This window comes from Crinia signifera, chromosome 3 (genome assembly GCF_055691185.1).
Source record: "Crinia signifera chromosome 3, ASM5569118v1, whole genome shotgun sequence".
Classification (NCBI taxonomy): Eukaryota; Metazoa; Chordata; class Amphibia; order Anura; family Myobatrachidae; genus Crinia; species Crinia signifera.
In genome coordinates, this window is record NC_139219.1 from 169,493,255 (window position 1) to 169,637,433 (window position 144,179).

A 144,179-nucleotide genomic window follows, 5' to 3' on the forward strand; every position below is an offset into this window, starting at 1 on the left:
GACACTAAATAAAATATAGTTAAAGGTTTAGAACGCCACACATAGCTTAGTTAGCCCTGCATACATCTGACTGTATCATGTTTAGTACCGTTCCGTTCATTGTGCGAAGTATTCCGGTCATTGCGAATATTTCGCAATATACACGGCTCGATAGTTATGGACATAATCCATATTCCAGGGACAGTTTCTGTTGAAAGTATGTAACAAAGGAATCTGGATGAAACTGGTTCTTATCACTGCTGACGCCGAAACCATCAAACAAAGGACTCTTAAAGTTCACCCCCCTGCACCTAGTCAAACCAGTTGTATCATCTAAACCCCCAATCACAGTGGATCTGACATACGATCTCTGACCAATGGAAATGGCCTTTGACCTCCCCCTTCTGACCCTATAAGATAGGCAACCCAGAGCAGTCACAGTCACTTCGGCACATCTACCTTTCCCTGACTTTCTACCGGACTATAGTTCATCCCTGAACGATAGTGAGCTCTGACCGGACTGCGCTTCGCATATTTGATGAGACGGGTAACGGTTGCATTCACGGTATTTATTCTTATTATATTGTTGGCTGGTTGTGTCTTGTATCTGTATTCTTTCCCCTTAGCAGAGCCGGTTTAGTGTTCATTGTTAGTATATTGTATCACTTGTTATACCTGTTTATTCTTATTTCTGTAACCCCCTTTTGTCCATTAGGGACTTAAATACAACCTTTTTGCGGAGTTCTTATCTCCTTATTTCTATACAGTGGTCGTGTCTGTTTATTCGCATAATAGCGATAAGGTATATTACGGACACTGTCCTTTAAGGTATATTCACAGATTAGAGACAAAGTACTGCGAAGGAATCTCTTATTAAGGTATTGGTTCTTGGTGTACAAAATACATATAAAAGGTACGCTACGCTGCGCTACGTTTTGTTCGCACGTAGTTAGGTATAAAGGGTACGCAGGTTACGGACTTATTACGTAACCTGCGCTTTTCACTTATTGTCTCTCTGGTCATATTTAATCACCATTAACAGTATATATACGGCCGCTAATACGAATTAGTGTAGGCAGTCTGCACGGATCACTCAGATCCGTGCAGGCTGCAAGGTGTAAAAAAATTTTGAAAAATAAATAAATAAAAAAAACAGCGTGGGGTCCCCCCCACAGCTGTAACCAGCACCAGGCTAAAAGAGCCGGGACCAGTAATAAATGATCAGGAAACCCGACAAATAGGGGTTCCCCGATTTTTTAAAACCAGCCCCAGGCTCCAGGTCCGGTTCCCAAAATACGAGGGACAAAATGACTAGGGGTCCCCCGTATTTTAAGAACCAGCCCCAGGCCAAACCAGCCAGCAGGGTAATGTCACAGCCGGGGGACACTTATTATATAAGTAGCCGCAGCCAAAACATCACCCTACTGACCAGTCAGCCTGGCCAGGGGCCCTGGGGGAGTGGGGACCCCCCCAATAAAGGGATCCCCCCCTCCAGGACTTACCTGACCCGGCTGAAGCCTGGTGCTGTCCCCGACTTTCTCGGCTCCTGATTGGCGGCCAATAGAATCATTCAGTGGAGAGGCGCGGAAGATGAAAGATCTCTGCGCCTCTCACAGTCCGATGCGGGGAGCTGCTGGAGTCGCCGGCATGTCACAGAAGATGCCAGAAGACCAGGACTACGTCGGATCAAGACGACAGATCTTCACAGGAGGACCTGGGTGAGTTGGATTTCCTTCCACAGGTCCCCCATGGATTTCTTCGGACCCGGATGGACGCCGACATGGACATTGACATGGAGCAGAATGCCGACATGGATCCGGACCAGGACAAGGCACCGGACCAAGACCCAGGGACTTACCTACGGGCTCAAGATAGGTAAGTATCAGTATGTATGGGCATTGGATGTATAAATTTTTATTGTGTGTCAGTGTGTGTTTATTTCACTATTTTTTTTACTGTGGAACTACAAGTGCCAGCGGGCCCTTTAATGCCCCGCAGGCTGGGACTTGTGGTTCTCCAAGTCCCAGCTTGCGGGGGAGGCTTGCTGGGACTCATAGTTCCACAGTAAAAAACAATAGTTTTTTATTCTATTTTTTTACACTCAATCAGCCCGGTGGCCACTGCTCCAGGGCCACCGGGGACAGCACCAGGCTTCAGCCTGGTCAGGTAAGTCATGGGGGGGGGGCCCCCTTTATTGGGGGGGTCCCCACTCCCCCAGGGCCCCTGGCCAGGCTGACTGGTCAGTAGGGTGATGTTTTGGCCACGGGAACTTATATAATAAGTGTCCCCCGGCTGTGACATTACCCTGCTGGCTGGTTTGGCCTGGGGCTGGTTCTTAAAATACGGGGACCCCTAGTCATTTTGTCCCCCGTATTTTGGGAACCTGGGGGGGGGGGGGGCACGCTGATTTTTTTTCCATTTATTTATTTAATTTTATATTTTTTAATCACTAAAGCCTGCACGGATCTGACTAATCCATGCAGGCTAAAGCCAAATACGACAGGAAAATAAAGTGTATTTTTCTGCCGTATTTAGCCTGCCGTTTCACGTCAATTAGCAGCCGTATTTTCAATACGGCTGCTTAGTAAATCAGGAGTCACCATTCTTTTGTGGTCTCTTCATTAATCAGGAAATGTTTTCTTTAATGGTGGCCCTTTTGGGTATGGTGGTCCTGTTTTGTGAACTTCCCCTTGGTAAAGCCCTTTTAAAAAGGCCTTTTCTTCTGTAATCTATAGGGGAAAAAAAACAAGCCTTACCCAGGTTAAGTGTAAACAGGGCTGATCCAGTTATTTACCGGGTAGCACTGTAGTGGAAATGTGTCTTAAACCCAGGTCCAACCCGGTGTCGATCCGGGTTGCAAGTGGAAAAGGGTAAGTGCAGGTTCTGCTTCATTTGTTTTGTGCTTTACTGAGAGCATATTTTGAATCACGCATATAGGGAAGACCACATATTGGAGATTTTGGGGGAAATTAAAGGAGGGGATCTGTTTTTATATTAATCTTGGGGGAAATAAAGGAGGGGATCTGTTTTTATATTAATGAAAGCTGATGTGTGGATGTGATCGTTTTACATAAATTGGGCAGTCCTCACTTCTAGTCTTTTCCCCTTAACTGTAAACCGTTTCATTCACCACGGGAGTTCACATTGTTTATCATGGGGTGTACTGTATATACACCCTTAGGCTTATGTTAATGAAGCATTACACCATTTGTCTGCTTACTGTATATAATTTATACTTAGGGAAAACATCCAGACTATCTGCTTATTGTTCTAGGTGAGTGGTCAGGGAACTCGGTCCTCATTACCCCACGCAGTGCATGTTTTGCAGGTCTCCTCACAGAATCACAAGTGAAACTCCACCTGCGGACCTTATAAAATGTGTATGTGAGTAATTAGTACACCTGTGCACCTGCTGGGTTACCAGCAAAACATGCACTGTGTGGGGTAATGAGGACCGAGTTCCCTGACCACTGTTCTAGGTGATTTCAATAGAGAAGAGGTTACCCACGGTCCTCAAGGCACCCCAACGGTACAGGTTTTAGGTATATCCATGGCACAGCTTGTAACCAATCTGAAGGAGACTACAGGCCATCTTTTGTATCTTTTGCAGTTTGCCACTTAGGGGGAAGGGAGGGGGCTGGCTCAAGCATATGTCCGTTTTGGGGTTCTAAAATGTCAGTGTATCTGAAGTAATGGAGCCTACACACGTAGAGATTTGTGCCAGAGATATACCCCTTGAACTTCCCCTAATCTAGATGGCTCAGAAAGTGCCAGTGATGTGCACCAGCCATTAAGCATGGGAGATTTACGTTAATCTAGTAAATTAAGCAAGTGAACGCAGTTAGCTTTTGCCCACTGAACACAACACAGACAATGTGCAGTCTCTTGCTAAGCAATCTGACTAGATTTATCCAGCAAGCTGGTTATATACCTCCCGATAATGGTGACATGCAGAGCCGCGCATCGCTATGGGCACTACACATAGGAATATGCGTTTCATTTCTAAGCCATCTAGTCAAAGTAAGTCAGATCGCTTAGAAAATAGCCCTTTATCTCTACGTGTGTAGGCCCCATAAGTGTCCAACAATAATGTTCTTTTTAAGATGCGCTGCAGATATAGTTCTTGCAGTAGCTTAGAAAGTTCAAATGACCACAGGAATTGTATAATTGTTCTTTGTACTTCACATATTGTATGGTTTGGTTCAGCTACTGAACAAGATAGGTACAGACTTCAAAGGGTAGTTAGGATAGTGCAATGAATTATTGGTGTTGACCTCCCCCCAATAATGTTGGAGACCAATCACATTCCAGTCAAATTTGTTTTCTTGCTTCCATTGTGCAAGAATTATAGATTGCAGTCAGTAAAAACATCTAGGCATTTAGAAAGTAGCTTTCCCCCCCACAGGAGCCTATTTTATTAAATACTTAAATTATCTCTCTATGATGGTGTATGTTCTAGCAAGGTACTGGAGCAGTGGCAGACAAGCTATAGTTATATTGGCTCCCGTACATATAGCATATGTGCACTTTCAGTTTTTTGGTTTTCTTTTGACAAAACTTTTTATTTGGTTATTATTATTATTATTATAATTTTATTTATAAGGCGCCACAAGTGTTTCGCAGCGCCGTACAAAGGAACAATACAGGGAAACAAAACTTGGCATAACATTGAATAAATAACAAAAATACAGTACAAATAAAGAGCGCCACAGATCAATACACAATACAGCTTCAATATAAGTAGTAAGGACTCAATCAACATACAACTAGAGGCTTGAGGCCAATGATGGAGAGGAGTATGCAGACGAAGAAGGTCACTGAGTGTTGGAGTAAAGGAGAGCTGTGAGTGAAATGTGAAGAGAAGAGGGCTTTGACAACAGGAGGGAAGAGGGCCCTACTCGGAGGAGCTTACAATCTAGTAGGAAGGGGAGACAGACAGATTACAAGAGGTGCAAGCGAGGGGGTGGTGGTTAGATAGCAGGATGTAAACAGGAAACAGGCAAGGGGTCGGAGAACCAGCTGGTTTATGCAGTGGAAGGGTACGCTTTGATGAATAGGTGAGTTTTCAGTGCCCGTTTGAAGCTTTGCAAGGTCGGGGAGAGTCTAATGGAGCGAGGGAGTGTGTTCCACTGAAGGGGTGCAGCACGGGCAAAGTCCTGTACTCTAGCATGGGAAGCAGTGATCAGGGTGGAGGAGAGACGACAGTCGTCAGCTGACCGTAGAGGGCGGGAGGGTGTATGAATGGAGATGAGGTTAGAGATATATGGAGCAATGGAATTAGAGATGGCCCTGTATGTGAGTGTGAGGTGTTTGAAGAGGATTCTGTAGGGGAATGGAAGCCAGTGCAGATTTTGTTGAAGGGGAGTAGCAGAATTAGAGCGGCGGGAGAGGAAGATAAGCCTGGCTGCAGCATTGAGGACAGATTGGAGAGGAGCTAGTTGGGATTGAGCAAGGCCGGTGAGAAGAGCATTACAGTAGTCAAGCCGTGAGATGACCAATGAGTGGATGATCAGCTTAGTTGCACTCTGTGAGAGAAAGGGCCTGATGCGAGCAATGTTGCGTAACTGGAACCGGCAAGAATGGGCCAGCGTTTGGATGTGGGGTGCAAAGGAGAGGGAGGAGTCAAGAGTGACACCCAGGCAGCGGAGTTGGGGAACAGGGGAGATGATGGTGTTGTTAACAGTGATAGAGATATTAGTAGGGGGCATAGCTCTGGGTGGGGGAAAGATAATAAGTTCGGTTTTGTCCATATTCAGCTTCAGAAATCGCTCAGACATCCAGGTAGAGATGGCAGCGAGGCAGTTGGAAACTTGAGAGAAAACAGTGGGGGACAGATCAGGAGAGGAGAGGTAGATTTGGGTGTCATCTGCATAGAGGTGATATTGGAAGCCAAAGGAGTTAATGAGTGCACCCAGAGAGGAGGTGTACAGAGAGAACAGAATGGGGCCAAGGACGGAACCCTGAGGGACCCCGACAGGAAGGATAGAAGGTGGTGAGGTAGAGCCAGAGGCAGAGACTGAGAAGGAACGGTTGAAGAGGTAAGAGGAAAACCAGTTGAAGACTGTGCCAGAGAGGCCAATGTTTTGGAGTGTGTGGAGGAGGAGAGGGTGATCCACAGTGTCAAAGGCAGCAGATAGGTCCAAAAGGATAAGCAGGGAGAAGTGACCCTTGGATTTGGCTGACAGCAGGTCATTGGTGACTTTCACTAGGGCAGTCTCAGTGGAATGAAGTGGACGAAAGCCAGATTGAAGGGGATCTAGGATGGAGTGGTCAGACAGGTAGCTGGTGAGACGCCTGTAAACCAGCCGTTCTAGTATTTTAGAGGCAAATGGGAGAAGAGAGATAGGGCGGTAGCTTGTGGGAGATAAAGGGTCCAGGTTAGGTTTTTTAAGAATAGGCGAGACCAGAGCGTGTTTGAAGGGTGAGGGAAAGATGCCAGTAGAAAGAGATAGGTTAAAGAGGTGAGCAAGGTGGGAGCAGCCAGTGGGGGAGAGGGAACTGAGGAGACGGGAGGGGAGAGGGTCCAAGGGACAGGTAGAGGGGGGAGAGGATGAGATGAGGGAGTGGACTTCCCCAGCTGTAGTAGGGCAGAAGGATGACAGAGTGGGGTAGTTGGTAGGGGAGGATGATTGGGGTGGGTGGGCAGCAGAGGGGGTATGGAAGGAGATATCATGTCGGATTACCTCAATTTTAGAGAGGAAGAAGGAGGCAAAGTCAGTGGCAGTGATGGATGAAGGGAGGAGGGGTGGTGCAGGGCGAAGTAGAGTGTTAAAAGTTTCAAAGAGACGTCGGGGATTGGAGGAATGGGAAGAGATGAGAGATTTGAAGAAAGATTGTTTGGTATAGGAGAGAGCAGCGCTGTAGGAGGAGAGAATGAACTTGAAATGGAGGAAGTCTTCCAGAGAGTGAGATTTCCTCCAGAGGCGTTCAGCAGAGCGTGCACATTTTTGCAAGAATCGAGTTATTTTGTTGTGCCAGGGTTGTGGTTTAGAGCGTCGAAGGGGAACAGTGTGGAGGGGGGCTACAGAGTCGAGAGCAGAGGTGAGAGAAGAGTAATAAAAAGAGGCAGCCTGGTTGGGGCAAGTCATGGTTGAGAGAGGAGAGAGGAAAGTCTCCAGGGAAGACAGGACAGTGGGGTCAAGAGACCCGAGGTTACGTCTGGTGACTGTGGGTCTGGGCAATGAGGGGAGAGGGGAGGATGAGAGGGTGAAAGAGAGCAGATTGTGGTCAGAGAGTGGGAAGGAAGAATTAGAGAAATCAGAGAGATTACAATGGTGGGTGAAGACTAGGTCAAGGGAGTGTCCGAGATTATGAGTGGGGGTGGAGGTCCATTGAGAAAGTCCAAAGGAGGTGGTAAGGTCAAGAAGGTTAGAGGAGGCAGCATTATTGATGTCAATAGGAATGTTAAAGTCACCGAGGATGATAGAGGGGAGGTCAGAGGCGAGAAAGTGTGGAAGCCACGCAGCAAAGTTATCAAGGAAAGGGGAGCAGGGGCCAGGGGGGCGGTAGATTACAGCCACAAGGAGGTGAATGGGGTAGAAGAGGCGGATAGTGTGTACCTCAAAGGTGGAGAATGTGAGGGAGGGCTCAGGTGGGATGGCGCGGAAGGTGCAGTTGGGGGAGAGGAGGATGCCCACTCCTCCACCCTGGCGGCCATCCGGTCTGACCGAGTGTGTGAAGGAGAGGCCTCCATAAGAGAGGGCAGCAGGGGATGTAGTGTCAGATGCGGACAGCCAGGTTTCAGTGATGGCAAGAAGGTTAAAAAAGTGGGAGATAAAGAGGTCGTGGATAGTTGGGAGCTTGTTGCAGACTGATCTAGCATTCCAGAGAGCACAGGAGAAAGGAAGGGAGGGTTTGCGATACATGTCAATATAGATACATTTCTAAAAGATTGTTACACTATCATATAAAGAGATTAGACATAAATATTATAGCACCATCAAATATGCAAAAGAAACAGGATTGTAGCTAAACAAGGAAAGCAATACATCTATAAAGTCAATAAAGTGGTCATCCTGACATATAAACATAGAATAGTGAAAGGAGAAAAAAAATTAGAAGTAGAGGTCAAAGATGAAGGAAATAAGAGAGAGAGAGAGAGAGAGAGGTGAAGGAGAAGTTAGAATAAAGTAAAAAGGCAAGAACTGACAGGTAGTGGAGTGGTCAATGGCCATCAAATCCATAAAAAGGAGACATAAGGCATTATGGGGTAGTCAGCGGCGTCTCAGCCTGGAAATGGTCAGTCCATGGTGACCAAATATTCATAAATTTTTCAACCTATAAGTAGTCCAGACAGCTTTGATTGTGCCAGTTATGGAAGTAGATAGGGGCTTTTCCATTGGGCAGTGGTGTGACACCTCTCCTCACTTAGAATGTGACTAACTCATAATTGAGGTAGGGGTCTAAATAATCAGGAATACAAAGGGGAGGAGGACATCAGTGACCAATATAATCAGATCGTGAACCTTTTGCCAGAAGGGTTGAACAAGTGGACAGGACCACCAAACATGCAGAAAAGCTCCTGTCTGGTTACAATGTCTCCAGCAAAGATCAGAAGATGTGGTATATATAGCGTGTAGCCTGGTAGGGCCCAGCGGAAATACATCTTGTATGCATTTTCTTTAGCTCTAACTGATATAGAACACTTAGTAATAGCTAGTTACATTTTGGCCCAATTTTCAGGGCATAGGGTTTCCCCCGTTTCTCCCTCCCAAGTTAATTCCGGCTGTTTATAGGATTAGAGTATTTGTTAGATGTGGACATGAGTTTTTTTGGTTATGTGAGTGTGTGGGCAGAGGCATTATATTGGTGAGAGGGAGGGGGTTGTCCATGGGAGGGAGTTATAGAAATGACAGCACTGTAGATATGGATAAAAAACATGATGAGGGAGGCAGTGGCGTAAGTTCGTCCCAGTTGCCCGGAGGCAAGATAAATATTGGTGTGTCCCCCCCCCAAGACACACACACACACACACACACACACACACAGTCTTCTATAAATATATGTATGCATATATGTATGATATGGATATTATATTTAGAATAAAGAGAGTGTGACATCTATGGTCCTGCTACGAGGAGGAGTCAGCCACAGAAGCTATATCAATGGCTTTCAATTAACGGATTCAAACTCACAGGGGAGGAGAGGTGTCCCCTTGGGAGCAGGAGCCCGGCGGCAGATGCCTCCATTGCCTCCCAGAGTTCTGCCTCTGGAGGGAGGGAAACTGGTTTGTAGAGAAGTAAAATCAGGAAAAGACAAATGCCAGTGTCAATTTCTACAGTGAAGAGGCAACTCTATGATGGTGGCCTTCTATGCAAAGTGGCAAAGAAAAAGCCATATCGGAGACTGGCCAATAAAAGGAAAAGATGAATATGGGAAACAGAACACAGACATTGGAAGATTGGAAGAGTATTATGGACTACCTAGAAGGCCACCTCTTTACTGTAGATGTTGACACTGGCGTTTGTGGGTACAATTTAATGAAGCTGCCAGTTGAGGACCTGTTGGGTGTCTATTTATCAAACTAGCAACTCTAATGTACTTATCTTCTTGCTCAGTTTTGCACCAGGGCCTCCCACTTCTCTTTCTACTCTGATTAGAGCCTGTTTGTGTGGTTCTCTAGAAGGGATTAGTACACACAGTTGTAGGAAATGTTCAGTTTCTTGGTAGTTTCTCACATGAAAAACTACACATCCCAGTATGCCCTACATCAGTTTTAGCATGGCCAAATAGTAAAACTGTAGCAGAGCATGCTGGGATGTGTAGTTCAACAACAGCTGGAGTGTCAAGGTTAGCCATCACTGGTATAGAGTGAATTTCTGATAAATTTACGGTTATCTTCATTCCCTGCTGGCGAATGTGTAAAATTAAAAAATTAATGAAATATATATTCATGTGCTGCAAGCACATGAATAAAAATAGCATGCTTCTTCACCGAAAAAAAATTCTGTTTATTTTGACACACAAAAAAAACACCTTTATTTTAAAAGATCACATTCCAGTTCACCTTAAAAAGATGATGAATGCAAAATAGTGTATCATGGCGAAAATCACTGGAGAAAGCAGTTCTCTATTTGAGCATTGAATACACTCTCGGCGAATTTCACTAAAAACCCTATTGAAAACCACCGGCGATTCGCACACGGCAAATCGGCAGACATTCGCTATTCACTTGCAGCGAATTGTCTCCATTGAATAGGAAGAATCGTTACTTCAGAGGTAAAATTTGCTGTAAGCCCGGATAAATGCCAGATTCGCTGTAAACTATGGCGAATCTGAGGCATTGAATACTGGCCAATCTATTTCTATAGAAGTCCACACTCTCTGGGGAGTATTTAGGCCCTTATTCTGGTTGGTGCGGTCAGAGCCGCACACGGGGCTCCGACCGCACAAACCAAGGGCCGCCCACCCGACGGATCGCCACGGCCGTCCGTACACGGACGGCTGGCGATCCGCACAAAAATGGTGGAGGCTACGCCTCCACCATGGTGGGAGCTGCCCCCTGCCTTCGATGGTCGACGACCATCGAAGGCAGGCCCGCACGCCGCGGCAGCTCCCGCAAGCTCAGACCACACGGACAATCGTCCGTGTGGGAGCTTGAAAGGGGGCTGAAAGCTGACATCCGGCGACGTCAGCTTTCCGCCCCCATGTCATGGTAATGAGGGCGTCATGCCCTCATTACCATGCACACGCCCCGCGTTTGCATGGGAACGCCCATGAAACGCGGGGCGTACACATAGGGTAATGAGGGGCTGAAGCCCCTCACGCCCCTATACGCCCCCTTTGCGGCGGACGAAATCCGTCTGCGGCGAAGGGGGCTGCACATGCGCAGAATGACCTCTGCGCATGTGCAGAACAAAACCATCGGCGGTACGGCCGCACGCGGGCCGTACCGTGCGATTTAGAATAAGGGCCTTAATGTGTTTATTCTCCATGTGCAGCGAATCCTGTTTAGGATTCGCTGCACATTCGCAGGGTTCAGGAGGGCTGTAGCATTCGCTGCCAGCCCTCCCTGTCACCCTATTCAATGAAGCAGGGGCTCGCTGCCCCTGCTGGCAAATTTTAACCCCTGCGGCAAATGCTGCAGGGAGCCGGGGACGGAGGCAGGCAGGGAGATGTAAGCCTCCCTGCCTGCCCCAGAATTTGTGGGGGAGGGCTCTCGGGGCACAGGCAGCAGAGGCGGCCCCCCAGAAATGCTGGCATGGGACAGGGGTAGGGAGCCGCTCCTCTGGTCCCGCACATAACAAGCCGGGACCAGAATGAAGTGAATATATAAATATCTAATGAGCGGCTCCTGGCCACCTGCTGGTGAAAGTGTAAAAATTTTTTTTTCTTTTTATTAAATAAAAATTAAATATATATTAATGTGCTTCAAGCACATGAATAAAAATAGCATGCCCTTTCACAGAAAAAAAAAATGATTTTGTTTACACCAAAAAAAATAATAATAAAAAACACCTTTATTTTAAAAGTTTACTTTCCAGTTCACCTTAAAAAGATGTCGAATGCAAAATGGTGAATCATGGTAAAAATCAGGGAGAAAGCAATTCGCCATCCTAGCATTGAATACACTCTCGGCGAATCCCAGTGAAAACTCCATTGACATACACCAGCGAATTGCAGCGAGCATGAAACGGAGAACTGGCCGGCATTCACTGTTCGCTTTCGGCGAACAGTGAACATTGAATAGGGTGAATCACATTTTCAGTGAAAAAGATTCACTGCAAGGAGTGAGATTGAATACTGGTCCATGTGATGACGGGGCTTGACATAGGATGCATGGATTAGATGGTGTAATGGTTAGCATTACTGCCTCACAGTGTTGAGGTTATGGGTTTGATTCCCACCATGGCCCTAACTGTGCGGAGTTTATATATTCTATCCATGTTTGCGTGGGTATACTCCGGGTACTCCGGTTTCCTCCCACAATCCAAAAATATACTGGTAGGTCAATTGGCTTCCAACAAAATTAACCCTAGAATGTCTGTGTGTGCGTGTACATGTGGTAGGGAATATAGATTGTAAGCTCCACTGGGGCAGGGACTGATGTGAATGTTCAACTTTACTTTGTAAAGGGCTGCGGAATATGTATGCGCTATATAAGAAACTTAATAAATAAAATAAATAAATAATGGAGCAAGATGGACTGTGCAATAGTATTTAATAAAGTCTTGGAGTCCAAGACCACTCATGGTGTGGTGTTTTTTTTTTTTTTTAAAGTAGTCACATCCGAACTCTAGGTTTCCAGCACATATAAAAGTTATGGACAGCTCCCTGGAGTTGTTTTAGAGTTTAAGTGGGGACATGTATAGATAAAGTTTGCCAAAGGTAGAGTACACGAGGAAGGTCTGTCATATTTAGTGCGGCCATACGGCCCAGCCAGGAAATTAATTTAATTAGAAGAGAGATCTGATTTAATAGAAGCTAGGAGTCTGGGAAAAAAATTGCAGAATATAGGTCCACCTAAAATAAAGATCTAGAAAAAAATAAAAAAAATACATAAATATTTGATTTTGCTACTTTGCCAACGGAGAGGAACTGCATACTTTATCAATACTGTAGCTTCAGATTTTATGGGATTTATTTTGTAATTAGAAAATCAATTATATAATTAAATTTTAGTTACTAAGGTGGAAAGAGAGTGGAGAGAATTAGTTAGGGTCAGGATAACATCATCAGCAAAAGAGGGATTTTGTGGTCAGTAGTCTAATGCCCATGATATTAGAGTTAGCACCTTCAGTTTTATTTTCCCTGTTTAAAAATTTATATTTTTCATACCTGGGACTTAAACTTGCAACTGCATACACCGCATTCAGACAACTAACTCATGAGTATTTGCTCTTGTATAAAAAGCCTAGTAATTCTACTTATATGAAGGCAGTTGCAATTGTCAGTTTTAACCATAGAAGCTACACAGATCTATGCAGTATGCAGCCACAAATCCAGTCCCCTGCAGGACACACTACATTAATGTGCTTAGTTAGAATGATTTAAACGATTGATTAAAATGCGAGTGAATGAAGGGGTTATGCAACAGTGGGGCAGGTTTATGAGCCTGATGAAGCCATAACATGGCCAGTGGTAAAGCACCAGCCAATCAGCTCCCGACTGTCAGGTTACAAGCTGGATTTGAAAAATAAGGCCACTTTATGGGCAGTATTCACTGGTCTTGATTCGCTGCTTTTTCGGCGAACAGGGCTGATTTTTGTCGAAATGGCGAATTATTTTGCCAAAAACAATGTTCGGCGTATTTAACGATCACTGTTCGCCGAAAGCGATCCACCCTTTTATAGTCGCCACTATTCGCCTTTGGTTTTCTATGGGAAATTTAGCAAGTTCGGCAAAAGTGTATTCAATGCTAAAATGGAGAACTGTGTTCACTTTTTTTTTTGTGAAGTTCGCCATTTTGCTCTCAACATGTTTTTTAGGTGAACTGAAATTTGTACTTATAAAATAAATGTTTTTTTATAAAAAAAATTTGGTGTCTACTAGTGAATTTATTTATTATTTGAAGGATCTTGATTATTTTATTTCTTTACAAGCACCACATTTATATATTTTTATTGATTTTTTTTTTACATTGCCAGCCTCCGCTTCCAGCCACCTACAGTATTACAGCAATGCTGCCCCAGAGCTGACATCTGCTTGCTTCAGTGCGGTGATTAGTAGTGTTTCCGTGCTGCTGCGTCAGTGCGGGTATAGTAGATGTCAGCGATGGGGCTGCTGGAGGTCTGCTGCTGGAGCCATCCCCGTCATCTGCGCCGGGCGCTCCCCCTTCCTACCAGTGCCTCATGCGCTGCTGGGAGGCCGCCATCCCCTCTGGCTGCTGGAAGGTGGGTAGCGGTCGCACGCACGCTGGATTTAGATATTTTCACCGCCAGGGGCAGCGAGCCCCTGACGCTTTGAATAGAGTGAGAGGGAGGGCTGGTGGCGGACAGGGAGGACGGCGGAAGCACGGCGTAACCAAAACAGCCTATACTGTCCTGTGCTCGCCATGCAGTTGAATACTGCCCTATGACTTTACCAGGCTTAATTAATCTGCCACAGTGTTCTAAAAAAAAAAAAAAAAAAAAAGGGGTCCTTTTTTTAAATGGATTAATGTGTTAAAACCGAGCAAACATAGTAAAAATGTAATACTATGTTGGTAGTCTATTTACAGATATATTGATAAAAGTGCTATGTCCAGATGTGAAGTTTGAATAATTTAACTGTAAATAGCTCAATTTCTTCTAAGCATAACATTACACCTTCATCCACTCACCTCTTCAATTATTTCAAGATAATTTTTGTAACAAATTTCTTTACAAAATATTTTCCAAATGAGACCATTTACAAGAATTACTAATCATTTTGGAAGCAATGTATCCCACTTAGTGTAGCTCTCCAATAAGATAATATACTGGGGCAGATGTATTGAAATAGCCTTAAAATAGATAAACACAGGTGATAAAGTGATAAATGTCCAGCCAATCAGCTCTGTGTCGTTTTTCAAACACAGCCTATAACATGACAGTTGAGAGCTGATTGGCTGGGTGTTTATCACTCTTTATAAGGCTCAATACAGCTACCCCGATTTCTGGTTTGCAGTATTTTAAAATCTAACTGACACTAGTCTGACGATATCTGCTGATGATACAAAAGTATAGCTCTAATGTTCTCAAATTATTTTCTATTATAAAAGTCTTAACAACATGCAAATAATTCATACCAAATGTTCTGACAAACATTTATAGCAAACAAAAAACAAACCACGCTACCAAAGTTAATGTAGGTTTATTATTTGGTGTTATTAACACTAAGTTAATAATTTATAAACCATCAATATTCAACCATACTGCAAATGAGATCATAAAACATGAGAAATATTTGGGAGAGACCCAGCTGCAGCCAACATGGTGACGTTTGCGGTGCTGACGAAGTTACAAATCATACAGTTATCATCCTAAATGAGTGTTTGTTCTGTGTTGTGGGCGGCAATAAAACTATTTCGCTCCACTGAGCAAGTTCCTACAGCAAGGACATCTTGTTCTGGCCTTGCTTTGTCAATCTGTCATACTGTACTTTCCTTGGAACTGGTTGTATGAATTCAGAAACAATTTATATAGAGGAAAAGAACTTCCCACCTGCTCCAATTTGCTCTTACGCAAAATGGTAAAATAACCAATGAGGGATCGCTGCTGAATTTAATGTATTATGAAAGAGAATATACAGCTATAGGGATGAGAATGGAGGATGTGCTGCTACAAGTGGGAGGGCAAGAAGGGAGGATGTGATACTCAAGAGGGGGAGGGTAGAATGTGCCACTACAGGGCGGGGGCAGCAGCAGAGTATGTGCTGCTACGGGATAGAGAGTGGAGGATGTTAGATTAGAGAGGGGAGAATTTGCTGCTATGTGGGGAGGGGGAGGGGGAGGGGGAGGGGGTATGTGTTATTACAGAGATGAGGAGTGATGTGGAACTACGTGCTACGAAGAGATGGCAGATGGACACACTGCCCAGATCAGAGCATATTCCCATCTGCCATGTTGCTATACCTGTTGCCCGATTATATTACAACCAAGGGCTGAACCATGTTTAGCCTATTATCTATGAACAAGAGCCTACAATAACATGGTTTGTGGTACTAGAGCATTGGGTTTATGTTGATTCATTGTAAATTTTGTCTAAACCCACAAAATGATTGCCTTTACTGTTACTCGTGACAGCCACACTAAATCTAGAATTCCTTTTTGCACTAATGAGAATATACTTTGCTGACTGCAGAACATATGTAAAGTGCTACACGTATAAGCAACCACATCTCAACATTCACGCAGAATCGATCACAGAAAAGTGGATCGATCTCATTTTAAAATGGGTTAGGGTCGATGACACCAAAATGGTTTGGTGGATTGAGGATGTGGCAGGACTTTTCCAGCTTGGGAATGTTTCTGTGTTTGGATGTATCACTGAGGGAACATAGTTGAGTCTTTCAGTAGAATTTAGTTTTATTTTAAAAACACATGAAAAATAGAAAACCCACAGAGAATAATCACATGAAACTGTAAAAATTAGTTTTTCCTATACGTGTTATTTACACTGCAGCTCACTAGTCTGTACTTAATAAATAACTATCCATATACAATACATCAGTATATAGGCATACGGCATCAGTACAGTTGATCCAGTGTATATACACAGCTGTAGAACGTCCATTGAGACTACACTGGCCCAGGCAAGGGTTCCAAGTATAAATAATGGCTGCTGATTTTGTCTAGGAGTCGTAAAGCCACAGGTTTAAACTCCACTTCCCAGCATTCTCTCTGGTACACCATTAAGTCAACATCCCACTTGCAATCCAGTATAATTTGCTCATCTTTAAGAGAAGAAAGATGGAAAATAACAATATCATTTTACTATACGGAACCTAGAAATCTAATATATTTGCTATTATTAGTATTATATATTAAGCAAATAGATATGTAAAATATTCAAAAGTTTAAAAGAAAAACAATCATCCGTGAAATAATACTTTGTTCTTTGCTTGACAAACCTAATTGTAGACTTATACCACTTTCACATTGCAAAACCTGGTCCAACCCGGGATTTACAACCTTTTCAGTCATCCCAGGTCAGCCATTAAAACACCATGTATGTCGTCATTTTAAATGGACTATATTTTGGCTCAGAAAGATGACAAGCCAGAAGGGGACAAAAAGGAGAGGGTAGGGCCAGCTCGCAGCATTGCAGCTATCATGGCCGACAGAGCACAAGGCTGGAACCCTGACTTCATGCTTGACTCTACTTCAGCCAGTGAGAGCTACTTTATTTGAGGAGGAGGTTGCACTATTGAGCAGATAGGGCTTTTACCCGAAAACAGTATCTGCGCAGGAGGCGTTCTCTGATAACATCATCAGTGACAACTTCCAATGCCTGGCAATCTCCGCCTCACCCCTTATTCTCAGCAACTCCTTCACCTCTTCAGGACTCCAATTTGCCATGGCTGTGTGTGCAGGAAGTAAGCAAAATCCTCTCTGTAATCTCCTCTGCAATCTGCTGTCCAGGCACAGGTTGCTGATGTCATCAGACACACAATGAGCAGCCAATATGCAGTTTACCATGAACCACGGGTTGAATAACCCGGGTTGGACCATTTTACCCAAATCCAACCCGAGTAGAACACTGCTTATATCTCAGGTTGAAATGCCAGGTTGCTCAGGCAATTGGGTTTCATGTTGCATCAATTAAATTAGAAGCTACGGTACTTATGTATTATCTGGGCTGCCGATTTTTTGATTGTATGCCTTAACTTAAGGCATACAATCAGATGCGATGCGATATCGCATCGCATACGACCATATCGCATGCGATGCGATGACCCGATTTTTCCATGGGATTCAATGTTAAAATGGACTGAGTCCATTTTAACATGGAATTCAATGGGAAAAAGGGGTCCTTTTCATACCCCTACTATCCAAGTGGGCATGGAGTTGGATATAAACCTGTGGCGAGCGTAGCGAGCCACCGAGCCCGAAGCGTGGCGAGCGAAGCAAGCCCCGTGAGGGGACGGTATTCTGTGTCCGCTCGCCACAGGTTTATATCCAACTCCATGCCCACTTGGATAGTAGGGGTATGAAAAGGACCCCTTTTCCCATTGAATTCCATGTTAAAATGGACTAAGTCCATTTTAACATTGAATCCTATGGAAAAATCGGGTCCATCGCATCGCATGCGATATGGTCGGATGCGATGCAATGCGATGGACCCGATTTCAAAATTTACATAAGTACCGTAGCTACAAACAGAATTTTTCTCATACACACCGGCTATTTTGTCCTGACTTAAAGAGTGTTAGATAATGCAGATGTTTTAATAAACATGTTTCGGACAGAATTCCATTGTACTTTACAGAGTGCTGCAAAGAACATTAAAACCGAAGCGAAGCAAAGCAAAAAGTGAGTGTGCAAGTCCGCTGCTCTTCAGATTATATTTATGGGCCGTTGAGGTCATGTCACATTTAAACAACATTAATTATACACTGTAACATACAAAATTATTATAAATGTTTGTTTTTATGACACAGGAAAGGTTATCCAATCTAACATATTGTCTTACCAAGAAGAGATGACAAAAGGTCACAAAGTGCATTGGTCTCTTTCACTCCAAAACACAATCCTGTGTCTGCATTATTATCCATGAGATTCCACAAAGCTTTGCAGACCAAGCCAGCCAGCTGCCAGTCCCAGCAGCCAAAGTCCTGTAAACACTCAACCAGCCTGCATTAGAAAGGAACTATTACTTTAGGATGCCAATTTTAATCTTAAACATTCCATAACATTATACATACATATTTCTAATATGACACAAGCTGCACGCATGCTCCATATACACTCAGTGGCATTGAGAGAAGAGGGGGAGCGAGTACTTTTTACCCGGGCCAGAGTCCCGCTCCTCCCTCCCCCATTGCAGGGACCTGGGCAGTGGGGAGAGAGAAGAGAGGCTGCCGCTGCAGCACAGCCTCTTTCCCCAGCTCAGCACCCACTGATCATTTCTGAGCTGGGGAGAAAGACAGCTGCAGTGGCAGCCTGTCCTCTCTTCCTCTCCTGGCCACACACCCCTCCCGGAGGCCCCACCCCTGCCTGGTGGTTCAGCCCTCTCAATTTTAGCAGGGCCCAGATGACCTGTCGGTGCCCCCATACACACTAGACAATAATGTTATTGGCCACGGATGGCCGGCTTGAGTGTACACACTGAACGGTATTGGTAAATGATATTGTTCAGGGAAGTCACTGGGACCCGCTGAACATGCTGTTTGTTGGCACATGTCTAGTAGACAAGAGGGAACATTAACGATGTCTGGGAGCCTGCATCGTTAACGATATTGAGTGTACACACTATCAAGCCTGGAGAAGTGATCAAAGTGAAGGGTGTCAATCAGCTCCTAACTGTCAAGTTGCAGGCTGGGTTTAAAAATGACAGGGTCTGACTGGCTGCTGCGTTATCAACTTCCATTTTATCGCTTCTCCAGGCTTAATAAATCTGCCCCGATATTTTAAAAGATATCGCTCACAAGGCCCATTGAGCGATATCTTTTAAAATAACCTCTTATGTGTATGGGCTTTACAATGGCTTTAAAAACTTAAAAAGAGAAAAGTGACAAAAAACATAAAGGGTTGAGGGTGATAACCTCTGTGATAGAGAATTACTTGTTCTGTAATCTGATGTATGTTGTCCTGTTCGTGAGGTGTAAAACTCAAGAACGATATACCACTGGGGACTACTAATCTGGTTGCTATAATAGCCCACAGTAGAATTAACATAAAAAAAATCCCAGAAACAGAACTTTTTAGATCAGCTAAACTACCCACTTAATTATTAAAACAATGACTCTCATACTCGGTCCGCGGGACCCCACACAGTTCATGTTCTCCAGGTCACCCAGAACAGGTGTATTTATTGCTCACTGATGCATTATAAAAGAGGCACAGGTGGGACTAATTTTTTATTTTTTAGGGAGCGATATCATGTTACATCCGATCACGGATTGCAGTTAATAGGCTCTCCTGGGGCAACATAATTAGCTGCGATAAACCTGCCCATGCCACAGCTAATGGGGATTTTGTTCCGCTTCCTCAGGCATGCAAAGTAAAATCCATTAAAGCAACCCTGCTTTCCAGTGAAAATGTTACAATGAACAGGTGTGTTTTTGGGAAAACTTGTGCTTTTTATCGGGGTTTTAGACTAATAGCCTGATAAAAAACATGGGAAAAAACTGAAGTTTTTCACTTCCAAGGTTTTATTCTGGCTAAAAGGATACCGCCCTTAGGGTGGTATTAAATACAACTTGGCTAGAGATAAAACTGCGAGAGAAAGTAGCAACCAATCAGATCCTGTAATTTTTTTAAAACACAGCCTGTGAAATGTAATGCATAAGTTGATTGGCTATGACTCTCTATGAGCTTTGAGAAATACCCCTCTTACACTGTGTACCACATTAGAGGACATTTGTATTGATGTTGATGATAATATCGGGTTCTGAACGACGTATCGTTAACATCATCCGCTGTGTTTGTTCTATCATGACGCAATTGCGCATTTGATACGTATACTGCTCTTTTGGACAAGCAGGAAGATTTGGTTGTATTGGTAATAGCAGCATACTCCACTTAGAGACTTGGAGTCCAGTATATCGTTTGTCCAGGAGTTCAAGGAAAATCATTGATGACATCCCATCGTTTGCATGTTGTTTAAGGTGTACACACCTTTAGACGAAGTTTAAGAAACTGTATTAAAGAAAATAGGGTTAAAATGTAATAGGATGAGAGAATCAGAAAGTGAGAGATTTGGTAAGTAATCATTTACACGGCAAAATCAAACTGGGTTTGCAGTGTAAATGATTGCCGCTTTTAAAAAAAAAACCTGGAGATTTCATACCAAATCTCTCACTTTCTGAATCGCTCATCCTATTCAATTCCCCCCATAGTGTTTATATTATGACACCCTATCTGTAGTTTAGTTTGTAGATTCTGTACTTTGAGTGAGCTATCAAAATAATTTCTAATTATTTATGTTAAATTTGGCATAATCTAAAAAGGTTATTTAAAAGATAAGAATTTTTTTTTTTTTTTTACAAACAATGAACCTCTGTGTGATCTCGGGTTTATAGAAAAACAAAGGAAGACCACATAGAGTCTGCATATAAATACATTTCTTAACACAGTGAAATACTGTAAATAAAAGAGGAAGCCGTTATATACCAATGGAGGAAATGGGAATGTGGAAATTGAGGCTTTGAGGATAATGCCAGAACCTACTGCATACACCCAGGTCTCCAGGAACATGGTGCTCATTCCTCCTCCAGGTTATAACACTGTTATACCACTGAATAAAGACCCATCTTTCTTTACTTTCACATTATACAGGCACTCATAGATAGTTCAAAGGTGCCTCTATGTGGCATATTTAATTAGCCATGGTGCTTGCCATAAGAATATACCCTTGAGCTTTAACATATAACACACTTTAAGTAATATATTCCAGGTTAAATGCCCAAAGCCACAGGTATGGGTCTCCAAACACCTACTCTGGTGATCCACGGAACCCGTGTGATAAATTTAGACACACGGTCCCAGGGAAATCAACCAAAGCGGGTGAGAAGGACCAGCTAATCGGGCGCACAGCAAACGATTGTATCAATTAATCAAATCGAAATAATTTTTAAAAAGAAGAAAAGAGTGTAACTTGCTGCTCTCAATTAAGGCTCTCTGTAGACCTTAATAAAGTTGAATACAAAAAACAGATAGAATATTTTTCTAGAGAGCGCATGAAACACTGCAAAATTGAATCATATAAAAAATATATAAATTAATTTAATCATAAATAAAAAATATTAACATTACATAAAACATGCAATTTAAACACTGATCCTTTAGAACCAATAAAAGAGTAGTAATAATTTCCTTTAGGAAAGAAACGTGTCCTTTTGCCAATAGCTGTCAGAACACTGGCAGTTGTGTGTTCAAATGGCAATTTTGTTAATCAGAATATTTGTAACCACTTGTTTAATCTGTAGCCAATTGTGGCATAATAGACGATTGGAATATACAGAGTCCAGCGATTGCCAGTAATATGGATAGTGCAATTGGTCCGTGGCTTGGACTTAGTTTGTATGGAAAGTCAGTGGTAAAACATGCAAAGTTATTTAGCCACCCGTAGACTACTCACTCGCTCAGTCGGCATAAGGTTAATATATAGTGGTGTTTGTAGTAGAAACAGCTGCCTTCAGGTTACTGGCCGCATGAAGGATTTCCACGACCTGACCACAGCAACGAGACCTGCTCGCTGTGTCAGGGAGCCGACCGCCTTCAGACGGACGCTGCGGGGGAACAGTTGTAATAGCTGTTGATATCTACCTCAGCTCCCGACGGGTCTTTTAACAACTTGCGCTGCACTCCGTTTCCAGCGAGAGTGTGCAGACCTCAGTGTCGCTTGGAGATAATGCTTCCTGTGAGCGCAGTGAGGTACGGGTGGACGCAGGACACGGATCAATAAACGGACATCAAATGCATCAATGGCAGAGGGGAGTCTTGACGCGTTTCTCCGTCATATAGACTTGACGGTTTCCTCAGAAAAAGCTGTTGGGCTAATGCGCTTAATACGGCTGTGGTAAGGGCAGAAAGCCTTACTTACCACAGATTTTTTTTCACAACTCAGGAAATTGGGGCAAGCTTATTTTGACCAAAGTCTGAGGGTCTGAATGATGGGTGGTAGATGTGGTACACCATAAATTATTACTATTACTATTAGATTTCACCACCAATTATCATAAAATGAATATATTAATTATATTATGTTAGAATTTCCTTGGAATGGTGAACACAGCGAGCGTCCGGTGAGGGGTTTGGTGGCGAGGATGGCTTGTTTTCGGCTATCCTCGGCGGCGGCGGCGTTGAATACCGCCCTAAGGGTGCAGTATTTTGGTGGGATAAATGAATACTTCAAAAATCTTATGGATGTTCCTGTACCATGTGTATATATGAATAGTGTGCCTTGTCTATATGTAGTTTATGTTTAAGTTTAATATGTCTAGGGACATAATTTCCTAATTTATTCTTCATTCCCCTGAAATGCTCCTTGATTCTCGGGGGTTTATTTGGTAAAATGGGAGTTCTACTGAAGATGGAATGTTGCTTTGGGCAACCAATCAGATTCTATCTATTATCTTCTAGAAGGTGCTAAAAATATGAAGTAGATTCTTATTGGTTGCTATGGGCAAGGTTCCATCTTCAATAGAATACCCATCTTAGTTAATAAACTGGTACTTATATATGTTAGTTGGGCGCCCACTAAGCTAATTGCTTAGTTTTACGCGTCCGTTCGCCACGCTTCAGGCTCGCCCCACTATATAAAATCAACTCCATGCCGACATAGATAGTGGGGGTATGAACGTACTAACATATAAGTACCAATAAACCCCTCACAGCATAATCATCAACAACAATCATGTTTATTGAAGTACACAACATGTTATAAAGCTATTTTAAAAATAGTTTCAAACTTACTTTTTAAATACACCTTCTTCTTGCAGTAGTGTTCTCTTATTGCTGTCTGTAGCCAAATTAATAAGCACCCCACAGGCAGAGAAGCAGACATCCTGGTGCCTTGCATCCAGTAATGTAACTATGAATTTATACACTGCATTTGCACAAGAAATACATAATAAGGTTTCAAATAGTCTATTTGTAATGATTAATTTCAATAAGGATAAACAAATATAAACATACTTTTAAAAATAATAATGTAAAAAATGTGGGAAAACTATACATCAATAAGTTAGACTACAGTGATAAATTACTGCGTTCGGGGCTATTCTATTATATTGGATACCCCATTAATGTGATTATAGTGGAAACGTTAAAATAGATAATTAAAAGGGATCTATGAGCTTGTTCTATCCAGAAAGGTGACATTATTTCTATCTGTCTTTATTGCAAGTCTTTTTTTGTGGAAGTATTTGCAACAAGCGCTATGAAAGTACTGTTGTATTCCATTATAAATGTTGGGTATTAAACAATTAAATAGGTTAAGTTTTTACAATGTACAGTATGGAGGAAATACTCTTCCTAGATTCTAACTTATCAAACTGAAGGAGAGATGTATCAAATCTCTAAGAGATATAAAGTGGTGCAGTTGCCCATAGCAACCTACCAACTTCTAGCTGTCATTCATCAAGCACAGTCTATAAAATGATAGAAGCTTCCACATTATGTATCCAGAAGTTTACTACCTCTTCCCGTAGATGTTGTTTGCCTGCCATATCAAAAGTGGTGGTCAATCTCGGCTCTGGCCCCCTGTAAGAGTAGCACTGATGCCATCTATCTAAAAGGTACCCCATACACGGTGCAATTGCACCGTGCGATGCAATGCGTGCTCCTGCAGGCATCTCATTGTATAGTACAAAAAGTATGGGTACTTGTGGAGTATCACGGCTCCCATCGTATGGCATCGTATGCCATATGTAGTGGCATACGATGGCATACGATGCGATGCGATGTTTTACCGATTTTTGAGCATTTTTGCTCAAAAATCGTATGCCATCGCATAGCATCGTATGCCATATGTAGTGGCATACGATGTCATACGATGCGATACGATGTTTTACCGATTTTTGAGCATTTTTGCTCAAAAATCGTGTGCCATCGCATGGCATCGTATGCCATATGTAGTGGCATACGATGTCATACGATGCGATACGATGTTTTACCGATTTTTGAGCAAAAAATGGTCAAAAATCGGTAAACATCGGATAACATCGTATGCCATATGTAGTGGCATACGATGTTATACGATGCGATACGATGTTTTACCGATTTTTGAGCAAAAATGGTGAAAAATCGGTAAAACATCGCATGGCATTGTATGCCATCGATGCGATACGATGTTTTACCGATTTTTGAGCCATTTTAGCTCAAAAATCGTATGCGATCGCATCGGATGCCATACGATGGCATCCGATGCGATGCGATGGCACCCGATTTTGCACTGAAATGCATCAGAATGCATTGAAATGTGTATTAAAGTAGTGAAATGCCCCCAAATGCCATTTTTCATAGTGCACCACCCCCACTATCAACGTCAACCCGAAGCGTGGCGAGCGCAGCGAGCCCGCGAGGGGCGGCGGTACGCGTCCTACGACCTTTTCATACCCCCACTATCCACGTCGGCGTGGAGTTGAGAATAGAATAGTGTGGCGAGCGCAGCGAGCCACCGAGCCCGAAGCGTGGCGAGCGCAGCGAGCCCCGCGAGGGGACGCGGATACCTGTAAAGCCCGCGAGGAGACGCGTCTAGCTGTGAAGGTATCCGCGTCCCCTCGCGGGGCTCGCTGCGCTCGCCACGCTTCGGGCTCGGTGGCTCGCTGCGCTCGCCACACTATTCTATTCTCAACTCCACGCCGACGTGGATAGTGGGGGTATGAAAAGGTCGTAGGACGCGTACCGCCGCCCCTCGCGGGCTCGCTGCGCTCGCCACGCTTCGGGTTGACGTTGATAGTGGGGGTGGTGCACTATGAAAAATGGCATTTGGGGGCATTTCACTACTTTAATACACATTTCAATGCATTCTGATGCATTTCAGTGCAAAATCGGGTGCCATCGCATCGCATCGGATGCCATCCGATGCGATCGCATTCGATTTTTGAGCTAAAATGGCTAAAAAATCGGTAAAACATCGTATCGCATCGATGGCATACGATGCCATGCGATGTTTTACCGATTTTTCACCATTTTTGCTCAAAAATCGGTAAAACATCGTATCGCATCATATGACATCGTATGCCACTACATATGGCATACGATGTTATCCGATGTTTTACCGATTTTTCATAATTTTTGCTCAAAAATCGGCAAAACATCGTATCGCATCGTATGACATCGTATGCCACTACATATGGCATACGATGTTATCCGATGTTTTACCGATTTTTGACCATTTTTGCATAAAAATCGGTAAAACATCGTATCGCATCGTATGCCACTACATATGGCATACGATGTTATGCGATGGCATACGATTTTTGAGCTAAAATAGTCAAAAATCGGTAAAACATCGCATCGCATCGTATGCCATCGTATGCCACATGCGATGCGATGCGATGCGATTTTTAGCATACGATCTGCATACGATGCAGGTCGTGGGAGCCGTGATACTCCACAAGTACCAAAGTATGTGCTGCACACACCTTTTGTACTGCCTTCTGATCACATTGCATGCAAAACGCGATCCAGCGATCGGGTGCGATCATCACACTGTGTATGGGCACCTTTAGGTCTGTGATGGTGAAAGTGTTAATAATTATTAATGCTCAGAGTGAATAGCTCCAGGGGTTAAACCCTGTGCTACAGCCATAAAAATAAGCCCTGTGGTAACTGAATCTGCCCCATTCAACCACAGCAGTCAGTAGAAAAACTCACCCCTCTCCTCAAAGATGAAATCCCGCACATCCTGGTAATGAGACAGATTGCCAAATACTCTGGTTGCTTCCAGAATCCTCTCCATGTTGTTAGACAGCATTAATTTTAATAGCACTATTAAAATGATAAAACAGTTTTAATGTATATTACTCTATTGAAGTAGGATTACTACTAATGCCCCTGCAGCTTCCATAGAAATCAAAAAGGCTTACAGGAAAACCATAATGGAGATATTACGTGGGACTCTAAGCCATGTAATAAAGTATAACAGCATATTATAAAGGTTAGCACGTCAATGAAGAATTTTGGAAGAGCTGTAATCATATTGGCGTCAGACTGCTGCTGTGCAGAGCCTCAAACATCAGATATTCACCCAGTAAAACAGTAGGGGCGGGATGTATTAATATACATCGCCGTTCGCCGCGATGCCAACGCATATATACTAACATATGCTTCTGGCATTGCAGTGCGTGACGGAGGCCCCCCGCGATACCTGTACTGTAGTGTGCGGGGGGTCTCCGTTACCTCCCAGCTGCCTACTGCTCCCTTCACGCCAGGGCAGCTGGTGCCTCCTCCTCCCTCCTGCGTTACTAAGGGGAGGAGGGGTTTACCTTCCCGGGGTTCAGGAGAACCTTTCAGGAAGGTAAGCTGGAGAGAGGGGGGGTCGGCGAGGCGGTGGGACTGCGGCAGAGGTGGCGGGCGGTGAAAAGAAGCCCATAGGCTTCTATAGGGTATCGCCACCCAATGGTGGCGATACCCTGCCCGGCAGTATCGGTGCAGCCGGGTTTTAGTACATTCCCCGCTTAATACATCCCGCCCTATTGGGCCCTACACACATGCCGATGTGTGTAGGGCGACCAAGCTGTGCTATGTTGGGCCGTTCTGCTCAGCACACAGAGCTGACAGCCCACACGCAGAGCGAGCTGTCAGCTCTGTGTGCTAAGCAAGCAGACAGCGCCAGTGTTCTCCGGTGGGAGAACCCTGCCGATGCCGATATTGATGGACACTGTTCATCAATCTCGGCCAGCGACAAAGACGCGCGGGGACGCGCATTGCTGTCGATATAGCCCCCCCACACACACACCTATGTGAGGGCATTTTCTAATCGACTTTGCCAAACTAAGCAAAATCGCTTAGAAAATGCCTTAATATCGGCATGTGTGTAGGCTGTATAAGTCAGTCATGTAGTCAGACTCTTCTCTACCATACAGATTAATGTCATATTTACCTGTGCCCTCCTTGTGATGGACACAGCTTATCACAGCCAAGAGAATGCGAGTAGGAAAAAGGGCAATGTTGTTTTGACACTATACTAAGCATTTTAAGAACTATTGAAAACAGGATACTGGAAGAGGCACCCTCCACACAAGCTGCCGGGGAAAGAAGCACCCTCCCCACAAGCTGCCGGGGAAAGAGGCACCCTCCTCACAAGCTGCTTGGGAAAGAGGCACCCTCCCCACAAGCTGCCGGGGAAAGAGGCACCCTCCCCACAAGCTGCCAGGGAAAGAGGCACCCTCCCCACAAGCTGCCAGGGAAAGAGGCACCCTCCCCACAAGCTGCCAGGGAAAGAGGCACCCTCCCCACAAGTTGCCAGGGAAAGAGGCACCCTTCCCACCTGCTGCCGAGGAAAAAAGCACCCTCCCCACAAGCTGCCGGGGAAAGAGGCACCCTCCCCACAAGCTGCCAGGGAAAGAGGCACCCTCCCCACAAGCTGCCAGGGAAAGAGGCACCCTCCCCACAAGTTGCCAGGGAAAGAGGCACCCTTCCCACCTGCTGCCGAGGAAAAAAGCACCCTCCCCACAAGCTGCCGGGGAAAGAGGCACCCTCCCCACAAGCTGCCGGGGAAAGAGGCACCCTCCCCACAAGCTGCCGGGGAAAGAGGCACCCTCCCCACAAGCTGCCGGGGAAAGAGGCACCCTCCCCACAAGCTGCCGGGGAAAGAGGCACCCTCCCCACAAGCTGCCGGGGAAAGAGGCACCCTCCCCACAAGCTGCCGGGGAAAGAGGCACCCTCCCTACAAGCTGCCGGGGAAAGAGGCACCCTCCGCACAAGCTGCCGGGGAAAGAGGCACCCTCCCCACAAGCTGCCGGGGAAAGAGGCACCCTCCCCACAAGCTGCCGGGGAAAGAGGCACCCTCCCCACAAGCTGCCGGGGAAAGAGGCACCCTCCCCACAAGCTGCCGGGGAAAGAGGCACCCTCCCCACAAGCTGCCGGGGAAAGAGGCACCCTCCCCACAAGCTGCCGGGGAAAGAGGCACCCTCCCCACAAGCTGCCGGGGAAAGAGGCACCCTCCCCACAAGCTGCCGGGGAAAGAGGCACCCTCCCCACAAGCTGCCGGGGAAAGAGGCACCCTCCCCACAAGCTGCCGGGGAAAGAGGCACCCTCCCCACAAGCTGCCGGGGAAAGAGGCACCCTCCCCACAAGCTGCCGGGGAAAGAGGCACCCTCCCCACAAGCTGCCGGGGAAAGAGGCACCCTCCCCACAAGCTGCCGGGGAAAGAGGCACCCTCCCCACAAGCTGCCGGGGAAGGAGGCACCCTCTCCACAAGCTGCCCGGGGAAAGAGGCACCCTCCCCACAAGCTGCCGGGGAAGGAGGCACCCTCTCCACAAGCTGCCCGGGGAAAGAGGCACCCTCCCCACATGCTGCCGGGGAAGGAGGCACCCTCCCCACAAGCTGCCAGGGAAAGAGGCACCCTCCCCACAAGCTGCCGGGGAAAGAGGCACCCTCCCCACAAGCTGCCGGGGAAAGAGGCACCCTCCCCACAAGCTGCCGGGGAAAGAGGCACCCTCCCCACAAGCTGCCGGGGAAAGAGGCACCCTCCCCACAAGCTGCCGGGGAAAGAGGCACCCTCCCCACAAGCTGCCGGGGAAAGAGGCACCCTCCCCACAAGCTGCCGGGGAAAGAGGCACCCTCCCCACAAGCTGCCGGGGAAAGAGGCACCCTCCCCACAAGCTGCCGGGGAAAGAGGCACCCTCCCCACAAGCTGCCGGGGAAAGAGGCACCCTCCCCACAAGCTGCCGGGGAAAGAGGCACCCTCCCCACAAGCTGCCGGGGAAAGAGGCACCCTCCCCACAAGCTGCCGGGGAAAGAGGCACCCTCCCCACAAGCTGCCGGGGAAGGAGGCACCCTCTCCACAAGCTGCCCGGGGAAAGAGGCACCCTCCCCACAAGCTGCCGGGGAAGGAGGCACCCTCTCCACAAGCTGCCCGGGGAAAGAGGCACCCTCCCCACATGCTGCCGGGGAAGGAGGCACCCTCCCCACAAGCTGCCAGGGAAAGGGGCACCCTCCCCACAAGCTGCCGGGGAAAGAAGCACCCTCCCCACAAGCTGCCGGGGAAGGAGGCACACTTAAACATACCGTAGGGCATAAGGCTATGAAACTACGCTGTAGATCTTTTTTCAATACTTGCATTTAGAAATCTCCAGTCTTCTGTATGCAATAACAGAGCTGTCATTTTGATAGTAAGATAAATTGCTGATCGTTGCAACAGTACAGATCACGAGTTCTTCACATTTATCAGTCAGCTTGCATTCTAATTGCACAGAAAAATCAAGGACATTTTTGTACATTGTAAAATAATTGCTAAATGATGAAGTCAAGGTTAAAGAGGTATTTGCTTGATTGTTCACTTCATTTTGCCAGGCTAAATGTAACATGAAAAACTGCTTGTGTATAGACGTAATTTAATATAGTCTACCCTGGAAAAATCAATATAAAGCCAACTGGTCTTTCAGTAGATAATGCACAAGGTAGTAACGAGCAATAAAGTGGAAGGCTTTAAGACTTTTCAGGGTCCCAAGAAAACCCACATAACAAAAAAATAATGAGTACTTGTGAAGATTCACGGCGACAGGCTACGCTACGTTTTCAGCGTAGGCCAAGCTACGTTGTCAGCATAGCCCAACGGCTGCCTAACGTAGTCACCGTACTGTCCCCGGGAGCTGTAGCTCTGTCCCCGGCAAGCCAGATCCCCTGCGCCGGCGGAGAGGGGATCATGCGGGTGCCGGTGGAGAGGTGCTCCATCTGTCTGAAACGCAGGAGCGTCTCAGATGCTTGTGCGTCACAGTAATTCTTGCGGCAGGGTATGCACACCCTGCCTGTGTCCGCTTCAGGGAGACGGACAGGGTTAGGGGTTCGGTAGCGTGTGCGTCTCCTACACAAAGGGGGGGTGCGGTGCGCAATTGCATCTCATGCACAATAAAGGACGCATTTGCCAGTACTCCATGTTACATACTGGCAAATGCCTCCATTTCAAACCCCCAATATCCACGTCTGCCCAAAGCGTGGCGAGCATAGTGAGCCCTGCAGTACGCATCCTCCCGACCTGTTCATACACCCACTATCCACATCGGCGTTGGAGTTGATTTTATAAAGTGTGGCGAGCGCAGCGTCCCACCGAGCCCAAAGCGTGGCGAGCATAGAGAGGAGACGCGGATTACTTGACATGTATTCTGCTTCCCGCTGCGCTCGCCATGCTACGCTACTCTAACATCTAATTCACGCTGACGTGGATAGTGGGGTTATGAACAGGTCTGGAGGACGCATACAGCATCCGTCCACCATGCTTCGGGCAGACGTGGATAGTGGGGGTGTTTCAGGAACACATTCACACCTGTCATGTCAGGCAGGTTAAAATAGTCAATGGTTCCCACACAATGTAATAAGCGCTGACTGACTATGCTAACTGAGTAACGCTGACTGACTACGCTAACTACTTAAGTTCCAGCTAGCCAGCCGCGAACGGGTGGGAACATGACGCTGATACGGACAGGGACGCCTGACTGACTACACTAACTACGTAAGCTCTGGCTAGCCGCGAACGGGTGGGAACACTAAGCTGATACTGACAGGGACTATGCTGACTACGCTAGCCATGGGAACACTACGCTAATTCTGACAGGGACACTATGCTGACTACGTAACTGCCGCCATGAAATTACACAAGTACCAAATAATGTTTCCCAAACCTTTTCGGATTACTGTGCCCTAGAGCATAACAATTTAATCATGGCACCCCTAGGCTAAAAGTTTATTGTAGAGAGATTGTGAAAATAATATTAAATGAAAGTAAATTGCGTTTATATAACATTTTCAGCTATGTGGTGAGGGACAGGATTTGATAATGTATGTCCACTCATTTTATGTTTGGCAGCCACAAATACTAGTTTTGTCTATTACATTGACCATAAATAATTTAAATTAGTCCTGGACTACCAACTCAGGGCACCCCTGCAAGTGTCCCACGGCACACAGTTTGGGAACTACTGCACTATGCTGAAGGTTGGCAGGTATATTCCAAATAATCTCGTCCCCAGAACTCACAAGAAGTGAGAATATTGAAAGCTCCCACTAAAGTTAATCTGCAGATGTCAGAGCTTGCAATATTAAAACACAATGACCGTATAGCTGGGAATACACTATACAATTATCTGTCAGACCATCTGCCAGATTTGGCTGCTTCAAATATGACAAAAACTGTTGTTCAAACAAATTGGTTAAATCCGTGATTTAAGCAATTTTCCTGAACTACCATTTGTGCTCATCCATTGCAAGATTTTCATTCCAACCAGCCAGATCTGGCAGATGGTCTGTGTAGAACAGGATATAAGGGGTCCACTATAAAAAGGTAACTGAACAAGCTACAGTATTACAGCTAAACTGTGAAAATAATCAGCACCCACCACTGTAACAGAGTTGTGCTAATTATTACACTCAAATAAGGAATTTAAAACAGTCAAATTTTTTCAATAAAGTTCTTAATTTCTTTCGACAGGCACTCAACGAAGGCCTTCTTCATTGGTCAATGGCCTACTGACTTTCCCATATACCTCACTTTGTAGGAACCAGAACCCTCATAGCAGAATAGCGCAAATGGCCTAAACAAAACAATAAAACAATGTATTTATGGATTAAGAATGTTGAAGCATAACTAAAAGCTCTTATGCCACATACAAACGGGCAACATATCGCTCAAAACACAGTGATATGTGCTGAATGATCTGGCATGGTCAGTGTTCTCTGGTGAGGGAACACTGGCAATGAGCAGATTTATACCACATGCAGTATAAACATAGTCTGGCAGTGGGTCTCCTCAGAAGTACTATGACATGTTATATGAAGTACTATAATGCTTAGTGTTAGTGTGCGATTTGTACCCCTTACTCATTGTTGCTCCTCCTCATCCCCCCTCCCTTCCTTTTTTTCTGTACCCTCTTTTCTATTGTTTTTTGACTAAAGCCAATAAGAACTATTGTTTAAAAAAAGAAATAGTTAAGACTAAATTATTGTTTAGGTGCAACAAACAGAAAACCAGACTTACCCAAAATCTGCATTAAATGGGACACAAAGTTTTGGTTAGCAGCCATATCTTTACCGACTGTCGGATGGACGGACAGGTTAGCCAGGAGTCTTACTAATTTAATTAATACATCTTCTGCTTCAGAAGGAATTGCTTGGTCCTTCATTTTCTCCTTCTCAACAGCGTGAGACCTTTGTGCTTTTAGATCAAGGTCGCAGTAGGTGCGAAGTAAATGGAGAAGAGTTTTAATGCTTCCTTTCAGGTTATAAAATTGTTCACGTGTTGTATCAGCCTTAGCCATAAGATTTCCAAGTGTAAACACTATACGTACAACAAGGTCCTAAAGAGAAAATAAATACTGTATAACTGAAATATTTGGCTATCCCAGTTATTAGCATAGGGACATAATACAAACATATATGGCATGAACAATAAAAATTTAATAGGGTTGGTGGAATGTAATAAAGCCAGATAAGAAATCAAGGATGTTCTCTCCTACATTTCAGATTGAACAGTGTAGAAGTTATGGGGCTGTGGCTATGGCCTCTGCACACACAGCGATGTACGGCCATGTTCTGAGCAAACATTTTTATCAGCATGGATAAAAGTTTCATGTTATCCTTACTTATAAATGTTATTGGTCTTTTTGTGTCAGATTACTGTGCACAGATACATTTATTCAAATACACAACACAGATACTTCATAATATTTAAAACATTTACTAATGGTAGATAAATTGTTGGCTAACTATTAAAATGACAAAAAATGTAAGAAAAAGAAGAAAACAAAGCAGATTTGTGCAATATCCCAGGATAATGAAAGCAAACAGCTCTGGCCATCTGGTGATATAAAAGCATGCCTGGAAAACACAGAAGGAAGGCAGGCTGAATACAATAATATGTCAAATCCATGCAGAGCACATAGAAGCAACATGTGAGCTAAAATGGACAATATAATTCATCGTTGGACATAAGAATATAACTAGGATGAATATGAAATGATCTTTAATATGGTGTCATTTAAATCCACAATGATCATGATATTTTATACCGCATTTACCCTTAATATACAAAATGACTTGAACATTTCGTTGATATAATAGTTTCAGGGGAATTATATTGGAATTTATGGTGTAGTCTGATGATTTTTTAACCCCCTAAATCATCACCTATTTTACAGAGGATGACCCGGATTTAGCCCGTCTTATTACATCAGCAACCTGACAATTACCCAGGTTATTTTGGCAATGTGAAAGTCATTTTAATGTTGTCAAAACTACAGATTGCCATCTTCTCTTCAATTTCACCAAAATAACATTCACCATCTTCTAAGCGACAGACGCTAGGAGGTTCTATTAGACCTCGAACGTCTGTCAGGGGAAAGCAGAGCTCCCAGCACTACCCGGAAGTATGGATTTTGGGAGCACTGGTGCGCTCTTAGCAGTAAAGGTGACCATACACTAGTAAGATTTATCTTAAGATCTGGCTGGTTGGAACAAAAACATGGTTATGGATGAGTGACAGTTTGTCAGTTTTCCAGCATTTCCATGCAAATGGTCAACTGTCATTTGCTCTCATCCATAACCATGTTTTTGATCCAACCAGTCAGATCTGCAGCTAAATCTGCATGTGTATGGCCACCTTAAGTAACGACCATTGACCTCCTCCTGGTAATGAGTATGTAACTACCCTGGCAATGAACACGCAACCCCTGGCAACGAGCATGTAGGAAAGATAAATTATAATTATTGGGTGGGGGGCAGTCACTTCTGTATTTGCCTAGAGCAGCGGTTCTCAAACTGTGGGTCCAGACCCCAAAGTGGGTCACGATCACCTCAGCATGGGGTCACGACTCTATGTTGCTGACCATCAGGCTAATGTGTCTGTGGATGGGGGACAGGGTATAACTCAATAAACACCCACAGCTTCCCTCTTTCATCCCCCCATCACCCCCATTACCCACTGCCTCCCTGTCACAAAAGCAGTCACTTTACTTCACTGACCACACATGTGGCGGCCATTCAGTAGTAACTTGCTGGGGTCCTGTAATAATTTTTATTGTCTGACTGGGTCCCAGAGCAAAATAGTTTGAGCACCCCTGGCCTAGAGTGTCTGGAACCCTTAATCAGGCACTGTGTATTATAATGCAAGGTACTTGTGTAATATCTGGGTGCCCGATTTTTTGATTGTATGCCTTGACTTAAGGCATACAATCAGATGCGATGCGACTTTTCAGCAAAATCGCGTCGCATTGCATGCAACCAAATCGCATGCGATGCGATCGGTCCGATTTTTCCATAGGAATCAAGGTAAATGGTCCAAAATGGTCCCTGAGACCATTAGGGTCAATGTGAAATGCCCCCCAGGCCCACCATTGTTTGTATGCCCCCTCATTGGTAACACCACCCCACCATCAACGCCAACCCCAAGCGTGGCGAGCGCAGCGAGCCCGCGAGGGGCGGCGGTACGCGTCCTCCAACCCTTTCATACCCCCACTATTCACGTCGGCGTGGAGTTAATCTTATATAGTGTGGCGAGCGCAGCGAGCCCCGCAAGGGGACGCGTAATACCTGTGAAGTAATGCGCGTGCGCTCGCCGCAATTCGGGCTCGGTGGCTCGTTGCGCTTGCCACACTATATAAAATCAACTCCACGTCGACGTGGATAGTGGGGGTATGAAAAGGTCGGAGGATGCGTACCACCGCCCCTCGTGGGCTCGCTGCGCTCGCCACGCTTCGGGTTGGCGCTGATGGTGGGGTGGCGTTAACAATGAGGGGGCATACAATGGGGGGGCTTGGGGGGCCTGGGGGTCATTTAACATTGATTCCTATGGAAAAATCGGGCCTATCGGCCTCCCAGATAATACACAAGTACCTAATGCAATATATTCAAAAAGTAAAGCAGCACTATATAGGGCTGCTGGATGGAAAAGCAACACTGTCACCTGGTGTAACATCACCCACACTTTGAATTTCAATAACAAATCTCATCAGGTACCCAAGTGAGCCACTCTTTCTAGGAATAAAGTTGACTCCTTGCAGGTTGAATTTATACAGTAACTAGTAGGAGATCGGTATTGTATAGTTTAGCTCACCTCTGGCAGGGCCTACAAAATCAACTACACTATAACTGGCAATTTATCATGCCCTAAACATATTAATTGTCTGCCTATGGCCACCAACCTCTATCCATATCCTTCATGAGAATAGACCAACCAAATGAAAGTCTGCAGGACATTCCACAAACTCCAAAAATAAATGGACAGTCATCTCTTTTTCTTGCACACTATTCCAATAACAAACTGCAGATATTCTTGGATACAGAGGACATAAATGAACAACATCTGCTGCACAACCACAAGTGTCAATGCGCCTAGCAAAATGTTGCACAAAGAGTTAAGTCAATACAAGTCTTCCATATTTCTTAAAGTGCCAAGACTTTGGGAAATATGCTCTGTAGGGGAGAGACAAATTCTAAGAATATCCAATAGAAATTGGCATTGAACAGGTTTATACAACGAAAACAAAGAAGTTCATAAAATATCGAATAGTTGGTAAGAAAAACATACACAAGAGAAAAAAGATTTTTGGACAGAGACAGATATCAGGGCTCGAAAATTCTTAGCACAGTCACCCCGGCAGCTTTTGGAGATATACAATCCTGCCATGAATATTATAATATAGATTTAAACAAAACTTTATGTACAGATGTGACATTATACATCTAGTCTCAATACGCCACTCAGTGTGAGATGCCTGGTGTGCATTATGGCACTTATATGCTGTATATAGGGCCTTATTCAAACCTGATCCCTGCTATTCGCACAGTGGCTGATTATCAATACACTGCACATGCGTCTGGGCATGACAGCGCCCAGCGATGAAATCTTGTTACTCATTTCCTTCACTAGCCATTCACAAGGTTATTGACAGGAAGTAGATGTATAGGGGTTTTAACCGGCCGTTTAGTGTTAAGAAAAACACAGGCATGCTTAGGAAAACACAGGTGTGCCCAAATGTTTTAGGACACTGTGTCTGAAGTCAGCTCCGCTCCCGTTAAGCCTGTTTTCATCGAAGCAGCCGAGTAAGCCCAGGACTACACTGCGCGCGCAATGAGTGTGGAAAAAAAAAATATCAAACGGTGGTGAGAGTGTTACGAATGGTTTTGGACATATTGGCTCAGCTGCAAATTCATCACTAGCCGTACACATCTATTCGCACAGTGCGCACATTCATTCGCAAGGCGGGATTTCACTCTAGTGGGTGGAGTCTACCTTACCGTGACCGCTGCTAATTCTCACAGCAGTGTCTGAATTAGGGCCATAGTGTGTGACGTCTGTAAAAAGAACAGAACTTCTATAGGAAAAAAAGCTGCTGCTACACTGTAGGATTTCATATACAGATTTAGACTCAGTCGCACAGATAAAAAAGTGTCATATTAAAGCAATCAGCACTTACTTCTTGTGTATCGTAGCTGCAACGCATTGTGATTAAGACACATTATTAGCAAAAAAAAGCGTAATGCTAGCAAAATCTCATATTGAGTGTCTGACAAACCCCCTCAGCACACCAGGTCCCCTGGGTGTCTTTTTACCCAGAAACACACCTTAAAAAAATGTGTAAAAAGAGCCAACAGTGTCGGGCGGGACCTGGCTGCTCACTCTTGCTAAGCGTCTGAAGTGTATTTGGGCTAGTTGTTTGTAGAAAAGTAACACCATAGTGTGCAGGGTACATTCTATAGTATTTTGCCATGACCAAATAGATTCAGACTGACCAAACTGTTCCCAAAAATAGCCAATATACACCATATACACGTCTCCATAACCAGTCAGTGCCAAACAATCCTATTTTTTTCTAGAAGAAGTAGCCATCGGCTATATAATAAATCAGTGGTCTCCAACCTTAATTGAGCGAGAGCTACTCACGTAAAAAAAAGACATCTGCAACTGCCACTGACAGGGAAGTCCAGGAACAGAGCATTTTGTACCTAATGGAATGGGTCATGGTGGAGGGTATGGGACTGTCCCCAAAAAATGGGATGTCACCCAAAAATTGATACACACTATGCCAGTGGTTCTCAACCTCGGTCCTCAAGGACACCCAACAGGCACGTTTTCCAGGTCTCCACACAGAATCACAGGTGAAATAATTAGCTCCATCTGTGATTTTTAAAATGTGTCAGTGAATAATTAGTGCACCTGCCAGGTGACCTGAAAAATGTGCATTGTTGGGGATCCTTGAGGACCGAGGTTGAGAACCCTTGCACTATGCCATACCACGTTGCCCCCCACAGTAAGGCTTCTAATAAATTGTAAATTACCTGCTTGTTGCCAAGGTGGTTAATGTCCATTGCCATGGGGTTCTTGCTCGTTACCAAGGGGTTAATATGCATTGCCAGGGGTTCTTGCTTGTTGTCAAGTGGTTAATATTTGTTGCCAAGGGGGATTAATATCCATTGCCAGGGGTTCTTGCTTGTTGCCAAGGGGTTAATATGCGTTGCCAGGGGTTATTGTATGTTGCCAAGGGGTTAATATTTTTTGCCTGGGGTTAATGCTCGTTGCCAAGGGGGGTTTATTTCCGTTGCCAGGGGTTCTAGCTCGTTGCCAAGGTGTTAATATGCGCCCGTGTGTCCGGCCATCAGCTGCTGCTCCCCCTGCCTTCCCCTGCACACAGAGAGACAGATGCTAGAAGTCATTTTTCACTTCCAGCGTCTTGACAGGGAGCACATCTCTGCAGCGTTACCAGGAAGTGGCCGGACACACGGGCAGGCGGGCATCAGTGGTCGAGTCACCCATTATGCTCAGGCGAGCTACCAGTAGCTCGCGAGCGACGGGTTGGCGACCACTGTAATGAATGATACTGAAAACAAGTAAAATTCCAGAGAACCTAAAATCTACCAACACCCATGGATTTCTAAATGTCAGTTGTGTGTATTTTCTGCATGCATGACATACTTGAAGGTTGGATTTTTCCCAATGTATTTCTAGTAATAGGATTGTATTTACAGAATATATTGAAATTGTTGCAAAAATATCTGTCAGGGTCAGATTAAGGGGGGGCTCAGGGGGGTCAGTACCCCAGGCCCCCCAATATTTAGGGCCCCCCTGTTGCTGGCATTTATTTTAAAAAAAATGTGTGTATGGGAGTGGGATAGTGCTGCAGCTTCACCTATCTGCCGATGTGACAATAATTAATGGTGGGAGTTGAGGCACACTGAGTGCACAAGTGTGCAGTGCATTACTGGGAGTTGACTAAGTCCCATGAGACTTTGCACAAGAGGTCAGAGGCTGAGAGTCTTGTGCTGAGCTGTGATTGGTGGAGCTCATCACATGTTTTTCAGGAGAGAGGAGGACAGCAGCCTTATTATAGGAGGGTTTTTAATCAGAGGCAGTGCTGAGCCTGTGAGGCTCCAGGCTTTCCATGTGGTGTATATATTTTTTCTCCCCCCTGCAGTTACCCATTGACTATTGATCCTTTAACCTGAGCCCCTTATGTACACTTCCCCATTAGAACTTTCAGATTATCAGCCTTTTGTACATTCGAGATCCCACAAGTCATCTAATTCCAGCAAGTTTGTACGTACCCTGCCATGTAATTTTTCCCTATTCTTTCTGGCCACTTCCAGTTGTAGACCACATATACTATGTGTAAAACTCTTTGATAATCCGGATGCCCTGACTAGCACGCTTACCCATGGGGTTTACATGTACTCTCATAACAACTTTGGCATTTCCATGTACTCTCTTATCGCGATGTTCCTACCTTTGCTTTATAACATGTCCTTACATTTGAGCTTGCCTCCTAGTTTATTTGAACTAGTCAGTGACATTATACATATGTATGATCTACATGCAAGGCTTTTCTGCTAAGATTGTCACGTGTTTTTATCTGCTATATTAGCGACTATGGTCTTTAAGTTTATACTGCCTTTACTCTGTGTTTTGACAGAGTAATATTCTCCCATGCAGTTTGCGGCCAGTAATGACCAGAAGGAGAGGGCCCCCTTATCTAAAGTGACCCGGGCCTCCCAAAGGCTTAATCCGGCCTTGTCTGTGTGGTACCATTTTTATTAGATCATGCCAGGTGGGAACTTAGCTGCCTGTTCAGAAGAGGGTTACTGAAAGACAGCCAATTTGCCCTTGACTGGTGTGGCAATAAGCACATTAATAGTGACTGAGAAACTCATGAACAAGCGCCAACTTTGCTGAGATTTCTAGGAAATGTTTGTGCCTACAATTTACACTGAAGAACATAATTTAGACTGTGGTTTACCCCCAAGGGAGAGTCAATCTTTCCAAGGTTTTACTTGAGCTGTTAATTGTTGGGGCTCTGGGCTGGGTATAAAGCTAGATTTGAAACTAGTGAAATAAAGAGTACTTCAGATGCAAATATATTTTTCTGCATGTGGTTTCTGCTGGAATGTAAATTATTGCTTATTATTCTCAGATGAAAATAAGGTACAAAGAAATAGGAGGATAAATAATCCCTATCCCTCCTCGCGTCAACATCCTTTACAGCAGGGATGGCCCAAAGGTTGATCGCGATCTACCGGTCGATCGTGTAGCTCGAGTACCAGTAGATCGAGATCAGGTAGTGTGTCCCATGTAAGCTGAAGCCTCTGAGAGTTCCCAGTGAAGCAGTGTGCGGGTGGCGTCCTGACATCGCCCGCGCACCGCAAGTGAAGAGCAGGAAGAAAAGCAGTGACTCCGACCGGGAGATCAGCAGCGGTGGGACTTGGGCGCCTGCAGTGTCTGTGGGGATTATCAGCAGCATCAAGGAGGCTCAGCCGGCAGCGGGGATCCTGACAAGTATAGTAACCTGTTAAAGTGGGGACATGCACTACATGTGGGGTGGGTGGGGGTGGGGGGTTTCTCCAGTCCACAGCGATTTCTGCTATGCTTTAACATGGGGGGGGGGGAGGGGGCATCTTCACAAGTCTAATGTCATCCCAATTGCTGCTTGTGATTAAAGATTTGTGCTTCCCTTAAAAGTACATGTATATTTTTAATGGGGCACAAAATTCCATCACAGGCAGCAACTGAGATGACATTACACGTGTGAAGAGACCCTCCTCCCACTGCATAATCGAATTTTGCATAATCTGGTGTAGCAAAATGTGAATTTTGGCTCATTCCGTGTGACTTATTGTGTATTTCAACGCATTCTGTGTTACTTATTGCAAATTTTGTCGCATTCTGTGTGACATATTGTGAATTTTTTGCACATTCCGTGTGGTAGGATGTGAAGTTTGGCTCATTCCGTGTGGCAGAATGTGAATTTCGACGCATTCTGTGTGGCATACTGTAATGGGAATTTTTGCTCATTCCGTCTGGCAGAATGTTTAAGGGGCGTATTGCACTGGGAGGGGAATATTTTGCACAGGGAGACATTCCGATAGATCCCCAGTAAGTAAGTGTACAAAAAGTAGATCCCGGGTTCCAAAAGTCCGGCCACCCCTGCTTTACAGAAACAATTACACAACATAGACCAGGATCAATTGACCGTAGATAGTGCTTAGGTGCACAGATTACCTTGACACTGCTGCATTCCACAGCTATTGGGTACAGGTTGTAAAGCAAAAGGAAACCCATAGTGGCCAGTATATTATTAGGTTCTTAGCAGTTCATAACCAATCCTAACACCCCCTAATCTTCTACAGTATGCTGGGAATTATCTTAAAGGGCTAGTACACCCTTCCTTGCCAACGCAACATTAGACAATTGTGCTTTCACGTATTATTGAAAACTTCTAAACATTTGCTGCTATTGGATGACTGACCCTGTCAATCACTAGCAAAATATATTTAATGGGCACGCCATCTCCCTTTATAACATCACCCTCACTTACTACATGCTCCATTTCTCGGGGTCAGTATTACTCCTTCGGGATCCTGGCGGTCAGTATAGCGACATTGGAATTCTGGTCACCGGTATTCCGACGGGGGGGGGGAACCCCACGCAGGCTTGTTTCGCATGCCACACGGGAGAATAGCCCCCGTTGGTCAGGATCTCCATGTCGGGCAGTTAAACAGTTGGGATTTCGACATCGGTATACTGATCCAGCACCCCTATTCTCAAGTGAATTAAAATGTTTTAATTTCAGTGTTTGTCATTCTAGCAAAAGGTCTACCTTCATTAAAATACCACTGACTCATGTTGCATTGCAGATGCTCCTAGAGTACTGTCCTGAACCCTGATAAGGGTTCTATTTGTTCAAAAACGATCAGCTCTTTTTTTGCCATTATTTGCAGTTATACCCAAAAAAAAAGTTTCGGGCAGTGACTGGGCAGCTCTGATAATGGCTGGCCCACAGTAAGAGTGTCAGGTGGTTTCTGAGTACTCAGAACCCCACTGTTTCCCTTCCCATGTGAGCACCACTGCTGATGCCATGCAAAGGGATTTCCAACACACTATTTTCAGGTGAATATCGTGATTTAAAGCTTCACAAGTAGAGACAAATACTGTAACTAACCTGTTTCTTGGGATGTTTGTTCAATATAGACAGGAATATGGAGTAACAGCTGGAGCAATCTGCTAGAGCCATGCAGCAATCATGGTAGAGAGAAAGTTTGCTGAAAAAAAAAAAAATACATTAAAAAGGTGAAAATATAAGGTAAATACTGTTAAATAATGCTACACTATAGCAATTGAATGGTATATATATATATATATATATCAATTAAAGTTAAAAGTCAAAGTCATTTTATTTGCTAGTACTCAATATTACAACACAGTCTATGGCAGTGGTAGCCAACTTCAGTCCTCGAGAGCTACCAACAGTTCACGTTTTCCAGCTCACCTCACAGGTACACAAGTGTACTCATTACTGACTAACACATTTTAAAAGGTCCACAGGTGGAGCTGAATACTTCACTTGTGATTCTGTGAGGAGACATGGAAAACGTGCTCTCTAGGACTGGAGTTGGCTACCCTTTTTCCATGGGTAAAGCAGAATGTAACTTCATAAATTAAGAGAAACAAAGCATTAGTCACATTTTGGGAAACAGGAAGCATTCTTAGCAAGTACATAAACAGAAGTGACACACTGAGTAATAAAATAGTTTATAAAAATAAATAAAAATAAAAGGCCATTGGTGAAGCAGGGTGACTTGGCCAAAGGATAGAATTGCAACCACAGTAGCAGTAGTAATATATAGTGCAATTTTACAACAGCTGTGGCCACACGATACAGCAGTAAGTAAGAGACAGAAAAAGCTGCTGAGCATAAACAGTTTCACTGTGTGTGGATCTGAGCACTCAATCTGACCCAGACCAGAGAGCAGCTGCCAGAAAGAGGAAAAAGGGGTCTTAAGAGGAGTTGGGAGAATGTGTACTTAGAAAGCTAAGTGCATGAATGGTTTTCTTTGTTCTTTTCCACCAGAGAGAGGGGTTACCACAGCTTACAGAGTACACATTGCTGCTGGGAATGCTGCATCCAGTGATCCAGATACTGGGAGGAAATGGTCAGCCTGGGCGGCTTTAAGGTGGCACATGGTACAGACTGGTGGCAGTCTGATCAAGATCGGTAATGACCCCTGTAAGAGCAGTGTCTGCTCCAGAAACCATCATCTGTCTCTATACGTTATAATGGACACCTGCCCCTTCCTTCATACTGTATCCAGCATCCGCTATGCTGTGCCCTCTCACTTTACTCTCCATAATAGATCAAGTGCCCTCTCACGGTCATGACAGAAGGTGAGAACGGTGAGAGAAGGGAGGTAGCACGATCACACACCTGTCTTTACTGACCAACCATGGAGACAGAATTTAAGCCACCTCTAATATATATTTGTGTCACAATTAGGTAATAGTTATTTTTAGGTAATTGAGAGACAAACCTGAGTATGCGAGAAACATTGGTGCATATATCCGTATCATACATATAATTATCCAAGAGAACACACAACTTCATTATAGCATTACTTTCAAGAAATGTTGGTCGAGACTGGGTTAGATCAGCAAGGTTCCTCAGCGTTGCGGTGAGCTGAATGAATCAAAGCAAAGTTTTTAGAATAATAATATTTCAGCAGTTCTTAAATTATAACAGTTTTGAAGCGTAATATGATGGTATAAATAAAATACAACACAATACCACCTATGCTAACCACTAAGTTTATGAGATTTTAAAATCTTAGTGATCACTAATCTAAATCTTTTAAAGACTATTCTTAATTTACCACACATTTTAAACAGGATTTTTAGCCCAATGTACTATTGGACTATCCAATTTTTCAAGTGCAGTATGTAGCTTTATTCATTCAGAATCATGTGTGCATATTTTCCACCCCTATTTGGTATCTGGTCGATGGGTCTACAGAAATTAGGTCAACCGCTATTGATTGTGAGGCAAAAGGCTGACACATGAAAAAGGCATGGACATGTTCTAGGTCATTTTCATCTGTCAACATTATGCATGTCAACAAATAGTTGTTGTACCTTCTCCTGGGCATGAACCCTCCATGAGGAAACCTGTTTTATTTGTTACATGCCCACATATTTGCAGCATATTATTATTAGTGCCAGGAACAAAAGTCTTTGTGTTGTATACATATATGGCATTAATACTGCCATGCAGCTGGTACCATGTGCAATATGGGTAGAACCTAGTGTGGTCATATTTCTTTTCGGTTTTGTTTCAAATTACCTCAAAAAGCTGCAACATAACTTTATACATGATCTTCAAAAGCTAAATGATCAATTGTTGACCAAGTTGGAGGTTGTCTTGAAAAATTTGATGTGCACTCTTGACAAGACAACCATATTCTAATTTGGAAGCAGACTGGTCCTTTGTACGTTTTACACAAATAATACAGACTCTAGAAGCAGCAGATATTAACAGTTTTAACACTGAACAGACCTGTACTAGCAGGTGGCTCATATCAGAGGACACAACTTCTGGAGCAGGGGAGAAATGGATGATCTGGCTCATTAGCTCCACTAGGATTTCCACTGCTTGCTTACTGAGCAACTCGTTCAGCAGAACTTTATTTCCAGACAGGAATTTGATAGTACCCAGACAATATAAGAAAGCCTCGCTGTTAGTTTGAGGATCTTCATTTTGCAGGACCTCTAGCAAAACACCTATAGGAAACATTGCTAATTAGGCGACCAATCAAAGACTGCTTTGTTTATTTTTCTTTGTACTGATTGAAAAATACAATACACATTTACTGGAGACTGACACAATACTGGAATTTCAGTTCTATACATTTCCTTCTGACACAATTATCTTAAAAAGAGGAAATCATTCTGCATACCAGCATTTCTGAAAATTCCCACTAAAAGTCCATTATTCTCCTACAAATGCACAAATTAAAATAAAAAATAACGCCCATTGTGTTGCAATCAGAAACCACATGTGGTTAGGTACAATATCCACTGGAATAATATGTATCTGTACAAAAACCAATGCTGAATGACTGTAGGGGAATAGATTTAATATTATCAGCAATAGAGGCTTAACAAAGTTTTTGAGGGGCATTTTGGTATACAAAATAGCCATGGAAGGAATAACCTTAATATGTTGGTGTCTTGAGTAAAATAAGACCTCTCCTTCCTTACATCAATATCCCCATCTGCCCAACCAATGCCCTGTTTCCATCAGTGGGCACCTATTTCTGCCATTAAAAAGCAGGGCTGCCCTGAGAAAATTGGGACTATTGGTAAATCTAGAAATGGTATATGCAGCTTTCAATTTAGAAACAAATTAAGGAGATGACCATGATCTCCAGGTGATCCAGCTGCTGAGTCTTTAAGCCCCATTCATCATTTCCCTGACCCAACTGGTACCGCTTATCAGATTTGCCAATCAGTGGTCATTTAGGAGCAGCAATACATCTGGGAATCTGGAAAATTCTTCATTTCAAAAATCCCTGATTTGCGATCCCAACTGTTGTTGATAAGGAATAGGGATTCAAGATTTTTTTAAATGTTTAATATTCCAGATGATCTAAACCAGGGCTGGGCAACACTGGTCCTCCAGATGTTGATGAACTACACATCCCAGCATGCCTTGCATCAGTTTCAGCATGGCCACATAGCAAAACTAATGCAAAGCATCCTGGGATGTGTAGTTCATTAACATCTGGAGGGCCGGTGTTGCCCAGCCCTGATCTAAACCATCAATCAGGGGTTTAAGAAACCAACGGAATCCGTCAGTAGCATCTGAGGATATTTATAGTTAAATGGATAAATCTGGCTACCAACATAGGTGGCAGAATTGGAAAAATGTGGTTCTGAAATTCTGTGCTGGGGCTGAGCGGCAGAATTGGCCTGTTTGTAACAAACATTGGCCCTTATTCTGATCGGTGCGGAAATTCCCGCATGCGGACGGACCGCCGATGTTGATCGTCTGCGCATGTGCAGAGGTCACTCTGCGCATGTGCAGGCGATTTCGCCGCACGGATTCTTTATACGCCGCACAGGGGGCGTAGAGGGGCGTGAGGGGCTACTTAGCCTCATTACCCTATGCATACGCCCCGCGTTTCATGGGCGTTCCCATGCAAACGCGGGGCGTATGCATGGTAATGAGGCCGTGACGCGTGGGTACGGGGCGGGCATCTGACATTGCCGGATGTCAGCTGCCCGCCCCCATTCATGATTTCACACGGACAAGTGTCCGTGTGGTCTTGTGTTGCGGGACCTGGTGGAGCGTGCGGCCCTGCATTCGATGTTCAGCGACCATCGAATGCAGGGGCTGCTCCCAAGACGGAGGAGGCGTATCCCCGTCCAATTTCATGTGGATCGCCACATATCCGCATACGGACGGCAGGTGGCGATCCGTATGGAAGGCGGGGATTCGCCTGCACGGTTGCGGCCGCATATTCTGATCGGGCCGCACCGATCAGAATAAGGGCCATTATTACTTGAAAAACCTTGGTTACCAAACCATTTTTATTACGCTGAAAGTTTATATATAAGTGCTTTCAAAGTATCTTTCACAATAGGAAAACTAGGACAAATGATCACATTGGGTTTATAAACTGCTGAGCAAAATAGAAATGAATAAAATGAGGAATATACTTGCCCATCATGTTATAGTTTTGAAAGAGACGATCATTGTTTTCACTTCTGCTTATTTTGAAGATAAGCTTGCAGATATTTAAGAGATTTTTACCACTCACTTTTAGCTGGACATTAAGACACAAAAAGTTACACTCTACAGACAGAAAAATCAAATAATGCAGCTAAGGCGCTTTTTGAAATCTGCATAAATAAAACAATTACATAATAACTATTTTACTTCATCATAAAAAGTTGTATTTATTTCACTAAATACCTGACTATGATGGTAACTGGATAACAGTACATACATGCAGCCAGTGGTTACCGAACTGTTTGCTTAGGCACCCTGGGGTGCATCGGGTTGGACAAAGGACAAAAATAATAATTTGTAGTCAAAGTAACCAGCAAAACCTTATATACCTTGCACACATTTTAAGCATTTAATATCCTGCCATATATATTCTTTTATATATATATATATATATATATATATAATTTAGATTTATTTGTTATGCTTTAACAGCTGCTGTTATTCTCAGATGTCAAAGGCATAGAAATGAGTATTGATGAGATTCAGTATTTTGTGGAAAATATGAGATGTGAGGTAGAATCATACCACAGCTCCTAGGAGTATGGAAATGTGATGTATACTCTCTGAGTGGTCGATTATTAGGTCACCTAGACACACGTGCCTTGGACAGCGCTGTAGCTAGGTGCCATGGTGCCCGGAGCAAGGGTATGTTTCGCTACAGCCAGCGCTTGAGAAGGAGTGATGATGACGTTGCTGCAGCCAGGGAGGAGGGACTGGAGTGACTCTGCATCAGGGGTAGGGGAGGAGTCCTTATTTCTGCTGTGCAGCACTGCCCGAGAGCCGGCCCGAGCAGCAGCAGCAGCTTGGCCAGGGACTCGGGAGAAGACCATGGCGACGTGCATGACGCAGCCACGGCAGCAGGAACTGGGTGAGCAGGCAGCCGCAGGCGCCGGGCAGCCGCCGGCGCACACTGCCCGCTGGGCTGATGGTTAATTAGTGACTGTGCCGACCGGACAGGACTCCCGGCTCATGTGCGGAGGGGAGGCAGCGCCCTGCGCCCGGAGGGTGTGCTCCACTGGCTCCGCCCTCCCTATGCCTCTGGCCTTGGACATCATCTACTGTAACACTGCACACCATTATTGAACTTTGCTGCTAAATTTGGGGCCTAGCACATAATATTCCTGGGGAGCATTGCATGAACTACTCTGTAGCGGTTTGCACCCAATTTACATGTTACTTTGTTTCAAGTGTTTGTATGTAATTTGTTTTTGTCATGATCGCCTCAATATACAGCATTGAGAAGTACTGTATGTTGGCACTGAACGCTTAATATATATCAAAATATAACTCATCCTTCATTAGGATTTCAATGAAATACCTGGGAAGGTTATTATTCTATTGCTTAAAAAGTTAAATGTTTTACTTCTAGAATTGGGCAGTTTATTATACTGATCAAAGCAAAGTTGTATGCTTACCGCTAGAATTACATTCCCAAGGCTAAGACCAAGCCTATCTGAACCAATGTCGACCAACTTGTACAGAGTTTTCAAAATTTGGGATCGCCTTTTGCATCTCTTGCCTAACATATTGCCATCATCCAAGGTCCTGTGCAACTTGGCACAAAGGCTGCAGAGGTCTTCCAGATTGGTCTCTGCCACACATGGAAGGAAACAATTGCACACCTGTTAAATTTGGGCACTTTGTGTTGTTTAAGTAAATACCGGAATTCAGGGTCAGATTACGGTCTGTGAGGGCCATGGACAACAAAATTGTGGGGCCCCTATCAATAAACGTGATATAATGGCAATTATAAAAATAAAGTATAATTTATCCTTTTATCTATTAATCCATTACTTACAGTATGTTATAAGTATTTTCTTGGATTGCACCAATGAATCTTTGGTGCACTAATTCTACATAAATACAAACATCATAAGTACTGTATTAACAGAAATGGTGGGAAAAATGGTACGCTCAATACGTCTGTTAAAATGATGAAGACATATACATAAAAATGGACACACATCATAAGTTTGCAAAAGGTAGCTCACAAAAGATTAGTAGTCAAAGAAAACAGTATAAAGTGCTGTCGTTTCTGAATAATTCACAATAACTAATATGTCCAGGGCCACACAGTGTAAAGCCCAATGCCAGCCAATCACACACTGCTGGTGCCACTGAGGAAGGAGCTGAGACTGAGTGAAATGGTGCCACCTCACTCTCAGCTCCTGGAAGTCATAGAAATCCCAGCGGCGGAGGCGACTGAAATCCCGCAAGAGGCTAATAGGCTTAATAGCTGATTCATGCTGTGCACAATTCAGGGGGAGAGAGTGTGGGGGGCCCTGGGACGACCACCCCTGTTGTCCCTTCTTTAAACTGACCATGAATGAATTTACATAGTAGTTGAAAGCGTAAATTGTTTTATGACAGAAATATGGCACGTTTTTAAAATATTGCATCAAATGCATGGATAGACAGACAAAGTGTATTTAATGCCATTTGGAACACAAAAGTGAAAATTAAGTGACTTTAGGCGCCACTGAGGATAGCATTTTTATTGAAATGGCAGCAAAGGAGAATGAAAAAGCATTAACTATCCCTCTAAAGCTGTATGGTTTTTCAAACATTAATACACCAAATAAATGAATACCACAAGTTTCATAGTAATCTGACTTCTGAAGAAGAAAGTGCTTTCCAGAACAGCACAGGGGCGGATTGGCCCACCGGGAAACCGGGCCGTTTCCCGGTGGGCCGCCACCTTTTAAGTCAGAATGGGCCGCCTACCTCACTGGGCTGCCGCGGCATCTACGTGCTGGGCCGCGGCACTGTGCCCTCAATGAAGATGGCTGCGTGTGCTTCGTTCCGTCCGGCTCCCTCCTCCCTGCTGCTGCTGCTGCAATGAGCTGCAGATACAGCCGCTGGCAGCCAGGGGAAGCACCTCTCAGACTGATGACGTCAGCCTGAGAGGGAAGAGAGACGAGGAGCAGCAGCGCTGTGGCCGGGCTTCTCATCTTCCAGAAAGAATTATAATGTGAGTCACACTTGTTAGGGAATGAGAGGAGGGGGGGGGGGGGGGGGGTTGGTGTAAGGGGAGAGAGAGACACTCACCTCTGTCGCTGTGTGTGAGGGACATGGGGAATAAATCTCCCTGCATGTGCCAGTTACAGTGTAGGTAGGCTTTGCTGGAGGGGAATCTGTGTGTGTGACATTCCTGCACATGAGGGGGAAGGGGGTCTGTGACATTAGGGCAGACAGACTCACTGTGACAACTCAGATCCCCCTCCAGCTCAGCTCCCCCATAGGCAGACATGTGACATTCAGATCCCCCCCCCCCATGTCTGTCTATAGGGGCTGTGCTGGAGGGGTATGTAACATGTCTGCCTATGGGGGGGCTGTTCTGGAGGGCCTGGGGCATGGGAATATGTGACAAGTCTGCCTATTTGCTGGGGGGACTGGGGGCTGTGCTGGAGGGGGATCTGATTACGTGACATGTCTGCCTATGGGGGTGGGGGATGTACTCAGGCCCGGCGACAGGGTGGGTCAAAGGGTACAGCTGACCCGGGCCCCGGCGTTCTCAGGGGCCCCAAAGCATGGCTGCGGCGATGATGCACTCAGCCGCCTACACAGCACCCTACTCAGCCGACCGCCCACTTAACCCTCCTGCCGCGCAAGTTCCTTCACCCACCACTCAGCCACACTGTGGGCGTTACATGTATAGGCGTCATTACAACTGCGGGCATTATGTGTAAAAGTATCGTTACTACTGTGGGCATTATGTGTATAAGTATCGTTACTACTGTGGGCATTATGTGGATAAGTGTTGTTACTACTGTGGGCATTACATGTATAGGTGTCATTACTACTGCGGGCATTATGTGTATAAGTGTTGTTACTACTGTGGGCATTACATGTATAGGTGTCATTACTACTGCGGGCGTTATGTGTATAAGTGTTGTTACTACTGTGGGCATCATGTGTATAAGCGTTGTTACTACTGTGGGCATTACGTGTACAAGCGTTGTTACTACTGCTGGCGTTATGTGTATAAGTATTGTTACTACTGCTGGCGTTGTGTATAAGTATCGTTACTACTGCGGGCATTACATGTATAAGCATTGTTACTACTGTGGGCATTATGTGTATAAGCGTTGTTAATACTGTGGGGATCATGTGTATAAGTGTTACTACTGTGGGCATTATGTGTATAAGTATCGTTATTACTGCTGACGTTATGTGTATAAGTATCGTTACTACTGCGGGCATTACATGTATAAGCATTGTTATTACTGTAGGCATTACGTGTACAAGCGTTGTTACTACTTCTGGCGTTATGTGTATAAGCATTGTTACTACTGTGGGCATTAAGTGTATAAGTATCGTTACTACCGTGGGTGTTATGTGTATAAGTATCGTTACTACTGCTGGCGTTATGTGTATAAGTATCAGGGTTCGCAAATACGCGCTATTTACCATAAAATGGTCACCGAGGACGCGCTGAGCAGCGCCTGTGAGCCGCTGTAAGCCAATCACTGCAGCGGCCGCCGGGACCCAATCATTGTGCAGTGGCCGCCCGGCAGCCAGTCACTGCAAGTGCGCGCCCTGCCAATCACTAAAGCCGTGCGCCCTGCCTTTTGTTTTGAGAGCAGGTTCACTGTCACCATGTCTGTGGCTCTGTGCATCTTTCTGCCGCCCCCCGCCATGTAAGTCCATTCTGCTGCTAAGGGCGTGGGAAGGGATGCTATATGGCTGTAACAACGGACAGCCACTCTCAGCATAAGAGGTTGGCGGGCTGTCAGCGCAGTGGGGGACTGGATGTGGCTGGAAGAGCTGACACGCTGCTCAACTCAAAGCAGCGTTTCAGCTGATCCAGCCACATCCAGTCCCCCGCCTCGCAGACAGCCCGCTCACCTACTCTGGTGAGCGGTGTATCAATGGCATATGTATAATGGGCATCACAGTGTGCGGCATATGTATAATGGGCATCACGGTGTGCGGCATATGTATAATGGGCATCACGGTGTGCGACATATGTATAATGGGCATCACGGTGTGCGGCATATGTATAATGGGCATCACGGTGTGCGGCATATGTATAATGGGCATCACGGTGTGCGACATATGTATAATGGAGCATCAAGGTGTGCGGCATATGTATAATGGGCATCACGGTGTGCGGCATATGTATAATGGGCATCACGGTGTGCGGCATATGTATAATGGGCATCACGGTGTGCGGCATATGTATAATGGGCATCACGGTGTGGGACATATGTATAATGGGCATCACGGTGTGTGACATATGTATAATGGGCATCACGGTGTGTGACATATGTATAATGGGCATCACGGTGTGTGACATATGTATAATGGGCATCACGGTGTGTGGCATATGTATAATGTATATACGCCACCCTGCTTCCCCCTGCCTACCTGAATCCTCCGCAAACCCACATCCTATGCCACTCTGTGTCTCCCCTCTGTCACCCTACATCCAACGCCACCCTGCGTCCCCCCTCCCTGTATCCTCTGCCACCATGCAACCAACGCCACTGTATCCTCTACCACTTTGCGACTCCCCTCCCTGCATTCTCTGTCACTCTGCGTTCCCCCTCCTACACTGCATTATGTGCCACCATGCCCCCTCACAATCTGCGTCCTATGCAGTGGCGTCACTAGGCAGGTGCGGGGGGTGCGACCCGCACAGGGTGTCACCAGTAAGTGGGGTGACACCAGTGGTGCAAGTATGGCAGTATGGCGTACCGGTAAAAGAAATACTGCCGGTACCCCGTACCCCCATAACTAATTCCCCTAAAACTTGTAAATGCGCATGCGCGCATATGTAAGTGGCAGGGGCGTGGCCTCCGCCGCCCCGCCACTGCTGATAGCGTTCGGAGGGAAGCGCATCGCGCGTCTCTCCTTCCCCTCCCTGTGTCACTGTGACACAGACACCAATCAGAGCTCGCGGGCTGGCAGCCAGTCAGGAGCCAGCCCACGAGATAGAAGACGGAGGGGCAGGAGAGACAGAAGATGCGCTCCCCTCCCCAGGGAAGAAGCAAGCAGCGGCGGCAGGGGACAACAGTAAGTTGCACTGTGGGGGCATATCTGGCACTGGGGGCATATCTGGCACCGGGGCATATGTGTTGCACTGTGGGGGCATATCTGGCACTGGGACATATGTGTTGCACTGTGGGGGGCATATCTGGCACTACGACATATGTGTTGCACTGTGGGGGGCATATCTGGCACTGGGGGCATATGTGTTGCACTGTGGGGGCATATCTAGCACTGGGGCATATGTGTTGCACTGTGGGGGCATATCTGGCACTGGGACATATGTGTTGCACTGTGGGGGCATATCTGGCACCGGGGCATATGTGTTGCACTGTGGGGGCATATGTGTTGCACTGTGGGGGCATATCTGGCACTGGGGCATATGTGTTGCACTGTGGGGGCATATCTGGCACTGAGGCATATGTGTTGCACTGTGGGGGCATATCTGGCACTGAGGCATATGTGTTGCACTGTGGGGGCATATCTGGCACTGGGACATATGTGTTGCACTGTGGGGGCATATCTGGCACCGGGGCATATGTGTTGCACTGTGGGGGCATATGTGTTGCACTGTGGGGGCATATCTGGCACTGGGGCATATGTGTTGCACTGTGGGGGCATATCTGGCACTGAGGCATATGTGTTGCACTGTGGGGGCATATCTGGCACTGGGGCATATGTGTTGCACTGTGGGGGCTAGGGATGCCAATCCCGGGGCATTTTTTCAATCCCGGATTCCGGGATTGAAAAATGCTCAATCCCGGGATTCTCGGGATCCCGGGATTGGCATCCCTAAAAGAAAAACACACCCTGTCCACCCCTATATGGGCGGGCAGGTGCGTGGCAGCCGGGAGCATGGCAGAGCAGCGCTGCGGGGGTGCAGATTTACTTACAGGCTGGCGGGAGCGGGGCAGACAGCGGCGCTGCGGTGATGCTTGCCTGCCTCCGGGCAGGTAGCGGCGGCACCAGAAGCAAGAGGGGAGGCTAGGAGTCGTCCGGGAGCGGTCCTCTGTAGCAGGACGCTGGCCTGCGCAGCGTGACGGTCAGAGGTCACGCTGCGCAGGCCGCACGCCGGGGTCGGGAACAGCCGGGCAGCTTCTGAGCGGGTGCTCAGAAGCTGACAGGCATTAGACTGCGCATGCGCAGTCTAATCCCAAAATCCCGGGATTGGATACTCCAATCCCGGGATTGAAATCCCGGACATTTTGGGGCCAAATCCTGGGATCCCGCCGATCCCGAGATTGGCCACCCTAGTGGGGGCACATCTGGCACTGGGGCATATGTGTTGCACTGTGGGGGCATATGATATCTGGCACTGTGGGGGCATATGTGTGGCGCATATGATATCTGGCACTGTGGGGGCATATCTGGCACTGTGGGGGCATATGTGTATCTGGCACTGTGGGGGCATATGTTTAATGGACATCACATTGTGCAGTGTAATGGGCATTACGGTGTGGGGAGCATTGGGTAATTGCCATCACAGTGTGGGGTGTAATGGGTATCAAGGTGTGCGGCATAATGTGTAATTAGCATCACAGAATGCAGTGTATCGTGTAATTAGCATTGCGGTGTGGGGCGTAATGTGTAATTGGCATTACGTCATGTGTAATGGGTATAGTTTGCTAAAATGTGTAATGGGTATAGTTTGCTAAAATGTGTAATCTGCAGGTACACAGTACAATCATGGTACAGGCCACGCCCCCTTCTGATAGGCCACACCCCCAATTTTTCGGCACTAGGGTTCGACACCAACCCTAGTGACGCCACTGGTCCTATGCCACCCTGCATACGTCCTCCCTCCCTTAGTCCTCAGCCACCCTGCATCTCCCCTCCCATCATTCTACACCACCCTGCGTCCCCCCTCCCATGCGCCTATTCTGTAGCCTGAGGGGCTGGGGACACAGCAAGCAGCTCGGAGAGCAACTAGCCATGCCCCCACAGCAGCGAAAATGGGGTGTGGCCTCGTTGAAATAGGCCACACCCCCATAATGCTACACACACCCCCATTAGGGCTGCTTCAAGATATTTCCCGGGCTGGTTTTAATTCCCAATCCGCCCCTGGAACAGCAGAATGATTTTACACTTCATAGAGAGGATGTATGTATAACTTCCTCCTTACCTGCTGCCTCGAAGCCTTGCAGAATTGGTAAAATTCTCTCATTCCAGTAAGTCGTCTCCCACTCCATCTCTGTTTCATTTGCTGTTGGTTCAACTTCTAAGTATCCAAAAGGAAACAGCAAGCATGCGTTACAAAACCATAGGAGCACACAAAATCAATGTGTTTGTGCCATAGACAATTAATTTTGCTGTTGTGTACATAAAAATGGAGAGATATTTTCAGTTTATATGTATATATTTAAGGTAGCATATATGAGTTTAGCTTATGGGAATATCTTACAATATCACTTTTGCAGTATTTCAGAATATTGATATGTTTTTGTAAATGTAATTTATGTAACAATTTGTTTTCCCAATGATCACAATATAGTATCTGCTTTCCAAAAGAACGTTTTTCAGGGGCTGACCTTAGGGTAGGGCTACCCAACATGTGACCCTCCAGGAACTACACATCCCAGCATGCCGTGACACAGTTTTTCTTTTAGGGCATACTTAAACTGTGACAGGGCATGCTGGGATCTGGCGTTCCACAGCAGCTGGAGGGCCACACGCATACTGCTACCATACGTGGATATTTATTGTTAAGCCGTAGCCTCATAGCATTGCCTGGAAACCACCTGATAGATTTTATTTTCTTTATATTTTGTAAACTCCTTAACACTTATGATTCATTTATCATTTACTCCCCCGTGTACAGCATCTGCAACTCAGATGTATGAGAGTCTAGTGTCATGACAGGCACTTGGTAATACACACAAAGACTATCACAGGTTTAAAGCTCATATTCTACCATTCTACTTTCTGTGCATGCCAGACTCTCCACACATCTGTTTCAAAAGAAGCTGGGCCCCCTAGCAATGGGATACTGTAGAGCAGGGATTCCTGTACATTGAAGAAGGTCAATGTAGGAAAGTAACAATACAGTATATATTTTTTAATGCAAATTGCACTTAAGTTGTAAACAGTGAGGACTTTGTTTTCTGTTAGTTTTTTTTACATATAAAAACAGGTGGAGGAATAAACTTCAATATACATACATATATCTAGTGTCCATGAGTCTCCAAAACACTGTCATCTGCTGGCAGAGAGTGAAACCACAGCTCTTTCTCACACATGCACAAACACAAAAGGTAGGAGACTAGCTTATTTTTAACCCTTCAACTTCTTCTCAGTAACTTTATTTAAAAATTCACATATACAAGCATCAAGACTTATTAGCACTGCAAACAGTGTGATATTTATGGAGAGCAGAAAATTACAATATTACATAGGTGAAAAGGGAGGTGGGGCATGAAGGATAATCAGAAGCTACCCAATGAAAAAAACCATATAACTACCATAGTAGGTTTGAAAGGACACAATTTTCCAGTTAGGAGTTACAGTAATGAAATAATTTGTGCCAAATTTAGGGGTGGTACACTGATATTTTTATCCATACTTGTGAAGTGCCGTAGAGTACTTTTTAAAGTAGGGGAGGAGGCATTGAGGATCTAAGAACCCAGTATTGATGTCCTGCATGCTGTAGTTCTGCCCACACCCACCCAGCCCAAGGATTCCTGAACCTATTTTACTACAAAACATATTGTATATATCTATATATACATACATAGACACACACACACACACACACACACACACACACACACACACACACACATACTGTACAGGCAGCGGTTGTCCAAGAACTTAATGCATCAGATGCAAGACACATGGAATTGGAAGATGTCCAGCACTGCAATCAGCTCAGAACTAGCAGAAACCAGTGGGACCCAGGTAAACCCATCTACCAGTTGGAGTCTGGCCAGGTCTTCATGGAAAAATTGTGCCTAAAAAGCCATATCTTCAATGGACAAACAAGGCCAAGCACCTCAACTATGCATGATAACATAGAAACAGAGGTGCAGAAAAATGGCAGAAGGTGCTCTGGACCAAAATATTTGGCTGTTGCAAATGGCAGTTTGTTTGCTGAACAGTGGAGCACGGTGGAGGTTTCTTGCAAGTTTAGGGCTGCATTTCAGCAAATGGAGTAGGGGACTTGTTCAAGACTATTGGTGTGCTCAATGCTGATGAATACAAGCAGGTCCTTATCCATCATGCAATACTATCAGGTAGTTACTGTATGATGAATAAGCAGGACAACAACCCCAAACATACAGCATATATATATATACATACATACACACACACACACATATATATATATATATATATATATATATATATATATATATATATATATATATATATATATATATATATATATATATATATATACATACATACATATATATATATATATATATATATATGTATACATACATACATACATACATACATACACACACATACACACACACACACACACACTGGATGACCCCAGTGCAGGAGAACTTAAAAAATTAGAAAGAAAAAAATGTAATTGAATAAAATTAATATTCACTTGACATCATTACATATAAATCACTCAGCAATGACAGGTAGGTACTGCTAGTATATAATAGCTTTTTTGTTTTATTTAAACAAAAAAAAGATTGCTATGCTATATTTCTATTTCCCATGAATAATCTTGCATCAAGTGGTTTTGCATGTATAACTTTGGGTTGCAGAGAATGAACAGGAAACTTAACAAAATAACTGAGCTAAGACGACTGCAGTGTTATTGTGGTCTTGGTGGTGTACTAACAAACTCACACGTCTTTCTGCTGGTCACAAAAAAAAAAAACACTACCCAGTCCTCAGTGATTGGCTACTGTTTTTAGCATCAAAGCTTATGAGCCTTAGCAACACTGAAGCCTCTCCCAGATATAATACGACATATATTTTGTATAGATTTACTCATCGCTGAAAAATAAGTAATTTCAACAAACAAATCTACTAAAGTCCTGCTGACACAATTATATAATCTGGAACAAGATGTAAAGAAAGGACATTGATTATAAACCCCATTAGAAGAGTCTGGTGTCAAGAAGCACATAAGAATCTATACATTCTAAGTAAAAACACTTCAATTACTGTAAAATAAACACATAGATAAAATTAATAACAGCCTGAAGGCAATCATTGTGGAATAATTGTCAATACATATAGCTGGGCCATGGTATTACAGAAAAGCAATACGGATTACGAGTAGCAGAAGTGATGAAATGGACAAATAACAATGTCTGAAAGTAATAGAAGATTATACGTTTTACAAGACGCACTTTTCTCAGCTTTTATAAAAATATAAGCAATTTAATTCAAGTGAATAACCTGAAATACAAAAGGTGACCAGTAAACTGCTAGCAGTGTAGTATAACTTTACCCCTCTGGTCGATATATTTGATCATTTTTGTATTGTAATATTGGACCAGTCATCTAGCCTCAACAATGTGGTCCTTGTCAAAGTCACTCAGAAGCATGAAAAAGTGCAAGCATAAGGATCTAAAGGTGCATAAACGCGGTATAATTTTTTTACCAATTTCGTTCATTTTGGCCCTTCGGTACGATACTGGTTAAAATATTTTTCAGTGTGTATGCGACGAATGATGATAAGCATGCCCACCAGTTGTTCAGCAAGGTTGTTCGTCAACTGTGCATGCAGCTAAATTTAGATATCTTTTTTTTTTTAAAAAGCCTATAAACTGTAGCTAGATTGTTTTTCTTACGTCTTTCATCAACATTTTAGTCCAGGACACTGGGTTCAAGGGAAATTGTTCATAGATGTCTCAGTGTAAACCCTAAAAGATATTTTGATCAATATCGTTCAGAAAAGTCAAAAAGAACGATATTGGTAAAAAAAAAATTGTACAGTGCGATTGCACCATAACACTTAAAGAATGGTGTTCACTTGCTGCTAATTGTTTTCTATCTCGACAGGTGCCATTGTAACAAGATAATGACAGGTGCCATTGTAACAAGATAATGACAGGTGCCATTGTAACAAGATAATGACAGGTGTCATTGTAACAAGATAATGACAGATGCCATTGTACCAAGATAACAGTCGCCATTGTAACCCCTTAAATGAGGGTCCACATGTAGTTTTTCCAAGGCTCAGCAAAGTGGTGCTTAATTGTTGTCAGAATACAGAAACAAAACAACAGGTGGTCATACACTGCTGCGACGTCTCATAGCAGTGTAAAGCCATCTGAACCCCCTTGAGCTGCACAGGACCTTCTAGGGCGGCAGGCTCGCATGTGATACATTGCATTGGGTGCTTTGACATGTGATGTATTGCATGCGACTCCATTCCCCGTTGTCAGGAGGAAGCCCGAGTCCGAACATGCAGCAGGTCCAACCTCCTACTCTGATCCGATGCACACAGGACAGGTTTCTCAGCTCGAACTGTCAGAACCCGGTGAAAAGTGGCCAAATTGGGCTAGGGTAGGGGGGCCTTAAACCCTAGCCCCAATCTAGGGCACTACCCTACTTCTTGAACCCCAACTACAATGGGCCACATTCACATACTCCCTGCCGCTTGAAGATCCGGGCACTGGCCTCAAACAGATCTTGCTAAATAAAATGATATGCCGCATAATAATATTCTGTCTGCGACTGTAGCTGCATATGAAATGCTATGTAACAGTGTTTTCCGAGAAAGCACTATAACATAGCACTGCGTACGCAGATACAGCACTATAACATAGCACTGCGTACGCAGATACAGCGCTATAACATAGCACGGCGTACAGCGCTATAACATAGCACTGCGTACGCAGATACAGCGCTATAACATAGCACTGCGTACGCAGATACAGCGCTATAACATAGCACGGCGTACAGCGCTATAACATAGCACTGCGTATGCAGATACAGCGCTATAACATAGCACTGCGTATGCAGATACAGCGCTATAACATAGCACTGCGTATGCAGATACAGCACTATAACATAGCACTGCGTATGCAGATACAGCGCTATAACATAGCACGGCGTACGCAGATACAGCGCTATAACATAGCACTGCGTACGCAGATACAGCGCTATAACATAGCACGGCGTACGCAGATACAGCGCTATAACATAGCACTGCGTATGCAGATACAGCGCTATAACATAGCACTGCGTATGCAGATACAGCGCTATAACATAGCACGGCGTACGCAGATACAGCGCTATAACATAGCACTGCGTACGCAGATACAGCGCTATAACATAGCACGGCGTACGCAGATACAGCGCTATAACATAGCACTGCGTATGCAGATACAGCGCTATAACATAGCACGGCGTATGCAGATACAGCACTATAACATAGCACGGCGTACGCAGATACAGCGCTATAACATAGCACGGCGTACGCAGATACAGCGCTATAACATAGCACTGCGTATGCAGATACAGCACTATAACATAGCACGGCGTATGCAGATACAGCGCTATAACATAGCACTGCGTATGCAGATACAGCGCTATAACATAGCACTGCGTACGCAGATACAGCGCTATAACATAGCACTGCGTACGCAGATACAGCACTATAACATAGCACTGCGTACGCAGATACAGCGCTATAACATAGCACGGCGTACGCAGATACAGCGCTATAACATAGCACTGCGTATGCAGATACAGCACTATAACATAGCACGGCGTACGCAGATACAGCGCTATAACATAGCACGGCGTACAGCGCTATAACATAGCACTGCGTACGCAGATACAGCGCTATAACATAGCACGGCGTACAGCGCTATAACATAGCACTGCGTATGCAGATACAGCGCTATAACATAGCACGGCGTACGCAGATACAGCGCTATAACATAGCACTGCGTATGCAGATACAGCGCTATAACATAGCACTGCGTATGCAGATACAGCGCTATAACATAGCACTGCGTACGCAGATACAGCGCTATAACATAGCACTGCGTATGCAGATACAGCACTATAACATAGCACTGCGTACGCAGATACAGCGCTATAACATAGCACTGCGTATGCAGATACAGCACTATAACATAGCACGGCGTACGCAGATACAGCGCTATAACATAGCACTGCGTACGCAGATACAGCGCTATAACATAGCACTGCGTATGCAGATACAGCGCTATAACATAGCACGGCGTACGCAGATACAGCGCTATAACATAGCACGGCGTACGCAGATACAGCGCTATAACATAGCACTGCGTATGCAGATACAGCGCTATAACATAGCACTGCGTATGCAGATACAGCGCTATAACATAGCACTGCGTACGCAGATACAGCGCTATAACATAGCACTGCGTATGCAGATACAGCGCTATAACATAGCACGGCGTACAGCACTATAACATAGCACTGCGTACGCAGATACAGTGCTATAACATAGCACGGCGTACAGCACTATAACATAGCACTGCGTATGCAGATACAGCGCTATAACATAGCACTGCGTATGCAGATACAGCGCTATAACATAGCACGGCGTACGCAGATACAGCGCTATAACATAGCACGGCGTACGCAGATACAGCGCTATAACATAGCACTGCGTATGCAGATACAGCACTATAACATAGCACTGCGTACGCAGATACAGCGCTATAACATAGCACTGCGTATGCAGATACAGCGCTATAACATAGCACTGCGTATGCAGATACAGCGCTATAACATAGCACTGCGTACGCAGATACAGCGCTATAACATAGCACTGCGTATGCAGATACAGCACTATAACATAGCACTGCGTATGCAGATACAGCACTATAACATAGCACTGCGTACGCAGATACAGCGCTATAACATAGCACTGCGTACGCAGATACAGCGCTTTAACATAGCACTGCGTACGCAGATACAGCGCTATAACATAGCACTGCGTATGCAGATACAGCTGTGTTGCTAATTAGAAGCATTTTTCGAGGAAAAATATGCACGTTTTATGTGACTGCAGCAACGACGAGGGAGGACACATCTGTACATAAACACATAGCAAAGTGAAAGAGGGGGCAGCACAAAATGTTGATTTATTTGGAAGTCTGTACGACATTGTATTAACACATGTCCCATGTTACATTGGTTGTCACATGGATGAAGTTTCTTCTATTGTATGATGCAGTAGAACCAAATTTAAAATCGCTCAATGATTATTATTTTGAATTTTAGAATGGAAACCAAATAATTTGCAGTCTGCCTCATATGGTTTCTTCTTTTCACACTTATTGCCTATTTCTCTATTTAAAGAACTGGTGGCTAAATGTAGAAATTTAACAACTTTTAAACAGAACACATTTGAAAAGGTTTCATTTGTTTGTGGGAGAAAGAAAGAAAGGCTTAAACCTTGCCATTATTACCATTAGGCCTGCTGGTAAGGGTGGGGCTATGGTGTAGCAAGACACAAATAATGAAATACAATTGTCTTAGAAGGCTGATACTCTCCAAAGAAATTATCCATTAAAATAATTTAAGAATTTATTGGATAATCTTCAAAATTGAGTTTAAAATAAACACCTGGAAGAACAAATATGGTCTTTTTTTACTGAATATCAAATTTAACAGGTCATTTGTACAATTCCAAAAAATCAATAAAGCCAATATCATATTAGCACTGCAGTGAATAAGTCAGCGTGGGGCTGCCTTACTTTCTTCCAAAACTCGCTGTTATTGGGGATTATACCTTGTGTGCCTGAGTCTCGCAAAGCTTAATCCCCGATAAGCAGCCGCCGGGACTTATCCCATGTGTTTTCACACAATCATGGGTCCATTTCCGTTCGATAAAATGGCCGCTAATTGTAAACCACAATGATAACCATCGCTGATTAATTGCGATATCCGGTCGTGTTTATAGGCCAAAGAGGATTGAGGAAATTGGATATCCCCCTAAGTGTTTGAATGATCCTGGTCATCTGATACTTTTGGCCTGTAGCACCTTGGTTCAGCCACTGGACTAATATTTGAATAGTTTCATACAGCAATGTGTGAGGAGCATTAATAGCTACCTTAAGGACACTGGGGATTTCATTAAAACCTTCTGTATCTTCCTATTCTACTACTGTGATGGTGGATGTGACCATGGATGCATTTTCTATGTGCACAGTGATCCCACATGAATACAGGAATATGATTACAAAAGATTGATTTGATTATAGTCTATATTGGAGTTGGTTCAAAAATTTAATTATTTAAAATGTTATGAGCAATACTATCTAAAAGTTGCAGGTGTTGCAACTGGTGATAATACTGCCCCAGTGTATTTACAATTGCATTTATTTTATAAGAGGTAATAGTGCTCCAAATTCAAGATAAGTTTATGGTCGGTAGCTCAGTAACCCCTTTTAGTAAAGTTGGAGCACATTGGGGCTGAGGGGTCTAGCCTTTCAGGTGTAGACTGTTCTTAAGCACTGGCTTCTGCAATCGTTTTGCAAGGATGCCATTTCCCTGCAGTTCTCAGTGGGAGAAAAAAAAACTCATCCTCCCTCAAGGCCGTCTCCATCTGGGTGCTCCCTCTAGGACATTCATAGACCAGCTATAACAATTCAGACATCAGGGCAAGGTCCCAAAGCTTGAACAAATACATGGCCCATGGTTTTCAATACTGCGGAAGAGGCGGATGCTTGGAGCCCATTGCTGATAATACCTGCTGGTAGACTCTACCAAACTTATTTCTTGAATGCTGTTTAATGCTATTTTGTGCTGCATTCCTAGAGGTTTGTTGCCTGCCTACTCACATCACCTGGTGCTGGGCATCACTCTCCAATGTTTTCTTAGATTGTATGTTCCTTACTGCTCTGCCAATGTACACTTTCTAATTACTGTTTGTGTTGTGTATAGTTTGTTGTAGGGGCACAGCTAATTGTTTTACGGAGATTCTCATATCCATAGAGAAAGTTATAATCATGCTTCGCTGCTATCATGTTTTTTTCTTAAGTAGTCAAGTGCTCCTTTGGGTGTTATATTTGTCTATTACTGCTGTCATTCCTCAATGATGCAGTAGAGTTGTGGCTTCTTCGGCTGCCGTGTTGGTCTGTTAGTGGTCATTTGTTAATCTATGTTTTATCTTATCTTAATTTTGGGATTAGATATACCTTAGTAGTAAGAGGTATTTTTGGGATTGGATATACCTTAGTTGTAAGGGGTATTGTGGGTGTTTTGTGCATTCGTAGCTCATTTTACTATGCATTTTCCATTTTTGTTTTCTCTTAGTATTTTACAGTTGGCGTTTGCCTTTTCTGAATTGTTCGGCTTTCTCTTGGTATGTGGGGATGTCCATTTTGTGTGGAAAGATAGGGATCTGTTTATGTTTCCTGCACATGTTTGTCCTTATCGGCAGGCCATGCTTTGAGTTCAAAGGGAGTGGTTAAATTATTTGTTTGAAAAATATGAACATATGTTTTCAATCTCTCATTAAAACACATTCCCAGGCAGAAGTTGGGGGAAGCCATTTTGTATTCTTGGCAAAAGAGCATGGCACATTCTGGCTATTTCCCATACTCCTGGCCAGTGGACATGGCTGCTGCTTTTTTTCCATACTTCTCTTCCCTCTAGGAAATTTGGTTCTCAACATCGTTCCTCAAGTACACATTTTTAGATCACCTGGCAGGTGCACTAATTATTCACTGACACATTTTAAAAGATCACAGGTGGAGCTAATTATTTCACCTGTGATTCTGCGTGGAGACCTGAAAAAACGTGAACTGTTGGGTATACTTGAGGGTTGAGGTTGAGAACCACTGCTCTAGGCTACTGATCGAATGGTTTCCGTACAAATCCAATGTCTGGGGGTCTGTGTATACCCAGAACAAGTTATGTACATGTGTAAAAAATGGTCCTGCGCAATTTCTCATACTGCCCAATTAGGCACCAATACCAGCCAGAACAGAATTAGGCTCTCTGTTCAGTCACCTCGTTTAGTGGAGAAAGCCGTGGCATATTTAGATGCTCCTTTTTTACGGATGTGGAATTTAATGCAGTTATTTCCTCCTTTCCTCACTTTAAAGCTCTCGGGACTGATAGGATTCCCATTGAGGTATCATTTTTTTTAATGTTTCTTTGTTACAGGCTTCCTGAATTTTGATCTTCTCTAGTTCAATGGCAATTTTATCAGGCTAAGCATTTTCAGTTTACAGTTGGCTTTCTTATTGTGTGAAAATAGACAGTGTTTTCAATTATTTTGAGCAATTAAAGCCAAAGTGTGGTCAATTATAAATATCTCCGATCTCCCACGCCATACATGCCCAGTTCTGTAATGGCTCTCTGTCTTCCTCTTAAGGCTACACCATAAAAATGTGATTTCAGATCTTTATTGTGACCTTAATTCTTTATAATTATTGGGTGCTCTTGTTTCCCATAAGTGGAAAATGTAAATTGATTTAGGTACTCGCCAGGATAACCACTGGGCTCAGATCATAAGTGTTCTGTACATACCAGTAAACTTTACAGAAGTAACAAACTTTGACAAATGGTCTCAGTCTCCACTGGGTCTCTGGGGGTCTTACTATGATTGAATAAAAAAAAGAAGCAAAACTACAAAAACTACTACAAATATGAACAAATAGTTTTAAATATATTCATAACACGTAACCAATCATTGCAGAGGAATGCACAATTTAGACCCTCACTGTCCTTAAGACTTGAACAATATTGAGATCTGAAACATGCCGTGCATTTAAGAAGTGTCCGAGGTAGAGGTTCTGCAAGTATAAGCTGACTAGAACAAATGTTGGGATCTATGATTTCTACCACGGAAGTTGCAATAAGTATGAACTGCTATATGCAAAGAAAAAAATAAAAATAGACATATATAATGTAAAAAAGGCTAACTTCAGGGCCTGATTCATGTCTGATCAGAAGAGGCTGAATGCCAAATTCCAATGTATTCCACAAATGCCAAATGTCGCAGTGCTCACATTATTTCCCACAAATGTCAGCCACCTTCAAATGGCTTTGCAGGTCCATTGTAGCCAGGCAGCACCCCAATAAATATGTCTTATACACCTCTTGAATCTCTAGAGCAATACAATACTTTCTCAGGATATGTTCATATGCACAAAGAAACAAAAAGCAAAGCAAAAAAAATGGGCTAAAACTATCTGAGCTTCCGGTTGTATTTTTACAGCTTTGTAAGTGACTTTCGACAAGTTCACAGACAATGGGTGAGATTTAATAGGATGAGAGATTCAGAAAGTGAGAGATTGGTAAGAAATCTCCACTTTTTTTTAAAGCGGCAATCATTTACACTGCAACACCAGTTTGATTTTGCAGTGCGGTTTATACCGTTTTTACCTGTCTGTAAGGTCTTCTCAGTTTTACTTGAACATGAAGGCTTGCTTCTGGTTCCACCACCATCCCTGATAGTAACACAAAAAAGTATCAAAACATGTTAAGTAAATATATAGTCATAAGGTTAGTCAATATTAAGGGGTGTACACACGCTTCCATCTCGACAGGTTTTCAATTCGATTTTGGTTATTGAAGCAAAATCGAATGGTTTTTAAGATGCTTTTGATCTGCATTAGATTTGATGCGCACTCCCGTTTTCTCTATATCGAAAAGAAAAATAGACTGTGCAGGCAAGGAAATATCGAATTCAATCCAGTAAATCGAATGTGTACAATGTGCCTTGAATGGACATCGAATTTGATATCAAAATTGAAGGCTAAAGTGCAGAACGAATGTGAAATCAAATGGAAAGCAAAGGCCAAATCGATAGGGGGTGGAATTGGGGAAATCGAAAGTTTAAATCGATGCATGTGTACACACTTTTACTGTCCTCAAATACATTTTAAAGTCAAACCTAATAATTTACTATAAAATACCAGGGGACATACTGTACCATAGTGACCACAAATAGATTCTTATTTTGTTAGTAGTTCAAAGTCAGTATTCAATAAGAAGCGGCCAGTCACCTAGGCTAAATTACACATCGCTGGTCATATACTTATTGCAACTGTTTGTGAAGTGTATGATGACCTAAGGAACACAGATGTGTATGATCACTTTTCTTCCTAGTCCACATTATAGCTCACGCTAAAGCCAATAACACAAAGGAACACTACCAGAAGCTGATCCAGACTGCAAATTATATCCTAGACTCCAAGCAATCCCCAAACACTCACCTCTTTGGGCAAGCTTATCAAATTCATAAGCCACCTTCTTCACCTCCCTAAAGTTGGGTACACACACACACACACACACACACACACACACACATAGATTTATCTGTTCAATCTGTCTGGTGAGAAAAAAAACACCTGGAAATGTATGGGAGCAAATTCCAATCAACAATTGCTCCCAAATGCTGAGAAACAGACAAAAACAATAGCTTGGAAACAATTGTTTAATCAGATTGATTGATTGATTAGAGTCTATTTTCCAGAGTTTAGGAGCACATTTTTGAAAGTCCTTTGCACTCATATTTCCAGGTTTTTGTTCCCACCATATAGATTGGACAGATAGATCTGTAGGTGTGTACAGATCAAATGACAGTTAGGAGCTGAACACGCGACAAGAGCTGATTGACTGATTGAGTACCATTTATCATACACAGTGAGTTCAGTCCATTGAGTACCATTTATCATACACAGTGAGTTCAGTCCATCACAATGAGTTTTGTCCCTCACAATGAGTTTTATCACTTGTTCATAAATAGACCCCTACCATCTTGAATCCCCTTTGTACCTGTAGTACTGTAAATGAAATAGCCACATAATTGTAGACATTTGTGGCAGTTAGTCACAGTCAGTATGACTTTTTAAAGTTTCATCACTCGTTGATATATGAGCCCCTTAGTGTGGGAGTCTTAATGATTTACAGTCAGTAAGACTCCAGTGAAATTGTGAATGGCTCATTAAATCAGTTATAGATATTTCTTATAATTATAGATGATATTTCTTATCATTATTATTTTTTTTTCCCGTGTTAAACAAATTCTTCACTGCAGGTTATGTTATCTTGAATTTTGGAAGTCATAGTTAAAGCAAAGGTTTTATTTCCCTTTACCACTAGAGGTCTGTCTTGTCAACTGAAAGGTTTACAGCGCTTGCTTAACAAAGCAATACAGGAGGACTAAAGCTGTGTACACACGCTTCGATTTTTCCCTGTTTTCGATTCGATTTTGCTTATAGAAGCAAAATCGAATCCACATCAAATGGTTTTTAGGACACTTTCGATCTGCATTTGATTCGATGCACGCTCCCGTTTTCTCAAAATCGAAAAGAAAAATAGACTGTGCAGCCAAAGAAATATTGAATTCGATCCAGTAAATCGAATCTGTACAATGTACCATGAATATAAATCAAATTCGATATCGAAATCGATATCTAATGCAAAAGTACAGATCTAATGCCAAATTGAATGGGAAGATCTAATGCCAGATCTAATACAAAATAGAATCTAACATCGAATCTAAAGCAAAACGAAGTGTGTGTACATAGCTTTAGAAAAAACAGGACCAAGAACTGATGAACTACAGGATTATTATTATTTTTTTTAACAGAAAAAAAATCTAAGTATTCCTCTTCATCACTATTTTACTATTTGGCAAGCAATGGTCAGAAAGTAATTGCCATTTGCAAACATGAATCATTGCTAGATATATGAATGCAACAGATTATTATATATTTGGTATTGCTTCAAATAACCATTTAATTTACAGATGGAGCGGGACTCATTCAGCCGGAGGCCAATGATATAACCGGGAGACGCCAGTCTCCGCCGCGATTCCAGCGGAGCTCTCCGCAACCCCCCCTAACCCTGCCCATCTCCCTGAAGCGGAGACGGGCAGGGTTTCCGCTCCCCGCCGCCGAGTGACTTGGACGTGCGTGCATGTGAGACGCTCACGTGTCCCAGTCAGATGAAGCACCTCCCTGCCGACGATCGCCAGCAGGGGCATTCTGGTGATTCCTGGCGCTGTATGAGGCGCGCTCCATCTGTATATTTTTTTTCTCCCTTACAAAATTCAGCGTACACTAGTTAAAAGTCCGTCATAATGACGACTGCTGCAATGTATCTTCACTTAGAGTAGTGACAGTGAAAATGTGAGGATGGGAAGGTTGGGATGAAAAAAAAAGTTATGTGAAAAGCTCCTCAATATTAATATTCAAATATACCTTTTTTACAGATCCAAATGTAAATTTATAGAAATATATTTTTTAATATGAATAATGTTAAATAAATAAAAAAATAAAAAAAATTAAATCAAACTAATAAAAAGAATGTCATAATAATAATAATCAGCTATATAATTGAAATAGTCAACAGAAACGAATGACAGTTATATACAAACCGGCTCCTCCTTTTGCTGTTAGGTGGGGTTGGTTTCTCTGTAGCTCTGCCCTGTTCTTCTGGGGTAACGCAGACATTGTATTCCTGTGGCATGGGGCGTATTTCACCTTCACAGGAGGTCATCGTGGTCAAGATAGCATCTCCGGTAACGTCTTTTCCTGCATCAGTAAATATGATATGATAAATGTCCTTAAAAAGTACAGACAAGTTAAATTCATTAAATAAACTTTATTTGGCACCAGCTATTTTTCTGTTCAGTGAACAGGTCTGCAAAATAAAGTACAGGTATTATCACACAGATTAGGTTAGGTATGCTCCTGACATTGTTTCATTTATGTCAAGTTGCCCAGTATTCGTATCCAAAATACAATAGCCAATCTGCATTATGACAAATATGCTAACAATGCTATCTTTAAAGATATAGGTCACGCTAAACTGGCATTTTGGCTCAAGTACTGTATGATAGCAATAACTGGTTGTTACTCTTGCAGTGATATTTGGAACAGATGATTTACCCACTTGATGAGAAGAGGTCTGTTCTGTCTATGGCCTTTATTCAGATCTGATTGCAGTATAAATGTGTTTGGAAAATGGGAAAAACCATGTGCACTGCAGGTGCGGCAGATATAACATGTGCAGAGATAGTTAGATTTGTGTGAGTTATTTTGTTTCTGTGCAGGGTAAATACTGGCTGCATTATTTTTACACTGCAATTAAGATATCAGTTTCAACAAACCCCACCCAAATTTAACGCTCTCTGCACATGTTACATCTGCCCCACCTGCAGTGCACGTGGTTTTGCCCATTTTCCAAACAAATTTGTACTGCAATCAGATCTGAATAAGGGCCTATCAGTAACAAATCCAGACCCCATTATACACTGCGCCAGTCAAAGCCCCCGTCACACAAATTGCACCAGGCAGAGCCCCCCATCACACAAATTTTGCCAGGGAGAGCCCCTGTCACGTATATTCCTCTTGTTTTGAGCATTTTTCACATTTTCAAAGAACACACAAGTTGCAATGGTCGCAGTGAGCCATTTGCACAATATTTCCAGGAGCCACTCTTTTCTCAGCATGGAAACCTCATGAATGCCTATATAGACTGGATTAGTGCAATCTAGCCAACACCTGCCTACTGTACCTCACCCACCTCATTATCATCTCCCACTGCTCTGCTGACACCCTGTCCCACTCAGAACCAAATGCAAACTCATTTCAGTCACCTTTAAAGCCTACTTAATTTCTATCCTCCATACTTCTCCAGCTTCATTGCCAGAGACAATTTCTCACACCCACTGTCCTCTTACAATGACTGCCATCACTCCCCGATGACCTCCTACAGTAGCTCCAGGATTTCTTCTTTGTGGTTCTAGAATGCTGTTGACACTCAATCAGCCTATCAACATTTAATATACAACCAAAACTCTTCTATTTACCCAAGACTACAGGGTATGGGTAATCAGGACAACCCATAATAGGTCGCTATGCATTGGGATGACCACTGAAGGTCGACATGGCTTAAGTCAACACATAAAATAGGTTGACATGGCTAAGGTCGACATGAGTTTTTCATGGTTTTTGTCCCAAATGTTGACAGAGTCAAAATGGACACCGTCAAAGTGTACCACTGCGTACGCCATTCGCCTATTCTATTCTCCCTATTCATCCCTAGTGGATGGTAGGGCATGAAATACCGGCTGTCAGCAAATAAAAAAAACATGAAAAACTCACGTCAACATTTTGACTGTTACCATTGTCGACCTTCCAACCTTGTTGACCTTAGCCACGTTGACCTATTTTATGTGTTGGCCTAAGCATGTTAACCTTCAGTGGTCAAATGCATGTCGACATTATATGTGTCGACCTAATGACTACAACCCCTACTCCTAATTTTCTTCCCCTCTAGTATAAGGCCTTCTATCCCTCTGTGATCTCTACATTATTACTTGATCTGTAGATTAGATGAATGTTGTCCTATGATGACCCATGCACTAAGTCTTTCCAATATGTAGAGTACTAGAAAACTAATGTGGTGCCTTATCAATAAAAGAGAACAATAATAATATTGCTGCAGAAAGTGGAATCCATTATTATAGGTAAAAACAAATGCTAGTAAATTGCTCTGAGAGGACACTCACTAAGCAATAAATCAATCAGGAATGTTGCAGGCAGCAAGAATCTATTCATCATTGTCAAGGATTAAGAGCTGTTCGTTGTTGGATAAATGTCATACAGCCAACCGGATGTGACATTGCACTTTCTGCTTTTAAAATGTATATATTCATGGGAGTTTGAAAATGAAGAAAATGGAAGTGACTTTAAACCTCTAAACTGCAGAGAACCAAAGTACTAACAAGCTCTTAATTCATATTTTTCAAAACAGCCTGTAACATGACAGTTAGGAGCTAATTTACTGGTACATTATCTCTCTCATAGGCTTAGTTAAAAGGCCCCTGGATTTTAAATTTCGATGTTAATTATCCTACATAGAAGCCTGCAGATGCTATAGTGCTGCACTGCTGCCGGCAGAGAGAAGGGATTCCACGGCAGAGAAGACTGCACATGGGCTTACTCACCTCTTAAAATGCCCCTGAATAGATTGGTCATTTTGATTGATAGAGCTGACCACTCCCTAATGAGTGAGAACATTTCCACATGTATATAAGTGGGACTGCCCACCAAACAGAGTGTAGTAAGTAATCCATGTTTCACCTTTCTACAATCATCATCTTATTAGAATATCATCATGGTCATGCTAAACCATGTCAAAGATAATTCTTATGAAATGGGTCAGGCTCTATGGGCAGTATTCAATGAGGCCAATTCGCCAGGTTTCACGGCGAATTTGTGGTATTTTCAAGTTGGAAGGTGATTTTTTGTGTCAGAAAGTGAATCACCCTATTCAACGTGCACTTTTCGCCGTGTAGCAAATCGCCATCTTTTCATGGTGAAGTGGAATGTGAACTTTTAAAATAAAGTTGTTGTTTTTTTACATTTGGTGTAAAAAAATCAGGAATTTTATTCTGTGAAGGGGGCATGCTATTTTTATTCATGTGCTTACAGCACATGAATATATATTTAATTAAAAATTATTATAATTTTTTTTACACATAACAGCCAGCAGGGGGCCGGGGGCCGAGAGCCGCTTATTAGATATTCATATATTCACTGCTCCCGATCATTACATATGCACGGTCAGGAGCAGTGAATACCCCGTCCCCTGCTGGCTGTCCCGGGGGAGGCAGCTCGTGCTGCCTGGGTCCTGGGGAGCCCTACTCCCCTCCACATACGTTGTGGGGCAGGTAGGCAGACTTCCGTCTCCCTGCCTGCCGCTGTCCCCTGGCTCCCTGCGGGACGCCGCAGGGGTTAAGATTCGCCGTCAGGGGCAGCAAGCCCCTGCGGCATTGAATACTGGGACAGAGAGGGCTGGCAGCGAAGGCTCCAGCTCTCCGGAACGCGGCGACAGTGCAGCGAATCCTAAACAGGATTTGCTGCATGCCGCGATTATGTTCATTGAATACTGCCCTATGACAGTATCACCCATGCCAAAATATACATCTTCTATCAAAAAAGTTTTATTAGCAAGAATAAAGTAAAGGCCATTCAATCCTGTATACTTAAAATTAGTTTGTTTTTTTATTAAAATATCTGTAATGCAGTATATTGTATAGGGATTGCTAATTAATGGCATATAAAATTATACTACTTTAGTTACAGATTTAAAATTATTAATAAGGGCCATACATCAGAGCCGCAACTCCCTGTTATGCCGATCTGATGATCAGCAGACAGACATCTATCAATGGCAATCCATCGGGGGCTTGCAACAAGAACAGTATGTTTAAAATCCTCGACTCCCGATCCTGATAATTATTTGAATGCCTCCCAATGGTTCACGATGCTTGGGCTATCTAACTTAAATGCAAGAAAAAAAACAAAAAAAAAAACATTTCAAGTGAAACCTGTTTTTCCTGGACAAAAAAAAATCCTGTTCTTCTCCAGAATCGGGTGAAACAAAATTTCCAATAAGCCAAAGCACGCGCCAGCTTATGGGGGCTAATCGAATAGCCCACTGCGAGACAATTACCCCCAGTCAATGATCAGGGGTAATTGAATACCAGCCTGTGTGTTGATGCTGTTACACTGGCATCTGCATTGGACTGGACCAACGCATGCAATAAAATATAGTCATCAGTAGTCTAAAACATAATATGTCACTGAGACACTCAAAGCAAAAAAGTAGGTTGGACACTGTGGGGTAAATTTACTAAGGCTTCCCATAGCAGCCAATTAGATTCTGTCAATCATTTCTCTATTGCATCCTAAAAATGACAGATATAATCTGATTGGTTGCTATGGGCAACATCCCCTTTTTTAATTTTTAGAAGCTTTAGTAAATGTACCCCTATGTCCAGGCCATACAGAGAGTCACTGCTTTAATTTGGCTTCACACAAACACACACATACCCTCTCCAGGGTAAAACTGAGAATCATTCCATAGGCTTCCATGAGATGTAGCTTTGAGCAAGCGTGGATGAGATACATTGAGCCTCCTAGCTTGCACTGAATGTGATGGTGGTTGTGGGATTGTTGGTACAATATCATCATCATCTGTAACTGAGGATACAGGGAGCTTTGGCTTCTGCAAATGAAAACGATGGAATGAATGAATAAATTAATGAATGAATAAATTATCATTGCCTTTTACTTCTTATTTTTGGTTGCTGTTTTTTACTAGTAAATCTAAATAATGATTGGTCTACAGATCTTGAATCATACCTATTTTGATGCAGCAAAATTTAATGTAAAGAAAAAGCGCAACTTGGACCTCTACTTACATGCGGCAAGGGGCTCAGGCGTGTCCCAGAGACAGGTCTAGAGTCAGGAGAGTCAAAACTACAAGAATGCAAGCTGGAAGAGGGACAAAAGAGATGATTAAATATGCTTTAAGCAAAACACAGGATTGTGAGCATGATGTGGGTAATAAAGTGTAATAGTTCAACTTTCTCTCTGGTGACCGAAAACAAGCACTGTTTTTGAAACATGTTAATGAATGAGAAGCAAAAACACATATTGCATACTTCAGGGCCTGTAGATAATTGATCTGTTAAAAGCATATACTAGGTCAAGTCACATGCCTTCCTCTACCCATGTATACAGAGATGTTCCTCAATCTACTGCATAGATCTTGATGCAATGGTATGAGAACTTCTCCTCAGCGCACTGTGCTGTTGCTGCACTTGTTATGCGCACCTGTGGTCTTCCTCAGTGGCGTGCGGTGGGGTGAGGCAGGGGAGGCACAGCCTTTCCTGTCATACTAGCGTGTATGCGGGCATTTTGAATTGATAAAGTATGTCAAAAATACAAACAATTTATTTAAAAAAAATCTTATTTTTATTATTCTAATCATTTTTATAGTCAAAACTCTGGAGTAAAAAGTCCATGGCAGGTGAGGCAATGCATCACCTTGCTATCTTTTCTACACATCTCTTATCAAAACTCAGCGAATCTCCAGCAGTGTATACTGCTGCACATGTGTATAATGCCGGCATGTACCCCATGGATCATATATTTTGTGCATATCTGGCTCTAGTACTTGCCAGGGACTCTTGAGCCATTTACCTCACCGCACGTCCCTGGTCTTCCTAGTTGAGTAATGAGGTAGAGTATGCAAAGTAATTAGGTGATGTTGGAGCCAGCGGGTATATGGGCAGGATGATAAAACACACTGCTGGCTCCAAGGACTGTGGTCTGGGTGGCAACCCCACATTCCTTGGTTGTACAAGTCACAAAAACCGATGCGTTTCAAGCCTCCCATCGCTTTTCTTCAAAGCAGCTATTTGGTTCCAAATGTCCAGGACCGGAAAAATTACCCTCCTCATGTACCACCACTGGCTTCAACATCTGGATCTGGATAAGGACATTCCTACAGACTAAAACGATTCCCTTGCTATACGGTTATTGCTCTTTTATATATTTTATAAGCATGTTCATGGTTTATTGCACATTTTATACTTATTCAGCAATATAAATTATATTTCACTATCATTATGAGCGCCTATGGTCCACACACAGAATTACCTTGCATACTACATAGATCTTACTTGTCCCCACATAGGAGGTTTATAATAAGGCTTTAATCACCTCACTCCTGCTTCAAATGTGGCCAGTCCCAGGCCGATCTACTCCACTGCTTAGGGTCATGTCTGCCAATTCATAGATATTTATTGCAAGTGCTCAATTATTCCTGAGAACATCTGGTTAATTATGTCATTAACCCTTGAATGGGCTTGTGTGGGCTTTGAATCTCAAAAGGGAGACAGTCAACTAATGCTGGCAATTAGTGCAGCTGCCCGTAAGTCTACCCCACAGGTGTGGATACATCCCAGACTCCCTACTTTATCTCTTTTTAAAACAAAACTATTTATCTCTTTCACAAGGTATTGGTGGAGGTAGAAATTCCTTATGTACCCCTTACTGGTATCTTCTACAAATGGATGGGGGCAATCCTCTGATTTCAGTGCAATTAGGGAAGGGGGGGGGATTTTTCTTCATATTTTACCTTGACCTGTAATTTGTGTACATGCCTCTTTTGTCACTCTACTGGGCCTACTACTGTCATACCCTCCTAGGAGACCTCACCTAGAGTACGGAGTACAGTTCTGGGCCCCACACTATAAAAAGGACATCATAGAATTAGAAAAAGTCCAAAGGCGTGCAACAAAGCTTATTAGGGGAATGGAGAATTTAAGCTACGGGGAGAGATTAAGCAATTTGGGACTATTTACATTAGAAAAGAGACGTTTAAGGGGGGACATGCTCAACATGTACAAGTATATCAAGGGCCAATATAAGGAACTGTCACATACCCTATTTTCTACTAGAAAGGAATCTAGGCTGCGAGGGCATGAGTATAGATTAGAAGAAAAAAGATTTCATTCAGCTAGTAGAATTTCTTTACAGTCAGAACAGTCAAACTCTGGAACTCTCTTCCCAGAGAGGTGGTAACGGCTGGCTCATTAAATGCGTTCAAGGCAAAGTTGGACAAACATTTACTGGAGAAAAACATCCATGGGTACAAATAAGAAATATAATTTGTCTGTAAAATACCAGAACCTACCAAATCAGCAATGGATATCTATACCAGGTTAAACTAGATGGACGCAAGTCTTTTTTCAGCCTTACCTACTATGTAACCATACAATTATCTGTATTTTACTCATATCTCATTGTTCCATTGAACCACATCATGTTGGGCTTTTTTTTATCTGTAAACAGTTATTTATCATATTGATTTTGTTTAATGTTTAATTATTTATGCATTGCTTCAATAAAATTGTATTATGAAAAATAAGTCAGAGAAGTTTTAAATATATTGTTTGCTGAAAATGCATTGAGAGGGGGAAGCTAATAAGGTATTAGCCCAGGGTAGCTGGAATCCTTAATCAAGCTCTGTTCATGTTTTAAAGTGAATTAAATACATTAGAAAATTAGTGTTAAAAGGGCATTTAGACATCTAAAAAGATCTCAAAACAACAGCGGTAACAGGTCTATAATTTATCATACTGGTTCCGACTTTAACAATTTAAAGTATTAAAAAAAAATTGCTGCTACAGTATAGTATTTCTCAAAGCTCTCTAGCTGGGACAATGCAAGGAAAAGGGTTTGTCCCTGTGAAAAACTTAAGGCCCCAATAGTTTACAGACACATTGCAGCAGGTGGGGAAATTGGAAACATTAAACACATTTAAAAACCCAAATTCCCCCAATACCAAAGAAATCTAATCTAAAGGAACAGCCGGGTCCAGGAATCAGCGCCTATATGTGTTTATTATTATTATTATACTTTTATTTATAAGGCGCCACAAGTGTTTCACAGCGCCGTACAAAGGAACAATACAGTGAGACAAAACTTGGCATAACATTGAATAAATAACAAAAATAGAGTACAAATAAAAAGCGACACAGTTCAATACACATTACAGCTTAAATATAAGTAGTGAGGACTCAATCAACATACAACTAGAGGCTTAAGGCCAATGATGGAGATGAGTATGCAGACGAAGATGGTCACTGAGTGTTTGAGTATAGGAGAGCTGTGAGTGAAATGTGAAGAGAAGAGGGCTTTGACAACAGGAGGAAAGAGGGCCCTGCTCAGAGGAGCTTACAATCTAGTAGGAAGGGGAGACAGACAGATTACAAGAGGTGCACGTGAGTGGGTGGTGGTTAGATAGCAGGATGTAAAAAGGCAAGGGGTCGGAGAACCAGCTGGTTTATGCAGTGGAAGGGTACGCTTTGATGAATAGATGAGTTTTCAGTGCCCGTTTGAAGCTTTGCAAGGTCGGGGAGAGTCTAATGGAGCGAGGGAGTGCGTTCCACTGAGTTTAGTTAGCAGATAGCATTACCGCTGGGCAGGGTTGGCTGGTTTAAACCAAATGTTTTTTTGTTTTGTTTTTTAAACACTAAAATTGGTTTTATTGATTTCAAATAAATCATACCAAAGCCTAATAACTTTGGATGGTTACTGTTAGAAAGCTTTAAAACAAAGGTTTCTAATATATAGCAATGTTTCACTATTATTAAAACAAACAGGATTAAAACATTTTCCATCAAAACATTAATGCAAAAAAAAGAAAAACACCCCCCCAAAAATTATTATTTTTTCCAACCTTGCCTTTGGGAGACAAATCTTTTATCCTTCTTCTATGTTCTCTCCCTATAAATAATATTTATCAGAGGACACCCTTATCTGTGGTCTTTTATATACATGTGGTCTTTTATATACATATTGCAGGTAATATAAGCAAACGATAAACGCTGCAGATGGTCATGGTGGGGAGGTTAAAATGACAGATGAGATAAGGTGGATAAGGAAATAGAGTGGCATAGCAGAAAAAATATTAATACAATAAAAGGTAGTACAGTAGATGCAATACCAGAAGTGGCAATGCAGCATAAGAATAGTACCAGTTAAATGGCAATTAATTATGGAGGCAAAATGGTAGTATGGTGCATAGAAACAGAATACTAGATCAACAGAGACAAAACGTTGAAGATAAAATGATCTGAAAGAAAAACAAACTGGGTAGAAGATTAAACAAAATGGGAGACGTTGAATGGAAAGACATGCAAAAGGACATAACGGGTGAAAATGAAGAACTGAGAAAATGGATAGCAATCAAATTAGGGGGAAAAATAATAAAAGGCAATACAAAAAAAAAAAAAAAAAAAAAAACCACAATCGTATTTTTATTGAATATGACCTAATTTTGTGTGTAAACAAAATTAAATAAGGAACATTTCAAACAATGATCCAGCATTAACATTACCACGAGTAAGTGGTTACAGTTCATATTATTAAAACAGCTGCAGCTTATTTTCGAGTTTCATTTCTCTTTAAAGGCTCAGCTTATTAAATTGGGTTATTTTGGGCCCTGTTCTACAATCCATTACGTTTGAGTAATAAGTCTAATATTGGATCACTTTAATGATATAATATAATAATGAATCCATCCCTTAGCATTCACATTTGGTAATAGTGGCAACAAATAGTAATTTGTGTAAGATGTCTCTGTACATCGTGTCACTTGGATCAATTTATGTAAATTTTCCTTTTGAACAGAAAATATGTTTCACAGTATCAACGTGTTCCAAAAACAGGGTTACATAAATTCCCATATATTTAACTTAAAAAGAAAAATAATTATTGGCTCCTCTTTATTTTAGGGTACTATTATGGAGTCTATTTAGAAACCATCCATACATTCTATGGCTAATATTTTGAGATAAAAAGCATTAACAGTGGTCAGGTGTGAATGGTTTCTCCACCTTCTCACCGAAGGAAAAAAAAATTGATCAGGAGATTTTGCCACAGGAGAAAGTGTTCATGGGTCTGAGCACTGGCTATCTCATCACATGTCATCCATCTACAACACATCTCATTTTCAATGTTCCCAATTCCAAACTGCTGTGCAGTTGTGATCATGTTTTATGCTACGGAAACGTGAAAGCTCAACATGAAAGTAAAAATATGTATGCAAAGTAAAATAGCATCTCACAGGCTTTAATTGTCACATTCATTTATAGCAATAACACACCATACACCTAATAAATTGTGCTGCATGACTGAACATTATATATGCAAATCTGATCTTATTTTACAGATTAAAGACCATTAACCATTTGAGTGTCAACATTTCTGTGAAAGATGTGCAAAATATCTGCTAAAAATGGCAGCGTCGCTCTCATGTGTGATATAAATTCAAATAAAAAATGTGTAAAAAAAGATATTTCCTATATAAGGTAAACATTACAGGTCATTATGATGGATAAAAAAAATTGTTTTCTTGGCAATTTTCACACCAATTTTAGCAAATTCACTTGGCACTCAAAGGGGTCGATCCTGTTCGGTCCAAAGGGTGCGAGGTACCATTCAGGTGCCGTTTTCATGCTTTTAAATGCTGGATACAGCACCCGATTCAGCCCGCTCTCACACACTTCACTGGGCTGAATCGCTTAAATATGGCTCGCACCCCAATGGAGGTGCGAGTGCTTTTAAGAGAATTCAGCCCACCATAAAGTGCACCAGATGCCGTGATGATTTAAACTTGTGAATCATCCGCACTCAATAGGATTAACCCCAAGGGGTTATAAAAAAAAAACACTTGAAATTTGTATGTATCAACAGCATGCATGCTGATCACACATGGAAGTAATCTTCATCTACCAACTGTCCTCTTTTCCGAGAAGCTAGGAGTGGACAAGGGCTTCAAGATTGATACACTCAATGGGAAGGCATCATACACCCCTGCTTCGGAGAGGGTGTTGCCCACCCTTGCTTAGAGAAGGTGTGCCCATATCCTGCTATAAAAAGGTAAAATGGCAGGTTAAAAAAATAAATAAAAAAAGTAATAATTACAACACACTTGTACTGTTCACATGCCCTTTAATTTCTTGCTTTTTAGTTATTTGATAAATAACATTTTATTCATTCTTTATTCTCTAGTTTAAGATTCATTTGTAGGGGTTGAATAATTGAGAAACACACACTAGATGTGCATCAAACTCCCAAGCAGAGCCTATTGAGGCTACAAAATTGTTTTTTTCATTGAGGTGTTACAAATACATGAATCTATTACCCCTAAGGCCAATATTCAATGCCTCAGATTCGACGTATTTTACAGCTACAGCGAATCTGGCAATTCGCCGGGGTAATGGCGAATTTTCTCTCATAAAAAACAATTTGCCCTATTCAATGGAGACAATTCGCTGAAAATGAACAGCGAAGATCTGTTGATTCGCCGTGTGCGATTCGCCGCAATTCGCCGGTGGTTTTCAATGGGGTTTTTAGTCAAATTCGCCGAGAGTGTATGCAATGCTCAAATGGAGAACTGCTTTCTCCAGTGATTTTCGCCATGTCTCACCATTTTGCATTCGTCATCTTTTTTCGGTGAACTGGAATGTGATCTTTTAAAATAAAGAAGAAAACTTTTTTTTTTTTTTTTTACACATTCGCCAGCAGAGGGCTGGGAGCTGCTCATTAATATTCATATATTCACTGCACTCTGGTCCCGATCATTACATATGCAGGATCGGGACCAGTGAGTGCAGCGGCTACTATCTCAGTCCCCTGCCAGCTCTCGGGGGGCTCTCCCTGTGACCCTGCCAGCCCTCCACCTCCACAGTGTGAAGGAGGGCTTCCATCTCCCTGCCTGCCCCGCCCCTCGGCTCCCTGCGGCATTCGCCGGGGGGGGGGGGGGTTAAAATTTGCTGCCAGGGGCAGCGAGCCCCTGAGGCGTTGAATAGAGGGTGAGTTAGGGCTGGCAGCGAATGCACCAGTCCTCCGGAACATGGCGATTGTGCAGAAAATCCAAAACAGAATTCACTGCACAGGACGAATTAGGGCATTGAATACCTGCCTAAGGGGTCAATTCAATTACAAATGGTAATTTACTGCAGCTAATTAACGGAGGTAGCATCAGGCTTTAAATGAAGAAGGCTATTCAATTAGCCTACCCACTTCTCCTGAAAGGCAGGTTTACGACTTAACTTCAACTGATGTTAACGCACAGAATCCTTGAAAAGTTCAAAGATTCCAGCATTAACAGGGCCACAGGACCTTAAAAAGTGCCAGCATTGGAGCTAATTGAATAGCCCGCTACAGGCCCAGATGCACTAAACTTCAAAAGTAATAAAATGGAGAGTGATAAACAGCCAGCCAATCAGCTCCTACCTGCCATGTCACCAACTGTGTTTGAAAAATGTCAGATGGAAGCTGATTGGTTGGTTGTTTATCGCACTCCATTTTATCACTTTTGAAGCATCTGCTAACCAGGTTCAAAAAGTTCTAAATACCAAATATGCTGCATATAAAACTGGACTGGTTTGGATAACCTGGGACACACAACAATCCTGCTCTCATGGGCCCGGGGTAATCTCACTCTAATGTCTTTTAATATTCTTAAACATAAATTTACCATCAAGGAGAAACTTCTTCTAACCTATAGATTGGTCCTCATACATTATTGCTGCAGTCCCACCACACAGCACCTGTTGGTGCGCAAGATCTCATGTGATTTTTTTCACCCCCAAAAATAGTCAACTAGAATGCACCAGGAAACCGCAATGATTATTTTGATATGCAACATTTCTATATCTGTGTGTGACCATGTAGCAACTGCAGCATTTTCCATGCCAAGTTCCATTCGAAGTGCACTACAAATGCATACTCAGATGCACACAGATATACACAATCTTGGAGCATCCTGGTCACATTGCATTACGGCCAAGACACTGTTCTTGAGTACAAAGAAGTAAGAAAAAAAAAAATCGCCCAGTAAGTCGCACAAGACCTGAAGGACACATCTACTACATAAACATCACTACTACTGTACACATGGCTGACTGTACATTGGATTTGCAAAATATACTTAATGGAGCTTGGGCATGGGCATATTAAATGAGGAAGGGTCATGTGTGCAGTCTCCGCCTGGGCCCCATCCTCTCCAGCTGGCAGTACACAAGACTCTGAGCACTAGGGTCACTAGTATGCAAGTATAGTTGGTGTAATGGTTAGCTTTACTGGCTTCCCTAACTGTGTGTAGTATATATATGCTCTCCGTGCTTACTGGGTTTTCTCCAGGTACTCTGGTTTCCTCCCACACTCCAAAAATATACTAGTAGGTTAATTGGCTCCTGGTTAACGTTAACCCTAGTGTGTAAGTGTGTCTACATGTGTTTGGGGGAAGACTAGATGGGTCAAGTGGTTCTTATCTGTCTTTAAATTCTATGTTACCCTAGCTCCGTGACAGAGTCTAGTGCCATGACATTTTTTCCAGGGATAGCTAAAGCACTGTGATACTTGTGTATTATAGCGGCGCCCCCGATGTACATCGTACGATGAACGTATCGCATCGCATGCCATGTACCCGATGGCATGCGATGCGATTTTGACCCCCTATACGATCAAAAATCGTATAAGCACCCTAAAGGGTGCTTTTGAGCACCCTAATGGGTGCTTACAATGTTAAATGCACCCCACGCCACCCCCCCACTATAAACGTGAACCCGAAGCGTGGTGAGCGCAGCGAGCCCGCGAGGGGCGGCGGTACGCGTCCTACGACCTTTTCATACCCCCACTATCCACGTCGGCGTGGAGTTGAGAATAGATTAGTGTGGCAAGCGCAGCGAGCCACCGAGCTCGAAGCGTGGCGAGCGGACGCGGATACCTGTGAAGCCCGCGAAGGGACGCGTTTACCTGTTAAGGTATCAGCAGTTTATGGCCATCCAATCCACCTTGAGCCACCCGGGACCTTTCACATGCAATGTAGTGCTTGCAACCCTGTTCCCAGGCACTGGAATGGGGGCAGAGTCAGAGGCTTGACTAGCAACAGGTCCAACCTCCGACTCCGATGCATTCGGGACCAGGCATCAGATCAGATGTCTTACACATGAAATTTGGGGCGATTTCACCTGATTTCTCAGCCCGATCGAACGGAATTTACACCTAGGGGGAAATTTTCTAAAGGGTCAGTTTTTAGAAGTGTTGCCAATAGCCACTACTTATTTATCGTACACGTTCTAGAGCCTTGATGACTAACCTTGACACTCCAGCTGTTGTTGAACTACACATCCCAGCATGCTCTGCATCAGATTTAGCATGGCCAAATAGAAAAACTAAAGCAGAGCATGATGGAATGTGTAGTTTAACAACAGATGGAGTCAAGGTTAGCCATCAAGGTTCTAGAGTATAATAGCTAGAATCTGATTGGTTGCTATAGGCAATATCTCTCACTTCTAAAAACACACGCTTTAGTACATTTACACCGAAGACTTGTCATCCCACAACACTAAGCATCAGAGAAGGAGCAGTGTCGTGGGGAACGTCAGGTGGTGAGCAGAAGTGGTGTTTGATAGCCACTGACGTGCCATCTGTGAATGAAATCATCTGCTGGAACCTACTGATGGCATCTCTGCTGTGTATGACATGGCTGGGCAGTCATAGAAGGGGGTTAAGTACAGTAATCCCTGCACTGGGGAAAGAAATAAAATTTGTTGTGATCCGGTCATTGATGGCAAGGACATATGTCCTCGGATCAGGCAACCATACCCAGCGAAACCGCAGAATTTTTGATTATGGAAGATTTTTCTGTTCTGGTACTTTATCTGTTACCCAAAATACATAAGTGTAGTATTAATCCGCCAGGGCGACCAATTATAGCTGGTACTAATAGTCTAACCGCCAACTTGTCCTACTTTGTAGACCATCACCTCCAGCCCTTGGTCTTGAACAACTTATCCCACCTTAAGGACACCAACAATGTTCTTAATAAATTACAAAGTATAAAGTGGGAAGAGGATTACTGTTTAATTACAGCTGACGTCATATCCCTTTACACAATAATTAATCATTGTGATGGACTGGAGGCCATTAAAAACACCTTGGGCCAGACAGATACTGTTCCGGATTTACAAAACCTGTTAATAGAAAGTATTGATTTTATATTACACAATAACTACTTTCATTTTGATGGTTGTTACTACAATCAGGAGGTGGGGACAGCAATGGGGACCAGATTTGCCCCCAGCTATGCCAATGCCCCAGCTATGCCCATGCCAGATTCCATGGTCTGGCATGGGCATAGCTGGGGTGTAAATCTGGTCCAATGGTGGTGCTACATCGATGATGTGCTGTTTGTTTGGAGGGGAGATGAAAGTACTTTTATGGAGTTCTGTACTTACCTCAACACTAATACTTTAAATATAAAAACTTACATTTAATATAAGCAAAACGGAGGTTAACTTTCTAGATTTAAGAATCTATGTTGAAGGTAAATTAGAAACACCAGGGTATGTAAAGCCCTCAGACTGAAATACATACATCAATCAATTTTTTTTTTTCAAAATTAAAAAAAATGGATTTCTAATGTACCGAAGGGTCAATTTATACGCCTGAAAGAAAATTGTTCAACTACTAATAATTTTGAAGATAGTGCTAGAATAATGAAAAATAAGTTCTTGAATAAAGGGTATAACACCGACCTTATTGAAAAAGCTTTGGATACTACCCGTCACCTCCCTAGAGATAAACTTACCACCAATACATCTAACTCACAACCTTCCAATAAACCCTATGAAATAGCCTTCATATAACCAATTACCAGCTATCATACATCAATAGAACAAATCTTTAAGAAAAATTGGAAGCTGTTATTGGAGGATCCTGTCTTGGTTAATATTCTTCCAACAACTCATAAATTTATCTATAGAAGAGCCACCAATCTAAGAGATAAATTGGTCGCCAGTGCTTTCTAGACACAGCCTACTGGCATCTTAACGAGGAATAAAGGTTTCCACCGTTGTGGAGACTGCAGCATGTGTAAATTTTGTCCATCATCCATAAGGAAGTTCACCAAAATTAATTTAAGTATTCGTATTTTTAAACTGCAACAAATCAGTTGAAAAAGCTGCTCTGTGCAGTGAAACGCGTTGGCCCAGGCTCCTAACTGCCCACCACAAAACGCTGCCTTCCACTACCACCTTTTTCCACTGAGAACCGTCTGGAGATTTCTATTTGCCTACTATCATCGTCCCCACCGACCTGGAGTGAGGCACTCACCTCTTGAAGGCAAGCCGCCTATCTAATACCCACCCAGAGTCGTACAGCGCACACTCAACCAATACTTCTCATCCAAGTTGGGAGGGTCGCTACCCCCTACTACAATCGGGAGAAAACTACATTTGAGTACCGCTACGGCCAGGCACCGATATATTCATCTGCTCCTCACTTCATCCGATATCCATTGGACTGTGGACTCTAAATAAGGTGATATCACAATAATAGTGGATGCAGCAATTTTCAACACCTCTGCCCTTTCCCCTCCCCCTCCTTTTATATTGTGTACATTGTATTTTATGTGTTTATTATAGCAAGCTATTTGTATAATTAAAATACTATTTTAATTCCTCACTCTGTCATCAATGAGCGCAGTCTACCACCCTTTTCTTGTACCAATTACCAGCTATCATACATTAATAGAACAAATCTTTAGGAAAAATTGGAAGCTGTTATTGGAGGATCCTGTCTTGGTTAATATTCTTCCAACAACTCATAAATTTATCTATAGAAGAGCCACCAATCTAAGAGATAAATTGGTCGCCAGTGCATTCTAGACACAGCCTACTGGCATCTTAACGAGGAATAAAGGTTTCCACCGCTGTGGAGACTGCAGCATGTGTAAATTTTGTCCATCATCCATAAGGAAGTTCACCAAAATTAATTTAAGTATTCGTATTTCTAAACTGCAACAAATCATTATCTGTAACTCGAATTACGTGGTTTACGCCTTTCAGTGTTCCTGTAATAAAATCTACGTCGGCAAGACAAAAATAAATTTAAAAATACGCCTAGCTGAACATGTCAGGAATATTAAAAAAGGATACAAAGAACATCCATTTTACCTACATTTTAAGAATCATCATGAGTGCTCTACAAATTTTATTACAGGCTTTTGGGATCTAGAAGCTGTTAAAACCAACTGGCGTTACAAACATAGAGATATTCGTTTAGCCAAAACAGAAATTAGATGGATTTTCAACGTATCACTATCGCCATCTGGCCTAAACCACGAATTTGAGCTTAAATGGTTTCTATAAATAGTATGCACTCACGGTGATACAGCCACCCTGATGGGTGATTAGTATGTGAAATGCCCCCCATTGTTAACGCCACCCCCACTATCAATGCCATCCCGAAGCTTGGCGAGCACAGTGAGCCTGCGAGGGGCGGCAGTACACGTCCCGACCTTTTCATACCCCCAGTATCCAAGTCGGCGTGGAGTTGAATTCATATAGTGTGGCGAGGGGATATGGATTACTTTACATATATTCGGCGTCCCCTCGTGGGGCTCGCCACGCTTCGGGTTCCTATTCCGCATCCGCTCGCCACGCTTCGGGCTCGGTGGCTCGCCACACTATATAAAATCAACTCCACGCCAACGTGGATACTGGGGGTATGAAAAGGTCGGAGGACGCGTAATGCCGCCCCTCGCGTGCTCGCTGCGCTCACATGCTTCGGGTTGGCGTTGATAGTGGGCTGGTTGGGGGCCTTGTGGACACATTCACACCACCAATATCAATCATCTCAGACAGTAATGACAACAGGTGTACACGAAAAACTGTATTAATTTTTACGAAATAATGATTAAATAGGAACAATAAAGATAATGATTAAATAGAAAGATAATGATTAAATAAAACAATAAATATAATTTAAAATGAACAATAACAGAGGCAATGACAGGCCAATAAAATTACAATAAATACACCATGAACAATTAAGATAATGATTAAATAGAAAGATAATGATTTGTACTTTACTAGCACTCCCGATCATTTCAAGGGAAAATCGGGTCCCATCGCATCGCATCGCATACCATTCAATAGGGCATGCGATGCAATGGGCGCCCAGATAATACACAAGTACCGGACGTTTTTATCCACACTAGCGCACTTTATTACATTACATTCCACATCCCTAATATCATCCATTTAGAGGCAGCATTAACCCGTAATTTACGGTGTTCTGCTTTGACCTCCATGACCTGGAAGTAACTCCTCCATTCTGGTATATACACCTCCCTGAACTCAGTCACTCCACAGCCTTGAGAAAGACGGCAGTAGCCGTTGAAACATGTTGGCCAGGAGTGATTGAGATTACATTGGTGTAAGCTGTCTCCCTGTGTATGCGGTCATTGGCCAATGTGACCGCTCTTCAGGTGATTGTTTTTACCCATTGTTTTATTGTTTGTTAACCCTTTTTTGGACTATGAATGAGACCTTTTTCCTTTCCTCTCTCACGGCTTACCACTGCCTGTGGGAAATGAGATCTGAAAAGGAATAAAGTATCCCCCCAAAAAATACCTTTATATGCTTCAAACAATTCATGCATCTAGTGAGTACGTACCGTACATCTGAGGAAGCGTGACTCTTTTCTGGTATAGAGCATATCTGATTACAGTTTAAGTGGTGACCCCTTAGTCAACTTCACACAAAAGAAACCGTTATATGCTTCACTTAACCTCTTGCTAGAGTGAGTACGGTACGCATCCCTCAACGAATACACGGTCTGTTTTTGGGATCTATACAGCACGTAGTGATTCTGAAAGATTTATCACAAAAAGATACCTTGATAGGTGTTTCTCCTCCCAATTTCTTGTGAGTTGGGTACGGATTACCTCTAAAAATCACTCTAAAAAAAAAAAATCACCGGCTCTATCACTATAACCCTTACATTCATATCCAATTCTGATACATAGCATTTACATCTGTTTTGCATGTACACCGAATATTGACTGAGGAATCTATCAACTGTGACAACTAATCCAGCGCCGACAAGTTTGTTTTCTTCTGTAAACCATTGTGACTTTGGAAAGTTCTTACCATTCCAGACTGTCCATGGGGAATCCCAAACAGATGGTAACCAACCGCATGACCCCCTCACTCATTCACCTAATATGGCTTTGGTGACCCTACAAACTGTAGGGTCACTCTCTCTCAAAACTCTTAGCTGCGCAACACATGTATTACAAATACAGCTTTCTCAAATTCATGTGTTACAGCTTTTTAGAATGCTTAAATTCATGTATGTCTTAGCAGACATGGACTGTTCTAGCAAGAACTGAACAGTTTGTATGCCGAAGCATATAAGTTTAGCACACAGACCACACAGTTGAAGAAGGACAACACATCAGCAACACATCTGAGAACAAGCCATCAGCCCTCTCAGCTCTTGACTACAGACACTTACATTGTAAATTGGGGGAGTTAGAATGTTAATTTATAGTATGGGTCATAGGGTGGACACTATAGTGTTCATTTTAGCACCCGCTATCTTTGAAAACCCCTGTAGTTCCTGTTTCCTGCCTGGGGTGTCGCTGTCTGCTGTGGTGTTTCTAAGCACAGGTCTGGTTTGCATATCAGTGCTGATATACAAACCACACTGTGCTAGAAGCACTACAGCAGACAGCGACACCCAAGGCAGGGAAGAGGAACTGCAGGGGGTTTTCAAAGATAGCGGGTGCGAGAATGAACACTACACTAATAAGGTCAGACAGTCAATAGGTACACCACTATTCATTGACAGGCCATAGCTCAACACATGCTTCGGACTCACTATTATAATCTTACTCTATGTCCACTTGGATGGTAAAGTACGAAAAAACACCTTTAAAAAAAAAAACGTGAAAAACAATTGTCAACCTTTTTAATGCCGACCTATTGCTTGTGTCGAAGTTTTGACCATGTGGACCTAAGGTATGTCGACATTTTTTTACATGTGTCAACCTATGGCCTGTTGACCAATAGTGGTCGACTTATAGACTGTCGACCGCATCCCCATTTATACAGCAACTATTAAAGAATGTTTTAGGGCAGCACAAAATTAGAAATGAAAAAAGTGCAGTATACTCAAAATTAAGATCATATGAGGATTTTACTTGCAAATCAAGCAATGCTAAAGGAACAGTGCATTGTCAAATAAAGCATGACTTCCACATGGAAAACAAGAGCATGTGGGAGTTTGGGTAATACTAGAAACCATCAAACTGAAACCATATGCTTTTCTACAATAACAACAGTTCTCCCATATGCTTTCATTCTGCTGTTGGCATAATCATCCTGTATTTGTTCTTTTTCAAAGTTATTGAGAATCAATGCAGTTATGGTTTACCACATTGTTGAAATTAAAATCAAAAGTCCAGATAAATGTTATTGCCACTGAAACTTTTGTACTATTAAAACCCATCCTCATTTTAGCATTTTCTCCAAAAGGTGACCATGTAAGCCTGGACAATTGCATGGACAAGTCACATCTCCTCCCTTACTACCATTAACACCTATTCACACCCATCAACTGCAAGTGAAAACTTGACTACGGCCCTTATTCAGATCTGATCACAGTACAAATTTGTTCTCAAAATGGGCACTGCAGGTGTGGCAGATGTAACATGTGCAGAGAGAGAGAGATTTGGGTGAGTTATTTTGTTTCTGTGCAGGGTAAATACTGGCTGCATTATTTTTACACTGCAATTTAGATTTCAGTTTTAACACACCCCACCCAAATATAACTCTCTCTGCACATGGTACATCTGCCCCACCTGCAGTGCACATGGTTTTGCCCATTTTGAGAACAAATTTGTACCACAATCAGATCTGAAAAAGGGCCTAAATCTGGCCATACACCTAAAGATTTATTGTCCAGCCAGATTGCATATGCACTCTTCAAAAAAGGTGCAATGGGCCTAATTCTGCATGGATCGCTATTTAGAGAAAACTCAAGCGATTATGGTCCGATTGCGCATGCGCAACAGCAAAGGAAAAATGCGAAAGCTTAGCAGTCGCTGTCCAGTTGCAATTTGATCCAATAGGAAGTCTGCTTTTGTGTGCGGAAACATGCAGTTTTCTGGGTGTGTTTGAAAGAAAACCAGCCATGGTAACTGTCTGAGTGCCGAGGGAATTTGTCAGAATAGTTGTGAAAATTGCCAAGCAAACCTTTTTATGAACCCTTTGACAGCCAATGTTGCTGTAAGAAATTCTCAAAATATCTGTTAAAAATGCCAGCGTCGCTCACAGGGACTGTTCTTTTTTAGGGTGCAATGTTATACTAAGCTTCAATGAATTGATTTGGCTGTATTTGTATTTATTTATACTTAAAAACTAGTTGCTGTAAGTGATGTTGGCATTTTTAGAGGATATTTTGAGGATTGTTCACAGCAATGTTGGCACTCCAGGGTGTTAAGGCCTTTTTAGGGTGTGTCTCTGATGTCAAAGCCTCAGACTTAAGCCCCGTACACATGGGGTGACGGGCGAAGGGAGGTGAAAATCACCCCATTACTCACATTTACTCAGCCTGGAAAGTACTCTTCGATGTTCTTGTGTTTGTGAATGGATCTGCAAATGCACAGCAACTAGCGATACATTCGGAATGAGGCTTCCCAATACTTCCCCTCATTACATTTCATACACATTTTGCATTTTGAGTCATTTAAAGACCAATACCTGATGCTGCCTAATGTTATTTGAGCAATCATGAACGCCTAATAAGAGTACCCAGTTACTCGTCACCTATAAATATAAAAGTATACTCACAGATATCAAAAGACATACAGGCAAGAGTCATGTGAAAGCTCCCAGTTTAGGCAATAATGTTTTAACCCTGTAGCCTGTGGACAGGTCATATGTGCAGCCCCTACACCAATCCGGTCCTCAAGATATACCAACTCCCGTATTCCACACCACCTAACTGGTGCACAGGTGTAGTCATTACTGGCACATTTTCAAACATGAGCTGCATTCATTCCTAACCAACACATTGTACAGATCCACAGGTGGCCTGGAAAACACGAACTGTTGATCTCGCGAGGACCGGTTGGGCCACCTGTGCTCTACATGTCTTTTGCTACTTAGAGGTGTGTCCTGCAATGGCTGTCCACCAGGACTCACAGTAGTTCTATGCTAGGTGTAGAATCTGTCTATCCTGGCTTCCAATGTGCGTAGTTAAGCTTCCAAGTCCAAAACCACTCTTGCAACATGACCACTACACTCAAATAATGAACACAACAGACAAAATATCCATGTACATCTGTTTATCCGCCTCCCTGATTTCCAGTTGTCCAGGCGCCCCCAGCTCAAATCGTGACCACTCTTACTAAGTCTGCTGTATATGTGAATATGATTGTTCAATGCAGATGAATCAGAGACCCATTCATCTTAACGCAGACACATACATACATACCTAAATGATGAAGGTGGTCTGTCGTCTGATGTCCTGGATGATACCGGTCCAAATAGCTTTCTTTGATCCTCTCTTGGTGTAAAAGGCCTTTTGGTTGTCAAAGTCCGGAGGGAATGTCTTGCTTCATTAATTATTTCAACACTTGTCTTTTGGACAGATGTGGGGGGTTTGTAAAAAGGGTCCGTATTCTTATCACGTGAAGGGTACATCTTTTTCCTGTTCCTTTTGTTTCAGTTACAGTAACACCCTCAGAAAAACGACTGCCTAAGAATACATTAAAGACATGGTCAGAATTTATTACAATTGTCGTTTTTTTTACACCAATATACTCAGTAGTGTTGTACAGAGATGCCACTATCCAATGTTTCCTGCCACTGAGGGGTGCTGGATGACTGCCCGACAGGGAAATCCCGACGGTCAGTATCCCGACTTCCAATGCTCCGACAGGGGGGGATCCCTGTTGACAGGGGCTTTTCTCCCTTGTGAGGGTTCTTGTGGCAAGCAAAGCGAGCCTGCAAGGGACTTCTTTTCGCTCACCCCCCTGTCGAAGGATCGGCAGATGGGACTCAGACATCGGGATACAGACCGTCGGACCAGTGCCAGATTAAGCCTTCGGGGGCCCGGGGTAATTTAGACAGGGGGGGGCCCTTGCACTTGTCATTACTGGCCGCAAACTGCATGGAAGAATATTACACTGTCAAAACAGAGTAATGGCAGAATAAACTTGGTCAATGGGTAACTGCAGGGGATATATATACAAGTGGATGGATTCTGAAAATTGTTTGCAGCAGTAGAATTTGTACAAAGTAATAGATTAGAGGTGGAAATTTTTAGAAAAATCACAAAGTGTGACTTTTGCAGAGTCCAAAGTGTGCCATACATGGCGCAATAAAACCAAGATGTATGTGGACACATCTGTGTATATATATATATATATATATATATATATATATATATATATATATCACACACACATACTTACCACATGAAAAGCCTGTGTTTGTCCCTCTGCACCTTACTCTGTAGGCGACCTCACAGTCCTAGTGCTGCCTCTGATTAAAAACCCTCCCATGGCTAAGCTGCTGCTGCTGTTCTCCATGGGCCTGGGAAGCATGTAATGAGCTCCACCAATCAGAGCTCAGCACAAACCTCTCAGCCTCTGGTGCAAAGTGTCATGGGACTTAGTCAACTCCCAGTAATGCACAGCACACTTGTACAATCAGTGTCCCTTGGCTCCTGATGCTCAGCACCATTAATCATTGTCACATTGGCAGATAGGTGAAGCTGCAGCACTACCCCACTCCGATGCACAAAACCTTTAGCTAAAAAAAAAACATGCCAACACAGGGGGCCCCTAGCTAGAGGGGGACCCAGGGGCACTGACCCCTTGTGCCTCCATTATAATCTGGCCCTGCGTCGGACCGCCATAGAGAATATGCATATCAACAGTGACCATGATAGCAGTCATGTCTACATAGAAATGTCGACCTAAGGACACTGGTGGCACGGCTACTACATACCTGATCCCGGTGGCAGACAGGCCTATTGCTAAGTCCAGGTGGTCATGTAACAAAGTTTTGGCAGACTGATCTGAATTCAGGCATTAGAGAAAATATACCTGCCATCCCTAAACCTCTCCTTAGGGTCTAATCTTAATACAGCTCCACTTGTCAATAGACTAACCAGAACTAGGTACAGTATTCTAAGGGGTAAATTTAGGAAGATGGGGAGTTCTATTTCATATGGGATGTTGCAATGGGCAACCAATCAGAATCTAATTATGGTACTTGTTTCCTAGCACGGCGCCCGTCGTAGGTGACCGCATATCTTAACTTAAGGTATGCGATGGACGCGACTGACGCAATTTTAGGGCTATTTTTAGCCTTTTCCCCGACAATGAAAAAATCGCGTCCATCGCGTCCCTTAACCCCTTCCTGACAGAGCCAGTTTTTGCCTTCCTGACAGAGCCCTTTTTTTCAAATCTGACATGTATCACTTAAGTGGGGATAACTTTTTTTTGCTTTTACTTATCCCAGTGATTTTTAGATTGTTTTTTCGTGACACATTGTACTTCAAATTAGTGGTAAATTTGGGTCGATACAGTCTGTGTTTTTTTGTGAAAAATACCAAAATGTTGTAAAAAATGGAAAATTTAGCAATTTGCAAAATGTTAAATTTTCTGTTTGTGAGACAAATAATCATACCACTCAAAATAGTTAATAACTAACATAGACCATATGTCTACTTTATGTTTCCATCATTATTTCAACTTCCTTTTAATTTTTTTGGACACTAGGAGGCTTACAATATGAATAGCAAATTCTCAATTTTTCAAGAAAATTTCAAACACTGATTTTTTTAGGGACCAGTTCAGTTCTGATGTGACTTTGAGGGACTTGTATGTGAGACACCCCCATAAATGATGCCATTTCAAAAACTGCACCCCTCACAGTATTCAAAACAGCATTTTGGAAGTTTGTTAACCCTTTAGGTGTTTCACAGGAATTAAAACAAAGTGTAGGTGAAATTTCAAAAAAAAAATTTTTTTTGCAGATTTGCAATTTTAATACATTTTTCGGTACTTGTTTCCTAGCACGGCCACAATCGTTAGTAATCGTGTCCCTTAATTAAGGGACACGATTACCCCGATGGACCCGATTTCTTTTGAAATCAGGTCCATTTTGCCGGCTAGGAAGCAAAAATCGGGGGCATCGCGTCGGTCGGGACCATTAAGATTGGTCCCGACGCGACCGACGCGATGCCCCCGATATTTCCATTGACTTCAATGTTAAAAAAATTTTTAACATTGAAATCTTGTCGGGAAGGGAAAATATCGGGGGCATCGCGTCGGTCGGGACCATTAACATGGGTCCCGACGCGATGCGACGCGATGCACCCGATTTTTACATAGGGTTCAATGTTTAAAAAATTTTTAACATTGAAATAGTGTAAAAATGTCCAACAATGTGAAATGGGTCAATATGACCCATTTCACATTATAAATGTCCCCGTCGTCGCCCCACGATAGACGCGAACCCGAAGCGTGGCGAGCGCAGCGAGCCCGCGAGGGGCGGCGGTACGCGTCCTCCGACCTTTTCATGCCCTACTATCCACTACGGCGTGGAGTGAGAATAGAATAGTGTGGCGAGCGCAGCGAGCCACCGAGCCCGAAGCGTGGCGAGCGCAGCGAGCCCCGCGAGGGGACGCGGATACCTTCACAGTTATACGCGTCCCCTTGCGGGCTTCACAGGTGTCCGTGGCGACGCGGAGACCTGTGAAGACCGCGAAGGGACGCGTTTACCTGTGAAGGTATCCGCGTCCCCTCGCGGGGCTCGCTGCGCTCGCCACGCTTCGGGCTCGGTGGCTCGCTGCGCTCGCCACACTATTCTATTCTCACTCCACGCCGTAGTGGATAGTAGGGCATGAAAAGGTCGGAGGACGCGTACCGCCGCCCCTCGCGGGCTCGCTGCGCTCGCCACGCTTCGGGTTCCACGTACTTAAATTTGGGGGGGTTCTGAATTTTTTTCATTCAATCCAATGTAAAATTGGGTCCCTGGGACCCATTTTACATTGGATTCAATGAAAAAATCGGGTGAAAAATCGGTCGGTCGCATCGGTCGCATCGGATGCGACCAAATCGCATGCGATGCGATCGACCCGATTTTTTTAAGCACGACCACCCCGATCTTAATCGGTGTGGCCGTGCTAGGAAACAAGTACCCATTTTTCTAAGGAACACAGTACATTTTACTAGAGAAATGTGACTAAAAATTGATTCCCCCAATTCTTTTGTTTTCATAAATATCCTATATGTGGCCCTAGTGTGCACGTTGACCAAACCACAGGCTTCATAATAGAAGGAGCACCTACTTGATTTTGGAGCCTCCTTTTTATGAGATTATTTTTTAGGCACCATGTAGGTTTCTAGGCACCATAAGATGCTAAAAGTTAGGAACCCCCCCACAAGTGACCCCATTTTGCAAACTACACCCCTCAGGGAATTCATCTAGGGGTATAGTGTACATTTCAAACCCCCAGGGGTTTCACCAATTTTGATACAACTGGGCAGTGAAAATGAAAAATTAAATTTTTTTTACACAAAAATGCAGTTCTGGCTCAAAATTTTTCATTTTCAGAAGGTATGAAGGAGAAAAAGCACCCCAAAATCTGTGCCCCAATTTCTCCCGAGTACGGCAATGCCTCACATGTGACCAAAAAATACCAGTTGGGTGCATGGCAGGACTGAGAAGGGAAGGAGTGATTTTTGGATTTTGCGGCTCAGATTCTGGTGGAATGAATGGTGGGTGCTATGTGGCATTAGCAAGACCCCCGAAGCACGGTGAAATGATGAACCTAATAATCCATAGATGTGTGGTATATTTTAAAACACTCCTTTATACATAGGCCGGGTTTGTCGGGGCAAGTGTCACACTGGAAAATAGTTTGCTTTCTTATTCCCTTTTTATAGAAAACTTTGCACCTTTTTTGTGTCCTGCCCTTTTTTCCAGTGGAGGGGATTTCGTCAGGAAAATGCTGCCCTGGTACAATACGGGGGCCAGTACTAGAAGTACTGGGGCCCTCTGCCTGCTGGTTCCCAAATATTAGGCCCTTTATGACTTCCTCTTGAAAGTGCATAAATGTCCCCCTCTGGCCGGTAGAACGGAATAGCACGTAAGCGTTATACAGTGCCATCTGGATGATATACACGGCCAGCTTCTTGTACCAGATTTTTGTTTTCCGCAGGGCACTGTACGGCTTCAGTACCTGATCTGAAAGATCCACTCCGCCCATGTACCTATTGTAATCCAGGATACAATTAGGTTTTGAGGTGTGGGTACTGGTACCTCGTACAGGGACGGAGGTGGTACTGTCTCCGTGAATTGTTGTCAGTATAAGGACATCCCTCTTGTCCTTATATTTGACCAACAACATATTTTCGGTGCATATTCCCCTGCTTTCACCCCTTCTCATTACTTGGGCAATGTGCGTTTTTGGGAGGCCTCTTTGGTTCTTGCGCACAGTACCGCAAGCTGCTGTACCTCTTGAACCAAGGGCCTTAAACAGGGGGATGCTAGTGTAAAAGTTATCCACATAGAGGTGATAACCTTTATCCAGGAAGGGGTGCACTAAATCCCAGACAATTTTTCCACTAACACCTACGAGGGAGGGGGGGCATTCTGGCGGTTCAATTCTTGAATCCTTCCCTTCATATACCCTAAACCTGTGAGTGTACCCTGAGGTGCTTTCACACAGCTTATACATTTTTATGCCATACCTTGCCCTCTTACTGGGAAGGTACTGGCGGAATTTAACCCTTCCTTTAAAATGTATAAGGGACTCGTCTATGCAAATGAATTTATCTGGGATGTACATCTCTTCAAATTTGGCACTGAAATGATCAATGACCGGCCTGACTTTGAATAGCCGGTCAAAGGTGGGATCATCTCTGGGTGGGCACTGTGCATTATCGTTGTAATGCAAAAATTTAAGGATCGTCTCAAATCGAGCCCGGGTCATGGCCATACGGTAAAATGGGGTGCTGTACAGAACATCTGTACTCCAATATTGCCTAATTTCTGGCTTTTTTACTATGCCCATATGAAACACCAGACCCCAAAACGTCATCATCTCTACTGCATCTACAGGGGTCCACCTAGCAAATGATGACGTGGGGTTTTGAGCAATAAACTGCTGGGCATATAAATTAGTTTGGTCCACCATTAAAAATTTATAAAATCATCAGAGAAAAATAATTTGAAAAAGTCAATTTCTCTGAGACCTGTGGAATCAAATTGGATTCCTGGCATGGCCAAAAACTCAGGAACCTGGGGCTCAAAATTGTCTGGTGGTGTGGTCCATACGAGATCAATTATTGGGGGGGGGTCTCAGCTGCTCTACGGGGGCGTCTTTGAGGGGGTCCCTCATCACCAGAGGAGGAAGAGGAGCTTAAGACGAATCCTTCAAATTCCCCGCTTGCCTCACTGGCTGTGTCAGAGTCAGAGGCAAGCATGGCATATGCCTCCTCCGCTAAATACATTCTTCTGGATGACTGGGATGACATTTGGGATGACATTTTTATTTTTGTGTTACTGGTAGTGAAATGTTTCAACACGTGTATAGTGTAGGGGGGGGTACAAACTTTATTTCAACCCGGGGGGTATGTAGTGTGTAGTGTGTATGTAGTGCAGAAAAAAAAAATACTTTATACAGGAATTTGATCCCAATAAAAAAAAAAAAAAATGAAGGGGTTAAAAAAAAAAAAAAATTGAAGGGGTTAAAAAAAAAAAAAAAAGGTCCTGCGCCAAAAATTGAGCACAGATGTTGGTCAGTAACGTCCGTCACTGAACAGCGCTCAAAGGCAACAGGAATTTGATCAAAAAAAAAAAAGGATCAACCCTGTGCCGAAAAAGCTGATCAGTGATGTACGTCACTGATCAGCGCACAGTGGCCACTGGACACCCACAAAATCACAGTGTGTGTAAAAAAAAAATTAAAAAAAGACCCCACAGCACCCTCAAAAAAAAAAAAGGTGATCAGTGATGCGACACTGATGACCAGTGAGGGGCAGCAGGTGCACAACCTTTGGTGCAACTGACAGTGCAACTGGCAGCAACTGACAGGTATATATATATAAAAAAAAAAAAACCCTCTGCACCCCCAAAAAGTTGCTGATCACCTCAGATATAGTGATCAGCACAAAAGGCGGGGGCAGCAGACACAAAATATAGCACTCTCTATCACTCTCTGTCACTATCTCTCTCTATCTATCACTCTATGACACTGCAGCAGCAGCAGCACTGACAGTTATATATATGAAAAATAACCCCTGCACCCCCAAAAAGTTGCTGGGGGTGCACAAAAGGGGGGCAGCAGACACAAAATATAGCAGTCTCTATCACTCTCTGTCACTATCTCTCTCTATCTCTCTATCTCTCACTATCTATCACTCTATAACACTGCAGCAGCAGCACTGACAGGTATATCTATCTAAAAAAAAAACCTGCGCCCCCAAAAAGTTGCTGATCAGTTAATTTATACTGATCAGCACAAAAGGGGGGGCAGCAGTCAGTTATATAAAAAATATATAGCACAATCTGTCACTATCTCTCTATCTCTCTCTATCTCTCTATCTATCTCTCTATCACACTGCAGCAGCACAAAATATAGCACTCTCTGTCACTAGCCCTCTCTATCTCTCTCTATCTCTCTCTCTCTATCTCTCTATCTAAAACTCGATGACACTGCAGCAGCACAACACAGCACAGCACAACACTGGAAGTCACAACAAGTAGCAAGATCCCAAGCAGTGATCAGGTAAGTATTTTGCAAGGTTCTGGTCAGTATATCGCGGCAGCTAGGCACGGTGACCGCACTGCACGCAATTCCAGACCGGAATGGCGTCTGCAGTGCAGTCACCGTTAGTTTAAACCCCCCTCCATGGCTGTGATTGGTTCGTCGGTCCGACGAACCAATCACGGCCTTTGGGGGCGGGCGGGGTGAGGTGGGGTGACACCAGTGTCACCCTTACACCCCGCGGTGATTGGTGCTGTACTTTACAGCACCAATCACCTCCGATCCCTGTGTCACCGGCGAACGTTATTTGCCGGTGACACAGAAAACGCTGTGAATGGCTGTTCACACTGAACAGCCAATCACAGCGATCGCCGACGGGGGGGCGGCATCGCAGCCCCCCCTGGGCATGCAGGGACATGTCTGCTGTCAGGGACAGCAGACATGTTTAAACTGTCACCGCGTCTATAGACGCGGTGACAGTTTAAAGCCATGACGTACATTTACGCCATGTGTCGGGAAGTACTTCCCGACCATGACGTAAATGTACGTCAAATGTCGGGAAGGGGTTAAATTAAGGCATGCGATGCGACCGATGCGATGGACCCGATTTTACATAGGGAACAATGTTAAATGGGCCAATGGACCCGATTTTTCATTGTATACCCACCCTTATGTGTATTTTACATGAAAATGCCCACCCATTGTTAACGCCACCCCACGATGAACGCCAACCCGAAGCGTGGCAAGTGCAGCAAGACCGCGAGGGGCGGCGGTACGCGTCCTCTGACCTTTTCATACCCCCACTATCCACGTCGGCATGGAGTTGATATTATATAGCAGTGATTTTCAACCTTTTTACCTTGCGGCACACTAAATACGATTTTAAAATTGCCAAGGCACACCATGAGATCCCACAGGGCAGAACACATTGGCCCCTATAGGAAAAAAAGAAACCTATTGGCCCCCATATAAAAGAAATCACACTAGTCCCCACAGGTAACAAAAATAAAATACATTGGCCCTTTACATGAAAAGAAGAGACCAGTAAATAACACTTGAACTGGTGGTGGCTGTAAACTGGTTCGGGCATCTCTAGATCTGGGGGCACACTTGAGAACAGCTCAAGGCACACTAGTGTGCCACGGCACAGTGGTTGAAAAACACTGTTATATAGTGTGGCGAGCGCAGCGAGCCTGAAGCGTGGCGAGCGCAGCGCGCCCCGCGAGGGGATGCGTAATATCTGTGAAGCACCGATGCACACCCCCGCTATCCACGTCACCCCCGAAGCGTGGCAAGCGCAGCGAGCCCCGCGGTCACGCGTCCTCCCGACCTTTTCATACTCCCACTATCCACTTCGGCGTGGAGTTGATTTTATAAAGTGTGGCGAGCGCAGCGAGGGGACACAGATTAATTTACATGTATTACGCATCCGCTCGCCACACTTCGGGCTCGGTGGCTCGCTGCACTCGCCACACTTTATAAAATCAACTCCACGCCGAAGTGGATAGTGGGGGTATGAAAAGGTCGGGAGGGTGCGTAATCGCGTCCTCTCGCTGCGCTTTGGGGTGACGTGGATAGTGAGGGTGTGCATGGGTGCATTTAAAATGGCGTACCATCACATCTCACGGTATGGGTGCTTATACAATGAAAAATCGCATCGCATTGCACAGAAAATTTTTATGCGATTTCACTACGCAGAATAGCCCACTAAGCAAATAGCTTAGTCGGCGCCCTGCTAATACACAAGTACCCTATGTAGCACTACAAGTACTGTAGTATAAAGTGTACCAAGTGGCATTATCGGAATAAAAAGAGCTAACTTACAATGTGGTATATTGTCAACTATGAGCACTGTAAAGACAAATGCTCTCCTTAAAGGTTCATACACACTGTCATACACCAAGTTTGAGCGGCTTTCAGCTCAAAGCCACCCAGTGTGTACAGCCCGGCGATGAGCGGTGATGCGCGCTCCCGTATAACGGCCCAGTGTGTATGGACCTTTAAAGTTTAGAAAGTTGCTGAGTCCCCCACAAAAATCTCTGACCAAATACCTAATACTGAATCCGCATACGGAGTTCCTCAATTAAAAGATAGGGCATGAGTACAGAGTCATAATATCGTCCCAGTTGCCTGCAGGCAAGATAAATATTTCCCCAACCCCCACCCCCACATACACACAAATGTATGTATGTATGTATGTATTCTAGTGGAACAGGTAGCAGGTTCTAATGCAGGGTGTGACAATTGGCAAAGATTATGTTAAGAATAAAGAGAGTGTGACGTCTATAGTCCTGCTAGGAACGGGAGTCAGGCACAGAAGCGATATTGACAGCTTTTAATGAACTAATTGTTATTGCAGTAAAGGAGAGGAGATATTTTTGCTATACTACTTAACTTTAATACAAATGACTAAGAATAACATGATGGAAACAATACCTAGTAAATGCAGCCGCCCAGTCACAGGACACTATGCAAGGTGTGCCGGCACAGTATCTCATACACATGAGTCATGAATAAATAATGTGACGTGAGAAGAGCATGGTTAAAGAGAACAGCATGTCAGCGTCACTGGTTGCCATAGCAACGGCGACGCATTTCTTCTATCCTCAATGTTGCATCGAAGTCGGAACGTAGCTTTACGGGCCATGGAGCAGTTCACCCGAGCTGCTCACTGTCAGGGGGATAACTTACCTGTCCCGGTGGCCGCACGTCGCCTGGTCTCTGGGACACTCGAAACAAGCGTGCTAAGCAGCTCCACTGCCTCCTGCAGTCTTGTTTAGATGCCGGCCGCACCGACCGCGCATGCGCCTGCTGGTCACATGACTGGCCAGGCCCACTGTGAGTGTCGGTAACTAGTGTTGCATTACCTGTGTGATTCCTCTGGACCTGCTCATGGGGGAGGGGACTGGGAGCTGAGCTACCTGTGTAAAGAGCTGGATATGGTGGGGACTGGCTTATTCAGACGTGATCAAACGGCGCATGGATTTGCTGCTAATCGATATTCGCAAGCCCTGCACGGCAATTTGCAAGTTTGCCAAGGGCAGAGTTTCACTTTGGCTGGGCAGTGATTACCTGATCGCTGAGCTCTGCAAATTAGCAACCAAGTGATCAGGTCTGAATAACCCTAATGGTCCATATCCAGAAAGCTGGTGCATATGGAATCCCTCCAATGTGACTCACAGTACAGTGGCCCTTATTCTGGTTGCAAAATTCACAGCCTTGCGAGTCCCCCAAAAGGAACGTGCGGGGGACACATTGGTTTATGCGGGGGACACATTGGTTTAGAATAACCCCAGTGTCCCTGGACTGGACAGTGCATGGCAGTTCCTAAACAGCTGGAGAAAGCATTATCCTTGTAAGCAGGGAAGCACACTTGTTAAAATACTTCCCAAAGAACCTTTGTTTCATTATAGACTGAGGCACTGCATATATTCTAAGCAGGACACTTTCAGTGTTAGGAGTGTGGTACAAAATGTTGAAGTTCAGAATCTCAACAACAGACTGACGAGACATGGGGCCTAATTCAGACCTGATGCAATGGCTGCGAATTTGCCAATTATCGATAGACTGCACATGCATCTGGGCTGCAATGGGCATGCATGATGATTGTGACTGTGATAAAAGTCTGCTACTTTTTTTGATCACTGGCCATTCAAAGGTGGTTGACAGGAAGCCAGTGTTGAGGGTGGTAACCGGTTATCTCATGTCAGTGCCAAAAAAAATACACAGGCGTGCCCAAGTGTTTTTCAGGAGGTTGTGTGACATCAGCTCCAGCCTGGATCGGGCTGATATCTTTGCAGCCGCCGAGTCCAGGGCTACTCAGTGCCTGCACACACTGGAAAAGTCATTCAATTGTGAGCGAATGGATTTGGAACTATTTGCGCACCTGTGACTAGATTCACAAGCTGGGCACATCTATTCACAGAGCAGGATTTCACTCTGGTTGGACGGCGTTTACCTGATCGCTGACTGCTGCAAATTAGCAGCCGTGCGATGAAGTCTGAATCAGGCCCATAGTCTGAATGCTGACATTGATGGAACGTTGATACAGTAGTCTGTGTTTCAACATAGAATTGCTTGTGCATCTAAAACCTAGCCATGAGCTGTTGACCGTGCACATGTCCGCATTCACAACATTGTCATTATGGTAATGCTGACATTGTGATTATCGAGACAGTATCCATGTTTACATTCTGGTCAATATTCTTAATCATTATGACTACATAACTCAGGTAGTTTGGTGCACCACAGTTCCCATCAGGAGGCCACATTAAACTGCCATGTAGAGTGACTTTTTGCAAGGAATATACCATTTTCCCATCTATGAGCCTAACTCATGTATGTGATTTTCTAGGCTAAATAACTGCCACACAGAAATGTAAAAAGACCCCCAACGGAGCCATCACAAACTAATTTGCAATTATGCGCACATTTCCAGCCTATACGCAAAACACGAGGACCATTGAGTTTAAGGGCCTGATGTAACATATGCAGAGAGAGTTAAGTCTCATACAAACTTGTTTACAATATCGCCTAGTGTGTACACTCCATATAATTAACGATGCGTGCTCCCGTGCATCGCTAACGACCCCTTCTCCTGTCCTGCATGTTCAGGCGAGGGAGGTCCTTGTTAATGACCGTTATGCAGCTGCAGCAGGACCGTCACCGCCTTTGCTCCCTGAGCTTGCAGCCGATATCAGATATACGTCCTGAAAACGTCCATGACAGGTCTTCATTTTTCTAACCAATCCCTCTAACCTCCTCATTAACACCTCCAAACGGTCACTTACTGTCAATCACTTTTCCATGAAATTCTCACTATGAACAAGATCCAGTGGCACCTTGATCCATGCAGATTGCAATTGCAGCACATGTTCAGTCTGCCGATAATCGCTGCATTGAGTGAACATGGATATGTTCCTCTGATCGATGTTATGTGAATTCCAAATGAATTCGATTACCAAATTATGGCGCATGAGTATGGATGAAAGAACGCATGCGCAATTCCAAACAGCGACAGAAATAAGCATTTATTTTTTCATTGCAAGCCGGCTGCTGTTTGACTGACAGGAAGCCAGCATTTAGGGGTGGTAACCATCCATTATCTGGGAGCGGAAGGGAAAACGCAGGCGTGTCTTTTGAGGAAGGGGGGGGGGGGGGCATCAGCGCCGGGCTGGTCAGCCTGTTTCTATTGCACAGGAAGAGTAAGTTCTGAGATAGCTGCTGCAGGGCTTCGGCTAATTGAGTACAGGGCTCTGACGTAACTACAGTGGGTGCTTTAGGGCCCAGACTGTCTCAAGGGAAAACGGATGCGTGAGAGGATTGAGGCAGGGGAGGAGAGGAAGCGTGGGGCATGTGAGTGGTAGGGCTCGCTAATTGCCCCCATACATACATCTCAGATGTATTGGGGAATGCTGTGATCCCTCAGCAGACAATATCAAGGAATTGGGCTTTATAAATGTGTTTCAATTTCCCAATTTCCTATTTTTCACTACCTGTCGATCGGCTGATCCAATGGTGTCAGTGGTTCGGGGAAACTGGGAATCGCTGCCAGTTATGTACTGTATGGGGGCATTAGAATGAGGTGAGAGAGCCAGGCTGAAAGGTTTTTCAAAGATCAGGAAGACCAAGGGGCCAGTTTATTAACATTATTTTTAATATCATTATTTTAGTATCACCTGAATCCATTAAAAGGGTTTTGGAGCAGTTTTAATGAAAATCAGAAAATCTATTGAGGCAATTAATAATAAATAAGCACTTTGTGGATTGGGCCAATATTATCACATCATATTGGCCCCTAAAGTACATATCTGGTCAACCCATCTAATGATTCACAAGTGTATACACACTTCCCATTCATCTGCCTGATGTGTCATGATTTACGACACAACAGGATGAGCATTTCAATGTGCCCTCCCACTTGAGATGTCAGTCATTGGCAGTGGACCTCCCGTACACACAGCCAATGGCTTAATATATCTGCAGATGATCATTCACAGACATATCACACCCACCTACCAGCTTGAATGACGATATATTGGCCATGGTGTACCTAGAAAGGGATATTCAATATGGGATTCCCACTGTCGAACGTCCTGACAGCTGGAATACCTGCCGTTTTCATTTCATGAACTCGACAGTCAGAATGTTTGGGCTATCGAGCTTCTGTGGATCGTCGTAAAACGGTAGAGAATTCAACAATCTGTGGACGTTTCTGAAAAAACAGATCTGACTTAAAAAAAGTTGTACCTGACACCCTTCAATTTCATTAATAGCAGCGTTGAATAGGTGAGTGATGATATTTCCCCTGTCGGGCAATATCGGCACAGATTGAATAGCCCCCGCCCATTGTCTCCTACCGGTCTAAATGTTTTCTACTTACCCATAAATCAGCTAGATTTGTTAAATTAACATGAACAAGCTTAGAAAAACCCTGCTCAGATACAAAATAGAACGGGATGGCTTTTTTGCATCATAATAAAACCAGAGACGATAATTCAGACCTGATCACACGACGGCCGATTATTGATACACTGTGCATGTGTATGGCTCGTAGCATGCATGTACGAGGCCATCCTGTGATGAAATCCTGCTACTTTTTCTATTCGCAATCCATTTGCAAGGTGATTGACAGGAAGTAGGTATCTGGGGCTTTAAACTGGATGTTTAGTGGGATTGCTAATAAAAACCTTACAGTATCTGCTTTTGCTATTAGTAGCATCTGCTATTGTTTGGATCTGCTCCTGTGAAATCCTATCTCCGGTGCTTTTCCATCCTCAGAACACTGTATAGTTTAATCTGCTTATGTTTCATCGGTTCTAGCCAACCTCTTGAGTCTCCTGCTAGCTTCCCAGCTAGTCTCCTTTGGAAACCCCATTCCCCATCAACCCAAAATCAATACAATATCGATATCCAATCAATTCCATCCGACCTCAAGAGTTCCTCTACAGCTTCCAAGATATTCAGTGTGGGTTCCTCAGTCCAATCGACCCAACATTGGGTTACCATTGATACAACATTGAATCTTCATTGGTTCCAGATGATATCCTACAGTTACTATAACCTTCCTAGCTTTTCCTGCGGTCAATACTAAGTATTTTGATTAATCTCCAATACCATCGCTACAACATCGGATCCCCATCTGATTTTTTCTACCAAGGCTGGTATGTAGCAGCCTTTCCTGCTCAATACCAGCCTTTCTCATATCCCAATACCACCTGCTTACAAATCATTTTTCAGGTCAATGATATCTATCAGCATTGGTGCTCTCAAACTCAAATCAACAGTTACAGATGGAAAAAACTGTTTTTCAATCGAGATGTCCTTGTCTTAATACGCCTAAACCGTCTGTACTGACAGACGGAAGGAAGGAAGTAAATATGTAATGGTAAGGATGATAGCAATCTTGGACAATATTGTTTCCTATGATGATTCCTACTATAAATTTCCTCAATGGATAGCAGTTCACTCCCTATAATTCCTGCAGTGGTGCGCACCACCCACTCCAATTGCTTGCGATCACCCTTTGTACTATTCCCATACCAGACAACAATACCTCAAAATGCTTTTTATTACTCATTTATAAAACCTAATCAAAATTGTCTGTGTAAAATTTTCGGCTTGCAGTTTCCTAGGAAAAAATAACCGCTGCTGTGCCTTCCTAGCTATAGCTGTGATATTAAAAGACCATGTCAGGTCATCTGAAATTGTTATGCCATATGCAATAAAATTGTTATGCAATACCATATAAATAAACGTACTACTACTACTACTATGCCTAACAATTTAAAATCTGTAACTCTTTCTACTACCAGCTCATTAATATTTAGAGTCAACAGTTCTATGTTACTTTGCCATCTAAAATCAATAATAATCTCCTTAATTTTGGCGAAATTTTAAACTAGGTAATAATAATAATAATATTTATACAGCACTTTTCTCCCAATAGAACTCAAAGTGCTTTACCATTGTCTTTACAGCTCAAAATACAAAACAAGCTAAATAGTAAATATTAGTAAAATGCTTGAGTAAATATGTACGTCTTTAGTCTATCTTTAAAGGATTCTACAGTGGGGGCTTCTTGCACTGTGTGAGGAAGAGAGTTCCATAGAGTTGGAGCAACAAAGTTGATAACTCGACCCCCAGATGAATTCAGGGAGATTCTGGGTACTGTTAGAAGTTCTTCTTCAATGGATCGTAGTAATCGAGTAGGACAGTAGGCAATCAGAAGCTGCTCCTGGTACCTTGGGCCATGGTCATGTAGGGCCTTGAAAGTGAGTAAGCCAATCTTGAAAAAATTCACCATTTTACAGGTAGCCAGTCAAGGGAGTAGAGAATGGGAGTTATGTGGCAGGAGCGGGGCTGGCTAGTTAATAGTCTGGCGGAGCATCACTCCATTTAAATAACCTATCCACCCCCTCTCGATAAGCCCTTTCCTCACCATCTGAAATACGGCCCACCACAGTAGTGTCATCCACAAATGTAATAATCTGATTAGTATCTGTCTGCAGATAACAATCATGAGTAAATAATGAAAATAAAAGAGGGCTTCAAACACATCCCTGAGGAGAACCTGTACTAATCCTAGTTACTGATGACATCAGAACCTCTAATTTTAACTGTGGGGTCTATTAATGAAAAAATCGGTACTTGTTTAGTTTCACAGTGCCCGATATATTGGATGCGATATGGGGCGATATATTGGCCGATCCAATGCAATTTTTTACCTGTTCATAATCCACTACGCATGGAGTTGAGTTTATATAGTGTGGCGAGCGCAGCGAGCCACCGAGCCCGAAGCGTGGCGAGCATAGCGAGCCCCGCACTGGGCCGCAGATTACTGTGCTCACCACACTATATAAAATCAACCGATTTCACATCCGATATATCGGAAGCCGTGAAACTAAACAAGTACCAAAAAATCAAAAATCCAATAACACAGAGAAACCTAAAACCTAGGTTACGCAATCTAATTAATAATTTATTTGGGAGAATAGTATTAAAAGCTGAACAATAAAAAGGAGTCTAACATAAGTGTTCGGTTTATCTAAATGAGTAAGGGAGGAATGAATCACAGACAACAGAGCCTCCTCTGTTGAACTTTTTGCTTATAGGCAAATTGATTGTTATCAAAGCCATCCGGTTATTGGTTTTTAATATGTGCTAAAACATTCCTCTGAAAGCATTTCATTATAAGGGGAGTCAGAGCAATGGGTCTAAAATCATTAAGACTTTCCACTTTAGTGTTTTTTTTTATCAGGAACAATAGTTGAGAGAGATATATAAAAAATATATGTAAAAATCATAGCTAATTCACTAGCGCAACCCTTAATAACCTTACCCACAATTCCATCGAGACTGGCCGCCTTTCTAGAATTTACACCTACTAGAGTATTCTTCACCTTACGCTCAGAAAGAACGAGCTTCGGGTTCCTCATCCGAGAGTGGGCATTTATATATAGGGGACATGTTTTCCTTATCAAATATAGCATAGAAATTGCTAAGTTCCTCCACTAAAGAAACCCTTACTAAGCCAACAGCAGGGCTTTTGTTCATATAATTAGTCAAGCTTTTAATTCCCTTCCACATGCTCCTCGAATCATTATCGTTAGTAAACTGTGATTCAATCTTAGCAGAGTATTCTCTTTTTACCTTATGTATCCCCTTCTTTGAATTAAGTCTAGCTACTCTGTATGCAGCCAAGTCACCTCCCTTAAAAGCCTGATTATGGGCATACAGCAAAGAACGCACCTCCCCGGTCATCCAAGAATATTCATTAGGAAACTGTTTAAAGTCTTTCATAATTGTAACATTATCAGTACACCAATTGATATAGGACCAAACATAAAATGACAATTCTGTAAATCAACATCTATTCTCCAGTCATTTGCTGATTGTTGAACAAATAAATCCCAATTTGTGGATTCAAATTAGTCCTGCAGTTCAGCCATGGCACCCCTAGGCCACACGCAGACTATTTTCCTATCCGCTTTATTACATTTAACAGTGGCCCTTTATTTGGGTGCAATAAATAATGATAAATGATCTGAATGACCAATATGAGAGCACATGACAACCTTATAAGCATCTTCAATATTACAATAAACCTGGTCTAAGATGTTATCACCTGAGTCGGAGCAAACACAGTCTGATAAAATTCTGGATGAAATATTTTTCAAATTAACTTTATTAAAATCCCTGGCAATAAGAAACAATCCATCTGGATAGGTTGGTTGCTTTTTAGAAACATCATTAAATAAGATTTCCAGAGCGACCTTAGCATCCACCTGTGGAGGGATATACACCACCGTCACCATAATAACAGAGATCTCACGTGGCAGATAAATTGGCCTACATTTCACCATAAAAAATTCCATCTCCGGGGAACAATAATTATTCAGGACTGTGACATTAGTACAATAGTTATTATTAGTGTAAATACAAAGACCTCATCCCTTGGTCTTGCCAGAGTCCATGGTGCTGTCCGCTCTAAATAAAATTTTCTCTTGCGGCAAAAAAACACTATCAGGGTTATTAGAGATTAGTCAGGTCTCAGAAAAATGATCAATGAGCAGGAATTTAAAAGGCGACTGCTAGTTACTCTGACCAAGAAGCGAAGATTAGCCAGGAAGATACTGGGCATTGGAGGCCTGAAGAGACTCTTTTTCAGCCTATCCAGTATCCCTACCCTTTAACCCCACTTCTGCCTCCTCGCCCTGCGTAGGTGACGCTGCCTCTGCCTTCCAGCTCCTCCAGGCTGTGCCCCATTGTCTCCCTCCTCCTGCATCAAGGTCCGGCTGCTGCCCCCTCTGATTACTTCACTGGCTTCAATCACAGGCTCTCCCGACATGCCGCAACCGCTGGATCCAGGACCCACGGCACCACAGCCTCAGCCCGAGCACCTGATACCAGCTCCAGAGAATTCAGAGCTCTAAGGGCCAGGTGTATCAAGCTTCAAAAATGATAAATTGGAGATTGATAAACAGCCAGTCAATCAGCTCCTACCTGTCATGTCACAGCCTGGGTTTGAAAAAATAACAGGTAGGAGCTGATTGGCTGTCTGTTTATCACTCTCCACTTTATCACTTTTTGAATCTTGATACATCTGGCTCTTAGTTACATATATTTGCAAATACATGTACAATCCCCCAAGCAGTACGTCAAGGCTTCTCTGAGTATTGGGGGTCCCAGGGGCGGATCCAGGATAAAATGACAGGGGGGCACCATGATAAAAAAGGGTTTGGGTGGGGGAGGGGCGGTGTTAGTGGTGCCAGTGTACATGCTAAGAGAGCGGCAGGAGAGGGTGGGAATGGAATTAAAAATAGGCCCTGGCATTTAAAGTACGCAGGCCCACCATGGTGACAAAAGTGAAGCATGTAGTTGTGCGCGCGCCGAAGGCGCGCTCCAGAAAAGGGTGTATGGCCACTCAACAGGGGGAGTGTCAACGCCATATACAACTTCTACACATTATGCAACAAAATACTAGACCCCATTATACTTGGCCCTTACACATAATGCCACATGGATTGAGCCAAAATTCAAATAATGCCACATGGATTGTGTCAAAATTCGCATAATGCCACATGGATTGAGCCAAAATTTACATAATAACACACGGATTGAGCCAAAATTCACATAATACCAAATGGATTGTGTCAAAATTCACATAATGCCACACGGATTGAGCCAAAATTCACATAGGCCCTTATTCTGATCTCGGCGGTACGGCCCGCGTGCGGCCGTACCGCCGATGTTTTCACTCTGCACATGCGCAGAGGTCACTCTGCGCATGTGCAGGCGAAATCGCCGCACAAAAAATGTATACGCCGCAAAGGGGGCGTATAGGGGCGTGAGGCGCTTAATAGCCTCATTACCCTATGCATACGCCCAGCGTTTCATGGGCGTTCCCATGCAAACGCTGGGCGTATGCATGGTAATGAGGCTATGACGCCAGTGATGGGGGCGGAAAGCTGACATCGCCGGATGTCAGCTCTCCGCCCCCATACAAGCTTTCACACGGACGATTGTCCGTGTGGTCTAAGCTTGCGGGAGCTGGTGGAGCGTGCGGCCCTGCCTTCGATGGTCGCCGACCATCGAATGCAGGGGGCAGCTCCCACCATGGTGGAGGCGTACGCCCCACCATTTTCATGCGGATCGCCAGCCGTCCGCGTACGGACGGCCGTGGCGACCCGTATTGTAGGCGGGGATTGGTTTGTGCGGCCGGAGCAACGTATGCGGCTCCGGCCGCACAGATCAGAATAAGGGCCATAATGCCAAATGGATTGTGTCAAAATTCACATAATGCCACACGGATTGAGCCAAATGCATAAAATGCCATAGGGATTGAGCCAAAATTCACATAATGTCACATGGATTGAGCCAAAATACACATAATGCCACACGGATTGAGCCAAAATGCACATAATGCCACACGGATTGGGAATTAATTCACATAATGCCACACGGATTGAGACAAAATTTCCATAATGCCACATGGATTGAGCCAAAATTCACATAATGCCACACGGATTGAGACAAAATTTTCATAATGCCACACAGATTAAGCCAGAATTCACATAATGCCACATGGATTGAGACAAAATTTACATAATGCCACATGGATTGAGCCTGAATTCACATAATGCCACACAGATTAAGCCAAAATTCACAATACACTTCATAAACAGGGACATTGTCCACCAAAGGCTCGCATTAAACATTTACACCATAATGTCCATTACTTACACGCCATTATGTCCATTATGTGTTATGCCAAACACCATAATGCCTATTCAAAATTATGCTACATAAGTGCTACATGCTCATTGACAGAGGTTCCATGCTCGTTGCCATGTGGCATTACATGCTCATTGCCAAGGGGGAATACATGCTCGTGGTAAATCGGGGACAGCCGCCGCCAGGCAGAAGTGATAGCCACTGACAGTGGCAGAGCCTGGCTGTATTCAGAGCACTGCAGGTCCCGGCTATTTGAAATAATACCCCTTTCACACCAGAAAATGGATTCCCAGGTTGGCCCCTTTTACACCAGCCTAGTCCCTGCATTTTCTGGTGTGAGGGGGAGAGAAAACCACCCCTCCCCTCTTTAACCAGTTATCTCATTTAACCGGCTATATCTTCGGAACCAACTGATCCATTTACATGAGACAAGTATTATATTGAAGAACTTTTGAGTGGGCTTTGAATGATTTTGGTCCAGTGAAACTGGAACGTTTGTTTGCAGAGTAATCTGCTCTCAAAGAACATAAACAGCCATGAAATTACATTTCAAAAATAAAAAAATTGGTTTACATGCAATATCTCTGGAACCGATTGACCGATTTGGACCAGCCTGATATCATATTGAAGGTCCAGCGATTTGGAATTGAATGTAATCAACCCCAAGCTTCTGTGATGCCAGGGCGGGAACTGGCAGCCGTCAGAACCGGGTGGGGGTCGGAATTGACGGGTCCCATATTATCCTATGGGGAAAAAACGTTACAGGTTTGACAGGCGATATCTCCGGTTCCCGGGGGCTGGGCTCGTTGGAAAGCCCTGGTCCTCAGCTACAAAATAAGTGACAGGGGGGGCACGTGTCCGGGTGCCCCCCCCCCTGAATCCGCCACTGGGGGGTCCTCATTGCTTTATCTAGGTGTGGGCAACAGCACCCCAAAAATCAGTATAAGCCAGAAAGCCCAGAGCAGCACACAAGTGAGGAAACTAAAGTGTTAATAAATGTGAGTGATAAGAAGCCAGAGCTATATGTAAAAAGTGTGCTTGACATACAATTTACAGAAGCACCAGTGATACCAATGGCATCACTGCTATTTGCCTGCTGCAAAGACAGATGAACAGCTCACCCACAGCATTCCTAGGGGAACATAGCTAAGTATTGCTGTTTAATCTCCCTGTTTAACCAGAGAAATAGTTGCTTTGTCACACTTACACATAGTAAATTACTAAATGTATCCCCTAATGATCTGAAATGTATTTACAGGCTTTTACATTTTAATGATGTCCCTGACATCCCATGCTATTTTATTGCATTAAAAATCAATAAAGAGTGCAAATAATGTTTTTTTAAACCCACACAAAAATGTATATATTATATTATAGATTATTTGTTATCAAAATAGCAATTTAATAATTTCACATCAGTAGCACCCCTATCTTTGTTACAGTAGTGGCAGAATATAATTTCTAATATATTTTCGGTATTATTTACACAGTGCCCAGAAATTATACGAATAGGCCCACGTCATACATTTGATATCCCTGTGGTGTGGATACCGGCTGTCAAAAAAAAGAAATACAAAATAAATCACTGTCTGTACTCAAGAAAATAAAAATCAAGTTACACAGTATAATTATATATATCCTGTTAGCAGAAAGTGTACTGCTATGAGCCTCATTGGTGCCAATTCTGTGTGTGCTCAAGGGCCCGAGCACCCACGGAAGTTGATGAGCACCCACGGGCCCGATTCGCGCTGCTGGGCAGCCATATTAACTTGCTAATTTGCAGCTGCAGCACCCGCATCACCTGCCCTGCAGCCTGTCAAACAGTATGCCGGGAAGAGTGTATTCCGTCTGCTCTGTTAATGTTGATATGATATGACCAAGGAGACAATAAGTGGAAAGCGCAGGTTACGTAATGTGTCCGTAACCTGCTTACCCGTTATACCTAACTGCGTGCGAACAAAACGTAGCGCAGCGCAGCGTACAGTCTATTGTATGTTATACACCAAGAACCGATACCTTAATAAGAGATCCTTTCGCAGGACTTTGTCTCCAATTGTGCGAATATACCTTAAAGGACAGAGTCCGCAATGTAAGGACAGAGTCCTTAATGTACCTTATCGCTATTATGCGAATAACTAGACACGACCACTGAATAGAAGTAAGGAGGTTAGAACTCCGTAAAAAGATTGTATTAAAGTCCCTAATGGACAAAAGGGGGTTACAGAAATAAGAATAAACAGGTATAACAAGTGATACAATACAATAACAATGAATACTAAACAAACTCTGCTAAGGGGAAAGAATACAAATACAAGACACAATCAGCTAACAATACTTTAAGAATAAATACCGTGAAAATGCAACCGTTTACCGTGGTCATCTAGTATGTGAAAAGCAGTCCGGTCAGAGCTCACTATCGTTCAGGAATGAGCGATAGTCCGGTAGGAAGGTCCAGGGAAAGTAGTTGTGCCGAAGAGACCCTGGCTGCTCTGGGTCGCCTATCTTATAGGGTCAGAAGGGGGAGGTCAAAAGGCCATTCTCATTGGCCAGAGATCATATGTCCGGTCCACTGTGATTGGAGGTTAGACGCTGTACCTGGTCTGACCAGGTGCAGGGGAGGGAACTTTAAGAGTCCTTTGTTTGGTGGTTTCGGCGTCAGCAAGGATAAGAACCGGTTTGAGCTAGTTTCCTTTGTTAACTACTTACAACAGAAACTGTCTCTGGAATATGGATTATGTCCATAACTATCGGACAGTGTACATTGCGAAATATTCGCAATGACCGGAATACTTTGCATGATGAGCTTAGCGGAACGATACTAAACACGATACAGACAGATGTGTGCAGGGCTAACTAAGCTATGTGTGGCGTTCTAAACCTTTTAACTATATTTCCTTTCGTGTAAGTGTGTTATTATGAATTTATGTGTGATAGTATGTCTACTCTTCTGGTCCACATTGTCACACATACTCGGGTATGGAAACTTTATTTGCGCAACTCTGCGAACCAAAATGGCGGCCATACTATCACAAAATGGCGTGATTGTACCTAGACTTCCACAGTCCACCCTTTAACAGTAAATATAAAACTGTTACATTACAAAATATTTCACACGACAAAACAGAAATTCATAATCCTAACAAAGAAATTGGGATCCATGAAATAAACATATAAGGGGAGTAAACCATCTGCTCTCGGCCGATCCAGGATCATGGATAAACGATGGGCCGCATTTATCGAACAATCTACTCAGGGTCACGAAGGATAATGTACAATTTTGGGATAAAAATAAAAACAGGGGTGGTTACAACATATACACGTTCACAAATATGGCATCCTTTGGTAGGTATTGTTTGTGACAACAGACCCTTGAACTCTTTGTTGTCTCTCTTTTTGGTATGCTTTTAAGTATGATGGTATTAAACATCCGGTCCTGGGTAAGGTGTCAAGTTTATAGATTCTACCTTAACCTAAGCTGGGACGGGTAACACACTCTCAGAACTCTGTATCGTCCGTCCAATGCCTGGCAGCAGGGCGGCGGCAGTATCCTTGCTTTTGAGGATAAGAACGGATAGTGGGGGGGGGGAGACAAGAATAGGACCCACAACAATAGAGAAAACTGAGAAAGGAAAAATTTTGTTAGTGATCCTTTCAACCTGTTACCAGTGGGGTGTGTCACAGTCCCTTTTGTAGCTTGTACAGGTTGTTTGACCTTAGCTGCTCTCCAGTCCTCCCGAAATGGTGCCTCTTAGCGATTTCTTTCTTTCGCCCTCGAGTGTAAGGACCTTCTGGTTTTCAGTTCCTTTGGCAGTAGGATGAACGTACCCGAATCTCTCTCTCTGCGACTTTGTTATTGAGGTAGTGCTGGTCAACAAGATTTGGGGTGGTTTTTTTCAAAGGTCTATCAAGCAACCTGTATATGGCAAAGCAGGGGAAACAACAACAACATCTCCTGGTTCATGGTTATGATAGTTCACAACAGGTGTCAACAACGTCCTTTTGCTGCAGTTTTCCAGGTGTGGATACATCACTTGCATTTGTGGTCTAGGATCTTCTTGTGGGATTACCATAACCTGTGGCTGCCCGCCAAGCAAAGTTTCGATGGGGACAAATTTTGGTGGAGTTCTGAGAGTGATTCTACTACTACAAAAAGAGATTATGGGGTGTACCATCAGTCCCTAAAGGTTCACACATGACTTAAACCTTTTATATATATATTTGCATACTCAAGGGTGCTTCTGGGCTGCCATATCTATACACACAAACGTCAACACATACATATATATATACATAAAAAAATAATAATAAAAACTATATGCTTTTAGAGTGGACTGTGCAAAGCCAATTTTTTGTATTACCTGCAGAGGATCCTGCTGGAGGAGGGATGTGGAGATGGCTCTGTGGGAACAGCCGTTGCAGTTTCTTTCCTCCAGACAAGTAAGGCATGATTCTGTCGTCTTACCTGTCTGTGGGCACACCAGTAATTTCGGACTAATTTTTTTTCACATACCTTCCCTGTCAAGACAAGTCAGGCCATGGGCTATCTCTGTCCTGACAGTTTGGCATGTTCTCAGAGTCACTGGTTTTCCTTGTCCATCTTTCTATTCCTGTCCACATCCCTTCGGCTTCCAGACTGCTTCTCCTGCAGGGGACACAAATCTTGTATTACTATGTGAATATATACTGACATTTATAGGGGGACCACAAACATTATCCGCAGAGCGCATGGCTCACCCAGCTGCCTTGCCAGCATGTTCATTATCAAGTGACACTGAATCCTCATTGAGGATGTGGTTTTTACACTTGATAACAGCCACTCTGTCCGGCAGCTGTGTGACTGTCAGAAATCTTTTAAACTTACAACGCTTGCGCCACTGGAGTGCCAGCTACTGAAACAGAACATCTGAGGCGCCATAGGGCCTACGATCTTCTGTATTACCCCAACAAACATACTTGGAGTCGGCATGAATATTGGCTGTTTTCCTCTCAGCCCGCAGTACTACTAATGAGACTGCTGTTGCTGAGTGAGCCGTCCAATGGGTTCAGCCTCTACTATGCCTTTTCCATCTATTACGGTATAGCCAGTGTACAATTTTCCCTCTCGGTGTTGTGGAAAGAACGAAAAAAAAAAATGAATTACCTCTTCCAATGGGTTGTTACCACCCTTTGGGGGCATGCTGCAAAGGTCTGATTCAAACATGTCATGCAATCATATTCGTCTCGGCTCCCACTAAATTCCACCATTCCAGCAACCTCAGCACCACTCCACCCTTTGTGCCTTAGTGGGCACACCTGGTAAGAGTGTTGCTGGGTTTACAATACTACCCATTTTTACTGGTAACATCAATGCAGGTTCCCATTTAGTGAACTTGGCTGATGAATATTTTTCACATGTTTAGGCAGAATTTTAGGAGTGTCCAGACTATACGAGGAGCATAAACAGTTAAAACACACCCCAACACCACATTCTCAGTTTTGTTTACCAGTAGTGCTATGGCAACTACACTGTGTAGACAAATATGAAGTGCTTAAGTAATAGGGTTTAATTGTACACTGCAGTACGACATTGGTCAGGCTGGCATCACCAGGTTTCTTACGTCACTATATCTGCCGCCCCCTCAGCAGGTCTAATATTCTAAATCACATGGTCTCTTGTGTCAGTTTTACCCATGGCAAAAAGCTGTAATCAGGCCTGTTTCTCCTTCTTTATTGTCCACATCTGTCTGTGAAGACATGGGTATTGTGATTGCACCTATTTATATGTAAATGCGTTTTACAACCCTTTTCATTCTTTGTAGAAGGGGAATGCTTTGTGCATTACTTGGACTGCTTTTCACAAGATGGTGGCTGTGGTTGCCCTGGGTAACATTAGGAGTAATGCTTAAAGTTATTTGGACTTTGTTCAAGATTTACTGAAAAATATCTATATTGTGACTACTCGCTTTACAGGGTACCGCATATTCACAATGGTATTTCTCTGCTGGGGGTGCGACAGATTCTTCGAACTGTTTTTCTATGATTTGTGGGTTTCTGGAACAGAAGGGTAGGGGAAGGAGAAAAAATTGGAAAAAGAGAGAGAGATAAACTCAAAAAGGGTAGAAGATATTTATGACAGTAATGTGTACATTTATTTTCAACAGAAACATTTTTCTTTTATTTTGAGGACGCCAGGATTTAGCACTATGGGGGAATTGGCTCTCAACTATTTGGTTCTTACCCTTTTCAACTTCTGTTCAGATTCATAAGCCCTCCCTTTCTTTCTGTTTCCCAGTGTGGTTGTGACTATGGGCTGTGTCTAGGGGTATTTAGCTAAAAGTTCTCTTTTGGGAACCTTGTTATTTTACTGGGTATTTTCCCAGCTCAACCTCAGGTTTCGAATGGTGAAGCTGTACTTTGGGGCGCTATACTTTCTGTTTTTAACAGGGTTTCTATTGAAGCTATGGTTGCCATTGATCCTGTGTCCTTCCCATCTTTAGTTCAAAGGGAACTCGGTATTTGTGCTGTAGTTTTTAGCTACCTTAGATGGATTTGACTCTCTAACAGTGGAATACAACATTAGCCTCTGAGGACTGTCCAGCATATCTTGCACTTCTTGTGTAAGATTTCTAGGAGTGTCCAGAAATACCCCATCAGGGGTGTAATAGATGACACATCCCATTTTGCATAGTAAATCTCTACCCAGGAGGTTAGTCGGGCCGCTGCAGCTAACAGAAAAGAGTGTTTGGTATGCAGAGGCTCGCTTGTAACATCTGCTGGTTTCGTCAGTGGGTAATGCTGTATTTTTCCTGTTACCCCACTTGCTGCTACTAATTGCTTGACACAACCTAGACCAGGAGGGAATGTTGTTAACGGGTTAGGTACAAAAAAAAACTTTATATTTAAACTATTCCACTTACCCATATCTGAGGCTCCTCCCTAAGGTATTGAATTAGTCTAACTGGTTGTAGGATGCAGGTATGACCTGCTTCCTATTGTCTGACCTGGGTTGCCCTTAGCACAGTGTCAGTCATCAGATGGGGAGGAGGCATGTTGCGTGACCTGTCTGTCTCCTCCCATTGTCTAGGGGCTGGGTATCTCCGTGTCTCACCTTTGTGAGATTCCCATTCTCGCTTATGTGTCTTGATAACTCCTGGGGTTTCCTGACCTACAATGAGCTGAGTAGTGACCTTCCCTATTGCAGTTGTAACAGATAATTGGCTTTCTACCTGTGTCCCTGGTGTTTCGTTGGTAGGCAGCTTTGTTTGGGGCATTAGTAAGGGCTTGGATGCTAACCATCATTAGTTTGTCAGTTTGCAGTTCCCTGTGCTTCTTAATGTTGCGGTCGTGGTCCACAGCAGATTTCCGTAGGGCGTCTACTGTCATTCCACGCCAATTTGGAAAGGAAGTTTGGACTCTGGCTCTCAGGTTTTTGTTAAGCCCTTCCACCAGCACAGACACAATCAGCTCCCTCAAGTGGGGGTCGTCCTTAGGTTTAGAGACACCAGTGTATTTTGATATCGCCATCAAACCCCGGTTGAAATATTCGCTAGCTACTTCACCATCTTTCTGTGTGATGGTGAACCCTAGGGTATTTTCAACTGTCCCTGGGAAATATACACCCAATTGTATATTTATTAGGCGTATATTTTCCTGGTTGCCCTGTTCAGTTAAAATCTTATCGCCCTCCACACCACTGTCTCGAATGAACTTCTGGACATTTATGTGCGAAGGGAGGCAAGCTCTCAACATGTATCGCCAATCTTTATTGGTGGGCTCATCTGAATTTCCTCGCTCCCTTACAAATTTCTGACACTTTGCCAGATCTTTGCTGGGATCAGGGAAATTTTTGATGATTGAATGACGTTCCAATCGTGTCCATGTATTGTGCATGTTACTATCCTTTACAGGCATTACCTCATCCCCGTCTCCCCGTCCACAAGGAGGTTCCACTGTGTGCAGAGGGTGGATCTGTATCCCCCCTGCACCATTGGACAACATCTCAGGAGCAACTATCTCTGTGCTGTGTTGTGTGTACTTACCTGTGTCTCCAATCGTGTTCCTGGCATCAGCCATCTCCTCGACCAGAACGGCAACAGCAGCTTGGGCTGTCTCAGCCTCTCTCTCCTTTCCGCTAGCTTCGCAAGGGATGGCTGATGTCAGGAATCTCCCTTGTGGATCTGTATCTTGCTTATAGAGGGTAAAAACAGGGTACAAGTTAGCAATGGATACATTATTACTTATGTCTTTCTTATAAGTCATTAACCCCTTCGGCACATATGGGGGTGGGGGAGCTGATTCTATTGCGGCAACGGTTGCATTTTTATTGTGGCTGATTGTGTCCGGTACTGCCAGACCTTTGATTCCCCATTGTTCCTGTCCTTCCTTCTGCCACAATTTAAGAATATCTATATGCTTCACTCTCTCCTTACGGCTGGAGAGTAGGCATATTTTATCTTTTACTGCCGATAAGATTTCTGGATCGAAGCTACCAACACTGGGAAATTCTAACTTGCTGCCTTGTGTCATTTTTCTCCATTTATTTTGGTAAACAACTGCGAGTTCACCGTGCTTCTTGCACATAATAAAAGCAGCCGATCCTTTTGGCTGGCTTGCTTCCTCCCTAACATGCACGTTATCACAGCGTGACCCGTTATTACCCATAGTTACAGGAATAAACGTTCACAGCTTAATAGATATCGGTGGGTTATTACTTATCTGAGAGCTCCCCAAACACTCACTTCTACAGCTTCCTAGAACATCCCACAGTCAAGCAGGTGCGAAGGATACGAGGTATTATACTCAATCACCAAGCTCTCAACTAGCAGCGAACTTCTAGCCAACTTGCTTGATGCGGCACAATTTTTCCAGGGTATAACAAACTTGTTTTCCTATACCCCCAAAAATCGGATTTCTAAAGTAGCTAATCGGAAACAAGTGCGTTCCGATATATCTTCTTGTACCCTCCTAGCGGAATTAATTCCACTGAAGGGGCAGTTCCTATGTGTACGTCGGCACGTACACCCTGTCCTAACTGGACCTGTCCTATTACACTGCGCTTGGGTTGTGTCCGTCCCACACCCGTCCGCCTCAGTTCTTTTTCACACTGGGCGCTATTTACACCTAGGTCTTATGCTTATTTTTTTTTTTTTTTTTTTTTTTTTAAATATTTCTGTACAGAAAATTTTTCCCAGGCCGGTAGCTTTTCACTAGATTCTTATGCAGGTATAAATCCCTTATAATAAGCTATAGGAATCTATTAAAATAATGCTTGAGTTGCTTGCTTATGAGAAAATGAACAAAAAGAAAACCTTATTTTCTTTTCTTAATCACCGCTTCATTCGCAGTATATTACTATACTGTTTAAATAAAGCTAGTGGTTTAAATACTGTTCACTTCTTCCTATGTGTGCTGCGTGTGCAGTACCAATGAACAGCCACGTGTGTACGTGCGCTTGTTCACAGGCCGCCGATGAATCGGCCACCCACGTGTTCTATAGTGTATTTGCAAGGTTGCGCTCGGGTTTCGCTATACGCAGTAATTGCGCCTAAATGTGGAATAAATCCCTTAACTCTGTCCGAGAGTTACGTATCAAGATGCGAAATAAATCCCGTACTTAATCCGTAAACCACGTACAAAGATGCGAAACTTTCCCGATGTGGGCACGTGCGCGCGCACCTTGCGTAATACACAATAGACGCTTTACGTTACTGCAAAAGGCCCAGGACTTGTCGCCACGTGGCGGAGTCCCTGTTTTTGCGGTAGCTAACAATAAACAATTATAGTTTTGCACAGAGGGGATCCTCTATGTACTATAATAAACACAGATTCCACGTGTGCGAACCTTATCGCACGTGGTACATATACTATAATAAACAAGCAGCCCAAGACACTATACCCCGTTAAACTACTTGTGGCAGGCAGAAGTACAGTTTACTAAACACTTAGGTATGATATGCTTTAAAACATGTGGCTTTCACTTATTGTACTCCGGGTTCAGCGCTAGCACTTCCCGAACCCCGCACCGCCGTGGAATCGGCCTATCCAGCAATGGAAACAAATAAATACTTCCACCCTTTTGCTGGTATAGGTCGATTCGCACGCCTGGTACTGAGTTCTGGACTGTGGAGCGGACGGACGAGCCCTCAATTGTTAATACCTCAATGTATGTTATACACCAAGAACCGATACCTTAATAAGAGATCCTTTCGCAGGACTTTGTCTCCAATTGTGCGAATATACCTTAAAGGACAGAGTCCGCAATGTAAGGACAGAGTCCTTAATGTACCTTATCGCTATTATGCGAATAACTAGACACGACCACTGAATAGAAGTAAGGAGGTTAGAACTCCGTAAAAAGATTGTATTAAAGTCCCTAATGGACAAAAGGGGGTTACAGAAATAAGAATAAACAGGTATAACAAGTGATACAATACAATAACAATGAATACTAAACAAACTCTGCTAAGGGGAAAGAATACAAATACAAGACACAATCAGCTAACAATACTTTAAGAATAAATACCGTGAAAATGCAACCGTTTACCGTGGTCATCTAGTATGTGAAAAGCAGTCCGGTCAGAGCTCACTATCGTTCAGGAATGAGCGATAGTCCGGTAGGAAGGTCCAGGGAAAGTAGTTGTGCCGAAGAGACCCTGGCTGCTCTGGGTCGCCTATCTTATAGGGTCAGAAGGGGGAGGTCAAAAGGCCATTCTCATTGGCCAGAGATCATATGTCCGGTCCACTGTGATTGGAGGTTAGACGCTGTACCTGGTCTGACCAGGTGCAGGGGAGGGAACTTTAAGAGTCCTTTGTTTGGTGGTTTCGGCGTCAGCAAGGATAAGAACCGGTTTGAGCTAGTTTCCTTTGTTAACTACTTACAACAGAAACTGTCTCTGGAATATGGATTATGTCCATAACTATCGGACAGTGTACATTGCGAAATATTCGCAATGACCGGAATACTTTGCATGATGAGCTGAGCGGAACGATACTAAACACGATACAGACAGATGTGTGCAGGGCTAACTAAGCTATGTGTGGCGTTCTAAACCTTTTAACTATATTTCCTTTCGTGTAAGTGTGTTATTATGAATTTATGTGTGATAGTATGTCTACTCTTCTGGTCCACATTGTCACACATACTCGGGTATGGAAACTTTATTTGCGCAACTCTGCGAACCAAAATGGCGGCCATACTATCACAAAATGGCGTGTGTGTACCTAGACTTCCACAGCTCTTTAGTGACCCGACGGCTGCTGCATAAAAGATGCTGCCCAGCGCCATTAACAGAGCTGACAGCAGCATCTTCCCGGCATTATTATAGAGAAACAGCTGCAGGTCCACAAGTTATGTGTAAAAAGGGGAACTCTGTTATTATTATTTATTATTTACAGTTTCTTATATAGCGCAGCAGATTCCATTGCGCTTTACAATAGAAACTCTGTTGCCGTAATTTGAATATTGGAGACAACTGTGCTGCGTATTGGTATTATCTTGTGGCCACGCCCCTTCCCCTTGAAGCCAATCCCCTATATTTTTGGCTTGAGCACCCACCAGCAAAAACATAAATCGGCACCTATGACATTGAGCCTATAACAGTAACTGTGGCTGTACAATAATGTACTATATGGCAAACATTGGCATGGTGGAAAGGCTTCATGTGCGAAGATTCTAAGCTGGGTGAGATTTACCAGGAGTGCAGTAAGTCAGTCGTCCTTGTTATTTATGCAATGGTATTTAACTGCCAAACTGTGCTATCTCTGTATTTTTACCTTACTGCAGGGGATCCCAAATAATGCCACTCTATCAGCACATTTTTTTTTTCATGGCTTTCCTAGAATAAATATTTTTTTATAAATATGGAAAATAAATCTTAAAGCAAGTTGAACCCATCTGTCATCCTACAGATCTGTTATTATGTGGCAGTGTGCTTCTGATTGGAACTGCAGCCTCTAGCACTGGTTTTGCCTATCACTTTGCTCATAAATAATTTGGTCCTGGACCACCAACCCAAGGCACATCTGCCATGGCACACAGTTTGGGAACCACTGCTTACTGGCCCTTATTCTGATCGGTGCGGCCAGAGCCGCATACGGGGCTCCGGCCGCACCAACCAATCCCCGCCTACTATACGGATCGCCACGGCCGTCCGTACACGGACGGCTGGCGATCCGCAAGAAAATGGTGGGGCGTACGCCTCCACCATGGTGGGAGCTGCCCCCTGCATTCGATGGTCGGCGACCATCGAAGGCAGGGCCGCACGCCCCACCAGGTCCCGCAAGCTGAGACCACACGGACAATCGTCCGTGTGATAGCTTGTATGGGGGCTGAGAGCTGACATCCGGCGACGTCAGCTTTCCGCCCCCATCACTTGCGTCATACCCTCATTAGCATGCATACGCCCCGCGTTTGCATGGGAACGCCCATGAAACGCTGGGCGTATTCATAGGGAAATGAGGGTATGAAGCCCCTCACGCCCCTATACGCCCCCTTTGCGGCGGACGAACTACGTCTGCGGCGAATTGGGCTGCACATGCGCAGATTGACCTCTGCGCATGTGCAGACTGAAAACATCGGCGGTACGGCCGCACGCGGGCCGTACCGCACGATTCAGAATAAGGGCCTCTGTGTTCTTGTGTCTATGCTAGTGACCATTAACTGCAATGTACCTATAGCTGTAGTCTGGGATGGGACTTTTATAAGTTTTTTCCACTGATTTAATTATTTTTTTGTTGTCCATACAGTAATTTAAATGTAAGTAATAATAAAAACAAAGACATGAATAAAGTGTGCATATTGGCCAATTTGTACAGTGGATGTTACTGAACAATGCTCTGTGCCAGAGGCGTACCTAGATATTCGTAGGCCCCATAGCAAAAAGTTTGTAAGGGTGTCCTATTTAGCAACTGATGGTGATAAATGTATGTAAAACATATTAGTTAGACAGCAAAGATGGGCCCCCTTCAACTCTGGGCCCCATAGCAGCTGCACCCCTTGCACCTATGGTAGTTATGCCCTTGCTCTGTGCAAATCTCTGCTTCATTGCTGCAGCAAGCAAATGTTGTAGGAGCTTCTAAATGGCAAACCCATTACTGGCACATGTGACTCTGTGATCAATTATCATATTGAGATGTTTATTACCCCTACAAAGTGTTAAAATAGAAGATGTTGCTTAATAGTGAAGGATATATATATATATATATATATATATATATATAGACCCCAAAGTAAAACTCAGTAATAAAATATACAGTATGTATGTCCACACAAGCAGCAGCCTTCACTGTCAGCAACATAACACATTCTCAGACCAGCATCTGACGATCATAGCACTTAATATGTTCGCTCCGAAGCAAAACTGCTCTCATTCAGATTTGTGGCATGTGTTATGTTAAGCTGAGAACAGCTTGTGCGTTGTGACGCACACATATTTACTTCTGTACAGGTTGTTACTATCCAACTCATGATGAGTGTTGATCTACAGAGTATGTATGAAGTTATTTCAGATTGAGTGTGATCATGTGACCTATTTAATTTGAATCCATTGTTCTTATCCCATACATTTGATTTATTGTCCCGTTATCTGTTTATATTTTTGTGTAATAGGGATCTGCTGAAGTAACCTAGGAATTACCTGTATTTCAGTTTGCAAAACATTCTAAGGGCCAGATGTACTAAGCTTGAAAATTGATCAAATGGAGAGTGATAGACCACCAGCTGTGTTTGTAAAAATGTCGGCTAGGAGCTGATTGGTTGGTGTTTTATAACTCGCCAGTTTATAACTTTTCATGGCTTAATACATCTCACCCTAAATCTGTCACAACAGTGTGTGCCTGATCCTCTCATCCAACATCGTCGGAGATCATTAATAATACAGTACTCCTCGTGTCATTTTTTCAAATACAGACTAAAATGACAGCTGGTATCTGATTGGTTGGTACTTTATCTCTGTGGGATGAGGGGATCAGGCACACACATGCACTGCCAGATGCTGCCAACTTGACACCATCACAACAGGCAGACATGCTGGAAAATCGGGCATGCATGACTGATCAATGCTTTTGGATCGGTCGCCCGTAAACATGTCACAACTATCTGGGTAATTTACTGCTAGTGGCCGGATCGGGCAGATAATTGTAGTTTGTGTGCCCAGCATTAATTACTAATCTTCTGTACGGTTTACAAAGTAAATACTGTAACTAAATAATATAAAACAAATGTGCTTTTGTAATGTGTTTTATTTTCCTAATGGAAAATGATAGATAAATCCTCTTCATCTTTAGTGATGGGGGAAAAATCCTGTCCTTCGAAAAAACGAAATAAATAATACTGCCAGAAAGCAACTGATTTGTAATATTTCACTGCCTGCTGTAATGCAAATATATCTGTTATGCGCTCTGACTTTAATGTAGGTCACAAAGACATATATTTTAAAACGTCTGGAAGTAGCATCTCTGAGGGGGGGTTTCAACTACCAGCTCCAGTCACAGACAGTCCTGCGTGCAACCACATACTTCAAGTCCTCTGAGGATAATTTAGTGGCAGAAATGCTTATAGTAAATGTAGTAAAATATGTGGGTCAGTGAAGAGGTATGCTTGATTACTTATGTTCAATACTTTAATAATTCAGCATGACAAGATTTCTCTCTTAGTTTGTGTTATTGCTTAGTTTTTATTCTACTTTTCTTCCAGAAGCAGACAACACTGCTTGCATCATTTGGCTGAGATTTAAATAGCTATACATAACATGCTTCTCCTGGATACACAGCACCCAATCGGTCATCACGTCAGCTGCTCCCTACCTATCAACTCAGTTAAGCCACATTTCCTCAACCAGTAGCAGGAGAGCCCTCAAATCAGACACAGGCCAATGGCTTTGCTGTCACTAAGGGGGAAGGGGGGGGGGGGGGGATTCAGTATTCAGAGAACTATTGAAGGTCTGTGGTAGTGTCAGAGCATTTTATTTTAGAGCTGTGAATTTGCCTTTTGTGCTGAGTTCACAAAAGAATAGCAAAAGCTGAGGTTTAAAATGCTACATGCTTAATGAAAGAAGGAATCTATGCTGGCTGATTCAAAAATAATGATAATATTAACAGATGTTCCAGTTACGTTCAGTTTAAAAACATGGACAAGTTTACACTTGAATAACTCTGATTTTGTGTCATGGAAAGTCAGCAAATGAGGTCGACAGCTTGTGTGCAGAATTATGCGAAATGCTCACTTTAATGATTTATACATGGACATGTATATACTACAGTAACTTTATTAGTCTGCTTTGTGTTGTGTCCCCCCCCCCCCCCTGCTACAGCGATAAAGAACCCTTGCATACCTTATAAATGAAAAATAATAAAACATTTTTTTTTATTAACAGTTTCTTATATAGCACAGCATATTCTGTTCATATATTGAGTCCATTCAAACTCTTTATGATGCTTAAGTTTTAAATAAATACAGCAGACAAGATTTTATTATACAAATATTCTTGGTCTACAATATGAAACTATGGGTGAGATTTAATAGGATGAAAGTTTCAGAAAGTGAGAGATTTGGTGAGAAATCTCCAGTTTTTTTAAAGCTGCAATCATTTACATGGCAAAATCACACTGGTTTAGCAGTGTAAATGATTGCCACTTTAAAAAAAACCTGGAGATTTCTTACCAAATCTTTCACTTTCTGAATCTCTCATCCTATTAAATCTCACCCAATATTTCTATCTCTGGAGGTTACTAAAGCGCAAGAGTGTCAGTATCCTATAAAAAGATTTTTTACTTAATTCCCATAATGTATTTCCTCAGAGCAGTAACAAAGGGTGTGCGACAGGTGCTTCCATGCTAGTCAGGGGGCAGCTTGGTTCCACCCTTTTACAGCTTGCATTTAAAGTTGCAGACCAGCTTTTGTTCTGTAATGTCATTATGTTACATTTATCGTGGCAGGGTACAAATGCCACCTGCAATGGCACTATGGTGGTACAAAGTGAATTTAGCCGGAAGACTGCAACACACATTAGAGGTCCAGGTGGCTGTTTTAGTAGTTGGTATCACGAGAAATGTTCAGGTTAAAACATAATAAGAGGCTTCATCCAAATCTGAGATGAAGGAATAATTGTTGCAAGAATATGATCTTCGTGGAAGATGTACATAATATAATGAATTATATAGGAACATCACAAATACAGAACACAACACATTTATACTACTCTCCTTTAGAAAAATATAAAGACAATACAATTATTTCATACATGTTTTTTGACTGGATCCTAGGGAACAAACTTTAATAGTACACAAAGGAGAGAATATAATCTCTTCTGATTGGTTAAAATGCTGTGGTTTCAACAATTATCTGGTGAGTTTGAAGTTACTGGATTTAGAGGTGGAACTACCATTTGTGCAGCAGGTGCAGTGCACCGGGAGCCCAAGGACTAAGGGGCCCACTGCTGCCCCCGTCACCATCTTCCTGTCACCCACTGTTTTTCCCTGGTCACCCACTGCCATGTTACATATTGTGAACTTGGGTTGGAGTGGAGAAGAGGGCCCAAATTATAATTTTGCACCTGGCCTCACTACCGACAAGTTCCGCCACTGACTAGATTTAATATAATATAAATTGCCTCAAAGTCGTCAGAAATCCATAACAATGAAACATGCCTGGCTACAAGTCACCATCTTGATTTCTTCTAAATTACCAGATGTAATAGGCAGATATGGTCCAGAAAACTGAAGGAATATTTTGAATAAAAATATTTTACATAGTGTTTCACACCATCATATGGAGTGCCATGGGAGTGACCCTAAGGAGTTAAAAGTAACTGGTTTAGAAGGTATTGATGTCACCAAACGGAGCAGAGAAAGGTTTAAGCTCCTATGTCGCCAATAAATTTATTGGATTTTAAAAATGTATTCACTGTTCCCGAAGGGCTTAAACTAATCCCTTGAGCTAAATACTGTACTGTGATTGTCTTCTTATCATTTGCACCTTTTTTTTTTATCCCATCTTTTATTTTTTCCATATCACACATGACAATTAGGAGAAATTGTCTCCATGATGAATTGTATCTATATGGTGTCATGAAAAGTATTTAATAGAGATTTTTTATTTTTTTTGGTCTCCACTGAGCAAATTTTTTTTTTAATTATTTTATATTTTTTCAATAGTATATAAATATTGGGGGGAAAAAAGGGGAGAGGGAAGGGGAGATAAAGGGGGGGGGGGACTTTTTCACAGATGTCTGTTGACTTTTTTTACAGATGTCCAATGGGGACATTACGTAAAGCCTTTCACTGGCCACAAATACATGTAAAACACCAGTCAATCATGTTTATTGTGCAGGTTTGCAGTCTATGTTTTTTTTAAATCTGACATTCTCCCATGCAGGCGCCGGCGCCGGATCACCTAGGCAACCAGCAGACGCTGTGGATTAGCTTCCCCGCCCCCGGTGACGCCAACGGAAGTCGGCGGAAGCCGGGTGGAACACCGGACGCAGACGCCGAGACGAGGGCTTCACCTTTCTTCACACACTATTTAAGGTACCTTTTTTCCTTATCATATTGTTTTGTACACCTTGAAAACGGGGATTGTTAGCCCCGAAACGTCGGTCACCATTGTGCAATAAAAGTTTTCTGTCACAAGCCCATTGGAGTGCCTCTGATTGTTCTACAGCCGAGACCTGCATTCCCCCCTTCAGGAGGGCACCCACGGCAGTTGCACCAGCACCACGGGAGTGCCAGGCTGACACATCTGGTATATATATATATATATATATATATATATATATATATATATATATATATATATATAAAGGAAGTATCCACACTCTTCTTATCCTCCTGTTCTACTACCTCTCCTCTTGATCCTATACCTGCACAAGTCATTAAAAATGTACAGTATCTCCTGTGCTTATTCCAACAATAACTAAAATCTGCAATCTCTCTCTTGCTACTGGTACTATTCTTTCTCTGCTCAAACATGCAATGATTACTCCCATTCTGAAAAAAAAACACAATTCTGACCCTAACTCTCTCTCTAACTATTGTCCTATCTCTCATCTCCCATGCCTCTCCAAGCTACTGGAGAGACTTGTCTACTCTCGCCTCACAAACTTTCTTAACTCTCACACCCTATTCGACCCGCTTCAGTCAGGCTTTCGCTCTCAACACTCCACTGAGACAGCACTAATTAAAGTGGTGAATGACCTGGTAACTGCTAAGTCTAAAGGCCATTACTCATTACTTATTCTTCTAGATCTTTCTGCTGCGTTTGACACTGTGGATCACACTCTTCTCTTACAAACACTACACTCCCTAGGTCTTAATGATACAGCCCTTTCCTGGTTCTCATCTTACCTATCTGATCACTCTTTCAGTGTTCGCTTCTCTGACTCTATTTCCTCTTCACTACCTCTGTCAGTCGGAGTTCCGCAAGGCTCAATCTTAGGTCCTCTGCTTTTCTCAATCTATACTTCCTCTCTTGGCAAACTAATCAGCTCTTTTGGATTTCAGCATCACTTACTGTATATGTGGATGATACTCAAATCTATCTATCAACCCCAGAGTTGTCACCAGTGATTTTGGGCCGAGTCTCTGAATGTCTCTCTGCCATCTCATCTTGGATGTCTTCTCGCCAACTCAAATTCAATATTTCCAAAATGGAATTACTTATATTCCCGCCAACTAAGAACAGTTACCATCCTGATATCTCCATCGCTGTTGACAACTCGACAATCTACCCTACCCCACAAGCTCGTTGCTTAGGGGTCATCCTCAACTCTGAACTGTCCTTTCTTCCCCACATTCAATCTGCCTCCAAATCATGTTACATGCATCTAAAAAACATATCCAAAATACGACCGTATCTCACACAAGACACTACTAAATCTCTTATCCATGCACTCATTATATCCCGCATTGATTATTGCAATAGTCTCCTAACTGGTCTTCCCAAGAACAGACTCTCACCACTGCAATCCATTTTAAATGCTGCTGCTAGGCTGATCTTCCTTGCAAGACGCCCATCGTCTGCTGATCCTCTCTGCTAGTCCCTCCATTGGTTGCCTGTATCTTACCGTCAGGGGCGGATTGGGGACTAAAAGTGGCCCTGGAAAATTTCTAGAAGTGGCCTCATGTGGGCGGCAACAAATCAATAATTGCCACTCTCATACATACATTCATACACCCGGTCCCTGCCGCTCTCATACATACTGCCGCTCTCATACATACATACACTCTGCCGCTCTCATACATACATACACCCTGCTGCTCTTATACATAAATACATCCTGCCGCTCTCATACATACATACATACACCCTGCTGCTCTCATACATACATACATACACCCTGCCGCTCTCATACATACATACACCCTGCCGCTCTCATACATAGACACATCCTGCCACTCTCATACATACATTCATACACCCGGTCCCTGCCGCTCTCATACATACTGCCGCTCTCATACATACATACACTCTGCCGCTCTCATACATACATACACCCTGCTGCTCTTATACATAAATACATCCTGCCGCTCTCATACATACATACATACACCCTGCTGCTCTCATACATACATACACCCTGCCGCTCTCATACATACATACACCCTGCCGCTCTCATACATAGACACATCCTGCCACTCTCATACATACATACATACATACACCCTGCCGCTCTCATACATACATACACCCTGCTGCTCTTATACATACATACACCCTGCTGCTCTTATACATAAATACATCCTGCCGCTCTCATACATACATACATACACCCTGCTGCTCTCATACATACATACATACACCCTGCCGCTCTCATACATACATACACCCTGCCGCTCTCATACATACATACACCCTGCCGCTCTCATACATACATACACCCTGCTGCTCTTATACATAAATACATCCTGCCGCTCTCATACATACATACATACACCCTGCTGCTCTCATACATACATACATACACCCTGCCGCTCTCATACATACATACACCCTGCCGCTCTCATACATAGACACATCCTGCCACTCTCATACATACATACACCCTGCCGCTCTCATACATACATACACCCTGCCGCTCTCATACATACATACACCCTGCTGCTCTTATACATAAATACATCCTGCTGCTCTCATACATACATACATACACCCTGCTGCTCTCATACATACATACATACACCCTGCCGCTCTCATACATACATACACCCTGCTGCTCTCATACATACATACATACACCATGCCACTCTCATACATACATACACCCTGCCGCTCTCATACATACATACACCCTGCCACTCTCATACATAGACACATCCTGCCACTCTCATACATACATACATACACCCTGCCGCTCTCATACATACATACACCCTGCTGCTCTTATACATAAATACATCCTGCCGCTCTCATACATACATGCATACACCCTGCTGCTCTCATACATACATACATACATACACCCTGCCGTTCTCATACATACATACATACACCCTGCTGCTCTTATACATACATACATACACCCTGCCGCTCTCATACATACATACACCCTGCCGCTCTTATACATACATACATACACCCTGCCGTTCTCATACATACATACACCCTGCCGCTCTCATACATACATACACCCTGCCGCTCTCATACATACATACACCCTGCTGCTCTCATACATACATACATACACCCTGCTGCTCTCATACATACATACATACATACACCCTGCCATTCTCATACATACATACATACACCCTGCTGCTCTTATACATACATACATACACCCTGCCGCTCTCATACATACATACACCCTGCTGCTCTTATACATACATACATACACCCTGCCATTCTCATACATACATACACCCTGCCGCTCTCATACATACATACACCCTGCCGCTCTCATACATACATACACCCTGCTGCTCTCATACATACATACATACACCCTGCCGCTCTCATACATACATACACCCTGCTGCTCTCATACATACATACATACACCCTGCCGCTCTCATACATACATACACCCTGCCGCTCTCATACATACATACACCCTGCCGCTCTCATACATACATCCTTCCGCTCTCATACATACATACACCCGGTCCCTTCTGCTCTCATACATACATACATACATGGTCCCTGCCGCTCTCATATACACATACATACATACACCCTGCCACTCTCATACATACATACACCCTGCCACACTCATACATACATACACCCTGTAGCTCTCATACATACATGCACCGGTCCCTGTAGCTCTCATACATACATACATGGTCCCTGCTGCTCTCATATACACATACATACATACATACATACATACACCCCGCCACGCTAATACATACATATGCCCTGCCGCTCTCATACATACATATATAGACCCTGCCACTCTCATACATTCATACACCCTGCCAGTCATACCACCACTTTTATACATACACTCATATATACATACATACAAGCATACATGCACCCACCTCCACTCTCATCCATTTATATGGAAACATACACTGCCTCTCATTTATACATCCAATCATATATACTTCAACACACCTCCTCCAGCTCCATTCATATATACAACACCCCCCCCCCCCTCCCCAACAAAACCCCAGTGCAGCACCATACACATTTACAAACACCAATTCCCCCCATTACAAACTTAGTTAGGGTTTATATGAAAATAGTAATTCCCCACCCCACATTCACAGTCACACTGACACCACCTTCCCTGGGTGGTGACTTCAATCAGCAATCAGCCATTACTCCGGGGTGGGCCTCAGTTTGCAGAAAGGGCTCCTCACCTCCCTGCTTATGGCACTGCTTCTGCTTGATGGGGCACTGCTTCCCAATCCTGTATGCTCCCGGCTCCATAGCTCCATAGTCCTGCTGGTCTGTTTGCTGCATCCCTGGTCTTGCTGTAAGGGGCGGGGGCGACAGTGGCACCTGCATAGTGCACACAGGAACCTGCGTGTGACAGCAGGTTGCGCTCATTTGCTGATTCGTGGGCCACCTGAAACGGCCGGAGCCAGGGGCCGCCCAAAGAACTGAAAATGGAACTGGGGTCTGCTTCTACTGGAAGCAGCCCCGCCTCCTCTGTCCGCTGTTCTCTCTCCAACAGCGATGTGGTCCACTGCCCTGCCTCCTCAAGTCCTCTCCAGGACTATGTTGTGTAAAATAAAATCCATGTATAAAAAAAATATAAGTCCCCGGCCGTCGCCAAGCAACGGCCCCCACACCTCACCCAGTGCCCCCCTAGATGTGGCCTCGCCTCCTCCCGCCCGCTGTTCTCCAAGTCCCGGAAACTGAGAGGACTGGACTATTTTATACATGATGGTTGGTGGAACAACCATGTAGAGGACTCGAGAAGGAAGTGGGGCAGTGGACAGCAGCACTGCTCGGAGAGAAGAACAGCGGGCAGGAGGAGGACCACCAGTCACAGTCGGAGGAGGCATAACTAGAATTTAGATCCCCCCCAGCCAAAAACAATTCTGAACCTTTAACCCCCCACACTCCCATTTTTGGCTAAATAAATAAACAGGACTGTTTGTTGGCAATTCGGCACTCCCAGTGTGAACAGTAAAAATATGCCGCCCCCCCAAATTAAAAACATAGCAATTTATGAAGACCCTATGGAGTGCCCATTCCAAAAAAGGGTGTGTAGCAATGCTTATTAGACAATATGGCACACACTGTAATGCACATTACAGAATATGCCACACACTGTAATGTCTATTAAAGTACATATTATACCACACACCATAATGACCCTTACACATTATGTCCATTACCATAATGCCTATTACACATTTTACCACATGCTGTAATGTCCATAACCCATTATGCCACACACAGTTATGCCTAATACACATTATGCCACAAAGTAATGCCAATTACACATTATGCCACACACCGAAATACCCAGGGGCGGATCCTGAACAAAGTGACAGGGGGGTCACCATGACAGTGGGAGAGGTTATTTGTGTGAGCTCCTGGAACAGTGGCCATTGCCTCACAATGGCGATGTCTCAAAGGGAATGATGTAGAGAGGCAGTGCACAGTGAAAAGGTAACAGGGAGAGGCAAAGAGTGATGTCTGAAAGAGGCAGAGACCAACAGGAGAGAGAGCTAGTGACAGTCACACTGGGGAGAGGTAGTGGATAAAAGGCAGGGATAGTGGAAGATAGAGGGGCAGTGATTAACAGGGAGGGACAAAGGGTGACAGTGAGAAGCATTGGGTGACCTCAGGGAGACCGTAAAAGAGGTAGTAAGTGGGTGATGCCAGGAGAAGGCAATGTGTGACAGAATATGGCAGGTAGAGACATTGGATGGCATGAGAGGTGACAGAAAGAGATAGTGGGGAAGGAGGAGGGGGGATAGAGGAGAAGGCGGGGAGGGAGAGAGGTGGAGAGAAAGGAGGGGGATAGAGAGAGTGGGGTAGAGGGAAATGGAGAGGGAGAGACAAAGGAAGAGAGGATTAGAGGGAGGAATCGATAGAGGCTAAGGAGGGAGAGAGAGAAAAGGGGGAGGAGGAATGGGAGAGAGGAGGAGAGAGAGAGAGATGAAGAGGGAGAGAGGAAGAGTGAGATAAGGGGAGGAGAGAGAAATGGCGAGGAGGGAGAGATCAGGGGTAAAGGAAGGGAGAGAAAGGAAAATATACAGATGTGGATAGAGAGAGAGAGAGAGAGAGAGAGAGAGAGAGAAGGAGAGATGGAGAAAGAAAGATGGAGTGATGTAACATTGATGCAAGTGTGGTGTGAAGCAGCTTGTGAGGTAGAGGGCCATACGGCCACATCCTAAGCAGCGCTAAACCTCCGACTTACCTCCGGCTGTAAGCTCCAGGCTGCTGCACGGCTCCCGCTTCTGGTTGCCAGCTGCGAGGGTCAGACCCCCTGCTTCTAGATGTCAGCTTCCGGCTAGCGCAAGGATCATACCTCAGCTCCTGGCTCTTGCTTCTGGTGTCAGCTCCAGGCAGCTTCGAGGGTCAGGCTCCTGCCTCTACCTGTCCTATGTTTCTGGCTCCCGCGAGGTTCAGACTCCAGCTCCCGGCTCTTGTTTCTGGTGTCAGCTCCTGGCTTAAACTAGATTAAAAAAAATAATCACCTAAATGACAGGGGGGGGACACGTAATGTCCATTTTCCCCATCACCGTTATCCATACATGCTGGGCAAAAATTTCCAGTGTGTATGGACCTATATCTATCTATCTATCTATCTATCTACCATTGAAAAGGGACTAGGAACACATTGAAATTTGTAAAATATATAAAAAAGGACCAGACTCCCCCCTTGCTTACCACAACCCGACCCAGAGTAGCGGAGGAACGCATCCTGGATTAAATGTGCAGTTACAGTAGCAGAATTTTTACCTGTGTGCATGCCAGTGCACAGCGGGCTCTCTGCAGCGGCCAGTGACAGAAACCATGGGACCCCATACACTGTTATCCCTGCCCCCCTCCCCATCAAACATCATCAATTTCTTCCCATGCTGGAACATAAACTGGACACACTCCCTCCCCTATGGCCTGCGCTCTATCACACTGACCCTCTCCCTGCGTTCTATCACGCCGAAGCGCTCCCTCACTTTGCAGCCTTATTCTCTCTATCAGACTGATGCACTCCCTCACCCTGGGACTTGCGTTCTATCACACTGATGCACTCCCACACCCTGATTATATCACACTGACGCACTCCCACACCCTGATTCTATCACACTGACGTACTCCCACACCCTGCGCTATATCACACTGACGCACTCCCTCAGCCTGCGCTATATCACACTGACGCACTCCCTCACCCTGCGTTATATCACACTGATGCACTCCCTCACACTGCTCTATATCACACTGGCGCACTCCCTCACACTGCTCTATATCACACTGGCGGACTCCCTCACCCTGCATTATATCCCACTGGCGCACTCCCTCACCCTGCGCTATATCCCACTGACGCACTCCCTCACCCTGCGCTATATCCCACTGATGCACTCCCTCACCCTGCGCTATATTACACTGACGCAGTCCCTCACCCTGCGCTATATCCCACTGACGCACTCCCTCACCCTGCGCTATATCACACTGACGCACTCCCTCACCCTGCGCTATATCACAATGATGCGCTTTATTACCATGCACGATATCCCACGGCACACTCAATCGCCCCGCGCCTGCACTCTATTGCGCTGACGAACCCTGTGGCATGTGTACTATTATGCTGATGAACTCCTTAACCCTCCGTCTTGACCCACCACAGGATAATTCTGACCCTCTCCCTGGTGCTTAACCCTCGTACCCTGAGGCCTAACCCCCCAGGGCCTAAAACTTACTACCCCTTCCCTGAGCCTAACTCTCCCCCCCCCCCCCAGCCTAACCCACCCACCAAATATACACACATTCCATAACCCTTACTCTTACCTTTGGAACATCCACAGAGTGCAGTCTGGCTGGTTCTGGGCAGGCCTGAGACTGTGGTTAGCACTGCAGCATCTCTTTCCCCTCTTGCTCAGGTAGCAGTAGCAGCAGGCCAGCAGCCACCAAACTATGTAGCTCCGCCCACCGACCGGGGTCCGTTTAGCTCCGCCCCCTCCGGACCCGCGAAGCCACGCCCACCCGCCGGGCAGTTGAGCACTGTGTAAGTACAGTGCGATTAAGTGGGCTGTTTTTGCGACCCCCTGTTGCCGGGCCAGGCAGCAGCTGGCTGCCGCTCTCTAATGCACACGGTGCAGAAGGGGGAGCGGCGGCCACAGTGGAAGGGTAGCGGGGCGCCCAGCGCCGGGCAGGGTCAGGGTGGAAGGGGGGGCAGCAGGCACTGGCAGTGAGGGAGGGGAAGCGAGCAGACTCTGGCTGTCTGTGTGGACGCATCGCTCAGTGACCCGCCCCGTCAGGTGTGAATGTGTTCCTAAAACACCCCCACTATCCACGGCACCCCGAAGCGTGGCGAGCGGACGCGGAATGCGTCCTTCCGACCTTTTCATACCCCCACTATCCACGTTGGCATGGAGTCGATTTTATACACTGTGGCGAGCGCAGCGAGCCACCGAGCCCGAAGCGTGGCAAGCGTAGTGAGCCCCACGAGGGGACGCGGAATACATGTAAAGTAATCTGCGTCCCCTCGTGGGGCTCGCTGCGCTCGCCACGCTTCGCCACTTTATAAAATCAACTCCATGCCGACATAGATAGTGGGGGTATGAAAAGGTCGGAAGGACGCATTCCGCGTCCGCTCGCCACGCTTCGGGGTGCCGTGGATAGTGGGGGTGTTTTAGGAACACATTCACACCTGCCATATCATACATCTGACACAGTAATGATGACATGTGTTAATGATTAACTTGAATTTACTTAATAATTAATAATAACATATAACATTAATTAATTACAATTATAACAATAAATCAAGGAAAAGAACACGAATAATGACAATTATTAATGAAATAAACCATTTATAACAAAGTCACTCTTCACACTGCAGTGCATGCAGAATACAGAGAAACGCATTATCAGCGCCCAGAGTCTTCCGCCACATAAATTCCTTCAGGTAGGAGTGTAAATGTTTGCGTGACGTGCTTCTTTGGCGCTTGATGCGTGATTTACATGCCCCCCACAGGCGCTCAATGTTCTGGGTGTGAACACTTGTCTCCGGGTCGACAAAGGTAAATCTATGATTCACACGAGCATGTTAATATCAGGCCTGCTCAAGCTGCTCCGTATTTGATTGATGGCGGCCATCAATGTAAGTGGCATCACGCTTCTGGACTGGGGTTACAAAACAGTCACCAGTCTCCCTGCAAATCCCTCCAAATATCCACTGCTGAGGCAGCATCCGTCCCACTTGGCTTTTCTGTTTCACAAACAGGCTCTCATCCACTTCGACGATCTTACGAGGACCGCCAATTTGCCATTGGGGCTGTGCAATTAGGTCCAGAGTGCAGGCCTCACGCATTAAATTGTTATACTGGACTGTAGTTTTATTGGACAACTGCAGTTGACGCTCACAATAAGTTACAGTTGTCAGCTCCTCCGGAATATATAAAGTGGACAAGTGTCAGGAAGTATAAACGGCACCCCGGGAACCTATGCGCCGCTCTGAGGCTCACCTTCTTGCGACAGGATTTATTATGGCAGAGCCACATGCACTCTTTCATCGATATGCGCATAGGGTGCCCGTTAACACAATTTTGCGTGACTGGAAGCAAATTGTGCTGCTGGGAAAAACGAACATCCTCCTCCTCTGTGTTTGGCAAGGTGAACATGCTCACAGGTTCACCAGCCATTACTGTCTCTTCGTTTTCATTTTATGCTCTCCCTGATGCAGCCATTACTGTCAGTTATTCACCTCTGACTGAATCTTACAGGAACCGGGAACACTACACAAGTTCTGACTGACTACGCTATTTGCGCAGCCTACGCTGATTCTGAAAGCACAGCTACACTAACTGCCTAACATCCATACCATATTAACTACTTGTCCATACCATATTAACTACTGAGATTGCATCACATCGCATCGCACGGCACTAAAACAGGCCATGCGATGTGATTTCCCTACGCTAGCGTACGAATGCTAATTGGGCACCGTGCTAATACACAAGTCCCTTCCCTGAAAACTCACCTCTTCAGGCAAGCCTATCATATTTAAGTTCTACACGCATAACCCTCTGAGACACTTACAGTATGTATTATATAGCTTTTCTTCTGGACTTGCAACTTGGTGGGACTGCTATGCTATTACTGGTGCCTGTCCTTGTGTTTCCCTCCTATATCCCTATATAGATTGTAAGCTTGCAGCAGGGCCCTCCTACCTCCAAGTCTGTCTGTTTTTACCCAGTTTGTTTTATCACTGTCTACTATTGTAAAGTGCAACGGAATCTGCTGCGCTATATAAGAAACTGTAAATAAATAATATTATTATTAATTATTATTTGTAACATCTGCGAATCAGTGATATCCAGTGAGATATCAGGAACGGATTAAAGGGGGGGGGAAGGGGGTCAGTACCCCTGGGCCCCCTTCTTGCGAGGGGCCCCCTGTGGTTGGCATGTATTTTACAAAAATTATTATATTTTTTTTTATCTAAATGTTTTGAGCATAGGATTGGGTCAGTGCTGCAGCTTCACCTGTCTGCCAATGTGACAATGATTAATGGTGCTGAGCATCGGGAGCCAAGGCACACTGACTGCACAAGTGTGCAGTGCATTACTGGGAGTTGACGTAGGGGGAGATTCTCTAAGAATCTCTGCCCCCTTCGCCGCCCATCGCATTTATAATTATCGCATATGTTCTAACATATGCGATAATTATAGCAAAGGACAGCTCTTGCATTAAGAGCTGTCCTTTGCGGTGAGAGTCGCTGGGTCCCAGCAGGTCCCGGCGGCTCTCCTCCTCCCTGCACCCGGAAGAGGATCAGTGCAGGGAGGAGGTCACAGGTCCGGGCAGCACAGCTCTGTGCTGCCCGGACACAGGTGAGGGGGCGATGCGGGGCGGCGGGGGTCCGTGCGGGGCGGCGGTGGGATGCGGTAGAAGCCCATTGGCTTCTATGGGGCATCGCCAGATTTTTCTGGCAATGCCCCCCGCCGCATTAACCCGGCGGGGGATGCTTACAGCATCCCAAAATGCGGTAAAAACCCCGATAACGGGGTTTTTACCGCATTTTTAGCTTAGAAAATCTCCCCCTAAGACCCATGACACTTTGCACAAGAGGGCAGAGGCTGAGAGGTTTGTGCTGACCTGTGATTGGTGGAGCTCAGTACATGCTTCTCAGGCCCATGGAGGACAGCAGCAGCAGCCTAGTCATGGGTGCGTTTTTAATCAGAGGCAGCACTGAGCCTCTGATTAAATATATATATATATATATATATATATATATATATATATATATATATATATATATATAGGAAGGTAGTTGCGGCCCGGCACTCCTGCCAATGGTAGCGATGGACCTAGGTGCCTGCTGGATCAAGTTTGTAGGAAGAAGAATGAGACAGGCAGCGGCACTCTTAGGAAATTTTCAATGTATTCAAAACGTGACCAAAACCAACGTTTCGGGGACTAGCCCCTTTGTCAAGGTGTAGGTAGAACAGTGTCAAAACAATACAAACAATCTTAAATAGGTGCATAAGAACAGTCTTACCGAATCACGGAGCCCTGGGACGCCGGGAGCTGTTAGCCGGAAGTCCGTCATGCAGGAAATGATGTTAAGCAATGACGCGTATGGGTTAGCCGACTGCTGTGGAGTTGGAGCGCAAATTGAACCGCAAGCTTCCCCCGTTGTTATGGTGACGAATCAGGCTAGCGCTTACCCGGTAGTCGCTGGGTCTCAGTTCAACGGTAGCTGAAAAAGTGTGTAATAATACAACATAAGTGATCTGTGCGTATTATACAACGATTGACAGGTGAAAAAACACAATAAAAGCAATAATAAAATTATTAATATATGAACGGAGCGTCATATCGTGTTGCTCCAGTATGCATGTGTATTGCACTATGTGTGTGATAGTGCGTTCAATGGTGCCACTAAGAAGGATGTGTGAGTGAGAATCGCTATATAAACTTACACTTGTTAAAAAGACCTGGTCACTAAGTTAGCACTATATGTCCCTGTATTTGAGGGGGAGGCTCCACCTGGTGTTGGTGTACATGTATGTGTCACAATTCCATTGCTGTACAGTCTATACTTGTTGGGTCGACATGTGTGTCGGCATATTTATAATAATCAGTTTTTTAACTTATGTGTGAGGTTCCATAAAGTTGCATATTTACTGGCAAATCTAAGTTGGCCAAAGCTGGATCTTCATCCCTGGAGCATTGTATATACATGGCCAATATGTTGTGTCACCACTTAAATGGCATTTGAAGTATGAAATATGCTTCATGTCACACATGATATATCACAGGAAGAATAATAAAAGGGATAGAAAGATAAGCCAGAGAAGAAACTAAAGCACACTCACGATTGACCTGAAAAGGCACCTTGGATGTTACCAAGTACATGTTATCAACAATGGAAGAATAATGAAAGGATAGAAAGACAAGCAGGAGAGGAAACAAAAGCACACTCACGATTGGCCTAATAGGCCCATTGGGTGTTACCCCATACACATTATCAACATTGGAAGAATAATGACAGAATAGAAAGATAAGCAGGAGGAGAAACAAAAGCACACCGCGATAGGCCTGCCAGGCCCAGAAGACATTGTTAAAATTGCCCAGGGAGAAAATTGCCCAGGTAGAAAGTGGCACGGATAGATCAAATAACCGGAGGGGAGATTAAAGCACACCGAAATGAGCCTACATGGGCTACAGTTTGTTTCCCATTAGCTACACCAGAATCAAAATATGAGAAGATACGAAGGAAATTATAGCATATTCTTGATTCATGTCTGGTATTAGACTGAGGGTCCCTCTTCATGATTCGTAGCGGCTCCATGTAATTCAGTCCATCAGTGAATGTTCGGTGGTGGACAGAATGTCTCTTATCTTGGAGGTTATTGGATCATATCCTGTAACTGCAGATGTTGGTCAGCAGGGCTCTTACAGAAAGACGCCCAGAGGTAATTTGTCATTCAGGCCTGAAGGTTTAATACTGTTCAGCTGGTATATCCACCTTGCTTCTCTCTTTAGAAGGTTTCCGTCTCTGTTTCCTCTTCTAAGGGTCTCTGGGATGTGGTCTATTATTGTATGTTTTAGGTCTGACAGTTTGTGTGATTTGGCGGCAAAATGCTTGGCAACAGGCTGCTCGTTTTCTTTACCTGCCAAAGCCTTGCCAATCGCTGACCTATGTAGTGCCATTCTGGTCCTCAATGTTCTCACGGTCTTTCCTACATATAGGAGATTACACGGACACTGGATGACATATATCACGTGTGTGGAGGTGCATGTCAGCACATGTCTGATAGGGAACGATCTACCATCTCTGGGATGTACAAATGTAGGACCTGTTAGCATATGTTGGCACGTTGTGCATCCTATACATTTGTAGCAACCATTAGGTTTACTTAGAAAATGTCCAATCGGGGTGTCAGAACTTTTAGCAAACCCCGTGATATCATTGTGAACTATAATGTCCTTGATATTCTTCCCACGTGTGTGGCAAATCAAAGGAGTTTTTTCTTTCAGAGATGGTAGGTTGGCATCAGTTTTTATGATTGGCCACAGGGCCCTTGCTGCCCTTGGTAGGACAAAACTGGACGTGCTGTATCTGGAGACGAAAGGTAGAGCAGTTTTAGACTTCAATATCTCTGTAGAAGAATGTTCTTTGGGAGCCAATAAGGTGTTTCTTGATAAAGTCAGAGTCTCTGCTTTCTGTTTATCTAGAAGTTTTTTGTCGTAGCCCCTCTGGAGGAATCTGTCGTCCATCCCATCAAGCACTATGGGTAACTTCTCCCTGTCACTGACAATCCTAGCTGCCCTTATCATCTGTGATTTGGGCAAAGCTTTTTTTAAAGTCACCGGATGAAAGCTGCTAGCCCTCAATACATTGTTTTTATCAGTGGGCTTTGTATATAGGTTGGTGACCATGTTGCCATCTATTATCTCGACGCTTACATCCAAGTAGTTAATTACCCGTTCAGAGGCTTGGTAGGTGAATTTGATCGGTGAATTTCTGTTGTTGATGTCCACCATCAGGTTTTCAAATTCATTCATGGTCCCTCCCCAGACCATGAACAGGTCATCAATATAACGGGTAAATTTGATGATCTTATTGTGTGCCAAAACATTGTCGAAGAACATGGACTTTTCTTCATTAAACATGTATATATTGGCGAAAGACGGCGAGACGTTACTGCCCATTGAGCATCCCGATAATTGCTTGAAGAATTTTCCGTTAAAAAGGAAATAATTTTTAGTGAGGGTCATACGTAATAAGTTGATGAAGAGTTCAACATCTAATGTTTGCAGATTGTTGTGAACCAGAAACTCTCTCATCACTTGTAGGCCCTCTTCATGGGGGATGCTTGTGTACAGGCTGGTTACGTCCATGACACACAGCACTGTACCTGGGGGGACTTTAGGCGTCTCTTTTAAGATGTTAAGAAAATCCGTCGTGTCTTTGATGTAGGTCGGTTGACTGCGGATGATTGGCTGTAGGATGCTGTCAAGAAACTGGGAAACAGGTTGAAAAATGGAATTCTGAGCAGAGATGATTGGGCGTCCGGGGGGATGTGTGATGTTTTTATGGATTTTTGGCAATGTGAAGAAAATGGGGACGGATGGATTATCTTGCGTCAGAGCCTGTTGTAATTGCTCAGTGATGTGTCCATCTTTAGTTGCCTGCTTCAATAGCATGTCAAGCTCACGTTTGAACTCCATCGTCGGGTCTCTCACGAGATGTTCATAGATCTTCACATCTGCCAGCTGTCGGTCACACTCTTCCACATAGGTGGACAGGTCCTGGATGACGAGGCCACCGCCTTTGTCGGCAGCCCTGAACACCACATCTCGGTATTTACTTATCTGTGTGAGGGCTTTTTGCTCAGACCTGCTTAGATTGGTGTGGCTTGGATGAGGGGCCTTGGAGAATCTGGATATTGACTCATCCAAGAGTCTGGTGTAGGTGGGTATTGCCGCATTCTGGGACTGTGGGTCAAAAGTTGATTTCTTTTTGGACTTAATGAAATCCTGATGTGGGAGTTCATTGGTTGGCATCGGGCGGTGCTGGAAGTATTCCTTCAGTCGTAAATTTCTATTGTGCCTATAAAGGTCTACCTTCCATGTTAGTTCATCGTGGGGGGTGGTGGGAACAAACGAAAGACCATTTTCCAACACTTTCAATTCGACTGGGTTGAAGGTGCGTTTGGACAAGTTGTAAACGAGGGATTCTACTGGTCTGCGGTTTTCTTTGATCCGCGTGGTCTGGCCCCCCCTGCGGGTGGTCGACCGCCTCCTCTTTTCTTTGTTGTAGTGGGAGTGTCGTCCTCCCTGGGTATCCCTAAAGGGGCCAGCTGGTCAGGGGTATCAGAGTCCACATTAAACTCTCTGTCACTGTTAGATGACGCCTGAGTTTTTCTAGGGGTGTTGCTTGGTGTCCGTCTGAAGGGTCTTTGCCTCTGTGGGCGGCCACGATGGTACCCTTCCCCATCTCCGCCTGTCAGCCACCTGTAGACCCTGTTACCATCGTAGTCCTCCTTAACCGCGTAATATTTATTTCTTTTAAACTTCAGAAGATCCCTCTGATAGTTGTCAACCTGAACTTGTATTTTCTGTACCCAGTCCTGAGAAGGGTCCTGTGTAAAGTCTGTTTTGTGCTTTTTCTCAAAATCTGCCACAG

General features: G+C 43.8%; 1 protein-coding gene across 2 annotated transcripts; it reads right to left on the reverse strand.

Moving 5' to 3' along the window:
• Positions 1–14,735: 14,735 nt before the first annotated feature.
• On the reverse strand, positions 14,736–101,035 carry ARMC2 (armadillo repeat containing 2). Of its 2 annotated transcripts, XM_083176926.1 has the most exons (18): positions 100,900–101,035; positions 90,916–91,179; positions 73,464–73,536; positions 73,093–73,267; positions 68,625–68,781; positions 65,624–65,688; positions 54,429–54,524; positions 47,731–47,906; positions 46,247–46,349; positions 44,078–44,301; positions 43,059–43,204; positions 41,693–41,792; positions 32,245–32,563; positions 29,335–29,457; positions 25,925–26,038; positions 23,018–23,150; positions 18,072–18,232; positions 14,736–16,332 (listed from the first exon to the last, which is right to left on the reverse strand). In XM_083176926.1, the coding sequence occupies exons 2-18, from the start codon at positions 91,122–91,124 to the stop codon at positions 16,178–16,180; spliced, it is 2,529 nt and encodes an 842-aa protein (XP_083033052.1). In that variant the 5' UTR covers positions 91,125–91,179; positions 100,900–101,035; the 3' UTR covers positions 14,736–16,177. The 2 variants fall into 2 exon arrangements, with proteins under 2 accessions (XP_083033052.1, XP_083033053.1); XM_083176927.1 differs by lacking the exons at positions 73,093–73,267; positions 100,900–101,035 and having other exon boundaries at positions 90,916–90,976.
• Positions 101,036–144,179: the final 43,144 nt, after the last annotated feature.

What these genes read in the sequence shown, in the direction of transcription:
- ARMC2 (XM_083176926.1), bottom strand. Translation starts at nt 91,124, where the DNA reads ATGTACCCTTCACGTGATAAGAATACGGACCCTTTTTACAAACCCCCC. An exon ending in TCAAAACTATAACATGATGG is followed by an intron (nt 44,302 to 46,246) that starts GCAAGTATATTC and finishes TGTTTCCTATAG; the next exon opens with GTGTTTTGCTAGAGGTCCTG. An exon ending in CCTTTTGTCATCTCTTCTTG is followed by an intron (nt 16,333 to 18,071) that starts GTAAGACAATAT and finishes CTTCTCTTAAAG; the next exon opens with ATGAGCAAATTATACTGGAT.